The sequence below is a fragment of the Oncorhynchus kisutch genome, linkage group LG2 (genome assembly GCF_002021735.2).
Source record: "Oncorhynchus kisutch isolate 150728-3 linkage group LG2, Okis_V2, whole genome shotgun sequence".
In the NCBI taxonomy this organism is placed as follows: domain Eukaryota; kingdom Metazoa; phylum Chordata; class Actinopteri; order Salmoniformes; family Salmonidae; genus Oncorhynchus; species Oncorhynchus kisutch.
Genome location: NC_034175.2, coordinates 17,044,170 through 17,170,769, shown reverse-complemented (window position 1 = coordinate 17,170,769; position 126,600 = coordinate 17,044,170). Strand labels below are relative to the sequence as shown.

General features: G+C 44.2%; 7 protein-coding genes across 12 annotated transcripts in view; 4 read left to right on the top strand and 3 right to left on the bottom strand.

Moving 5' to 3' along the window:
- bbs9 (Bardet-Biedl syndrome 9) overlaps positions 1–18,769 on the top strand; it is a 214,801-nt gene extending 196,032 nt beyond the window's left edge. For all 3 annotated transcript variants that reach the window (XM_031789181.1, XM_031789165.1, XM_031789175.1), the window contains one exon: positions 16,286–18,769. In XM_031789181.1, the coding sequence (XP_031645041.1) occupies positions 16,286–16,665 (380 nt within the window). In that variant the 3' untranslated portion in view covers positions 16,666–18,769. The remainder of the gene's footprint in view (positions 1–16,285) is intronic.
- Positions 18,770–20,821: 2,052 nt separating this feature from the next.
- On the top strand, positions 20,822–43,635 carry LOC109903623 (BMP-binding endothelial regulator protein). 2 transcript variants are annotated; one of them, XM_031789126.1, is made up of 15 exons: positions 20,822–22,046; positions 23,280–23,365; positions 32,605–32,701; positions 34,546–34,628; positions 36,211–36,301; positions 36,493–36,575; positions 37,239–37,338; positions 37,507–37,616; positions 37,734–37,868; positions 38,084–38,188; positions 40,901–40,946; positions 41,179–41,541; positions 41,659–41,995; positions 42,268–42,398; positions 42,553–43,635. In XM_031789126.1, exons 1-15 carry the CDS (start codon positions 21,932–21,934, stop codon positions 42,732–42,734), a joined length of 2,064 nt encoding a protein of 687 aa, XP_031644986.1. In that variant the 5' UTR covers positions 20,822–21,931; the 3' UTR covers positions 42,735–43,635. The 2 variants fall into 2 exon arrangements, with proteins under 2 accessions (XP_031644986.1, XP_031644975.1); XM_031789115.1 differs by having other exon boundaries at positions 32,602–32,701.
- A 6-nt stretch (positions 43,636–43,641) lies between these two features.
- On the bottom strand, positions 43,642–49,769 carry LOC109908275 (ELL-associated factor 1). Of its 2 annotated transcripts, none has more exons than XM_020506881.2 (6): positions 49,501–49,769; positions 48,127–48,221; positions 47,838–47,974; positions 47,559–47,737; positions 47,218–47,451; positions 43,642–47,104 (listed from the first exon to the last, which is right to left on the bottom strand). In XM_020506881.2, the coding sequence occupies exons 1-6, from the start codon at positions 49,601–49,603 to the stop codon at positions 47,055–47,057; spliced, it is 798 nt and encodes a 265-aa protein (XP_020362470.1). In that variant the 5' UTR covers positions 49,604–49,769; the 3' UTR covers positions 43,642–47,054. The 2 variants fall into 2 exon arrangements, with proteins under 2 accessions (XP_020362470.1, XP_031645007.1); XM_031789147.1 differs by having other exon boundaries at positions 48,121–48,221; positions 49,501–49,751.
- Positions 49,757–53,187, top strand: LOC109908268 (tRNA N(3)-methylcytidine methyltransferase METTL6). Its single transcript, XM_020506870.2, has 5 exons — positions 49,757–50,534; positions 50,621–50,755; positions 50,846–51,016; positions 51,110–51,251; positions 52,102–53,187. The coding sequence occupies exons 1-5, from the start codon at positions 50,232–50,234 to the stop codon at positions 52,254–52,256; spliced, it is 906 nt and encodes a 301-aa protein (XP_020362459.1). The 5' UTR covers positions 49,757–50,231; the 3' UTR covers positions 52,257–53,187.
- A 7,096-nt stretch (positions 53,188–60,283) lies between these two features.
- Positions 60,284–89,344, top strand: LOC109903616 (SH3 domain-binding protein 5). Of its 2 annotated transcripts, XR_004202914.1 has the most exons (10): positions 60,284–60,630; positions 61,218–61,280; positions 64,352–64,480; positions 82,922–83,086; positions 83,305–83,435; positions 84,389–84,431; positions 84,746–84,965; positions 86,299–86,625; positions 86,759–86,956; positions 87,143–89,344. XR_004202914.1 is itself a non-coding variant. In XM_031789107.1 (9 exons), the coding sequence occupies exons 1-9, from the start codon at positions 60,553–60,555 to the stop codon at positions 87,358–87,360; spliced, it is 1,374 nt and encodes a 457-aa protein (XP_031644967.1). In that variant the 5' UTR covers positions 60,285–60,552; the 3' UTR covers positions 87,361–89,344. The 2 variants fall into 2 exon arrangements, 1 of the variants encoding a protein (XP_031644967.1); XM_031789107.1 differs by lacking the exon at positions 86,759–86,956 and having other exon boundaries at positions 60,285–60,630.
- An 871-nt stretch (positions 89,345–90,215) lies between these two features.
- Positions 90,216–108,939, bottom strand: LOC109908260 (calpain-7). The gene is made up of 19 exons (XM_020506858.2): positions 108,530–108,939; positions 108,110–108,218; positions 105,591–105,748; positions 104,651–104,718; positions 102,022–102,249; positions 101,663–101,749; positions 101,336–101,462; positions 100,837–101,016; positions 100,514–100,660; positions 100,100–100,206; positions 99,616–99,736; positions 98,726–98,970; positions 97,220–97,355; positions 97,038–97,113; positions 96,823–96,968; positions 95,746–95,808; positions 95,510–95,640; positions 93,604–93,696; positions 90,216–91,485 (listed from the first exon to the last, which is right to left on the bottom strand). Exons 1-19 carry the CDS (start codon positions 108,629–108,631, stop codon positions 91,341–91,343), a joined length of 2,469 nt encoding a protein of 822 aa, XP_020362447.1. The 5' UTR covers positions 108,632–108,939; the 3' UTR covers positions 90,216–91,340.
- A 10,444-nt stretch (positions 108,940–119,383) lies between these two features.
- LOC116353435 (ribosome biogenesis protein BMS1 homolog) lies at positions 119,384–124,871 on the bottom strand. Its single transcript, XM_031789084.1, has 4 exons — positions 124,711–124,871; positions 122,369–122,544; positions 120,865–121,026; positions 119,384–120,139 (listed from the first exon to the last, which is right to left on the bottom strand). The coding sequence occupies exons 1-4, from the start codon at positions 124,853–124,855 to the stop codon at positions 119,912–119,914; spliced, it is 711 nt and encodes a 236-aa protein (XP_031644944.1). The 5' UTR covers positions 124,856–124,871; the 3' UTR covers positions 119,384–119,911.
- Positions 124,872–126,600: the final 1,729 nt, after the last annotated feature.

The window sequence follows — 126,600 nt, the reverse complement described above, 5'->3', positions numbered from 1 at the left end:
TCTGACCCAGAGACCCCGACCCTGTGTATCCACATCAACCCCCTCCCACACACACACAGTGAGGGACAGCCCCTCCCTGTCTGAGAGGAGTTATTAAAGCCTCTCCACACTCCTCTGTCTCTGCGTTGACTCTACCTCTCCGTCCACCACCCCCAGATGGACTGATAGACTGCTTTATTAACTAGACCTGCTGCTGAGAGACAGGACAGGCCAGGGGAGGGAACACATAGATACACACACAGTCGGTTATACACACACACTTTCTCTCTCCCTCACACACACACCCACACACACACATACATAAGCACTCTTACAAAGACACATCATTTATCACACATGAACTTTTCCCTTGGACAGACAGAGACATACACACACACACACACACACAGTCAGTAGCCATTTCATTAGCAGCTGTCTCAACACTGGTGTCTCCCACTAAGAACCTTTTCTCTGTGGTTCCAGTGGCCTCGGCGCTGCCTGTGAGTTGGATGGGACTGGAATCCCCCCTCCTATTGGGAGTGTAATTTGCTTGATCATGCAGTGGTTTTACCAGAGGGGTTACTGACTTAGACACCACGACTTCTGGGATTACAGCCCAGTGTTTACACAGCCGCGTGAACATAACCCCAACCTCCACCCACCCCTCATACAGCTTGTGTGTGTGGCATGTGCGTGCGTGTGTGCGTGCGTGCTTAACTTCTTGCGTCGAGCAATCCCGTATCCGGGAGCGGAATCATGGCCTCAAGCTCATTACCATAACGCAACATTAACTATTCATGAAAATCGCAAATGAAATGAAAGAAATATATTCACTCTCAAGCTTAGCCTTTTGTTAACAACACTGTCATCTCAGATTTTCAAAATATGCTTTTCAACCATAGCTACACAAGCATTTGTGTAAGAGTATTGATAGCTAGCATAGCATTAAGCCTGCAACATTTTCACAAAAACAAGAAAAGCATTCAAATAAAATCATTTACCTTTGAAGAACTTCGGATGTTTTCAATGAGGACACTCTCAGTTAGATAGCAAATGTTCCGTTTTTCCAAAAATATTATTTGTGTAGGAGAAATCGCTCCGTTTTGTTCATCATGTTTGGCTAAGAAAAAAAACACGAAAATTCAGTCATTACAATGCCAAACTTTTTTCCAAATTAACTCCATAATATCAACAGAAACATGGCAAACGTTGTTTAGAATCAATCCTCAAGGTGTTTTTCACATATCTATTCGATGATAAATAATTTGTGGCAGTTGGGTTTCTCCTCTGAAGCAAATGGAAAAATGCACGCAGCTGGAGATTTCGCAAATAATTTCGACCGAGGACACCAAGCGGGCACCTGGTAAATGTAGTCTCTTATGGTCAATCTTCCAATGATATGCCTACAAAAACATCACAATGCTGCAAACACCTTGGGGAAACGACAGAAAGTGTAGGCTCATTCCTGGCGCATTCACAGCCATATAAGGAGACATTGGAACACAGCGCCTTCAAAATCTGGGCCATTTCCTGTTTGAAATTCCATCTTGGTTTCGCCTGTAGCATCAGTTCTGTGGCACTCACTCTCTCTCTCCTGCTCTCCTCTCTCTGTCCCCTCCTCTCCTCTCTCTGTCCCCTCCTCTTCTCTCCTCTCTCTGTCCTCTCCTCTCCTGCCCTCTCCTCTCTCTGTCCCCTCCTCTCTCTGTCCCCTCCTCTCCTCTCTTTGTCCCCTGCTCTTCTCTCTTATCTCTCTCCTCTCCTGACCTCTCCTCTCTCTGTCCCCTCCTCTTCTCTCCTCTCTCTGTCCCCCTGCTCTCCTCTCCTGTCCTCTCTCTGTCCTCTCCTCTCTCTGTCCCCTGCTCTCTCTGTCCCCTGCTCTCCTGTCCCCTGACTCTACCTCTCTTTGTCCCCTGCTCTTCTCTCTTCTCTCTCTCCTCTCCTGACCTCTCCTCAGGAGGATAGACTGCTTTATTAACTAGACCTGCTGCTGAGAGACAGACAGGCCAGGGGAGGGAACACATACAGTGCCTTGCGAAAGTATTCGGTCCCCTTGAACTTTGCAACCTTTTGCCACATTTCAGGCTTCAAACATAAAGATATAAAACTGTATTTTTTTATGAAGAATCAACAACAAGTGGGACACAATCATGAAGTGGAACGACATTTATTGGATATTTCAAACTTTTTTAACAAATCAAAAACAGAAAAATTGGGCGTGCAAAATTATTCAGCCCCTTTACTTTCAGTGCAGCAAACTCTCTCCAGAAGTTCAGTGAGGATCTCAGAATGATCCAATGTTGACCTAATGACTAATGATGATAAATACAATCCACCTGTGTGTAATCAAGTCTCCGTATAAATGCACCTGCACTGTGATAGTCTCAGAGGTCCATTAAAAGCGCAGAGAGCATCATGAAGAACAAGGAACACACCAGGCAGATCCGAGATACTGTTGTGAAGAAGTTTTAAAGCCGGATTTGGATACAAAAAGATTTCCCAAGCTTTAAACATCACAAGGAGCACTGTGCAAGCGATAATATTGAAATGGAAGGAGTATCAGACCACTGCAAATCTACCAAGACCCTGGCCGTCCCTCTAAACTTTCAGCTCATACAAGGAGAAGACTGATCAGAGATGCAGCCAAGAGGCCCATGATCACTCTGGATGAACTGCAGAGATCTACAGCTGAGGTGGGAGACTCTGTCCATAGGACAACAATCAGTCGTATATTGCACAAATCTGGCCTTTATGGAAGAGTGGCAAGAAGAAAGCCATTTCTTAAAGATATCCATAAAAAGTGTTGTTTAAAGTTTGCCACAAGCCACCTGGGAGACACACCAAACATGTGGAAGAAGGTGCTCTGGTCAGATGAAACCAAAATTGAACTTGAAAACGTTATGTTTGGCGTAAAAGCAACATAGCTCATCACCCTGACCACACCATCCCCACTGTCAAACATGGTGGTGGCAGCATCATGGTTTGGGCCTGCTTTTCTTCAGCAGGGACAGGGAAGATGGTTAAAATTGATGGGAAGATGGATGGAGCCAAATACAGGACCATTCTGGAAGAAAACCTGATGGAGTCTGCAAAATACCTGAGACTGGGACGGAGATTTGTCTTCCAACAAGACAATGATCCAAATCTACAATGGAATGGTTCAAAAATAAACATATCCAGGTGTGAAGCCTGAAATGTGGCAAAAGGTCGCAAAGTTCAAGGGGGCCGAATACTTTCGCAAGGCACTGTAGATACACACACAGTCGGTTATACACACACACTTTCTCTCTCTCCCTCACACACACCCACACACACACACACACCCACACACACACACACACACACACACACACACATACAAAGCACTCTAACAAAGACATATCATTTATCACACATTAACTTTTCCCTTGAACAGACAGAGACATACACACACACACACACACAGTCAGTAGCCATTTCATTAGCAGCTGTCCCAACACTGGTGTCTCCCACCAAGAACCTTTTCTCTGTGGTTCCAGTGGCCTCAGCGCTGCCTGTGAGTTGGATGGGACTGGAATCCCCCCTCCTATTGGGAGTGTAATTTGCTTGATCATGCAGTGGTTTACCAGAGGGGTTACTGACTTAGACACCACCGACTTCTGGGATTACAGCCCAGTGTTTTACACAGCCGCGTGAACATAACCCCAACCCTCCACCCACCCCTCCATACAGCTTGTGTGTGTGGCGTGTGCATAAAGAGAGCATAGAGGAAGGTAAGGAGCCTAGAAAGGTAACTGGTCTCTGACACCTGAATATGTGTATTGTCTGTATATGTGGTGGCAACCCAAGTCTCCTGTTCCACCGACAATTACCTAGCTTGTATACTGTCCCCTCCTCTTCTCTCTCTGTCCCCTCCTCTCCTCTCTCTGTCCCCTCCTCTCCTCTCTCTGTCTCCTGCTCTCCTCTCTCTGTCCCCTCCTCTTCTCTCTCTGTCTCCTGCTCTCTCCTCTCTCTGTCCCCTCCTCTTCTCTCTGTCCTCTCTTCTCCTGCCCTCTCCTCTCTCTCCCCTCCTCTCTCTGTCCTCTCCTCTCCTGCACTCTCCTCTCTCTCCCCTCCTCTCTCTGTCTCTCCTCTCCTGCCCTCTCCTCTCTCTCCCCTCCTCTCTCTGTCCTCCCCTCTCCTCTCTCTGTCCCCTCCTCTCTCTGTCCTCTCCTCTCCTGCCCTCTCCTCTCTCTCCCCTCCTCTCTCTGTCCTCTCCTCTCCTGCCCTCTCCTCTCTCTCCCCTCCTCTCTCTGTCCTCTCCTCTCCTGCCCTCTCCTCTCTCTCCCCTCCTCTCTCTGTCCTCCCCTCTCCTCTCTCTGTCCCCTCCTCTCTCTGTCCCCTCCTCTCTCTGTCCTCTCCTCTCTCTGTCCCCTCCCCTCCTCTTCTCTCCTATCTCTGTCCTCTACTCTCTCTGTCCCCTCCACTTCTCTCCTCTCTGTCCCCTCCCCTCCTCTTCTCTCCTATCTCTGTCCTCTCCTCTCTCTGTCCCCTCCTCTTCTCTCCTCTCTGTCCTCTCCTCTCTCTGTCCCCTCCTCTTCTCTCCTCTCTCTGTCCTCTCCTCTCTCTGTCCCCTCCTCTTCTCTCCTCTCTGTCCCCTCCTCTCCTCTCTCTGTCCTCTCCTCTCTGTCCTCTCCTCTCTCTGTCCCCTCCCCTCCTCTTCTCTCCTATCTCTGTCCTCTCCTCTCTCTGTCCCCTCCTCTTCTCTCCTCTCTGTCCTCTCCTCTCTCTGTCCCCTCCTCTTCTCTCCTCTCTCTGTCCTCTCCTCTCTCTGTCCCCTCCTCTTCTCTCCTCTCTGTCCCCTCCTCTCCTCTCTCTGTCCTCTCCTCTCTGTCCCCTCCTCTCTCTGTCCCCTCCTCTCCTCTCTCTGTCCTCTCCTCTCTCTGTCCCCTCCCCTCCTCTTCTCTCCTATCTCTGTCCTCTCTCCTCTCTCTGTCCCCTCCTCTTCTCTCCTCTCTGTCCTCTCCTCTCTCTGTCCCCTCCTCTTCTCTCCTCTCTCTGTCCTCTCCTCTCTCTGTCCCCTCCTCTTCTCTCCTCTCTGTCCCCTCCTCTCCTCTCTCTGTCCTCTCCTCTCTGTCCCCTCCTCTCTCTGTCCCCTCCTCTTCTCTCCTCTCTGTCCTCTCCTCTCTCTGTCCCCTCCTCTTCTCTCCTCTCTCTGTCCCCTCCTCTTCTCTCCTCTCTGTCCCCTCCTCTCTCTGTCCCCTCCTCTCCTCTCTCTGTCCTCTCCTCTCTGTCCCCTCCTCTCTCTGTCCCCTCCTCTCCTCTCTCTGTCCTCTCCTCTCTCTGTCCCCTCCTCTCCTCTCTTTGTCCCCTGCTCTTCTCTCTTATCTCTCTCCTCTCCTGACCTCTCCTCTCTCTGTCCCCTCCTCTTCTCTCCTCTCTCTGTCCCCTGCTCTCCTCTTCTCTCCTCTCTGTCCTCTCCTCTCTCTGTCCCCTCCTCTTCTCTCCTCTCTCTGTCCTCTCCTCTCTCTGTCCCCTCCTCTTCTCTCCTCTCTGTCCCCTCCTCTCCTCTCTCTGTCCTCTCCTCTCTGTCCCCTCCCTCTCTCTGTCCCCCTCCTCTTCTCTCCTCTCTGTCCTCTCCTCTCTCTGTCCCCTCCTCTTCTCTCCTCTCTCTGTCCTCTCCTCTCTCTGTCCCCCTCCTCTTCTCTCCTCTCTGTCCCCTCCCCTCCTCTTCTCTCCTCTCTCTGTCCCCTCCTCTCCTCTCTGTCCCCTCCTCTCCTCTCTGTCCCCTCCTCTCCTCTCTGTCCCCTCCTCTCCTCTCTGTCCCCTCCTCTCCTCTCTGTCCCCTCCTCTCCTCTCTGTCCCCTCCTCTCCTCTCTGTCCCCTCCTCTCCTCTCTCTGTCCCCTCCTCTCCTCTCTGTCCCCTTCTCTCCTCTCTGTCCCCTCCTCTCCTCTCTCTGTCCCCTCCTCTTCTCTCCTCTCTCTGTCCTCTCCTCTCTCTGTCCCCTCCTCTTCTCTCCTCTCTGTCCCCTCCCCTCCTCTTCTCTCCTCTCTCTGTCCCCTCCTCTTCTCTCCTCTCTCTGTCCTCTCCTCTCTCTGTCCCCTCCTCTTCTCTCCTCTCTGTCCCCTCCTCTCCTCTCTCTGTCCTCTCCTCTCTGTCCCCTCCTCTCTCTGTCCCCTCCTCTCCTCTCTCTGTCCTCTCCTCTCTCTGTCCCCTCCCCTCCTCTTCTCTCCTATCTCTGTCCTCTCCTCTCTCTGTCCCCTCCTCTTCTCTCCTCTCTGTCCTCTCCTCTCTCTGTCCCCTCCTCTTCTCTCCTCTCTCTGTCCTCTCCTCTCTCTGTCCCCTCCTCTTCTCTCCTCTCTGTCCCCTCCTCTCCTCTCTCTGTCCTCTCCTCTCTGTCCCCTCCTCTCTCTGTCCCCTCCTCTTCTCTCCTCTCTGTCCTCTCCTCTCTCTGTCCCCTCCTCTTCTCTCCTCTCTCTGTCCTCTCCTCTCTCTGTCCCCTCCTCTTCTCTCCTCTCTGTCCCCTCCTCTCCTCTCTCAACCCACTCCCACGTTTCCAGCCTCTACGTTTTGTTTTTAGATTAACATACAATGCTGTTGTGGCCGTTTAGTATGGACCATGCTCACACACACATCACACACGCACGTCACATCACAGAGCAGGGGACACAGGGGAATGCAGGCGCTCTGTGAGGCCTGTGTGTATTTTGACTATGGCCCCCTGAAGCTCTAAAGAGCACCCGCTCTTTTCTCTTAGAGGGGAAGCGGAGCGGAAAATCTTTGTTTTGAAGAGAAGGCGATAGGACCATTCTCCTCTGGGGAAATGTTATCTACTTGTTGACATTTGTTTGGCTGTTTTTTGTGTTGTTGACGGGAGTGTACAGTGTTGCAGTCAAACTTCTTTGAACCCACACCATACATATCAATACACACTATCATGAGCCCACACCATACATATCAATACACACTATCATGAGCCCACACCATACATATCAATACACACTATCATGAGCCCACACCATACATATCAATACACACTATCATGAGCCCACACCATACATATCAATACACACTATCATGAGCCCACACCATACATATCAATACACACTATCATGAGCCCACACCATACATATCAATACACACTATCATGAGCCCACACCATACATATCAATACACACTATCATGAGCCCACACCATACATATCAATACACACTATCATGAGCCCACACCATACATATCAATACACACTATCATGAGCCCACACCATACATATCAATACACACTATCATGAGCCCACACCATACATATCAATACACACTATCATGAGCCCACACCATACATATCAATACACACTATCATGAACCCACACCATACATATCAATACACACTATCATGAGCCCACACCATACATATCAATACACACTATCATGAGCCCACACCATACATATCAATACACACTATCATGAGCCCACACCATACATATCAATACACACTATCATGAGCCCACACCATACATATCAATACACACTATCATGAGCCCACACCATACATATCAATACACACTATCATGAGCCCACACCATACATATCAATACACACTATCATGAGCCCACAACATACATATCAATACACACTATCATGAGCCCACACCATACATATCAATACACACTATCATGAGCCCACACCATACATATCAATACACACTATCATGAGCCCACACCATACATATCAATACACACTATCATGAGCCCACAACATACATATCAATACACACTATCATGAGCCCACACCATACATATCAATACACACTATCATGAGCCCACACCATACATATCAATACACACTATCATGAGCCCACACCATACATATCAATACACACTATCATGAACCCACACCATACATATCAATACACACTATCATGAACACACACATACAGTGGGGCAAAAAAAGTAGTTAAAAGTAGTTCTCCCACTTAAAAAGATGAGAGAGGCCTTTAATCTTCATCATAGGTACACTTCAACTATGACAGACAAAATTAGAAAAATAATATGTTTTGTCATGCCCTCTTCACGACTGTCTTGGTGTGCTTGGACCATGTTAGTTTGTTGGTGATGTGGACACCAAGGAACTTGAAGCTCTCAACCTGCTCCATTACAGCCCTATTGATGAGAATGGAGGTGCACTCAGTCCTCTTTTTCCTGTAGTCCACAATCATCTCCTTTGTCTTGATCACGCTGAGGGAGAGGTTGTTGTCCTGGCATCACACAGCCAGGTCTCTGATCTCCTCCCTATAGGCTGTCTTGCCATTTTCGGTGATCGGGCCTTCCACTGTTGTCATCGGCAAACTTTATGATGGTGTTGAGGTCGTGCCTGCCCGTGCAGTCATGAGTGAAAAAGGAGTACAGGAGGGGACTGAGCACGCACCCCTGAGGGGCCCCTGTGTTGAGGATCAGCGTGGTGGATGTGTTGTTACCTACCCTTACCACCTGTGGGTGGGCCGTCGGGAAGTCCAGGATCCAGTTGCAGAAGGAGGTGTTTAGTCCCAGGATCCTTCGCTTATTGATGTTGAACACTGAGATGTAGTCAATGAATAGCATTGTCACGTAAAGTTGAAGTCGGAAGTTTACAGACACTTAGGTTGGAGTCATTTAAAACGGTTTTTTCAGCCACTCCACAAATTTATTGTTAACAAACTATAGTTTTGGCAAGTCGGTTAGGGCATCTACTTTGTGGATGACACAAGTCATTTTTCCAACAATTGTTTACAGACAGATTATTTCACTTATAATTCACTGTATCACAATTCCAGTAGGTCAGAAGTTTACATACACTAAGTTGACTGTGCCTTTAAACAGCTTGGAGAATTCCACAAAATGATGTCATAGCTTTTGAAGCTTCTGATAGGCTAATTGACATAATTTGAGTCAATTGGAGGTGACCTGTGGATGTATTTCAAGGCCGACCTTCAAACTCAGTGCCTCTTTGCTTGAGATCATGGGAAAATCAAAAGTAATCAGCCAAGACCTGAGAAAAAAATGGTAGACCTCGACAAGTCTGGTTCATCCTTGGGAGCAATTTCCAAATGCCTGAAGGTACCACGTTCATCTGTAGAAACAATAGTACGCAAGTATGAACACCATGGGACCACGCAGCCATCATACCGCTCAGGAAGGAGACACGTTCTGTCTCCTAGAGATGAACGTACTTTAGTGCGAAAAGTGCAAATCAATCAGAACAACAGCAAAGGACCTTGTGAAGATGCTGGAGGAAACAGGTACAAAAGTATCTATATCCACAGTAGAATTAGTCCTATATCGACATAACCTGAAAGGCTGCTCAGCAAGGAAAAAGCCACTGCTCCAAAACCTCCATAAAAAAGCCAGACTACGGTTTGCAATTGCACATGGGGACAAAGATCGTACTTTTTGGAGAAATGTCCTCTGGTCTGATGAAACAAAAATAGAACTGTTTGGCCATAATGACCATCGTTATGTTTGTAGGAAAAAGGGGGAGGCTTGCAAGCCGAAGAACACCATCCCAACCTTGAAGCACGAGGGTGGCAGCATCATGTTGTGGGGGTGCTTTGCTGCAGGGAGGACTGGTACACTTCACAGAATAGATGGCATCATGAGGGAGGACAATTGTGTGGATATATAAATAAATAAATAAATTCTCTCTACTATTATTCTGACATTTCACATTCTTAAAATAAAGTGGTGATCCTAACTGACCTATGACACATAATTTTTACTTGGATTAAATGTCAGGAATTGTGAAAAACTGAGTTTAAATGTATTTGGTTAAGGTGTATGTAAACATCCAACTTCAACTGTAGGTGTTCCTTTTGTCCAGGTGGGAAAGGGCAGTGTGGAGTGCAATAGAGATTGGATCATCTATGGATCTGTTAGGGCGGTATGCAAATTGGAGTGGGTCTAGGGTTTCTGGGATAATGGTGTTGATGTGAGCCATGGCCAGCCTTTCAAAGAACTTCATGGCTACAGACGTGAGTGCTATGGGTCGGCAAGTTACCTTAGTGTTCTTGAGCACAGGGACTATGGTGGTCTGCTTAAAACATGGTATGGTTGGTATTACAGACTCATACAGGGAGAGGTTGAAAATGTCAGTGAAGACACTTGTCAGTTGGTCAACGCATGCTCTCAGTACACGGTAATCCGTCTGGCCCTGTGGCCTTGTGAATGTTGACCGTTTTAAAGGTCTTACTCACATTGGCTGCGGAGAATGTGATCACACAGTCTTCCGGAACAGCTGGTGCTCTCATACATATTTCAGTGTTATTTGCCTCGAAGCAAGCATAGAAGTAGTTTAGCTCGTCTGGTAAGGTCGTGTCACTGGGCAGCTCTCGGCTGTGCTTCCCTTTGTAGTCTGAGCCGGTATAGTGCGATTCGATTTTAGTCCTGTATTAATGCTTTTCCTGTTTGATGGTCCGTCGGAGGGCATAGCAGGATTTCTTATAAGCTTCCGGGTTAGAGTTCCACTCCTTGAAAGCGGCAGCTCTAGCCTTTAGCTCAGTGCGGAGATTGCCTGTAATCCATGACTTCTGGTTGGAGTATGTACGTACGGTCACTGTGGGGACGACATCATTGATGCACTTATTGATGAAGCCAATGACTGATGTTGTGTACTCCTCAATGCCATCGGAGGAATCCCGGAACATATTCCAGTCTGTGCTAGCAAAACAGTCCTGTAGCTTAGCATCTGCTTCATCTGACAACTTTTTTATTGATCTAGTCAATTTGCCCTTCACTTGGCAAATCTAACCATAATTCTATCCTCCTGATTCCTGCTTTCAAGCAAAAATGAAAGCAGGAATCAGGAGGATAGAATTATGGTTAGATTTGCCAAGTGAAGGGCGAGGGAGAGCTTTGTATGTGTCTCTGTGTGTGGAGTAAAGGTGGTCCAGAGTTTTTTTTTCCTCTGGTTGCATATTTAACATGCTGATAGAAATTTGGTAAGACTGATTTAAGTTTCCTTGCATTAACGTCCCCGGCCACTAGGAACGCTGCCTCTGGGTGAGCGTTTTCCTGTTTGCTTACGGCGGAATACAGCTCATTGAGTGCGGTCTTAGTGCCGGCCTCAGTCTGTGGTGGTATGTAGACAGCTACGAAAAATACAGATAAACTCCCTAGGTAGATAGTGTGGTCTACAGCTTATCATGAAATACTCTACCTCAGGCCTCATAAAATGAACATCTGCAAACGTATTTGACGTAGGTTAGTATGACAATGTTAGTGATGATGACGGTGATGCTGTTGTGGTATTGGGTTAGCGTTACAGCTGGGGACTGTTTGCTGATGTTTCCTCTACAGAGAGGCCCACGGTAAAACTGATGCTCTATTTAGTCTAGAAGGTTCCACTTAGTTACTTTGTTGATCAAATAAAAATAGGAGAGGACCTGACTCTCTTATGCTTTAACCCCATCTTTTACGATGGAAATGTTTATCAAGTCCTGATAAAATGGCCCTGTTAACCCAAAAGGGTTCTGGTTGATGAAAAATGTCTGACAGCTCTTTTACTGCTATGTGATCGCCCATGTATTTCTGTCTGGGGAGTAGCAGCAGCAACTGAAGTGTTGATGTGGTTTGGACTTGGGTCTGTCACAATGGGACTGATTGTAGAAGGAAACCTGACTGTCAATCAATGCTTGATTCTGACAAAGGGGGTGGTGTTTGTCAGGAAGATTTTTGTGACTGTATGCATTTTACTTTGGCTAGTTCTCTCTCTCCTTTCTTTCTCTCTTTCTCTCTCACCCACACACAATTCTCTCCCTATCTAACACACTCCCATACTATCCCATTCTTTCAAGCATGAGCACACACACGCGCACTTTCTAACTCCTATCAATACACACACACACACACACAGATCTGATGTGTCAGTTCCCCTGGTGTCTCTACTTGTTCGTGTCTTTTCAGCTGCTGAGGAGTGAAGTGTGGACAGAGAGGCTTCTCTCTCTCTCTTATTTATATATATATATATATATATATATATATACCTGAGTCTCCCAATCAGAGTAGTGACAGACAGACAGTGTCCAGCCTGGATTAGCCCTGTCGCTACCGCACAGCACCATTGCTACACACACACTCCATCTATAGAGACATAGACAAACTTTCATGTATGTACTCAAACACCCACACACACAGAATATTTGCATAATCAATACATACATATCAACCTAAACTCTATATTCTGCTGTGTCTGCGTGCATTTGTGTTTATATATGAATGAGAGAGTTCAGCTTTTCCTCGGGGCAGGTCACTACAGCCATCCTCTTTTATGTCTGATTGGAAAAGATCTGAGGGAGTACGCGTGTGTGCCCGGTTCTCCTCCGTGTTACCCAAATGGAAACCCAGCTCTCAGTCAGGACAATAAGACACTGCTCCCTGTTTAACTGGCCCACGTCACACAGGCTTTTCTGTTGAGTCTTAACCAGTTCTGTCTTTTTTTGGTGGTTGATTTTGGTTTATTTGGTTATTTTTACACTGGCTTGCCTGTGGGGATCATTTAGGAAGGCTAGACAAAAGAGCCGGAGGCTGGAGGCGGAAAAACAGGCCAGTTTATATGGCCCCTCAACTAACACACACAGCCTTGATACACACTCAGCCTTGATACACTGTGCTCTAGCAACAATGACACTCTACACACTGGATCGTGTTGGTCACACACTGCACCTGACCGTGCACATCAGATACAGCACCCTGGCCTACACACTGGAACTCACCTCCCACACGATACACACTGAACCTTTCAGACGGAGCCATGCACACAAAAAGACAGTACACACACACTTCAGCCAGGACTTTGTAAGCCCTAGACGATTACCCAGCTGATTGGAGTCCCTCTCCGGAGTCTCTAAACACAGTACTCACCACAGCCCCCCTACACACACAGCACTCTCCTTTCTCATGGAGATAAGGATGTCTCATTGTTGGGAGACAATGATCTTATCAAAGAGCCAATCCAATGTGGAGGGGGGGGGGGGGGGGGTTGTGATGCGACAGGTGCCGTTGTAATACAATTTGTCTATGGGAGGGTTTGGAAGCCGTCTGAACTTAATTGTACCGAGGGTCACAGTCCTCTCTGCTGCACTGTACATAATAGCATTGTGTAACAGCATGCTAACCACAGCATCGGCACAATGCAAATCTAGGATCACCTTGACACCTTACATTGCTAACTTGAGCAGACTGACAACTCAAATCAAATCAGATTGTATTTGTCACATACACATGGTTAGCAGATGTTAATGCGAGTGTAGCGAAATGCTTGTGCTTCTAGTTCCGACCATGCAGTAATATCACAACAACTACCTTATACACACGTGTAAAGGAATGAATAAGAATATCTACATATAAATATATGGATGAGCGATGGCCGAACGGCATAGGCAGGATGCCGTAGATGGTATAGAGTACAGTATATACATATGAGATTAGTAATGTAGGTTGTGTAAACAGTATATAGAGTGGCATTGTTTAAAGTGGCTAGTGATACATTTATTACATCCAATTTTTTATTTTTAAAGCTAGATATTTGAGTCAGTATGTTGGCAGCAGCCACTCAATGTTAGTGATGGCTGTTTAACAGTCTGATGGCCTTGAGATAGAAGCTGTTTTTCAGTCTCTCGGCCCCAGCTTTGATGCACCTGTACTGACCTCGCCTTCTGGATGATAACGGGGTGAACAGGCAGTGGCTCGGGTGGTTGTTGTCCTTGATGATATTTTTGGCCTTCCTGTGACATCAGGTGGTGTAGGTGTCCTGGAGGGCAGGTAGTTTGCCCCCCCCCGGTGATGCGTTGTGCAGACCTCACTACCCTCTGGAGAGCCTTACGGTTATGGGTGGAGCAGTTGTCGTACCAGGCGGTGATACAGCCCGACAGGATGCTCTCAATTGTGCACCTGTAAAAGTTTGTGGGTGTTTTCGGTGACAGGCCACATTTCTTCAGCCTCCTGAGGTTGAAGAGGCGCTGCTGCTCCTTCTACACCACGCTGTCTATGTGGGTGGACCATTTCAGTTTGTCCGTGATGTGTACGCCGAGGAACTTAAAACTTCCACCTTCTCCACTACTGTTCTGTTGATGTGGATAGGGGGGTGCTCCCTCTGCTGTTTCCTGAAGTCCTCGATCATCTCCTTTGTTTTGTTGACGTTGAGTGTGAGGATGTTTTCCTGACACCACACTCCGAGGGCCCTTACCTTCTCCCTGTAGGCCGTCTCATCGTTATTGGTAATCAAGTCTACCACTGTAGTGTCGTCTGCAAACTTTATTATTGAGTTGGAGGCGTGCATGGCCCCACAGTCATGGGTTAACAGGGAGTGCAGGAGAGGTGGAGTGGAGATGTTGTTTCCTACCCTCACCACCTGGGGGGCGGCCCGTCAGAAAGTCCAGGACCCAGTTGCAAAGGGCGGGGTCGAGACCCAGGGTCTCAAGCTTAATGACGAGTTTGGAGGGCACTATGTTGTTAAATGCTGAGCTGTAGTCAATGAACAGCATTCTTACATAGGTATTCCTCTTGTCCAGATGGGTTAGGGCAGTGTGCAGTGTGATTGCGTCGTCTGTGGACCTATTGGGGCGGTAAGCAAATTGGAGTGGGTCTAGGGCGTCAGGTAAGGTGGAGGTGATATGATCCTTGACTAGTCTCTCAAAGCACTTCATGATAATGACGAAAGTGAGTGCTACGGGGTGATAGTCGTTTAGCTCAGTAGCCTTATCTTTCTTGGGAACAGGAACAATGGTGGCCCTCTTGAAGCATGTGGGAACAGCAGACTGGGATAGAGATTGATTGAATATGTCTGTAAACACACCAGTCAACTGGTCTGCGCATGCTCTGAGGACGCGGCTAGGGATGCCGTCTGGGCCGGCAGCCTTGAGAGGGTTAACACGTTTAAATGTTTTACTCGTGTTGGCTGCGGTGAAGGAGAGTCCGCAGGTTTTGGTATCGGGCCGTGTTGGTGGCAATGTATTGTCCTCAAAGCGAGCAAAGAAGTTGTTTAATTTGTCTGGGAGCAAGGCATCGGGGTCCGCGACGAGGCTGGTTTTCTTTTTGTAGTCCGTGATTGACTGTAGACCCTGCCACATTCCTCTCGTGTCTGAGTCGTTGAATTGCGACTCTACTTTGTCTCTATACTGACGCTTAGCTTGTTTGATTGCCTTGCGGAGGGAATAGCTACACTGTTTGTATTCGGTCATATTTCCAGTCAACTTGCCCTGATTAAAAGTAGTGGTTTGCGCTTTCAGTTTTGAGTGAATGCTGCCATCAATCCACGGTTTCTGGTTGGGGAAGGTTTTAATAGTTGTTGTTGGTACAACATCACCGATGCACTTGCTATTTAACTCGCTCACCGAATCAGCGTATACATCAATGTTGTTGTTCGACTCTATCTGGAACATATCCCAGTCCACGTGATCGAAGCAATCTTGAAGCGTGGAATCAGATTGGTCGGACCAGCGTTGAACAGACCTGGGCGTTTCCTGTTTTAGTTTCTGTCTATAGGCTGGAAGCAACTTCATGGAGTCGTGGTCAGATTTGCCGAAAGGAGGGTGGGGGAGGGCTTTGTATGCGTCGCGGAAGTTAGAGTAACAATGATCCAGGGTTTTACCTGGGTCGCGCATTCGATATGCTGATAAAATGTAGGGAGCCTTGTTTTCAGATTAGCCTTGTTAAAATCCCCAGCTACAATAAATGCAGCCTCAGGATATGTGGTTTCCAGTTTACATAGAGTCCAATTTATTTTTTTCTGGGCCATTGAGGTATCTGTTTGGGGTGGATGTTCACGACTGTGATTATAATCGAAGAGAATTCTCTTGGTAGATAATGCGGTCGGCATTTGATTGTAAGGAATTCTAGGTCAGGTGAACAAAATGACTTGAGTTCCTGTATGTTGTTATGATCACACCACGACTCGTTAATCATAAGGCATACACCCCCGCCCTTCTTCTTACCAGAGAGATCATTGTTTCTGTTAGCTTGAGCACAATGCTAATCAAATCAAATTGTATTGGTCACATACACATATTTAGCAGATGTTATTGCAGGTGTAGCGAAATACTTGTGTACCTAGCTTCAACAGTGCAGTAGTGTCTAACAATTCAATCTTAACCTATATTATGAACAGTATCCATAGCTAACACCACAGGAGAGCATTTGGCTCAGATTCCCCTCGGCCTATTGGTCACCACTAAATAACAGAACATCTCTAAACCAGGCATCAGAGATGGAGAGAAGGGACTGTCTATCCGCCATCACAGATGAATCCCAAGTTAATGACGTGTGGGAGTTCTGTTCATAATAACGTGTTAATCACTCCTATCTCTCTGTCTGGCCCTTTTCAGATAAAGAATCCAAGGACAAGAAAGTGTCTGCTGAGGGAGCAGTCAAGGAGACAGTGGAAGAGACTGCAGAAGAGCCTGTGAAAGAAGTGAAGAAAGAAAAGAAGGAGTCCTCTAAGGAAAAGAAGGAGTCGACCAAGGAGCCTAAAGAGCCCAAGGACCCTGGGAAAGAGTCAAAAAAGGACTCTTTGAAAGAGTCCAAGGAAAAGAAGGAGTCCTCCAAGGAAAAGAAGGAGTCCTCCAAGGAATCTGGAAAGGAGTCTTCTAAGGACACCAGCAAAGAGTCTTTGAAGGAGCCTGGGAAAGAGAAAGTGTCAAGAAAGTCATCTGTGAAGGTCAAGGAGAAAAAGAAAGAGCCAGATGCTGCTGCTGGAGAGGGCTGATAATTTCATGCAATAAATACATTCAGTTACACAGATACACACACACCCACACACAGTCTCACATATACACTCATATTCATTGACAAACACACTTCTATCAGGGCGGATGCTGGTCCATAGTCAGGACTTCTGGTGTCTGTGTTGGATGAAGGTGTGGTGCAGAAGATGAGGCCCAGTCAGAAACTCCAGTAGAACAGTCTAGGAGTTGGACGTGCGACATCAAAGCCCTTCCCCTCCCTTCCTTCCAGTGGCAGCGTCTCGCTGTGGAACCCACAGCCCTGTGCGTCGGTAAGCCCTAACCACCCCGCCTACACGCGGGCACTCTGACATCTACCCCGCCCTCTCGCCCCCTCGTGTGGCACCATGCCTTGCCAAAGCCACCCCCGCCTCAGGCTAAGAATAACCCCCGCGTTCCGTCCATCCCTCCGTATGTCCCCTCGGGTAAAACGAGGTCACTTTCACCCCCCCATCAGCAGCTTTCAGCACACAGAAGCAGGAAAACCATCAAACTGAGACAATAGCAGAGAAATGAAAAGCGGGGGGGGGGTGAGCAGCCCTCATGATCGTTTGTGAGGACTTACAGGAACATACTAAATCACACACACCTGAATCCACAAACACATGCACACAAACACAAGAATACAAACATGCACAACCATACATGTATAAACACTAGCTAGCACCTGCTCGTATTCTGCAACACACAGCCCTGCAAGCGGTACAGGGTTTCCAGCCAGCCAGACCACCTTCTGTTAGAGGATCGCTGTGCCAGCCTGACCAATGACAATCCAAACAGCTCTTTATGTTGTCTGTACCTGTACGTCCTGTATGTGTGTGTTGTCTGTACCTGTACGTCCTGTATGTGTGTGTTGTCTGTACCTGTACGTCCTGTATGTGTGTGTTGTCTGTACCTGTACGTCCTGTATGTGTGTGTTGTCTGTACCTGTACGTCCTGTATGTGTGTGTTGTCTGTACCTGTACGTCCTGTATGTGTGTGTTGTCTGTACGTGTACGTCCTGTATGTGTGTGTTGTCTGTACGTTGTCTGTACCTGTACGTCCTGTATGTGTGTGTTGTCTGTACGTGTCTTGATGAATATAGATGTGTATCGTTTCCTAACTCAGCTTAATGAATGTATTATAGCAAAGGTTTTGTACCGTAATCAGCTAGTCTGATGCACCAGGCACCTGTTCTATGCCTGTTTTTATAGCAAAGCAGGGTGATTCAAGTTAGTGCTATGAAACTATTGTTTAATGTTTGTATCTTCTTAATCTCCCTCCGTATGTATGTCTTTCTCTCTCCCTTTAGGTCTGTCTCTTTTCACTCCTTGCTTACTGAGTATGAGGGACAGTGTGTATGTTAGAGTATATAGGAATGGTCACTGTTAAAATGACTTGGCCAGTGGCTTTAGGTTTGTTTTTTTCCTTACTGTTGTGTAAAAGGTCTGTGCAAATTTTCTTGAGCTCGGCACACGGCCAATTTAAGATTGAGTAACTGTGAGACTCACTGTTTCATTTGGCCCGGGTGGTTTGTAGATGTTGCGTTAAAGTCACGTTGTGGAAGAAGGTGGGGATGGACTCCGGCGGACTCTCCTCTCAGGTCTGTGTTATGTTATGTTATGTCTGTTTGACGTCAGTGGGTTCACTTTTTTTTTTTATTCTCCTCAATAACTTGTGTCTTTGACTAAACGCTTTGTGGCGCTCTGTGTTTCACAACATGAATGTTGTACAGGACAAGTTCACGTGCAAAAAATGATTGAACTAGGACCAAACATTGTTACATGCCCCACTGTGAAAAACAAACAGTGCCGCACAGTTTTGAGAGAATGTAATAAAAAGCTCTTTGGATTAGACTTTTAGAAACAAATGGGTTGGTGTCATTTTTATTAAAGAAGCTGTCTTGTGAGAGGCTTAGGAGAGAATGTATATCGGATGTATGTGCATCAGAACAGTATGTAACGCTAATATGTATCAGAGAGGAGATGAACTGTTATCCCTACTGAGTGTAGTAGGTCCCAGCCCAGACTAAATCTACAACTCCCACGATGCTCTTTGATAAATGCCTATGTTTTTCCTCTCCCCTGTCTTAAAGAGACACTTACTTTCTCTATGGGTGTTTTTGTGCATGATTGTGTTTTCTATGTCTGCGGTTCTATTCGAGTGTTCTGGTGTGTTTCTAGATGTGTGTGTGTGTGTGTGTTTCGTCTCTGATCGGTGCCCAAATGAAGTCGCCTGTGAGACGCCCGCTCCGCACAGCTGTAGCCCGCGGGTACCCGACCTCTCACCCTGAAGAGGTCAGAGTTCAGGCTTGTTTTAAGTTTGGATGAAGCGAGGGTATCCCTGGATCCACCGTGGTGCTGCTGTCTGATCCAGGCTGGCGTGGGTCTGAGCTGGACGGAGGTCGCGCTCCAGTCTTGACACGACAGCTGAGTCTAACCCCTTCCCCTCTGGACCCAGACCCACCGTCTGCCCGCAGTCTTAACCCTGGGCAGCTGACTCCCAGGGCTCTCTTAACGTCTGTGCAATGTCTCCACAACGTCTGCCCCATGTCAATAAGATGTAGTAGGAGACACAATATTAAAAAATTCCCTTCACACTGATTACATACATATTGACTCAAGCAGGGACAGTGACACAAAAGCACAACACTATAATATCTGATATAATAATATATACCATTTAGTAGATGCTTTTATCCAAATCGACTTATTCATAATCACACAACAGCACAACACTATAACAGGGATGGACAACTCTTCCCCTCTTTTGTAGGTCCGTGGACCAGTTTCACCCCAAAATAAACAAAATAGAAATATTATCATTTTTTAAGGAACTTTTTTTAAATAATAGAATACACAAGGTGCAACTTGGAAATTTGGTAGTGCATCAGCAGCCACTCAATTAGCCCATGTCAACAACAACAAAAAATTGATGGTAAATTAGTCTAGTGGCCAGCTATCTAAACATGTAGTGAGCATGGTTGAATTGGTTGATCATCAGTTCTAATATTAAAAACGGCAAAGATTTGCCTCTAGCTATTGTAAAATGGGTAGAATTGCAGGAAATGTACTTTTAAACAAAAAAAAGTAACCGAAAGGTTGCAAGTTCAAATCCCTGAGCTGACAAGGTACAAATCTGTCGTTCTGCCCCTGAACAGGCAGTTAACCCACTGTTCCTAGGCCGTCATTGAAAATAAGAATTCTTAACTGACTTGCCTAGTAAAATAAAATAAAGTTCAAACCCAACCCTAGCATTACAAGCACCATGCGCTACCAACTGAGCTGCAAAGGACCATACTAAGGAATACGACAGCGCAATAGGCCTATGTCGTTTTGGAGTGGAAGAGGGTCATTTATGGCACAGTTAAATAAATAACTGTTTCAACTCAGCATCTGTAGTAATCTTGCGGAGAATTTGGGAATAGACACCTCTACTTCAAACGGGTGCTCTTTGGCGCCATCTTGCGTTCAATATTAACAACGTTAATCTGTACTGCTGAATGCACACACACTGTCGACACAAAGACAGTGACACACACTCTCTTTCTCTCTAACACACAGACACACACATTCGCTAAATTTACTCGTCACTCGTGACATGTTTACAATGCGAAGTAACAAGAGCGATACAATTAGATCAAAGAAAACATTGTTCCTTGACAGTTAAATGCTGTAAATACAGGGTTGGGTCATAATTGGATCTTTGAAGAAATGCTTTTCCTTCCCATTTGAGGTTCTTCAGAAGCACAATTTTAAGGGTGACAAACTGTTTTAAAAGGTGTAGATTTCTAAATCTGTCTCAAACAACAGTAACAGACACTTCATGTCATGCAAGCTGGTTAAATGTCGCCTTAACTAGATATGTGCCCTTATTATAGGCTATTGAAATGTTATAGATCATATATACGGAATTGACATCAGACCTTTGAAGTGGGGTCAAACAAAGAAAATGCCTAATTTATCAAATAAGTGTTGCATTGAGGATATGACTGGAAATGTCAAATATATGATACTGAACAGACAGACATTGTGGTGCGCCCCATCAATGCGGGTGGGGGGAGATCAACAATTGTGGGATGACGCTTGGTCCACGGGCAGCTCGAGGGGCGCAGAAACCCCACCTTGATACAAAGTGGCCTGAATTAGTGAATTTTCGTTGTTCCATTCTGCGTTTCACACTGTTTTGCAGCGTGACCGTGTTGAGAGAGCGCAGCAGAGATTAACAGTAAAGACAGGTGAATCGCATGTTGTGTATCCAGGTTTGTTTGTAGTGAAACTAGATCCAGCCTCGAGATCTGATTGAAGTAGGTGGTTCTCTCACAGCGCGGTACTGTACGGAGTGTTTCATTACCAGAGCTGCAGCCAGCCGGGAGCAGCGGGCAAGATTGTACTTCAAATCACTCGGATTATTAAACCCCCGGCAACAATTGAAACATTGAAGGGCCGTTCTCGTTTTGTTTGGAGGAGGTTCCAGCACCCTGCGGGGATGTTTAACTGGAGTAGTAGGGTTTCTATTACGCTGGCAACGCCGTGCGCCTCAGTAGGAGCAGTTTACTATAACTTTGGGCTGGAGGTGGTTCGCTTCTCGCGAGTGAGAGAGACCAGTGCCAGCTCGTGTAGCCTAACCTAAAGCCCGCTACTAAATCTGAGACAGTTGGACAGCATCTCGGCGCAAAAGGGACCTACAATTCCAAACTCAACCGGTTTCTTTTAGCACTTGACAACATCTGTATATTTTTGATATTTCCAAACATGAGGATTTTTGAAGACATTTAATTACGAGTATTTCTTTAGGCTATTTGGGGGATTTATTTCCAAATACTTTTATTTGTCTTTTTTATTATACGCATCTGTTTTATTTTAATATTTTATGAAATTTGTTTTTCACTTTATTTGGAAACATTTTCTAACCCCTGCACTTGTTTTGGGAACACGAGCGCTCCTTGACGCGACATGAGGACTGTCGCCTGGCTGTCCGCACGGCATTGTCATTGTAATTTTCACGTGTCATGTCGATAGTCGGATGCCGGAGGACACGGGATGTCGTTTAGCATTTTGACAAACTGAAGGTTATGGTCTGGAACAAAACCAACTGAAAAACGCTATAGTAGCCTGAATGGGGGCAATTATGCTGGAGTCCCATATATTCTAGGGTTTTCATTCGCACACCAACCCATGGGGATTTAAATATTTATATATATGTATATTCTAGCATACCATTTCCTTTTTTTACGTTTTCCTTCTTTTTTTTTACTGGACCAATTTTAGGATGATGTTGTATTGCTGCTCGAGCGCCTTGGAACTTTCTATTAAGTTCACCTGCAGCTTTTTATTCGTGTTTTTACTGTTCCAAATGCCACAGTCCTCCTCGCCTTTAATTACAGGTAAGATACATTGACTTGGCCTATTTGGTTTCAAAACATGTCAAGCAATTGACAAAAACAATAAAAAAGCCCAAAAGCTAGCCAATAGGCCTAGAGGTAGTCTATTCACTGTTCCCGTTACTTCCCACTCCGCACAGACGTCAGCTCAATGTCTAACGCTAGTTTTGATTTACATTTGGTTGAATTGTCAACTAACGTGAAATCAACAACAAATGTCACAATGCCATTGGATTGACGTTAAAAGTTGAGTGAAAAAAAATATGCTCTGTCGGGTAACTGGTGCCCCGGGGTCGTTTGAAACCTCATGACAGGAGCATTGGCTCACCAGTATAATTTGCCCATCTACTGTTGTTTAGGAAACTCGAGTTGGGTCGCGCTGTCGAGGTCAGTATCCAAGTCACCTGGCGCCTTATTGTGCAAACATAATCATTTATTTCAGGGGAAAGAAAAACCTGCGTATCGGTATCAACTGAGTAGGCTACCATTAAATTCCCATGCCGTGTCGCTACCTGGTATTCGAAATATGCGGTATGTCATCTGTCTATTGTTTTCCCTGCAGGGCCTGGGTTGAACGCACCGTTTTCGTGGAAGAGGAAAGTTGTCTGGTTGTAAAAAAGACAAATGCGCCCTGTCACTGTGCTCGGCTGCAAGAGGTGGATGAAGAGTAAACAACATTTATAGGGCTATTCATTCATCTCTGCTTTATAAAAGAAGAAAAGTCTCATTGGATTGAGGCTAAAGTGTTGGGTTTCCCCACAATCACTTAAAGCTGTGCTGGTTTAATTACACGCGAAGGTTGTAGGGTACGCTACTGTCGGGGTAATTGCCCTGCTCTTGTAATTCTCACAGAAACCACTTTGTCACCAAATTTCCCCCCCAACACTTTCCCTGGCTGCCACTACCCTGCTCAACTAAAAATGTTATATCTCAACTAAATTTAAATCACTCTGACAAAAATATTCTGAGGTAAACTGATCGAATATTTCGTAATTTAGAAAAAGTTATAGGCTATAGCCTATATAATCCAAAATAAATTAGAAATATGAATTTGTCGATAAAACTCAGACTATTAGGCCTACTTATTTTAACGTCTACAAAATATACGTTATCGCATAGCGGGTACAATTCGTGGTAGGCCTGAAGAAAAAGCACATTTGGAATATGGCGAGTCTGTCCATGACGTAACTTCTCTTAGGCGCGAATTTATTGCCTCTCTCCTCGCGCCCTTCACAGGTACAGAAGCCAGCTGCGAGAACGAAGGAGAGGTGCTCCACATACCCAACATAACGGACAACCCGTGCATCACCTGCGTCTGTATGGTGAGAACAAATCCCAATTCTTGCTAAATAACTTTCAAATGGTGTTAGGGCAGGTAATTGTTAGTTGACATTGAGCTTCCCTATTGGTTTTTGGCACGTAGGTTCCACTGAGAAGGAAAAAAACGCAATTGTTGTGCGTAATTCTTCCCTCTGCGCTTGACTGAATAACTTTAATATTCATATTGTGACCTAATTATGTATAGTCTATAGTCGAGTTGTAGGCCTAAGTGGGCAAATAGGCTAGCTATGTAATTATTTCCCTTCTAAGCCCACACTGGCTTTTAAACCAAATGGAATTGTTTGTTTAAAGACGTCCTTGTCTTTATGCTGACTTTGCCCCGACTTCCTGTTAAATCGAGGCTAACGTTACACATGTGAAAGGAGGCGTCTTTCCTGGAACATTTGCTCTTTGACCTCTGTCTCTCCTTGCTTTGAAGGTCATTGTTTTACGGTTGAGAATGCAAGTAAGAGGCTTTTCTGTCACCAGCAGCCAGATTCAATAATGCTCTCCTTAGTCCCTCTTTAAAAGTGTCATGTGGTGAGGAAGTTTCTACAAATGTTGTGTTTGACTTGCAGGGTATTTGCCCTATGTGAAACAGAGAAACAGTGTGTAAGGTTATATATTTATGTGTGCACTGTGCACGCTACTGTGGCCGTGCTGCCTCGGCTGTCTGTAGCTGCTCTGATAGTCTCTTTGATATGTCTCCCTCTGCTAACCACCTCCTTATCAGGCTTCCATCACTAGGAGCCCTGCTGAATGCTATCAGTCATCAGAGGGCCACGGCTAGCCTTTCATCTTGGCCCGTCCTTCATGTCACTCGCCCCAGAGTGCCTCACAGGGGAGGGAGGCCAGCCTGAAAGACACTTGTGTCGCCATGCTGTCTTTTAGGGGGGGTTGGCGGATTTTAAAGGGTGGGGGGTGAGCTGTCAGGGCTCTAGTGTCAATCACAGGCTCCCAGTTGCGGCGGAGTATTTGTTAATGGCCCTTCACTGGCGGAAACTGAGGCACACAGAGAAGCCATTCTTTTCGCCAGCCATCTCACAAGACGCAGGAATCTGCCTCCCGCTCGCTAAACATAATATACAAGCAGCCAGGAGGCAGCTCTCGTTAACCTGCTATCTACTACTCTCCCTCGCTTTTTACCCCCTCTCCTCTTGCTCAGTAGCAGTGATTGATGAGCTCAGTGGGCTGACCAGTGATCTGCAAACATTTGGGAAGCCAAAGGTCCTTTCCTGTTCCAACCGCTCCACAAACATGGAGATCAATACTCACCGTGTACCTTTACAGTCTTTACCTCTGCCACTAGCGTTGTCAGTGTTGATATCTCTACAATCTTAGAAAAAAGGTGTTATCTAGAACCTTAATGGGTTCCTCAGCTGTCCCCATAGGCGAACCTTTGTAGAACCCTGGTTGCAGGTAGAACCATTTGTGGTTGCAGGTAGAACCCTTTTGGTTCCAGGTAGAACCCTTTTGTGTTCCATGCAGAACCCTTTCTACAGAGGATTCTACATGGAACCCAAAAGGGTTTTATCTGGAACCAAAAAGGGTTATCCTATGGGGACAGCTGAAGAACCATTTTGGAACCCTTTTTTTCTAAGAGTGTAGTCTAGAAGACTCAAAGAAGACACAATCCTCCTTTATTTTCCGCTCTCTTTCTCCATCCCCCTCAGTTTTCCCAGTGGTCTATAGAGCAAAGGTGGTGTTAGAGAATCGCCAGAGCAGCTTTGCTATTGGACCTTCCAGGATACTTCTAATAGAGGGGTAGAGACAACAAAAAATATGTATATATATCCAGGCTGTATCACAACCGTCCGTGATCGGGAGTCCCGTAACGCGGCGCACAATTGGCCCAGCGTCGCCCGGGTTAGGAGAGGGTTTGGCCAGGGTAGGCTGTCATTGTAAAATAAGAATTTGTTCTTAATTGACTTGCCTTATTAAATAAAGGTTAAATAACAGGTTAATTAATTGACTGGTACTGACTGGTACAGTACCAGTCAAAAGTTTGGACACACCTGTTAATTGAAATGCATTCCAGGTGACTACCTCATGAAGCTGGTTGAGAGAATGCCAACAGTGTGCAAAGGTGTCATCAAAGCAAAGGGTATCTACTTTGAAGAATCTAAAATTGTTTAACACTTTTTTTTGTTTACTACATGATTCCATATGTGGTATTTCATAGTTTTGATGTCTCCACTATTATTCTACAATGTAGAAAATAGTAAAAATAATGAAAAACCCTGGAATGAGTAGGTGTGTCCAAAATTTTGACTGGTACTGTATATATGTTTTATAGTCACACACAAGATAGGTGCAGTAAAATCTGTTGTTTTACAGGGACAGCCATAGTAGTATGGCACAGGAGGTTGGTGGTACCTTAATTGGGGAGGATGGGCTTGTGTTAATGGCTGGAGCTGAATCAGTGGAATGGTATACAAATTCATCAAACACATGGTTTCTGTCCTCCCCTCAGCAGTCTCCACTATAGTACGACACCCCTGGATTAAATAGGGTTAAGTGCCTTGCTTAAGGGCGCATCGACAGATTTTCACCTTATCGGATCAGATATTTTAACTGCTAGGCTACCTGCCAGGACATAAAGAAGGATAGGACAACAACCATCTGAATTCAAAGAAAAGTCATGGAGCTAGCCTACCTATTGGAGCCAAAAGTTACATTCAGTTCATTCAGCACCATTCACTTTCTACCACTGGTGCAGGAATAGGCCTACTTCTTGGATAGGCTTGTGACTTCTCAGTGAAATGTATATATTGTTGCCCTTATCTTTTTTTCATCCAGTTTTAAGCCAAAACTGCTGCTCCTGTGGGGTCGCGACCTGTTTGTTTTGGAGGGAGGTGAAGGGTCACGAGGGCAAGGAGTCCAGGTTTAAATAGGCCTTTGATTTGAGTGCTTCTCTGAAAAGCCTTTTAGTGATCTCTCCATCCTTCCATGAAAGACCGACGGCACGGTGGCTGGCGAGCCTGTCAGCTTGTTTTGACATGCCCTCTGAGGTCAGACTGAGAGAGAGAGTGATAGTGGAAAAGACTGGGAGAGAGATTAGGAGGGAGGGAGAGAGAAATTATCCATAGACCATGGTTTGACTGAACACATTTTGATTATCTGAAGTTGGCAAATGGAGATAGTGAAACTGACTGTGCTGTCGCCATCTAGTGATCATCTTTCCACACTACATGACCATCACGTCAGGGATCAATGCATCTTACATACTCTACATATATCTTTTTAGATGGTCACATTAGCCTATCAACATGCTATTACCCCTCAGGTCAAATATTTCTCTAGTTATTACAAGAGACTAGCAGTAGTCCAATAACAAACCCCAGACCACACGTTGGCCTATTAGAAGCCACGACATACCACCAGTAGACCAGTAAGAAGCCTCAGAAAGTGCATGGTATGTTGAGTGTTTGTGAGGCATGGTGACCTGATTTGACCCCTAATCTTTGTTGAGAGAGGTCAAACCTTTTCACACCACTTAGTGTTAATGGCTGCCGAGTGGAATGGCTCCAAAGCCCAACTGGGAAAGCACAGGTGTGGAGAGACATAAAGATTCAAGGACAAATACGTGACCTCTATGACACTACTAGATATTCCAAGATGGCGTAGCAGTGCAGACATGTTTTGTTCGTCCTTTTGTGTACATTTGTATTTTTTCATCTTTTTTGTATATATTTCAATTTTATTTTCAATCTCTTCTCCATTTTAGTTCAATTATATCTTCCGGTAACCTGCCTCACCCAATGTGATACGGAACCGCTATTATTTTTAATTTTTAGACCTTATAGCAAGAACCACCTAGCCATCAGAAACTAACCAGCTAATTAGCTACAAGCTATTTAGTCATTGTTAGCCACTGCTAGCGGCCTTTACCTTCTGCACATGTACCAGCCCTTTTTTTTTAGCTTGGATAATACTCGCCAGCCTACCAGTAACGGACTGTCTCTCCACTACAACGCCGGATTCCTGCCGTAATCCCTGGACCATTCTCCTGATCTTCACAGCTAGCTAGCACCCACTGAGTTACCCAGTACCGAAACTATCCCTGAGGCCCACCTCCCGGCCTACTCAGTTGTTCACCCGGACTCCACCCAAACATGGCTAGAACCCACTACTCCACCGGATCCTTGTCGTAAGCTCTGGACCTTGGCACCGGATCACCGCTGCTACCGAGTGGCTAATGCCCCTGCCCCGAAGCTAGCACCAGTTAGCCGGCGCATCTCCCAGATAGAAAACTAAATTACTACAACTACAATACCTCTTTCGCCATCTGGCTTGGATCCTTAGTCGACACGGCGCCCCGCTGCCCCACCACGACAGGTCTGCCGACGAATACTCCATCCACTGTGCCTTCAACCGGCCTCCGTCGGACGTCGGAGCAGACACTCCTATTAGCCCCGGGCTACTAACTTTAAACGTTGGTTCCCCCGCTAGCTTGTGTGGTAGCGACTACTCCGCGGCTTCCCTGTTCCATCGATTGCTGCCCCCTGGACCCTATGATCACTTGGCTACATAGCTGATGCCCGCTGGACTGTCCATTAATCACGGTACTCTTTTTATTTTATTATTATTTATTTTTTAATCTGTCGGCCCTAGCCGCGAACTCAGGCTTTGTGTGTAGTTAACCGACCCTCTCTGCCCATTCATCGCCATTTTACCTGTTGTTGTTTTAGCTGATTAGCTGTTGTTGTCTCACCCATTGTTGTCTTAGTTAGCTCTCCAAATCAACACCTGTGATTACTTTATGCCTCGCTGTATGTCTCTCTCATATGTCAAAATGCCTTGTATACTGTTGTTTAGGGTAGTTATAATTGTTTTAGTTTACAATGGAGCCCCTAGTTCCACTCATTATACCTCTGATACCTCCTTTGTCCCACCTCCCACACATGCGGTGATCTCACCCATTATAACCAGCTTATCCAGAGATACAACCTCTCTTATCATCACTCAGTGCCTGGGCTTACCTCCGCTGTACCCGCACCCCACCATACCCCTGTCTGCACATTATGCCCTGAATCTATTCTACCACGCCCAGAAATCTGCTCCTTTTATTCTTTGTCCCCAACGCTCTAGTTTTGATAGCCTTTTAGCCGTACCCTCATCCTACTCCTCCTCTGTTCCTCGGGTGATGTGGAGGTAAACCCAGGCCCTGCGTGTCCCATGCACCCTCATTTGTTGACTCCTGTGATCGAAAAAACCTTGATTTCATGCATGTCAACATCAGAAGCCTCCTCCCCAAGTTTGTTTTACTCACTGCTTTAGCACACTCCGCCCACCCTGATGTCCTTGCAGTGTCTGAATCCTGGCTTAGGAAGGCCACCAACAATTCTGAGATTTCCATACCCAGCTACAACATTTTCCGTCAAGATAGAACTGCCAAAGGGGGAGGAGTTGCAATCTACTGCAGAGATAGCCTGCAAAGTTCTGTCATACTTTCCAGGTCTATACCCAAACAGTTTGAACTTCTAATTTAAAAAATCAACCTCTCCAGAAATAAGTATCTCACTGTTGCCGCCTGCTATCGACCCCCCTCCTCTCCCAGCTGTGCCCTGGACACCATTTGTGAATCTAGCTAGCATCTAGCTTCAGAGTTCGTTCTGTTAGGTGACCTAAACTGGGATATGCTTAACACCCCGGCAGTCCTACAATCTAAGCTAGATGCCCTCAATCTTGCACAAAACATCAAGGAACCCACCAGGTACAACCCTAAATCCGTAAACATGGGCACCCTCATAGACATTATCCTGACCAACTTGCCCTCCAAATACACCTCCGCTGTTTTCAATCAGGATCTCAGCGATCATTGCCTGTATCCGCTATGGGTCCGCGGTCAAACGACCACCCCTCATCACTGCCAAACGCTCCCTAAAACACTTCTGTGAGCAGGCCTTTCTAATCGACATGGGCCGGGTATCCTGGAAGGATATTGACCTCATCCCGTCGGTCGAGGATGCCTGATCATGCTTTAAAAGTAATTTCCTCACCATCTTAGATAAGCATGCCCCATTCAAAAAATGCAGAACTTAAAACAGATATAGCCCTTGGTTCACTCCAGACCTGACTGCCCTTGACCAGCGCAAAAACATCCTGTGGCGGACTGCAATAGCATCGAATAGTCCCCACGATATGCAACTGTTCAGGGAAGTCAGGAACCAATACACTCAGTCAGTCAGGAAAGCAAAGGCTAGCTTTTTCAAGCAGAAATTCGCATCATGTAGCTCTAACTCCAAAATGTTTTGGGGCACTGTAAAGTCCATGGAGAACAAGAGCACCTCCTCCCAGCTTCCCACTGCACTGAGGCTAGGTAACACGGTCATAAATCCATGATAATCGCATTTCTCAACGGCTGGCCATGCCTTCCTCCTGGCTACTCTAACCCCAGCCAACAGCTCCACCTCCCCCGCAGCTACTCGCCCAAGCCTCCCCAGCTTCTCCTTCACCCAAATTCAGACAGCAGATGTTCTGAAAGAGCTGCAAAACCTGGACCCGTACATATCAGCTGGGCTAGACTATCTGGACCCTCTATTTTTAAAACTATCCACCGCCATTGTTGCAACCCCTATTACCAGCCTGTTCATTCTCTCTTTCGTATCGTCCGAGATCCCTAAAGATCGGAAAGCTGCCGCGGTCATCCCCCTCTTCAAAGGGGGTGACACCCTAGAGCCAAACTGTTACAGACCTATATCCATCCTGCCCTGCCTATCAAAAGTCTTAATGTTAAGTTAATAAACAGATCACTGACCATTTCGAATCCCACCATACCTTCTCCACTGTGCAATTCGGCTTCCGAGCCGGTCACGGGCGCACCTCAGCCACGCTCAAGGTACTAAACGATATCATAACCGCCATCGATAAAATACAGTCCTGTGCAGGCGTCTTCATCGACCTGGCCAGGGCTTTCAACTCTGTGTCAATCACCGTATTCTTATTCGGCAGACTCAATAGCCCTGGTTTTTCTAATGACTGCCTCGCCTGGTTCACCAACTACTTTGCAGATAGAGTTCAGTGTGTCAAGTCGGAGGGAATGTTGTCCCGACCTCTGGCAGTCTCTATGGGGGTACCACAGGGTTCAATTCTCGCACCGACTCGTTTCTCTTTATATATCAATGATGTCACTCTTGCTGCGGGCAATTCTCTGATCCACCTCTACGCAGATGACACCATTCTGTATACTTCTGGCCCTTCCTTGGACACTGTGCTATCTAACCTCCAAATGAGCTTCAATGCCATACAACACTCCTTCCGTGGCCTCCAACTGCTCTTAAACGCTAGTAAAACCAAATGCATGCTTTTCAACCATTCGCTGCCGGCACCCGCCCACCCGACTAGCATCACCACCCTGGACGGTTCCGACCTAGAATATGTGGACAACTATAAATACCTAGGTGTCTGGCTAGACTGTAAACTCTCCTTCCAGACTCATATTAAACATCTCCAATCCAAAATCATATCTAGAATTGGCTTTCTATTTCGCAACAAAGCCTCCTTCACTCACGCCGCCAAACTTACCCTAGTAAAACTGACTATCCAACCGATCCTCGACCTTGGCGATGTCATCTACAAAACAGCTTCCAACACTCTACTCAGCAAACTGGATGCAGTCTATCACAGTGCCATCTGTTTTGTTACCAAATCACCTTATACCACCCACCACTGCGACCTGTATGCTCTAGTCGGCTGGCCCTCGCTACATATTCGTCGCCAGACCCACTGGCTCCAGTTCATCTATAAGCTAGGTAAAGCTCCGCCTTATTTCAGTTCACTGGTCACGATAACAACACCCACCCGTAGCACACGTTCCAGCAGGTATATCTCACTGATCATCCCCAAAGCCAACACCTCATTTGGCCGCCTTTCCTCCCAGTTCTCTGCTGCCTGTGACTGGAACTAATTGCAAAAATTGCTGAAGTTAGAGACTTTTATTTCCCTCACCAACTTTAAACATCGACTATCTGAGCAGCTAACCGATCACTGCAGCTGTACATAGTGCATCTGTAAATAGCCCACCCAATCTACCTACCTCATCCCCATATTGTTTTTTAAATTTTATTTACTTTTGTGCTCTGTTGCACACCAGTATCTCTACTTGCACATCATCAATCTGCTCATTTATCACTCCAGTGTTAAACTGCTAAATTGTAATTATTCACTCCTATGGCCTATTTATTGCCTACCTCCTCATGCCTTTTGCACACACTGTATATATACTTTATTTTTTTCTACTGTGTCATTGACTTGTTTATTGTGTTATTGGCTTGTTTATTTTTTCTCCATGTGTAACTCTGTGTTGTTGTCTGTGTCACACTGCTTTGCTTTATCTTGGCCAGGTCACAGTTGCAAATGAGAACTTGTTCTCAACTAGCCTACCTGGTTAAATAAAGGTGAAATAAATAACATAAAAAACTACTGTGGTCGTCAGAAGACGCATAACTCTCCACTCTTTCTATTTCTCTCTATTTCTCTCTCTCTCTCTAAAAATCCATCTCTCTCTCTCTCTTTCTCTCTCAAAATCCATCCCTCTATCTATCTATCTGGCATCATATATCTCACTCTCAGACATATTTGTCTCAAACTGGCTGTTGAAAGTGCTCTGAAAATCTCTATGATTTAGACCAGTGGTTTGGGGAGCGCTTTACAGAGACTATGTATGGATCCCATGTGCCTTCGCCTCTCACCGCCCTTCTCTCGCCTTCACTGATGGCATCACCCAAACCAGCCTGGTTAGAGAACCAGTGAAGGCTCTCTGTAAATAAAACCGCCCAGTTTTATTTTAGGTATATGGGCCACGGTCCAGCTTTGAAGTTGACTCATTATACAGTCCAGTTAGGTTGCACTGAGTAAATGGGGACTATATAAAGGGAGTGTATAAAGCTAGTGGCAAAGTGATAATGTTTAGCGAGTATATAAAGTGGGGTTGTATATAAATTGAGAAGAGAGAAAGAGAACATCTGCATAAAGTACGTGTAACCAGAGTTCATTTTAGCCTGTAAAAGGGGAGTGTGTCGACAAAGAATGTGTGGAGACTTTATAATGTGAATACACTGATGGCAATCAAAAAGCATCTTCTTTCTCTCCCTCTATCCCTCCGTCTCTCTCTTCCTCTCTCTCTCCCCCCTTTTTCTCACCTCCCCCTCTTTCTTTCTCTCTCCTCCCCCCTCTTTCTTTCGATCTCTATCTCTCTACCCTCCCTCCCCCCTCCCACCCTCCCCCTCTCCATCAGAAGGAGAAGGCAGACTGTAAACAGGAGAAGTGTCCCCTGGTGTCTGAGGACTGTGCTCTGGTGGTCAAACAGACGGGAGCCTGCTGTGAGAGATGCAAAGGTGAGCAGCGCACACACTCTACTACTCTCATCACCATGAAGACATGAGGTCGAAGGTTAGGGGATGCATGTACTGTTCTGTAGTCTCAGCGAGACCAATAGACTTGGAACTTTGTCTAGTGGAGTGAGTTAGGTCTATCTCTGAATCTCTTTAGTGTTGATGTATAGACCTTGCTGCAGCATTGCAGTGATGTTGTTTGACGGTCATTGATGCTACCTGTAGGAGTGAGGGTGACGTGACAGCTTGAGTCCCACAGTAGAAGACAGGCAGTCCAGCTGCACTGGTCATCCTACTTATTTAACCACTACTGCCTCCTTGTGGAGGAATGAGGAATATTTTTTCTTCCCACAGCACAATAGTTACTATGCGTGTGTATGTATGTGTACTGTATCAGACCAATTGAAGATTCTGCTTGAGGGTAAATTGCTACATACACAAACACATATAGCTATTATTTTCCAGGCTTCTGCTCACATACACCCACAAACATGTGACAGGCGTACAGCAAATCGTATTTAAGTCTTCAGACCTATTCTTTCTCACACTGTTTGCCAGCATCTCTCTCTCTCTCTCTCTCATACACACACACACACACACATACACACACACACACACACACACACACACACACACACACACACACACACACACACACACACACACACACACACACACACACACACAGCTGCAGTGGTGGACTTCTCCTCTCTGGGACGGGTTGGGACCCGTTGGGGTTCAGCGTTGGGTTTACGGGGCACAGAAATAAACCTAGTTTACGAGCCGCTGCGCCTCTCAGCCTCCCAGACTAGGACCGCACTCATTCACCTCCCAATCAGAACACACAGGGGTCGCGTAGTGTTGGGGTCACCTTGGACACAGTCCACAGCATTGACCACGTCATGGTCTGGGGCGCGGCCCTTTGTTTGCGGTCAAGATTATACGAGACTAGAGTTAATTCAAATGAAAAGAGGTGGAGCTCGCTTAAGTCGACCATGGAAAGCCCCATGTTGTCATGGTGAACGGTATTAGTGCCTATTGTTCCTCCATTGTGGTTGACTTTGGGTTTTATTCATGACCATGTCTACATTTAGAACAGGAACTTGCTCGTGTCAGCACAAAAACCTCCCACTGTTCAAGTACTTAATGCAGTGGTTTTATCATAGGAATGGTTTTGCTGTGTTTCCATAACCAGACAACCCTATATCTGTTGAAATTGAAGATCGTATTAATTTAGTCCCTTATTGACTGTGGGTGGTGTATCTGGAGCGTTGTGATTGCTCATAGTGGATCTCAGGTCCATTTCACATGGTGTTTTTATAATGCCATTGGAATGGACCTGGACACTTCACAACCACATGTTCTGGTATCTTGATACATCTATGTAATGGATTGGGGTTGTCAAAGTGTGTGCATGCCTGTCTGTCTGTCTGTCTCAAGTGTCTGAATTGCACATAACTGACAGTGCCGAGACTACTAAACCTCACCATCACTATGCCAAATCATGACAATCAAAGAAAGGTCTTCCCAAGCCATAAGGGGCACTATAGCCAGCTGGCTCTGACAGTGGTGGCAGACAGACTCCCTCCAGGCATCGCATACAGTGGATTCATAACCCTGTGTTAAATCTGTCTCAACACTTATGGTCTGGAGAGGCAAACAGCTCTATGTTCACACATGTGGTCCATTTAGTGCTCCCTGTAGACTTTTAGTTTCCACGAACTAGTAAACATTCACATCCAGGTTTGGAGTGCTAACTTTCTCTCGCTCTCCCTCTCTCTGTATCTTTCTCTCTATCCCCCCTCTCTCTCACTCTCTCTCTCTATCCTTCCCCTCTCACTCTCTAGGTTGTCAGCTGGATGGAGAGTCCTATAATAGTTCTGTCTCCTGGACCAGCTCCATCAAGCCCTGCATTTCTCGCCGCTGTCAGGTGAGTGTCACAAAGAGAAATGAAAGAGAGAAAGGGAGGGTAAAAGACATAGAGAGAGAGATGATGATGAGAAAAGTAAGTAGAGGGAATGTAAAGTAAATGACGGAGAGAAGGAAAGAGGGAGTACTGAGCCAGAGGCAGACAGGGAGAGGGAAAGAGAGAGGGAATGAAAGAAGGGAGTGAGTGGAAAAGAGGCACACGGACAGAGGAGGAGTGAGTGAAAGAGAGACGGGTGGAAAGGGAGAGAGAGATTAATGAAGAAAGGGAGAAAGATAAGTGAGGATCTAGGGAAAGATAGACATACATTTAGAGTGGGAGGCTGAATGACGCAGACAGAGACACAGAGTTGGGGAGGGAACAAGAGGTGAGGGAGAGAAAAAATGAGACAGTGGACAGATAGCCAAGGGGTTGGAGGAAGAAGAGACATAAAGAGAAAGAAAGGCAGATGAAGTTGGGGGGGCTGAGAGAGAGCGAGTGAAGGAGAGGGATAGAAAGATAAAGGAGGATGATATATGTCTCAATATCTTTGGGAGAGGAGCCAGGTGAACTTGGCAGTACAGTCCACCCATCTGGTTCCAAGCCTCCCCAACCCAGTGTCGACCTCACAAGACTAACCCCACACGTCTCCTCAAAACACACTCAAACCACATGTACACCCAACCTCACTTAACGTATACACACCACGCACTCACAGGGTCCCACAATACCACTTAAAACACAAAACACACGCACAAATCTGAACACTGTAAGTCAATGGCCGTCATTGTAAATATATATTAAGAATTTGTTCTTAACTGACTTGCCTAGTTAAATAAAGGTTCAATGTAAAAAATAAAACAATATAAAATGGCAGTGGACACAGCTGTGTGAGGGAGTGTCAGCTCCAGCATTGGGGAGGTCCAGTCAAACTAGGCTATGTGTTAGTCTGCGTGTTGAAGGGTGGTTTGCGAAAAAGACTGAGCTCCACACACCACTCATTTACTCCATCCCCAAGATACCCACGCGGAGGGAAAGGGAGGGGGGTCTAACCAGTATCCAGACATCACACACAAACAATGTGTTGAGGTCCCTAGTTCTAACACTCCTACTTCTAACAATCCTAGGGTATGTATAATACATGTCACTTCTATTGAACTAAACACATGGCAGACTACTGAGATCTGCCCAACAAGGGAGGTGTGTGTGTGTGTGTTTCTGAGCTTCAGTTTGTGGTTCTCATGGAATATGTTGTTGATTCAGGATATTTTTTCAGGTACATTTCCAGTGAGTGATCAGGGGTGTCCCAGTGTGTAGAATAGTTCCATGTGTGAGATGCAGAATGGAATGTTCCTATCTAATGGTATGTCCCTATCTAATATCCTGCTTACGTAGTACATGCCTTACATAACTGAAACAGGATTCAAACAGCTAAGCAACCGAGAGACAAGTTTGTCTAATACAGGAATGAGAGGTATGCAGCAGAATATTCACTGATATACGTAGCCTAGGACTGGACAGGAATGCTGCTGGGAATATGTCGTAGGAAATTTGCTTGAACAATAATAAATAAATCGCTGTTTTAATTGCTTCCTGGTTTTGACAGGAAGGTGTCGTAACTGAAGCGGAAGCACAATGTGTCGTCCACTGCAGGAACCCCAAGATTCACCCCAAGAAGTGCTGTCCAACGTGCCCGAGTGAGTGTGTGTGTGTGTGTGTGAGTGAGTGTGTGTGTGTGTGTGTGTGTGTGTGTGTGTGTGTGTGTGTGTGTGTGTGTGTGTGTGTGTGTGTGTGTGTGTGTGTGTGTGTGTGTGTGTGTGTGTGTGTGTGTGTGTAAAAAAGGAATACATCAATAATAAAGCTAACCTGTGTGTCTCTTCTGTTCCAGGCTGTATCTTGGAGGGCCATCTGTACAAAGAGAGGGAAGAGTTTCACCCTGAGGGAAAACCCTGTATTAAATGCACCTGCACTGTGAGTATACACTGTATAGACATGCATGTCTCCAGTCCCCACAGTACAGTAACTGGCTCTCTGTGGTCCAAATGAGTTTGTCTTGGCTCTCAGGGGACTCACAGTGGTCACGCTCCCCATCCCCTTAGTAAACAAACAGGGGAGGTGAGTGAGTAAACACATTGTGTGAGCTGAGTCTATAAACACATTAATGCCTCAGTGGGACTAGTGTACACTGTGTCCTGTACCAGCCGTTAATGAGGGCACACTGCTACAAGGCCAGGGGGAACTGTGAATACCGTCTGGCATCTAGAGTAGTTGTGTTTATGAGCTGTTAATGGTAGCAATCCGGGTTTCACAGGTGCAGACAAAGGTAAAAATGATATTGTGTAAGGGAAATGGTCATTAAGTGGAGATAAGTTGAGTAATGCATAAGAGAAGATTAATGCAGCGTTGTTCTAACGTCTATGTATATAGCTTACTTATTCTTCTTTCATTGGGGTATTTTTTTAAACTTTAGTTATTTAGTAAATATTTTCTGAACTCTATTTTCTTAAAACTGCATTGTTGGTTAAGGGCTTGTAAGTAAGAATTTAAGGTCTACATGTAAGGTCTACACCAGTTGTATTTGGCGCATGTGAGAAATAACGATTTGATTTGATATGATATGCTGTGTTCTTTCAGGGAGGGCGGACCCTATGCGTCAGGGATGTGTGTCCTGTCCTCTCATGCCCCGCCCACCTGAGCCACACTCAGCCTGGACAGTGCTGTCCCAAGTGCCTCGGTAACACCCCTCTCTCATCAAATACCTCATAGGACTCTCCGATAGAAGTCTGGAGAACATATTCATATTTCATGAATTATTATTATTAAAACATCACACATTATTAAAACATCTTAAGTCAGAATAATTATCATCAAGCATATCTTTTTTTCTTTCTCTCTCCATCAGGTCAGAGGAAAGTGTTTGACCTGTCGATGGGGAGTTGTCTGTTCCACAGTGAGGTCTATGAGGACGGCACCTCTTTCAAGCATGACAACTGCACCACCTGTACCTGCAAGGTAAGAACTGACCAGAGAACCAGGCCCCAGAACTCTATTCAATGTATGTGCCATATCACCAAGTTACCATCAATAACTGACCCCTTCTCCTTCCCTCGTATCCCTCCACCTTCTCAGAATTCCACTGTGGTGTGTAGGAAGCGCTGCTCTCGGCCGGGCAGTTGCCATGGTGACCAGTGCTGTGAGGCGTGTCTGTCCTTTGTGAAGGTAGCGGAAGTGAAGTACTGCCGGGCCAGGAACAAGATCTACCGGGTGAGACAGTCTGGGACAACAAGTCCTAATGCTGCATCCTCGATATCAACTGGGAAAAAAAGAACCTTACCATTGCCTCAACATTCAACACTGATACTTATCCACCGCAGTTGTCCTCATTCTGACATTTATATGCATATTTATACAGCCATTAATACTTGTTTGATTGATGTTGTGGTTGATTGGTTCCCTCTCTGCTTCTTCCTCTGCTCTAGGAAGGAGACATGTGGTCGTCTGTGAACTGCACCCTGTGTGCCTGTGTCAAGGGGGCCATCGAGTGCCAGCCAAAGCAGTGTGTGCCAATCACCAGCTGCCCCTCGGTGAATGACAGGCTCAAGGCCCAATCACAAACTGTCTTTCTTTGTATTGCGCCTTTTCATTCCAGGAATTTTTCAATGAATTGATGTGAATGACAACATTGATTAGAATAGGCTTAAAAAAAATAATCATGCTCACTCACTTTACCTATCATCTTAAAGCTGGAATCTGTACTTGGTGAAACTGCTACACTCGTTTGCGATATTACATCAACAAAGAAGTTACTTCAAACAACAACCCCTGTTTTTTTCTTCATTGGACCCATGATAGAACAGCAGAGCATGTACCGCAAATAATTTTTACCGCGATGCTGAATGCTCCTCTCCTCCGTTTCATCAACAAAATAAAAACGAGAACAAATGCTCTGGGGCGGACAGTGGCGCTGTTTCAACATATGCAGATTTCAGCTTTAACCTCTTGATACTAGCCATCCGGGATCGTGACTACAGGCTCAAGCTCATTACCATAACGCAAAATGCAAAGAATATTCTTAGAAATATTTAACCTCCACACATTAACAAGTCCAATAGCTCAAATGAAAGATAAACACCTTGTTCATCTACCCAGCAAGTCAGATTTCTAAAATGTTTTACGGCGAAAACACACCACATATTTATATTAGACCACCACCGAAACAAAGACAAGAGGCAGCCATTTTGTCCCAGAAAATATAAAATTATAAAAGCAGGATTAAAAAATAAATCATTCACTAACCTTTTGAAAATCTTCATCAGATGACAGTAATAGGACATGTTACACAGTACATTTATGTTTTTTTCAATAATATGCCATTTATATCCATAAATCTCTGTTTACAATGACGCCATTTTCAAAAAATGCTACTCAAATGTCCGGAGAAATTATGATAGCTCCGACAGATAACGTCAGATAACAAGCAATACACATGACTAATTTCCCATCTGCAACTTAAATGCACTTATGTTATGAACGCTGCCTATATCTATAGGACATAGCCCTGGGGTCCCTCTATTCTCCCTGAATCATCAACATGAGACAGTCCCTTTCACACTTCACCACGTCCCCATCCATCTGGTCCCCCTCCCGCTGAGACAGACAGAGGCTGTCTACTGTCCAGAGTTACTGTCTGTGACTAACCGCCACATGTTCAATCCACTTGCGTGACGTGTTGGTTTCACAGTAAAGGAGGAGGTGTCAAAACCGATTCACCTGGGCCAGAACAGTGTGGTGGGTCAAGGCACGACCCTGGTAACTTACCATAGTAACCATAGCTGTCAGGTTTTTTGGGGCTGAGTAACAGTCCCAGTTCACACGGTGGTCACCTGTCTTGGGGTGATGTAGTAGATTCTTTGCATTCCAGCGACCAAATGATCAGTTACTTATTCATGCTGCCAGTGACCAGCGTTCACACGGTTACAATGGTTACCTAGCGTCACCTGTTATGGTCACATAGCGGTTGCTTGTTGCGCGGTAATGTAGTGGTCATCTGTTCTTTCATACGTTCATATAGTCGACATTAAAGGCTCGTTGTCATTCTTTTTTAAGCTAGCATCCCACCACCATCACATATACACCATCCCCGTATGGTTATGGAGCAGATCATGGTCACATAGTAGTATAATGAACTGTCATACGGTCATTAGTCAGACAGTACAATTACAGTCACATATGGCTGCCTTAGTCATGGATTCCTAGTGGTCACACAGCGTTCACCTGTTATGGAGTCATGTAGTCAAATCAAATTTATTTATATAGCCCTTCGTACATCAGCTGATATCTCAAAGTGCTGTACAGAAACCCAGCCTAAAACCCCAAACAGCAAGCAATGCAGGTGTAGAAGCACGGTGGCTAGGAAAAACTCCCTAGAAAGGCCAATACCTAGGAAGAAACCTAGAGAGGAACCAGGCTATGTGGGGTGGCCAGTCCTCTTAGTAGTAGTAGTATATCCCCTAACGGCCATCTGTGTTTGTGTCTTGGTCACTGAGTCATGGTCATCTGTCGTAATAGTCACATAACAGCCAACTGAGACACGGTCGCCTAGCGGTCAATTGCAATATAGATCTGGTCACATAGCGGTCACCTGTCATACAGTATCACAACATCCACTCATCATACCTTCCTGGTGGTCATGTAGCATTCACTTGTCACACGGTCACAGTGTGGTCACCCATGTGTCTGCCCCTCCGTCCCATAGGAGACACACAGTTTCCAGTCCGGTCTTTGTCTGGGTGAAGTTTGAGTGACAGTAAAGAAGAGCTTCCCTATATTTAGATCCTGAAAGCCAATCTCTCCTTCTCTCAAAGAGCTTCAAAGAGGGAGAGCCCTTTGTGCACTGTGATGTGGGTCAGGTGGGACCTGGGTGTGTGTGGGGGGGGGGGGGGGGGAGTGAGAGAGAGAGTGTAAGTGATGAGGACAGCCCTGGGGCAAAGGTAAGTGTAGGTTGAAGGGGATAGAGTTCTCAAATGTGCACCTCTGATGGAGGTTGAAACATAGCCCCCACCATCTCTCTAGCAAACACACACATACACCAGGCAGAGAGTATCAATTGTCTGTATCAATGTCTCACTGTCTGGCTGTCCACGTTTGACTGGTTTTATCTGTCTGTGTCTATGTGTGTGGGTATTAATGTGTAATGTGTCCAACTGTCCAGTTGACTGTCTTTCTCTTGCACTCTGACTGGCTGCCTGCTGATCTCTCTCTGTCTGTGTATCTAACAGTCTGTCTGTCTCTTCTAGAATAAGATCCTGAACAGGACAGGCTGCTGCCCGGTTTGCACTGAAAGTGAGTAAGTTACTCCCCTCTTCCTCTGCTGAGTCCTTACACACCTTTGTGGGTTCCATTTGACAGTTTTGTGGCGGTTGTTTCTTTCTTGATCTTCTCTCAAATAGACATTTAGTTATGTTGTATTAAACACAGATTTCTCACGCAAAATACAGGAATACAAGTTGGATCAAATTGATGGCCATAATTAAACACACTCGCCTCTCTCTCTCCCTCCTATCACTTCTTCCAGAGCCAGGCGTGTGCACTGTATTCGGCGACCCCCACTACAACACCTTCGACGGGCGCACATTTAACTTCCAAGGAACCTGCCAGTATGTTCTAACTCGAGACTGTGGTGGCGCCCCCTCTGGCGGAGGTGGAAACAGCGCCGGCTCTGACTCTGGCTTCACGGTTGTGGTGAGGAACGATGCGAGGCGAACCCGCTCCTACTCCTGGACCCAGTCAGTGGAGCTGAGGATAGGAGGGCTGAGTCTCAGCCTGCACCAGCACCTAACGGTGAGGAGGAACGGCACGCGCATCGCCCTGCCCTACCATGGCCCTGGGGTCCACATCGACCTGGATGGATACCTGCTCAAACTCACCACCATTGCAGGTTAGACAGGATTCATGTTAACTTCATTGGAACCTAAAGGACACTGCTAAAGTGCATTTTAGCTCCTTTTTGAAGCATAACTCTGTCTCTTTCTTTCTCCCCCTCCCCTTCCCTCAGGTCTGGAGATCACGTGGGACGGGGACAGCTTTGTGGAGGTGGTGGCTGCTCCTCACCTGCGCGGTCGTCTCTGTGGCCTCTGTGGGAACTACAATGGACACAAGCGGGATGACACCATGGGCAGCGACGGCCTCTTCAAATTCGTGGTGGATGAGTTTGCAGAGTCGTGGCGCGTGGAGGGGAACGAGGTTTGTGCCCAGCCCATCAGGAGGCCCACCTCGTACCTCTGTCCCGGCAGTGTAAAGGTCAGGTTCCGCGCTCACAGGGAGTGTCAGAAGCTCAAGTCCTGGGAGTTCCAGAAGTGTCACCAGGTGGTGGACTTTGCCTCCTTCTTTAGGTCAGTGGTTCTTGCGGTGTCTCAGGAATGTTGGGGAGCTTTATTTGTAATGAGATTTGTCCTAGAATCTGCAACATTTCCAAATTCTCTTGTGACATTTTGTTCATATAGCAAATGTGATATTTGATTGTCTCCAATGTGCATAAAATGTCCAATGTTGTGTTGAATATGGAACCCTCTTAGTATAGAAATACATTTAATCCAGTCCATTCAATTTAATTGAACATGTATTTGTCTTATCTCTCTCTCTTTCTCCCTCTGTCTCTCTCTAGGTCCTGTGTAACAGACATGTGTGAGTGTCCGGTGCATAAGAACTGTTACTGTGAGTCCTTCATCGCCTACAGTCGGGCCTGTGAGAGGGAGGGAGCCCCCTTCTACTGGAAGCCAGAGGCTGCCTGCATGGGTGAGTGACAGCACACACAGCCTATCACTAAACTTCATGGAACAGGGGACTCCCCCCACATTCAATTTGCTCAACAGAATTGATCGACGCATCTCTGAAATCCATTCATGTTAGGCGATTTGCAGTTATTTCTAACCAACTCCCATCTTCTCAGCCACCCAGTGTAAACACGGAGCGGTGTACGACACCTGTGGCCCGGGCTGCACCAAGACCTGTGACAACTGGAATGAGATCGGGCCCTGCCACAAGCCCTGTGTTGCCGGCTGCCACTGCCCAGCCAACCTGGTGCTGTTCCAGGGCCGCTGCATCAAGCCCACAGCCTGCCCTGGCCGGTGACCCTAGTGCCCCAGGGGAAGGGGGCTGAGAGAGGGCCAAACAGCCAACACTGCCTAGCACTCCGGGTCCATACCTGAGGAAGGGAGGAGTGGGGGGGACATTGGGGTGAGTGTGGGGTGATTAATGGATTTGCAGACAGGCAACGATGGACTGAAGGGATTCTCAGAAGACAGGTGGGTCAGGTAGAGGCCTCATCCACTCTGAGGGAGATAGATACCGGCCATCACAAACTGGGGTTTGGAACTCCGATGTCGGCTGCTCTTACTGCTCTTTAGTTACTGGACACTCAAGGGACATTCATCCAGACTGTCATGGACCTTCAGGAAAAGGGTGGGGCTGGCTCTGTGTTGAGCCAATATGGCCTCAGTGTTTCACTCTGTTGCAGCACACAGACATTCAAAATCAGGAAACCAACCAATGCATCTTAAACAAGCATGTTCACCCTGCCAGCATAAGAGATAAGCTCTATGATGAACATATTGAACAACCCCCAGGTATCACGTGCATAAGATTATTTTATACTGTAAACTAACAAGACTTGCATAAAAACAGATAGCTTTTTGTATTATTATTATTGTTGTTGATATTGTTAATTTATATAGCGATCAATAAATATGTTGTAGCAAGAGCCAGAATCATAAATTTAATTTTGTTATAAATGATTTAAAGGGAAAAAAGCTATTTATGTGTTTGTGTAATTGTGTCTTGTGTGAAGAGAAATGCCCATATGTGACTCGGTTGTTGCATCATCGCAGGGAAGAAACGTACTGTATTTTTAAATGCTCAGTGTACAGGTTGTTGTGTGTTGATTCTCAAACTGAAGGTGTTCCTCAAGACGTACATTTAACTTGACCTTGTAAGTTATTATTTAAGACCAGCAATATATAATTTCCATGAAACTCATCGCTGACTGTTTTCTTCCTTTATTTTGGTTGACTGATAAAAGGTTAATTACAATTTAAATACATGTGCACACTTTAATAAACCTCAAAGCACATAAAACTAGAGATAGAAGTCAACCACTTTGATAAATGTGGCAAGAGAGGTTGTACTGGGACAGTAACTGTATGGGTCAGAAATAACACTGGATGCCAGAGAGACACAAATTGGAAATAGCGTTAGCCATCCAAGTTCATGGATCCAAACTGCTGTGAAAACAAAACATATTACATTTGTATACCCATCGCTGTATACCCATGTCCCAGACACACAACAGCACCAGTTAAATACCATTTAAGCACCTTATGAACACACATCCGAACTGGGCACAAACTGGTTGAATCAATGTTGTTTCAACGTAAATTTGTCAATGTATTGTAACATGGAATCTATGTGGAAAATATATTGGATTTGAAAAAACTATTGTTTTGAGGGTGAAATGTCAACCACAGGATTATGTCATCGTTGTAACCCCTTTTCAACAAAGACAACCCTTGTGTAAAATATGTTGAATTTGTACCTTTGAAACAACGTCAGATCTTCAACGACATATCCACTATCAGAAAAAAAAACAATAGGCTCAGCAGCACCTTCTGTCGGAGAGATGATCTATATACAGTTATTCATTTGGTCTCCCATCCAGGGTTTTAACCAAGCCCATTCCTGCTTAGCTTTGATATTTGTCACCAAATATCAACAATTGAAGGAGATGTATCTTCTGATTGGATAGTTGCATCTGTGCCACTGACTTAGTCTGGCTTTTAATTCCAGTTCGTCTACAAATGAATAATTGATATGTTGAATTCATGTCTCCATCTCAACCAAAAATCTAAGTTAAAGAATAGGACTTAATCACATCTAACTTTAAATGCACTTCAACTTTGATTTAGTCATATTCTTTCATTTTGATTCTTGGTTGATATAAATTCATGTAGACAAACTGGAATGAAAGCCATATTAAGTCAGTGGCAAAAAAGATACATCTCCTTCAAATGTTGATATTTAGTTGTGTTGACAACCAAATACAATTCAATATCATTTTTGCAATACAGTAAATAGCCTATTAATTTGACGACAAATTATATGTTGGATTCACGTCTCCAACTAAACCAAAAATAAAAGTTAAAGAATAGGATTAAGCCAGTGGCTCAGATGAAACCATCCAAGCATTAGATACTTTAAAATGTTGAAATTTGATTTACTTTTGGAATACAGTAAATAGCATACAGTTAAGGCTATTTTACAAACTAATGTAAAGGTATTTATTCAACCTTAAAATGAGTAACACACATCCATGGCCAAATTTTGAGGTTAGCCTACAGTAACCATAAATATCTTCTGTAACAATAGAAATTGTGCATGTTCCAAGATAGCATGCAAACACCGCAGGTTTGTGGTGATCTTCACAATTGCTATAATAATCTGCGCAGATTCTAGCACGCTATTGATCACTGTCACAACAGTTGCTAAATTAAAAGATGTGATCCAATGTGACTGCTATCACTCCAAATCTGTTGAATCTATGGAACTAATGAAAAAACAAGTGGTCAATGTATAGCAGCTTTTACATGTTATGAGTAACTCAGTCTAATGAAAATAGATTTATATCTAAGTAAAAATAGGTGTTCAGCGTCTGTATTCTAAAAACTACTTGTTTTGCTTCTTTGGTACTTCTAAAAATGTCTACACAGGTCTGAAACTAGCCCAGTGATATATGGTTGGGAACTTTGGACAGTGATATATGATTGGGCCAGTAACCAGGTTTCCATTCAACCTTTTTATGCGAGTAAAGTCAGATTTAAAAAATGCCACGACAGGCCTGATGGACAGCACATTTTGTCGGTAAACTTTCCAAATTTCGACAAAACTAAATACGCTAGACAAGGTGGGATCTTTTTCTGTCTGTAAAATGAATTATGTGAGAAATATCGGTGGAAACGCATTTATGTGCAAATATTGATGTAATAACTGTCATATAGAAGTACATTTGGAGTCATGTGATATTGTGTGGTCCTCCCACTACGACTCAGGAAAGCTTGCAGTTTATTAGGCTATATGAAATAAATGATAAACTTCACAGGGTGGTGAAAGTGCACGGTGATGAGCCTTTCCAATAAATATTGGTGGCATGATGATATTCTGGTGACATGATGATCGATGCTTGGCTGCCGTTTGACAAATACAAATAATCACGCTCTTATCCGTAATAATCGCATCATGTAGACTAGCCTACCTGCAAACTGTTGGTAGCGCATGTGCAAAGACCAGAGATTCGCAATATAACGCAACATTTTTTCTTTAAAAAACAGCAAATGCGACGGAAACCCATTTAACTTGTATTTAATGGTAATTAAATCGCAAAAGTTGTTTTTATGTGCACTACGTCATCACGCACAGACTGTTATCCGCAACAAGTCAATGTGATGGAAACATCTCTGGTGGGAATGTGCACATATTGTTTTAATGCGGATTTTAGAATATTCGCATGAAAATCTGTCACCAATAGGATGGATACCTAGCTATTGAGTGAGACAGAATCAGAAAGTCAAATGATTGATGTGGAAATAGTAGAATATTAGCTATAAAGGGTGAACTCGAAGTACTGGGTGTTAGTTGCATTTAAAGATCAGAAAGGTGCTGTTAAAAGCAATGCAAAATATTTTAGGTGGAAACTGCTGAAAGTGTTGATATTACAATTAAACTAAAGTACTTTGACATGTAAAGGATTGACCCCGGCTCATTTACATGTTACTGATATTTACCTGTTCACCAGAACAGGTCAATATTCCAACTAAAACCTTTAAGTGGTCAATTGAAACTTTAGAAACTGATTTTACATAAAAAATATGAGTATGTCCTTTTGTATCATCTGTAGCTTAGATGGATGTGAGCTGTACCCTGGCCTCTTCAAAGACTGATTTTTGAAAGTGTCATGATACTGATAAAAACATGGAATGGGTGAAATGCTTTCAGTGCCTTCTTTTGATGTCCAGATAAATAGGGAAGATGGGGGTGATATTCATCCCCTGTGATGAAACAAGAAAACAACAAAGACTTGTGCTACAAGTTGATACAACTAGGAGCTCTAACTACAGAAAATATGTACATGCATTCTAATATATATTCTTTAGCATGTTTTCATATGTAAACGTATTTAAAAATACAAAACAAAATATACAGCCAATCAAAAATACACTATTAAATCTCCAGGTTCGCCGGCTTCACAGAGACATTAAAAAATACAATAAAACCAGACTTTACAGTTGGGTCGGTTACCACAGCAACGAAACAACGGAACCAGGCAAAGAGAAGAAAGAGGAAAGCAAGATGGTGTAATAATGAGAGGTAGAAAGAGAGGGCAGGAGAGAGACTGGGGGCAGTTCAGTCGTCACCACTGTCGCTGCCTGACTCGCTCAACTGGAGGTCATTCCCTGTGGACACACCAACACACACATTACTACATTGCAACCACAACCTAAAGACTTCTATCAAGAGATAAATGATTAGTAGTAATCCCAACGTAGAGCGCTGCCCTGGTACTCACTGAGCGTGTTCATCAGCTGGTTGCTGCCCTGTTGCCTGTCTGCTCCTCCGTTGACCACGGGGGTGGGGGAGGGCTGGATGAGAGGGAGTGGGACAGGTTGGGGATGAGGGGCGTCATGCTCCCCATCACTGCTGGAGCTGTCGTCCCCACTACCAGAGCCACTGGCAGAGTCAGATGAGCTGCTGCCGCTACTGCTGCTCATTTGTTCAATAACATCCACCTCCGCTCGCAGCTCTGTGCCAGGCCAGGAGGGGGCAACAGAGTCAGTACACAGACAAAGTCAATAGAGAAACAAGAATGATCACTGAGTAAAAGTGGTGGCAACACATAAAGAGGCTCACCTCTCTTGATGTCATCTAGCTGGGGCTCAGGGGAGGGGTTGTCCTTGGAAGGGGAGGGGGAGGTCTTGGACCCTGCACCAGGCTTAGTGGGGGCACGGAACTGCGCTGGAGGCTGGGTGGCAGTGGCACGCACCGACTGTTGCTCAATCCTGGCCTGGATCTTACTGCTGCCCTCCGCTCTGAAAAACAAAAGTCAACAGCTGCACATGTACTGTCACAAATTATCTGCAAAACACACTTTGTTACTATGCATTTTTGAGACAGTGTTTTGGTTAACACCTGGTTTTCTTGACCTGGATACTGCTGCTCAACTTCTCCAGCATGTACTCCCCAGTGTCATGATTGATGATAAGAACACAGTCTTTCTGATATGGCCGCTTATTCCCTTTGAATACTGTCATGGGTGGTGTAGAGCCCTACGAACAACACAATAACAAGTATCATGATCAAGTACACAGTTTGCTTTCATCTTTCTGCAGTGGAGTTATCAGAAATACCTTTTGTCATTGTACAGCACAGGCAAAAGACCACAGTTGAGTAACAATGACTAAAAAACACCCACTCTTACTGGAATGTGAGGTAATGTGATGGTGACTTCCTCTCCTTTACCGACTTGCAACTCTCCCTCGCAGCTTGTGTCAATTGAAGCTGGTTTGAAATCATCTACAAGTGTGAAAGAGTGAGAAAGGTAATTATGTCAGAAATACTACTTACCTGTCCAAAATTGTAATCAGTAACCTAACTTTTGGATTATGCAAACTCAGTAACGTAATCTGATTACTTTCCCCTTAAGGGGCATTAGAAGAAGTAAAAAAGGACCCATCAAATGCATTTGGTGTGTCATCATAGTGGTCTCTGACTTGTGGTCAGACTAGCTCAGGTGGAACAACCTGAAAATTAAAAAACTTCTTCAGGATTGGTGGGTCCCCTTGCGGGACGGTTGAGCTAACGTAGGCTAAAGCGATTAGCATGAGGATGTAAGTAACAAGAACATTTTCCAGGACATAGACATATCTGATATTGGCAGAAAGCTTAAATTCTTGTTAATCTAACTGCACTGTCCAATTTACAGTAGCTATTACAGTGAAACAATACCATACTATTGTTTGAGGAGAGTGCACAATTTTGAACATGAAAAGTTATTAATAAACAAATTAGGCACATTTGGGCAGTCTTGATACAACAGTTTGAACACAAATACAATGGTTCATTGGATCAGTCTAAAACTTTGCACATAGACTGCTGCCATCTCGTGGCCAAAATATAAATTGCACCTGGGCTGGAATAATACATTATGGCATTTCTCTTGCATTTCAAAGATGATGGTACAAAAAACTTTATTTTATTTTATTTGTATTATCTTTTACCAGATCTAATCTGTTATTTTCTTCTACATTCCTTCACATTCACATTTCCACAAACTTCAAAGTGTTTCCTTTCAAATGGTACCAAGAATATGCATATCCTTGCTTCAGGGCCTGAGCTACTGCCTGTAGATTTGATTTGGGTATGTCATTTTAGGCGGAAAAAGGGCCCGGTCCTTAAGAAGTTTTTAAACTTGCACCTTTTTTCAATACTGAATTGAATGTCATTGAGAAAACAGAAAGGTATTCATGTATTTTTTTTGCAAACATCCTTTCTGAATTTAAAAGTAATGACCTAGCTAATGTACGCTACCTACGTTTTCAAAAGTATTTGTAATCTGATTACAATAGTTTTGCTAGCAACGTTCTATCGTACCGGATTACCGTTAGTTTTTTGTGCTAGCTAACTAACAATAACTAGCTACATTGTTAGGTAACGTTAGCTAGCTGACGAAGATAGTTAGCTAACGTTATCTAATTTACAAACTTGTCAAAAGGCGTGACTAAAGTTGGGTATAGTAAAATTAACGTAACATATTTACTTATTTATATTTAATCAATAAAAATTGTCTACTAACATCTGATGGTGTGAAATGATGATTTTGGCCTCTTCTCAAAGCTCTCTCCGAGCTTCAAAACATGTTCTTCTTTGTCCAAGAGCGGATTTGTACTCCCATTCATAACTCTGCTAGAAGTTTAATATTCACATTTATTTAAATTATGCTGCGTTATAAAAGTGAATGATAATAACGTAGTATATAAGATACTTCAGCTAGCAAAGCTATTTTGAAAAACAATCCCTACGTCACATGACCACTCCTTTTCCTGTTTGTTCCAGTGCTGAAATGTCACCGATAGGATCTGAGCACCCTAATCGGGGTGACCCCAAAATAAACACCGACAAAATCAACATATTCAGCATATTTACTACATTAGAATTAGTAACGATGTATTATTAGCTATTAGTATAATAATACGATTTTCACTCACACGAATAAGTACAACGTTTTTACTGACTGAGATGAACAGGCCGGAATCATCGTAATCAAACACTGTTCCCACACGGATGAAGAAGACTGCATGCCACACGAGAAGTCTTAGAACATTTATGGAACATTTGCGTTCATAAAAAATGTATGTGAAAATATTTCCTGCATTTTCAATAACAGTCTATCTATCACTATAATGTGTTAGTGCCATCCATTAACATTAGCAAGATAATTTCATGTGGTTTGATGAAATAATAGATTTGAGGATGTCAAGGAAGTTCTGCTATTAGCTTCTGCCGTTAATTACACTAGTGCAAGTTATGGCACTATCAAAGCAAGACGACACAGCCAATGTTGTACTCCCTGGAGAGGAACACAAAGACGGATTGCCATGTCTTACCCCACCTGTCCAAAGCAAAACATCTACTGGCAGGACTTTGAATGAGAAAGAGATGGAGAAACTGACAGGTGACCAGACTTTGGTGTCTGACTTCAAGCAGATGAAGTTGGAAAAGGAGGCACAGAAAAACTGGGACTTGTTTTACAAAAGGAACACAACAAACTTTTTCAAGGATCGACATTGGACCAGCAGAGAGTTTGAAGAACTGAAAGTGTGCCTTGAGGTAAGACGATGGCATAGGAAGTTGTTAGGTTTCCAACTAGGGGTGCATCTCAATAAATTTCTCAATATGGTACGTTTCTCTCTCAGTTTGAAGCCCAGAAGCTGGTCCTGCTTGAAGCTGGCTGTGGGGTTGGGAACTGCATCTTCCCACTACTGGAGGAAGACCTCAACATCTTTGTCTATGCCTGTGACTTCTCACCACGAGCTGTGGAGTTTGTGAAGGTAAGAAGATGTACCACTGATGACCCAGAGCCAGTGGGACTTTTAACAAAACAACCCTGATATCCAGTGTAATTTTCTCTTTGTCCTCAGCAACACTCCCTGTACTGCGCTGAGCGCTGCAGTGCGTTCCAGTGTGACCTGACTAAGGATGACCTGAGGGGTAACGTCCCAGTGGGATGTGTGGATGTGGCCACGCTCATATTCGTCCTCTCAGCCATCCACCCAGACAAGATGCAGCAGGCTCTGGACAACATTTACAGGGTGAGACAGGGCTGAGGAAAAGGATGAAACTGCAGTAAACACTTTAAACATCCTCAAAATAACTTGTGACTGAATTGACATTCTCTGTGTCAGGTTCTGAAGCCAGGGGGTATCATTCTGTTCAGGGACTATGGCCTGTATGACCACGCCATGATGAGATTTAAGGCTGGAAACAAACTGGGAGAGAACTTCTACGTCAGACAGGATGGTACCAGATCTTATTTCTTCTCCAAAGGTCAGTCCATTCCTCTTTCCTCTCCTACATTTTCCCTCATAGTTATTTTAGTTTTTTTGTCTTTCTTTATTGTCTTTTTTTTTGTCTTTTCGAATTACCCACAAGCAGTAAGCAGTCGGTCTGGTCTCTTCTATGGGACTCTTTCTCTGTTTATACATTTTGAATCATGGTTATTGTCTAATCTTGATTGTTTGCCAGTAGTGTGGTCCAGTGCTGCAAGGAAAGACCTAGTTAAGCTGCAGCTGGCCCAGAACAGAGCGGCACGTCTTGCTCTTAGTTGTAAACAGAGGGATGATATAAATACTATGCATGCCAGTCTCTCTTGGCTGAGAGTTGAGGAGAGACTGACTGCATTACCTCTTCTTTTTAGAAGAAATATTAATGTGTTGAAAATTCCAAATTGTTTGCATAGTCAACTTACACACAGCTCTGACACACACACTTATCCCACCAGACATTACACCAGGGGTCTTTTCATAGTCCCCAAATCCAGAACAAATTCAAGAAAACATACAGTATTATATAGAGCCCTTATTGCATGGAACTTCCTTCCATCTCATATTGCTCAAATAAACAGCAAACCTGGTTTCAAAAAACAGATAAAGCAACACCTCACGGCACAATGCCTCTCCCCTTTTTGACATAGATAGTTTGTGTGTATGCATTGATATGTAGGCTACGTGTGCCTTTTTTAGAAATGTATGTAGTTCTGTCCTTGAGCTGTTCTTGTCTAATGATGTTCTGTATTATGTTTCATGTTTTGTGTGGACCCCAGGAAGAGTAGCTGCTGCTTTTGCAACAGCCAATGGGGATCCTAATAAAATACCAAATCTGAACGTCTGTGTTTCAGAGCTCCTAGCAGACCTGTTCAGAGGGGCGGGGTTCGAGAGTGTAACCAATGAGTACGTGCTACGAGAAACAGTCAATAAGAAGGAGGGGCTTTGTGTGCCCAGGGTGTTCCTTCAAAGCAAGTTCCGAAGGCCAGACCAATTACAGGGCTCCTGAAGTCCCTTTCCTCAACAAATGTTTGAAACCTTCAAAGGCACAAATGGACTGAAACCTACATATATAAAAGGATATCATTGGACAAAAGCCTACACTGCCGTATTGCTGATCAAGTGCTGCTTGTTTGATTATGCCTTTTTATTATTAGAACTGGTGGAAAAAGTACCCAATTGTCATACATGAGTAAAAGTAAAGAAACCTTAATAGAAAATGACTCAAGTAAAAGTCACCCACTAAAATACTACTTGAGTAAAACATTTTTTTTAAATAGTATAATCAAAAGTAAATGTAATTGCTAAAATATACTTAAGTATCAAAAGTAAAAGTAAATGCTATACATCATTTTTAATTCCTTATATTAAGCAAACCAGAAAGCACAATTAGTTTTATTTACTGATAGTCGGGCACACTCCAACACAGACAGACAAACAAACAAAGTTTTTGTGTTTAGTGAAGTCTGCCAGATCAGAGGCAGTAGTGATGACTGAGTACGTACATTTTACAATTTTCCTATCATGCTAAGCATTCAAAATGTAACGAGTACTTTTGATTGTCAGGGAAAATGGGAGTCAAATTTTTTTTTACAAATCTTTAGGAATGTAGTGAAGTAAAAGTTGTAAAAAAATATAAATGATAAAGTACAAATACCCCCAAAAAACTGCTTAAGTAGTACTTCTATGTATTTTTACTTAATTACTTTACACCAATGATAAAACTGTATATGATGGAGAATTTCTTAGAGAGAATGGTTTGGTTGTGTAGTTTCAGAGTTGTTAAAGTTCCAATACTATTTTTTGCTGCCAACTTTTCCAATCATGTAATACATTTTCTTTACCACAAGGGGGCAACAAACTCTGTTTAAAAAAAATATGTAACATCAAGTGCTTTTTGGTTAGTCAAAATAAATATTCATATTTTTTATCCTGCTCAATTTGTTGAATGTTTCCAGTTGATCATGTTTACCTAGCATTCATACACAATGTGCATAGTTGGCAAACCCATGTTGACTTCAAAAAATGTAAAAGTGATGATTTAATGTAGATGTCTTGCACCTACTAATCTCTCGTGGACAGATGCATGTAACATATCTGACACAATTATGCTAGATTTGAGTTCTTGGTGTCTGAGATTATGCACCTTAATGATTTTAAGTGGGCAGGAATTGTTTTAGTGCAACAGTAACAAATCCTGATATTTTAAAATTGAGAATACCTCTGATTTGATGTCTAGGCACTGAACAACAAGCATCTGTGACACCACAAAGTGACCCCTGACCCTGTAGTAGGATGAGTCAACAGGATGAGTCAACAGCAAGAAGCTGAAATTGTTAATCACATGTAACCTTTTCAAAGACCTTACAGGTGTGTGTGTGTGTGTGTGTGTGTGTGTGTGTGTAGGTTTTGTGTGTGTATTTTTTCATGTGGAACTGACCCCACCATGCATTTGCCCTTTCCAGCAGTGGACTGGGTCTGTGTGGGTTTGTGCCATGTCACCTTTGGGAGATGAGACATGTGTCACTCCTCACATCATCAGGAACGGGAGGGCAGCTGTATCCACAGCACACGAGGAGTCTGACATTCAGGGAAATGCCACAACCCCACCAGACACTTGGGGCTCAAAGGCCAGCTCCCTTCTGGCTTTTTATAGCCTATTCTGGGTTTACTGATACAAAGCACTGCTGTTTAAAATGGGTCTGACCATCATTTCAACATCCCAGAACCAAAGTCTTGCTTTGTTTATTTAACCTGGCAAGTCAGTTAAGAATAAATTATAATTTACAATGACAGCCTACCCCGGCCATTTACAATGACAGCCTACCCCAGCCATTTACAATGACAGCCTACCCCGGCTATTTACAATGACAGCCTACCCCGGCCATTTACAATGACAACCTACCCCGGCTATTTACAATGACAGCCTACCCCGGCCATTTACAATGACAGCCTACCCCGGCTATTTACAATGACAGCCTACCCCGGCCATTTACAATGACAGCCTACCCCGGCTATTTACAATGACAGCCTACCCCGGCCATTTACAATGACAACCTACCCCGGCTATTTACAATGACAGCCTACCCCGGCCATTTACAATGACAGCCTACCCCGGCTATTTACAATGACAGCCTACCCCGGCCATTTACAATGACAGCCTACCCCGGCCATTTACAATGACAGCCTACCCCGGCCAAACCCAATTGTGCGCTGCCCTTATGGGACTCCCAATCACAGCCGGATGTGATTCAGCCTGGATTTGAACCAGGGACTGTAGTGACACCTCGTGCACTGAGATGCAGTGCCTTAGACCGCTGCACCACTCAGGAGCCCATTTTAACATCTGTCCACAAGAGATTAGTCTGAGAAAGGCTTTGCACAGTTTCACTGACATTCATCTCTGAAAGAGATCTATAATTTCTTTAGAAATTGGGTTGATTTATAGATCAGATAATCAGTGCAGCTCCCAGGTCAGACCGACCCTACCCACTGAGTACAGAACTCAATTCAATGTCTATTCCACCTTGGTTCCGCGTAATTTCATTGAAACGATATGGAAATAACATGTATTCAACCAGTGTGTGCCCAGTGGATAGTGAATAAGCACAGTACCCGCCATTTCCATATCCTGTCAATAGGAAGTCTATAGCAACACAATGAGTCGTTGAGGGAGTACACAGGGGCTCCCAGTCCAATTCAAGGTCCCCATCATCACTCATCACCTGTCACCATTATAACGTTCGTGACACAGGTACACACCCTGATCCGTCCTGTACACACACACACACACACATAAACAAGTGGCGCCCGTCTTTCTATATCGCGTGACGAGGGGTCTTACTGATGGTCCAGGGGAATCATTATTGTGAGCCTCTACCCCCAATAATGTTCTCTTAATGTAACCCAGTCCACATTCACTCACTGCTATTACACTTGGCACTTTTCCCCTAAACATTTACAGCACTGTGGTCCTTATCAGCCTCTTGGGATCCTTTGTATATGAAGATGCTATAGATGCACCTGGAATGTTTTGTGAGGTGGAGCCCCCACGAGTGTGATATTGCATAAGAGGAATGTGATAGGAGGGATTGCAGGGTATGATTTCATATTTCTCGCCCCCTCTCTTTTTCACTCTGTTATTCAATTGGGCAGAATGTTCCTTGTGTCTCAGAGATCAAATATAGTACATATCTCTATCCTCAATGTTCTGAAGGTTCCACCCTACTCAACGGGACCAACATCCGCCTCTCTTATATTGCTGTCTTTTCCTTTATAGAGAGGGCACTTCCTGTAGAAACACAGGCTCAGGCTGAGGTCAGCTCTGCTCCACAAAGTGGAAGAGAGCATTGAAGAGGTCATAGCCTTCTAGTACTCTATATCTGGAGGGGTTTGACATATCCTGTTATTCAGATGAATTCCTTTGGGTGGACAGAACATGCTGACTGCTGTAGATGACCTTGTGCTTTTGATAGTAGTTACGGTGATGTAAAGTGGGAAGCTGTATGCTTGTGAGATAAGGCTAGTACACTGTTCCCTGTATAATTACGTGGAAGGGATCCCTTCCTTAATGATATTGATTTAAGTTTAAAATATATATATATATATATACACTGCTCAAAAAAATAAAGGGAACACTAAATTAACACATCCTAGATCTGAATGAATGAAATATTCTTATTAAATACTGTTTCCTTTACATAGTTGAATGTGCTGACAACAAAATCACATATAAATTATCAATTGAAATCAAATTTATCAACCCATGGAGGTCTGGATTTGGAGTCACACTCAAAATTAAAGTGGAAAACCACACTACAGGCTGATCCAACTTTGATGTAATGTCCTTAAAACAATTCAAAATGAGGCTCAGTAGTGTGTGTGGCCTCCACGTGCCTGTATGACCTCCCTACAATGCCTGGGCATGCTCCTGATGAGGTGGTGGATGGTCTCCTGAGGGATCTCCTCCCAGACCTGGACTCTCGGTACCTAATGGCAGTCAGGCTACCTCTGGCGAGCACATGGATGGCTGTGCGGCCCCCCAAAGAAATGCCACCCCACACCATGACTGACCCACCGCCAAACCGGTCATGCTGGAGGATGTTGCAGGCAGCAGAACGTTCTCCACGGCGTCTCCAGACTCTGTCACGTCTGTCACATGTGCTCAGTGTCAACCTGCTTTCCTCTGTGAAGAGCACAGGACGCCAGTGGCGAATTTGCCAATCTTGGTGATCTCTGGCAAATGTCAAACGTCCTGCACGGTGTTGGGCTGTAAGCACAACCCCCACCTGTAGACGTCGGGCCCTCATACCACCCTCATGGAGTCTGTTTCTGACCGTTTGAGCAGACACATGCACATTTGTGGCCTGCTGGAGGTAATTTTGCAGGGCTCTGGCAGTGCTCCTCGTTGCACAAAGGCGGAGGTAGCGGTCCTGCTGCTGGGTTGTTGCCCTCCTACGGCCTCCTCCACGTCTCCTGATGTACTGGCCTGTCTCCTGGTAGCGCCTCCATGCTCTGGACACTATGCTGACAGACACAGCAAACCTTCTTGCCACAGCTCGCATTGATGTGCCATCCTGGATGAGCTGCACTACCTGAGCCACTTGTGTGGGTTGTAGACCCCGTCTCATGCTACCACTAGAGTGAAAGCACTGCCAGCATTCAAAAGTGACCAAAACATCAGCCAGGAAGCATAGGAACTGAGAAGTGGTCTGTGGTCACCACCTGCAGAACCACTCCTTTATTGGGGGTGTCTTGCTACTTGCCTATAATTTCCACCTTTTGTCTATTCCATTTGCACAACAGCATGTGAAATGTATTGTCAATCAGTGTTGCTTCCTAAGTGACAGTTTGATTTCACAGAAGTGTGATTGACTTGGAGTTACATTGTGTTGTTTAAGTGTTCCCTTTATTTTTTTGAGCAGTGTATGTTCACAGTCCTACATGTGGCATTTTGGGGCTTATGGTTTAAATAAGTATTGGAGAAACACTGTAGGCTATGCAGTTATGAATGCCTATTGAAATACTAATCCTGATTTCACATTGGTTCTTGATATACTGCATACTCCCTCTCCCCACCTGATCCCTGCCATCCTACTGGGCTGTATACAATATATGTGATCCTCCTAAATGAGGCATGTTATTCTCTGTCGGTGAATGGGTAGCGGATGTATTCCAAGAAGGTTTTCCAAACGGGACACGACCCAATCAGATTGGAGCGCTGTGGAAAAAGTCATGGAGCTTTTCCTGACTGGTTGATCTGCTTCCTCCCGTCGTCGTGTCTCGTTATTAACACTGTCAGTGAACTGGAGTTCTAACAGGCCCGTTCTAGCTGCTCTGTCCGATGGCTTTAAGGTGAGCAGCCAGACAGTCTGACTTACATAACTGTCAAAACAATCACCCCCCTCAATCTGCCCGTCTGCCTGCCAGCCATCCTCTGCTTCTCTCTTTTCCCCTCTGATGCTCATGGGGAATGAAAACAAGGGTGTCTGGATGTGGGTATGACAGAGGGAGAGAAAAAGAGAGAGCGAAAGAAGGAGCAAGTAAGCACCTGTGTTTGTGTTGACTGTACCTGTGTGAATACATGTCCAAGAGGTGTGTGTTTGTGTTGACTGTATCTGTGTGAATACAGGTCCAAGAGGTGTGTGTTTGTGTTGACTGTATCTGTGTGAATACAGGTCCAAGAGGTGTGTGTTTGTGTTGACTGTACCTGTGTGAATACAGGTCCAAGAGGTGTGTGTTTGTGTTGACTGTACCTGTGTGAATACAGGTCCAAGAGGTGTGTGTTTGTGTTGACTGTACCTGTGTGAATACAGGTCCAAGAGGTGTGTGTTTGTGTTGACTGTACCTGTGTGAATACAGGTCCAAGAGGTGTGTGTTTGTGTTGACTGTACCTGTGTGAATACAGGTCCAAGAGGTGTGTGTTTGTGTTGACTGTATCTGTGTGAATACAGGTACAAGAGGTGTGTGTTTGTGTTGACTGTACCTGTGTGAATACAGGTCCAAGAGGTGTGTGTTTGTGTTGACTGTACCTGTGTGAATACAGGTCCAAGAGGTGTGTGTTTGTGTTGACTGTACCTGTGTGAATACAGGTCCAAGAGGTGTGTGTTTGTGTTGACTGTACCTGTGTGAATACAGGTCCAAGAGGTGTGTGTTTGTGTAGACTGTATCTGTGTGAATACAGGTACAAGAGGTGTGTGTTTGTGTTGACTGTACCTGTGTGAATACAGGTCCAAGAGGTGTGTGTTTGTGTTGACTGTACCTGTGTGAATACAGGTCCAAGAGGTGTGTGTTTGTGTTGACTGTACCTGTGTGAATACAGGTCCAAGAGGTGTGTGTTTGTGTTGACTGTACCTGTGTGAATACAGATCCAAGAGGTGTGTGTTTGTGTTGACTGTATCTGTGTGAATACAGGTCCAAGAGGTGTGTGTTTGTGTTGACTGTATCTGTGTGAATACAGGTCCAATAGGTGTGTGTTTGTGTTGCCTGTACCTGTGTGAATACAGGTACAAGAGGTGTGTGTTTGTGTTGACTGTGCCTGTGTGAATACAGGTCCAAGAGGTGTGTGTTTGTGTTGACTGTATCTGTGTGAATACAGGTCCAAGAGGTGTGTGTTTGTGTTGACTGTGCCTGTGTGAATACAGGTCCAAGAGGTGTGTGTTTGTGTTGACTGTACCTGTGTGAATACAGGTCCAAGAGGTTTGTGTTGACTGTACCTGTGTGAATACAGGTCCAAGAGGTGTGTGTTTGTGTTGACTGTGCCTGTGTGAATACAGGTCCAAGAGGTTTGTGTTGACTGTACCTGTGCGAATACAGGTCCAAGAGGTGTGTGTTTGTGTTGACTGTACCTGTGTGAATACAGGTACAAGAGGTGTGTGTTTGTGTTGACTGTACCTGTGTGAATACAGGTCCAAGAGGTGTGTGTTTGTGTTGACTGTACCTGTGTTAATACAGGTACAAGAGGTGTGTGTTTGTGTGTGTGGGAGAAAAAGAGGGTTTAATACCTGGATGTAGTCCCACACTGCAGAGATGCTATACTCCTGTCCTAGCTATGGGAACAGCCCTAAAGGCAGCACCGTGTCTGAGTACCCTGAACTTACGTACTGTAGCTCACCTTACTATCCACGGCTGTCTAATCACGCACAGCAGCACCGATAAGGACCTCTTATATGCTGAGGTTAATGAACAAAATGGGCTGTTGAACAGAACTGTTTCAGGATAAGGGTCCTTCACTGATGATGTGAATGGGTGCTATTTGCCTATCTAATCATATTTACTATATCTGGGTCACATGGTGTCTGAATCAGGATGGGACAAACACAGCTAACAAGAAGTGAACCTGATTAGATTGTATGGGCTCAATAGCTTTGATACGTCTGTCCTGTCATCATAGTGCACTGCAGTAAAATAACTGGAAATCCAGCATTCTAATGGTAGTTGAATGATAACTGAGCCTTATGTTCTAATGTCAAGCAATTGCACTGATAGGTGTCATTCAAAGCCTCTATCACTTCACAAACTCTTTATAACATTACCACCTACACATTACATTGACATACTGGGCATTCCATTACCTTAGATAGAGAAAGTGAGAATTAAAAAGATTTAGGTCAAACATGTCCATGAAGAAAGGGGACAGTTCCACTCAGATGTACAACATCCCAGATGAGTCTTGTCTAACATGATTGGTGAGTATAATATATCTGGTATTTTGGAGTTGGCTAATACAAAGAGGGTATCTGGTTGGGTATTGCTAACTGGTCTATGTGGAATGTAGGGGCAATGAATATCTAAGGGTATTCATTAAATACCCATTTCATTCATTATTATCTGAAATCTGTAACATTCTATTTTGGGAAGAAATATATATTAAATAGATGTATAAAAAGGTATTGAGTTTCCCAAATTGTATATTCAGCTTGTTATAACTGTTTTACCACACAGTAAGTCGTCTCTGATGGTACATACATCTATAAATGCATCGGTTTGGACAGCAGAAGGGGCGTAACGTTACGCTGTAGATAAAAGTCATTTCATCATCACTTCCTCAGTGGCTCGGTATTGGACGCAGGTAGAGTGCTGCTATGTCAATTAACATACAAGACGATTATCACTCTTTTGTCTTTCAATGACCTGTATAGCGCTTTGATATAGATATAAATATTTCAAACGTCGTTTTTATCATCGCTAACGTTGCAGTGTGATTGAGCGTGTTCGTGAAACTCCTGTCACGCGGTTAGAGCGTCTCTTGGAAATTGGCTTTGTTCGCTCCGACAGCACACAGTCAGTCTGCGTTATCATCCAGAATGGACCATTTGGAGAAGGAAAATAGGTCTGACGAAGATTCGGAATACGAAGAAGAGGAGGTGGACCCTAGAATTCAGGTACGTTATAATAACAATTGCTCTTTGTTTCAATTGAGACTAACTAATTAATTCATTTAACTTCATTTGATACAGTGCACATCTTAAGAGTATGTATTATCCCTGGCAGAAAGTCTTATCTGATTTGGGCTCTTGTCTGATTTGAGTTTTTCATGTATTGATTTATCAAGAGTGTCTGTCTACCTTGAACAAAAGGTCAGTATTGTACCTGACTTAGTTGCGATGTAGGCCTACTGGTTATGTTTATGATTGTCTATGTTTTAGCCAAACTTGTTTTTGATTTAATGGAATGCATGGGAGGTAAGGCCTGACACTCAAATAGCATGTTCATCTGAATATACCCTCTGCTGTGTATTAGGCTATTCATTGGTTGAAAAATAACATAAAAGCTATGTGCATTTAATATATCCATAAATCAAGATAGTAGCTGATCCTTGTGTTCGTTCAAACCATCACGCTAACTTCTATTGTCCAGTCTAGTATTTCAGCCTAGTGTAACACATTCCAGATGTTGCAGACTTCCCAGATACTGTACATTCCTTTCTCTTGGTGTTGCTCAATATTGTCCTATGCTCTCTTTCTTACAGGGAGAACTGGAGAAACTCAACCAGTCCACAGATGACATCAACAGATGTGAGACACAACTGGAGGTAAGACCGTACACACACACACACACACACACACACACACTTTCAAGTTTAACATACATGTTCCCTCCAAAGTGCACCACATGGCTGACACTGATTGACAATTACAAGGTGACCCACTATCAAAGAATTCCTTTCAACCATTAGACATTGACCTCTGGATATGAAAGATGATTCGTTCTGGTCATTGAGGTGGTTTATGTTGCAGAATGATGATCTTTGGATGCTGTTAAATGTCAGTAAAATAGTGGCACACAGCTCTGTCAGTCATATACCGTTTTGGAACTGTATTACAGTAGAACGTCTCTTTAGGACATCCGTTTGGGTCAAAGGCATTCAGTCTATAAAATACCTGTCATTTCTAATGTTACTGGATCCTCACCGACTTGATCAGCATAAAGCTTAAAGAACTTGTACAATGTTTCCATTGATCTTGAGGTTCAATGAGTTCTTGTCGAATACTTAGTTGTTTTTCGAGTTCAGATATACCCCCTCTGTGTTGTTGTTGTTGAGTCAGCGGATCATGGTCAAATCTGTTTATGTGTAGACCCAGTTTGATGTGGTCTCAATGCAAAGCTGTCTGCCGTTGGAGTAAATGGTGCACCATTCGGTGAAGCGTGTCTATTTGACATGGACTTGAGTCCTTACCAATGGCTCCTCCGATCTGTAAACAAAATGAATGTCTCAAAATAACAGATTAAAAAAAAAACACACGAAAACACAAACAAAATAATATCCAGTATGTTTCTTTTCTGAGAGAGCAAGGAATAATGTCCAACTTTTTTTAATGCATTTGACTTCAAAGGGGATAAACAAACAGATGTACTGATTCACCATTTCTCAAGTACTTACCCGAGGGAAGTAGGGGTGCTGAGGGTGCCGCAGCCCCCCCTAAAAAAATCACAAAATTTAAAAGGAAGAAATCTTAACTACTGCTCAGTACAGATTTGGCAGAGCTTCTGGTGTTGATGGAGTGATGAGGATCGCCAGCAGCAGAGCCCAGTGGATGTAGGCCTGTCATCATGCCCTGGTATTGGACTATTGGCTGTAGGGTTTGTATTGATCATGTCAAGGAGCACGTGTGACAGCTTTTGTGACAAGGGGAAAAGCAGAACAATGACTGTAGTTCCATAACATCTGAAGTTTTTGTTGAATTCGGAGGCCTTTCATTAATATCAATATCACCATCCAAGTGGAAAAATATGTATCTGGGTAAAGGGCAATACAGTTACACACATGGATTGGATTGAATTCAAATATTTGTAGGTTTACGACTGCGTGTTTGACATGGTGTTCAGTGTATGAGGAGGCTGTGACAGAGGAGATGAAATGCGTCACAAAAGCAAAGCTCTGCTCGACCCTGAGGTGTGAGAGACAGAGAGACTGTACTGTAACCTCTGAGGTGTGAGAGACAGAGAGACTGTACTGTAACCTCTGAGGTGTGAGGGACGGAGAGACTGCACTGTAACGTCTGAGGTGTGAGGGACAGAGAGACTGCACTGTACTGTAACCTCTGAGGTGTGAGGGACAGAGAGACTGTACTGTAACCTCTGAGGTGTGATGGACAGAGAGACTGTACTGTAACCTCTCAGGTGTGATGGACAGAGAGACTGTACTGTAACCTCTCAGGTGTAAGGGACAGAGAGACTGCACTGTAACCTCTGAGGTGTGAGGGACAGAGAGACTGTACTGTACTGTAACCTCTGCTGTATCAGCTAGAGGAGAAAAAGAGGGAGATGGTGGAAATGAGAACAGAAAAAATGGATGGATTAGAGTGGGAGAGTGGGGGAGGAAATGCATTATGAGGAGAGATGGAGAAAGGGGGGACCCATCCTCTGAATTTTCTCTATTGAGCAAATGGCAAACAGCGGTGGTGGAGCCATCTCTGTATTTGGTTCCTTGATCTTCATACACACTGAATGGGAAGGAGGCTAGGGTTTAGGGGCTAGGGTTTAGGGGCTAGGCTTTAGGGTTTAGGGGCTAGGCTTTAGGGTTTAGGGGCTAGGGTTTAGGGTTTTAGGGGCTAGGGTTTAGGGGCTAGGGTTTAGGGGCTAGGCTTTAGGGTTTAGGGGCTAGGGTTCAGGGGCTATGGTGTTTGTCCTCAGATGCCAGCTTGTTGCAGGATGACTGATGATGTCACAGGAAGTGTGTGTCCCTGCCCTGTTCTCACAATTGGCCTTCCATCCCTCAGATTTGAACCGGTAACAGGAAGGATATCTTAGTCCAGAACACTGGTGCAGATTTATTTATAGTCTCTTTACATCAAATCCCATGGTCAGATTGAACCTTTCAAAGAATTGAAAACAATCCAATAAACTTATTGCATAAGTGCAATATATTTTTTCCACACTGACATCTCCAGGAATCTGTTTTCATGCTTGTTTTTGTTTTCTGTCCACCATCATGTCTCCTTCTGGACGTCACACTTGAACCCACTTGCTTGTTCTCAGAAAAATCTCTTCTGCCTTATCTAAAACGGTTTCAAGGCAAATGAATGTTTCGGATTAGATGAGGTTTGATATGATTGAATGGAGGCCTGTTATTGGCTTTATCAGCATGCTTTGCTGGGGCTTTTACATCTGACCACCATGACGGAGGAATAAACATTAACAGGAGCTGATGGTGTGTCGCATAAAAGGCTATTTCTGATGATCATTTCCATATGGCCATTTCTTTGTTAATGACCTGTTTGCTTCTGTCTGAAGGTTACATTGACATCGCTGCCCCTGTTAACTTGATAACAGACTAATGCAATTTTAGGACACTGGCCTTTTCAATTCTTATAATCGAAGGAGGGAGAGCCCCAACTCGTACGTCAAAATTAATTGAATTACCTTAAGAGTCTGAAATGAATACTCTGGTTTTGTGAAATCCTGCTGCGCCTAACTTAATATTTGCTGTCAAGTGTTAACTCGGTTGGTTAAACGGTTAAGAACAATGACGTAATGATGTCATCGCCTAAACATTGAGATGACTGTTGAGTCTTCTATGACCTTTGTGAACATTCATAGCAAGCAAAGGATTGGAAGTTCGCTACAGTCCTAGTTAACCTGTTCTCCCTGTTTCCTCTCCAGGATGCCAGGCAGAAGTTCCGCACGGTGCTGGTTGAGGCCACGGTGAAGCTGGATGAGCTGGTCAAGAAGATTGGGAAGGCGGTGGAGGATTCCAAACCCTACTGGGAGGCCCGGAGAGTGGCCAGACAGGTGGGACACCACTGGGTGAACAGGGGGACTACGGGCTGGGGGTCTCTGCTCATATTGACCGTAGAAACAGTCCAAAATCTTTTATTTATCGGAAATGCATTATTTGCCTAGTTTGCACTCCATTTGCCTAGTTTGCATTCCATTTGCCTAGTTTGCATTCCATTTGCCTAGTTTGCATTCCATTTGCCTAGTTTGCATTCCATTTGCCTAGTTTGCATTCCATTTGCCTAGTTTGCATTCCATTTGCCTAGTTTGCATTCCATTTGCCTAGTTTGCATTCCATTTGCCTAGTTTGCATTCTATTTGCCTAGTTTCTTTGGGATTCATTAAAACCAGCACATACTATTTGATACCAGGTTGACTACACATCATTTCTAAATACTAAGCAAATATCACATTGAACACCAAATGGGCTGGACTATTAAATTAAGTGTTACCTATTTACCTAGCTTTACTTGCTTGGACAAGTGAATGGCCTGCAGGGTTTTGCCCTCATTTGTCTAATTGCCCCTCAATACACGGTAACGATGAGTGATGGCTCTAACAACAACGACATCACTAAGTGTTAAAGCCCCGGCTGCTTAATGGGGGGGGGGGGGGGGGGGGGGGGGCTCTGTGTGAAGCTGTGATCTTGGTTCCCTAATCTGCAAAGCCGTAGTTATTGTTAGAGGGGACCTGCTCATCTGGATAATAGAGCCCTGCAGCTGGAAACATTCAGAGAGGAATCGCCAGGACCAAACCAGACGTGAAAAGGTTTTGTCCCCTCTGGTGTTCTTAGCTCTGCTTTGGGCATTGTGTTCCTCTCATTCAGGCAACCTCTATATGGCTTCATAATGAGAATGCACCTTTGTGTGGTTGTGATTTAGTTAATGCCCCTGACAACACAAATTAAGTTTCCTTATAGAAAAAGGAAGTTATTCTAAGTTTGAGGATATTGGATTGTATGAGTTCCTCTGCCTACCTTTCGCACATCTACTCAGGTGCACAACCCCCCCCCACATTGAAATATCATTTTTGCCCCCCAGCAGTTTTATCATATCATTTTATCAATAAAATGCAAATTAATTACTTAAAAATCCTACAATGTGATTTTCTGGATTTTTGTTTTAGATTCCGTCTCTCACAGTTGAAGTGTACCTATGATACAAATTACAGACCTCTACATGCTTTGTAAGTAGGAAACACTGCCGATTTTGTAGGTTATCAAATACTTGTTCTCCCCACTGTAGCTGGCAAGTTAACAGCTGTTTGAGTTAAGACTTTTTTTTATTTGCAGTGCTGAGCTAGTAGTGTAACTGACATGTAACGTTAGCTAATGTTTCATCCCCTCTCGTCTGAAGAGAATGAACTAGCTAGCTAGTAGCTACCACAGCCAGTTCAGCTTTAGCCTCCAGCTATCTGTCAGGGAGCAGCATCTAACTGCTTTAGTGTGTATGGAAATGTTTTGTAGCCTTATTGTCCCGTTTCAACAGAAGTAAACTAACTTGGCTAGTTTTCGCCAGTTGGTGGACCATTAGAGCTAGCCAAAAGTTGGCTAAGGTTAGCTAGCTAGATCACTAACTTTAGCTATTATTTTTGCCTCAATCACACTAGACCTGAGTCAATAAACCCAGGGGCCAAACGATTGAAGACCGATATTCATCTGAGCAGGATCAGATGGTGACAGGGGTCTCAGCAGGGTCAGTCAAATAGGGAAGACCAGTCTGTGACGGCGCTGAGGTGAACTTTTGCAAACACCAACACTGGACAAGCCAGAAGCTTCAAAGATTTATACAATTTTAAGGCAGTCCCTCTAAAGTTGATTTCCAATCTGTATCAAGGGTTTATAGAGGCTTTTCCTGATGACACAAAACATGGCCAAAACAAATGTGACGAAGACCTGGGAGACACTACTGATGATGGATACCGATATGTTTGTTCATATAATCTCAGACATAAATGACTGCAGTTTAAGACCATCCATAGAACGTCATCTATGTCAGTAAAACTGAATATCTTGCACTCAGAAATGTAGTTCCTCTGCTGGTGGTGTAAAATCCGAAAGGGGACGTGTTTGCATATGTTATGATCTTGGGGCTGAGTTCAGGAAAAGAGTATGTTCTTTTATCTCAGCATGTCTACAGATTCTCCCTACCCGCTGTTTTTGTTTGCTTGGAAATGTTGATACTGGAGACAGTTACCAGAAGAAACTATGGAACCTGGCATTTATAGAGGCTAAGAAATGCATTGCTATTAATTGGATGGTTGGTTATCCTCCCAGAATGTCACAATGGGTGGCAGAAATGTCAAGTTATGCATCACTAGATGTGATTTATTACAAGATGAAGGGTATACTGTGCATCTTTCAGAAGGTCTGGGTGCCTTATATGGAATACTTCATGACAAAAAGGGTCTGTATTGAAAACACAAGATTTGTTTTAGTGGAGCAGTTATTTTTTCTTTGGCACACTGGTCTGATTTGCACTGGTCTCAGTGGAGTAATCCAGGGGCCACGGGGATGGTCCGAGGATATGGGGATTGTGGCTCAGATGCACAAGGCACGGCTCTCCAGAATGCGTGCTCTCCCGCCATTTCGTGTGTATTCATTGCTACATAACTTCATCGTGTGCCTTGTTTGCTGTGTCTATCAATTCCCCATTACATTTATCACCAGTAGTGGCCTATATTTTACCATTAATTCCAATTATTTCTAATCTGAAGTGTTTGTTTGGTTACGGTCATTTTTGTTAATGCATTGAATATATTATTATTACAGTCATCTATTGTTCTTATTTTCGGAGTGGATGTGTGACCTCACAACCTTTGCTACACTTGTGAGAAACACGTTTTTATTTCATTCCATTTACGAGTTTTGCCAATTTATTAATCGTCTTTTGTTTGAAACGCTCCTGTCAACGTTGAATAAGGATGCACACCTGTTTACGCATATAGAAGTAGGACTAGTCTACCTGGCTTGCACACAAATTTAGGCCCATAAATGTTCCCATAATGAGCTGTGGAGCTTCTCCAACTAATTTTTCTTCACCTCAAACAGCAAGTTAACAAAGTCTGTTTTTATAATCAATTGAGAATGACAATAGTTTCTCAAAGGATTTGAACGATATTTCCAGCTCTCTCCCTTTCGATAAACATTTGACATGAAAGTGAAAAATGTAAAGCTCTGATCCAGTGGAAACGTCATAAAATACCTGACTACTTCATATCGCTTTCACAAATGGCCAACAGCTGTGTCTGTCCAGAGCTCACTGCTGCGGGAAACTGAGGGCCCAGAATATTTCATACAATGTTTCAAGTTTGCTAGCACAAGTTTCTGGATGACACAGTTCATAGTTGATACAATGTTTCAAGTTCATTGCAGACAGGCCATGCGTAGCCAATGTGATTCATAGGATATTTATTTTTATCAGGATATTTTCTACCTGCAGGCTGCAATGTTTTTGTGTTGGCTTTATGTACGCTATTTTTACATTGTTGGCAATGCAATAAAAGTTACTTTTAGATTTTCATTTAGATAGAATGTAAATTAACCACAGACAATGATTTTGAGATACAAAGACTTATAAATGAAATTAAACTGTACCATGAAAATGTGCATATAAAAATCAGAACTAGCATGCAGACTGGTAGAAATGGTAAGATAAATTGGCCATCCAAATAGTGTAGCCGGTGCTGGTGTAGCCTATTGCCGGCAACTTCAGAAGCGTAATTCTGCGAAGCAGGAGCAGCGGGATTTTTTTATCTTTTTTCTTCTGGCTATCTTGATCTCTGGCTCTCTCTTGAATCATTTGTGTGTCTTAGTTATTTAATCAAACAGCCTGCCTAAAGCATCAGACAAGTTCAGTACATATAGTTGATTTTATTAAAACACTTAGGGTGTGTCTATATATATATAGAAAAATACACGTTCGAAAATTTCAACCAATAAAAGAAAAGACTACTCTTGGTTGACCAAGATTCAATTTTTGTCGGTGACAGCCCTAGTAGAAATGCATAAAATGAGCTTCAGATGCCCGGGTTATGTCCCCCTCATTCCTAAAACCAAAGTTGCACCCCTGCATCTACTGGCCCAGTTATTTCACCGAAAGCAATGGTATGAAGCCATGATGTGTTGTTCAGGAATTCAATTAGAGTTTGGCACATACTCGAGGGATTGAGACTGAAACTTTAAAAAACAACTCTGTGGCTCTTATTTCCACACTAGGTTGGCAGGCATCTTAATTATGAACAAGTGCAGGACTCGCTTGTCTGTCATACAATGCTGAGCTCTGCAACAAGAAGTCAGTGGGACCTGACTGCAAAGGGCGATTCTAGGGCACTGGTCTCTCTCACACACACACACACACACACACACACACACACAGGTCTCATAGGTCGATGGTGTGGTTGGGATCATTACAAAGCGGTTCAGGTTGAAATAGATCAAAGGTGCGGTAAATGGCTGCCTCTCTGACATGGTTGAGTTAATCAACCTCACAGTGGTGACTGTGGCAGAGCCCATCCTAACACAGCAGTCCTGAATCAATCAACAAACACTCTTCCTCTCTTTCCCTATCTTCCTATTCCTCTATACTCTATTCTCCTCTCCTATTGCAACGTATCTCCACCTCCATCTTTCCATTCTCCGTCAGTGGGTGAGCATGTACACAACTTTGAACTTGAATCATTGTTTGCCCAGAGGGGTGGAAATTCTCTATCTCTCTGGTTTGTTGAAGTAGCCTACGTGAGCAATACATTATCATTTGCGTTAGAAGGCTAATGATAAGGTACACGGGGAGTGGCAGCGCTGTGGAAAAATGCCCTTGACTTTGGTCTAGATACACACACACACACACACACACACACCATAACTCAGGCTTTTGCGTAACAAAACAATAGATGGTTACTTACCTTAGATGTTGAGAAGACTTGTATATCCTGAGGTAGTACGTGTCACAAGTTAATGGCTGACTGCCCTTGTAAGTGGATCAGAGACTGCTTGACTCAGTCGGTCGTTTGGGCACCCTGCACTGTATGTTTCCCGAGGGGTCGTTTGGGCACCCTGCACTGTATGTTTCCCGAGGGGTCGTTTGGGCACCCTGCACTGTATGTTTCCCGAGGGGTCGTTTGGGCACCCTGCACTGTATGTTTCCCGAGGGGTCGTTTGGGCACCCTGCACTGTATGTTTCCCGAGGGGTCGTTTGGGCACCCTGCACTGTATGTTTCCCGAGGGGTCGTTTGGGCACCCTGCACTGTATGTTTCCCGAGGGGTCGTTTGGGCACCCTGCACTTTCTTTAACAACTCCCATTTTTAAAGTGCTGAATCAGCCTCGATTGCTGCAGTCACCAGTAGTGTAAAATGATGAAAAGTGCTTTTCTTATACCTCATGAAATATGTTTAGTTTCCTTCTCGTTCACCTCAAGTTTGAAGAGTGTGACTTGACAAAAGTAGACCAGTCATAATTGAAACAGAATTGACCCCATCCCTGGTTAGCATTACACATTGAAGTCCTATTGCCCTTCCCCCTCAGCTGCCCCATCTTGTCTGGAGAGTAGGTACAGCTAGTGGTGGGAAAGTTGGAACAATAGAGAGGAGGAGAATGGTGATGGTGATGTGTTGTGGCTGGTGCAAGGTTTGGGCACAGTTTACCTCCCCCCTCCCTCTCGCTCTCTCCTGCATGGCCTGTTACCGACAGTGATTACCACGTAGCTGAACTGAAGTGCACAGTCGAGATCATCTCACCCCCTGCCTGCCTCAGTCATCTAACCGCAGTGCGTCTGGAGGTGGGAAGAACGAAGGAGAGACTGATAATGAGAGAGAGGAGGGGAGATGCCTGAGGTCCAGAACAGAGGAGACCGACTGTGGATATGTCTGTGAGATTAGTTATGAACTGACCTCCATGATGGCCATAGATTGAACAGATGTGGGGCTTAGTGGTGTCTGGCTGGGGGAGGAAAGCAATGAAAATCCTTCAGGCCTGGAGGAGATCATCCAGTAGATTGGTTGGATTTGGTACAGCTGGAATAGATTCAGACTGGGGGAGAGAGCTGTCTCTAGCTGATGTATGGGATTGTTCTCTGGCTCTGAGTCAAGTGCAGATGGATCACAGAGACTCTATAGGTCCCTGCACATCTTTGTCAGAGGCTGGGGGCTCTAATACGTCAACCTGTCACCATAGTGTCCGGGATAAAGCAAAAGGACCTGGAGAGAGTTTGTAGGAATGTATATGGTCATACTGTAAATATTGCATTTTATTACAATTACTACATGCATTCTTGCAGTGCAAGAAGAATGTTGTCATGTCTTTCCCTGGAAAGATACTGGTTGTGGTAGAAAGTCTCCTTTACCACCACAGTAACTCAGTTCCATGTATTACAGAACAGCCAGTATATCCCTGAGGGTATGGAGATTGGGTTAAGACGGTTAGTGTCATTTTGTAATCCTGAAAAGTCAAGAGACCATCTGTGACCTGTCTCTTTCTCTCCTGTGGAGAGAGGTTTTGGTAGGCTTATAGCACTGAGCGGGTGAGGGTCATGTGGCTAGGATGGGAAGGATGGAGAAGGGGAGCAGAGACAAGGTCGTGGCCGTGTGCTGGAGCCATGCTCTGGCCTCCTGGGAGGTGGGAGGCCAGCCTGTCCTGTGGTGCATGTTGATGCTGGTCAGCCCTGGTTACATCACTGCTTCAGCAAGCAGGACTGGAGCTGTTTTAATAATGGCAGCTCAGCTTGACAATGACTCAATACAGCTGTGTGTGAGCTGTGCATGTGGCTATTGTTCTGGTTGGCTAATGTTTGTGTGTGTGGGTGTCGACAGGGGCAGACTGGGACCTGAAATTAGCCCTATCATTTCTAACTCGCCGGCCCATTTATTTTATCGAGGCCCCCACACCAGCCCATTTCTTTCCCCATTGTTAGCCAAATAATTATCATTTTGCTCTAAAATCCCAAGTTCGACAGGCCCTCTGGGCTAAAAATGGCATTTCGTGCCGTCCGCCCCAGGGTGTCAACGCTTGCTGTCCAAGCCTGCAGCCATGGAACATTGTATGAGTGTGCTGAGGAATCCAAGAGGCAGCTGTTCATTACAAGTGGTGCTTCAGCACATTAGACGTTGACTGGAACACTGAAGTTAAACAATGGCTAAGCAACCACCTGGAACAAGTGGCTTGCATCCCCATGTCCATGCCGGAACACGGTTGTCCTTCACTTTGCCTCAGAGAACATTCAGACTGACCTGATCAGTTGTCAGCTTCTAGGTTGTTGTAGCATCAGACCATGAAGCATGATGAAGACGAGCTCTCCCTGAGTCATGTGTGGTATAACTACTTCTCCAGTATTAACTCTGTGGGTCTCTGACATATCTAGGCCAGTCACAATTTGTTTGTGTCTCACAGCAAAAGGAACAGTCTCAATCGGGACACAATTAAGGCCAAGGCTAGCGAAGCGTGACTGCAGAGATGCATGTTTACTATCTGACTGTAAATCTTTGACCTCCAATTGAAAAGGCCCTTTTCATCCCATCTCACTCCCTTTTCACCAAGATTAATTGCCCTGCTTAACTGGGGAGATTAAATCAGTTAATTATCTTGGAAAATAGCTGTGTGTCTGTGTTCTCTTCTGAAAGCTGATACTATTCCAGTGTTGATAGCCTATGCTGAGGAATGTTTAGCTGAAACGCTCTGGTCTTTGAAGTGTTGGCACGTCTTGTCAAATGTACGCCGTGAAGATTATAGGAAGGCTTTATATTTCAAAGCTTCTCTTACATGCGTGCAGCCATGGAGGCAAGCGTGAATATGTAGCAACGAGATGTTTATCTGAACATGTGCCGGTTAACCAAATTAATACTCTGTTAGGGCTCCGAAGAGCGCAAGCTCTGACTAATTTAAAGGCTGTGTAGAGCGGGATACGATTTTCTTATGCCCAAAGAGAAAGCATAGTCTTTTTTTATAAAGTTCCACTTTACTTACACTTGCATGTGCACGCGTTGGTGCTTGTTTGACTCACATTTACATTACATTGAACCCAGAGCCCTACTGATTTAAAATATGAGTAGGGCTGTAATTATTTGATCAATTATTTTCCTGTATTTGAGTTACTATAGATATGAGTTGATATGTAATAAACATGAGATAAATGGAAAAAGTTAACCATGAGTGTTTAAGTACCATATTTAATGAAGCAGTTTGGTGCCTGTTTATCAGACAGTTAGAAAAGCCAAGGCTAGCTTTTTCAAGCAGAAATTTGCTTCCTGCAACACTAACTCAAAAAAGTTCTGGGACACTGTAAAATCCATGGAGAATAAGAACACCTCCTCCCAGCTGCCCACTGCACTGAAGATAGGAAACACTGTCACCACTGATAAATCCACCATAATTGAGAATTTCAATAAGCATTTTTCTACGGCTGGCCATGCTTTCCACCTGGCTACTCCTACCCCGGTCAACAGCACTGCACCCCCAACAGCAACTCGCCCAAGCCTTCCCCATTTCTCCTTCTCCCAAATCCATTCAGCTGATGTTCTGAAAGAGCTGCAAAATCTGGACCCCTACAAATCAGGCGGGCTAGACAATCTGGACCCTTTCTTTCTGCCGAAATTGTTGCCACCCCTATTACTAGCCTGTTCAACCTCTCTTTCGTGTCGTCTGAGATTCCCAAAGATTGGAAAGCAGCTGCGGTCATCCCCCTCTTCAAAGGGGGGGACACTCTTGACCCAAACTGCTACAGACTTATATCTATCCTACCATGCCTTTCTAAGGTCTTCGAAAGCCAAGTCAACAAACAGATTACCGACCATTTCGAATCTCACCATACCTTCTCTGCTATGCAATCTGGTTTCAGAGCTGGTCATTGGTGCACCTCAGCCACGCTCAAGGTCCTAAACGATATCTTAACCGCCATCGATAAGAAACATTACTGTGCAGCCGTATTCATTGATCTGGCCAAGGCTTTCGACTCTGTCAATCACCACATCCTCATCGGCAGACTCGACAGCCTTGGTTTCTCAAATGATTGCCTTGTCTGGTTCACCAACTACTTCTCTGATAGAGTTCAGTGTGTCAAATCGGAGGGTCTGCTGTCCGGACCTCTGGCAGTTTCTATGGGGGTGCCACAGGCTTCAATTCTTGGACCGACTCTCTTCTCTGTATACATCAATGAGGTCGCTCTTGCTGCTGGTGAGTCTCTGATCTACCTCTACGCAGACGACACCATTCTGTATACTTCCGGCCCTTCTTTGGACACTGTGTTAACAACCCTCCAGGCAAGCTTCAATGCCATACAACTCTCCTTCCGTGGCCTCCAATTGCTCTTAAATACAAGTAAAACTAAATGCATGCTCTTCAACCGATCGCTACCTGCACCTACCCGCCTGTCCAACATCACTACTCTGGACGTCTCTGACTTAGAATACGTGGACAACTACAAATACTTAGGTGTCTGGTTAGACTGTAAACTCTCCTTCCAGACCCATATCAAACATCTCCAATCCAAAGTTAAATCTAGAATTGGCTTCCTACTTCGCAACAAAGCATCCTTCACTCATGCTGCCAAACATACCCTTGTAAAACTGACCATCCTACCAATCCTCGACTTTGGCGATGTCATTTACAAAATAGCCTCCAATACCCTACTCAACAAATTGGATGCAGTCTATCACAGTGCAATCCGTTTTGTCACCAAAGCCCCATATACTACCCACCATTGCGACCTGTACGCTCTCGTTGGCTGGCCCTCGCTTCATACTCGTTGCCAAACCCACTGGCTCCATGTCATCTACAAGACCCTGCTAGGTAAAGTCCCCCCTTATCTCAGCTCGCTGGTCACCATAGCATCTCCCAACTGTAGCACACGCTCCAGCAGGTATATCTCTCTAGTCACCCCCAAAACCAATTCTTTCTTTGGCCGCCTCTCCTTCCAGTTCTCTGCTGCCAATGACTGGAACGAACTACAAAAATCTCTGAAACTGGAAACACTTATCTCCCTCACTAGCTTTAAGCACCAACTGTCAGAGCAGCTCACAGATTACTGCACCTGTACATAGCCCACCTATAATTTAGCCCAAACAACTACCTCTTTCCCAACTGTATTTAATTAATTAATTAATTTTGCTCTTTTGCACCCCATTATTTCTATTTCTACTTTGCACATTCTTCCATTGCAGATCTACCATTCCAGTGTTTTACTTGCTATATTGTATTTACTTTGCCACCATGGCCTTTTTTGCCTTTACCTCCCTTCTCACCTCATTTGCTCACATTGTATATAGACTTGTTTATACTGTATTATTGACTGTATGTTTGTTTTACTCCATGTGTAACTCTGTGTCGTTGTATCTGTCGAACTGCTTTGCTTTATCTTGGCCAGGTCGCAATTGTAAATGAGAACTTGTTCTCAACTTGCCTACCTGGTTAAATAAAGGTGAAATAAATAAATAAATGATCTGATGTAACTATGTACTGATGATCTTACCTTTGACCTGTGTCAAATGTCTGCCAAGTGTTGAATGTTGTGTAAAATTTGACTCCCGACTGGATTCGAGGACACACTGATAGTGTTTCTGTGACACTGTGATTCTGTAGAATCTGATGTTGTGACTTCCTACAAGCCTCCTGGTGTTTACAGAACATTCGGTGCTGTGTGATTAATGTAGTTTGACATTTTCTCTGCTCCTATTCTGGAGGCGTCTCCCTGTAATTGATTTGATCAATGTCTGCTGTCCTTTTTTGTTCACCTGGAAATCACTGTTACCTATGATGTCTGTGTGATGGAGAGAAGTGGTAGACCTTATGATCTATTTACACAGACAGAAACTGCAGCAGAAATGCAGAACTGATCTTTCTAGAGGTCAAATATACACCGGTGGAAAGTTTGTAACCGCAGTCCTTAGAGAGGACAGTGAATAACAACACAATACTTCATTGGAATGTGCTGAATAAATAGACTAATACCTCCACTTCCATCCTTCTCCCCGCCTCTGTAATAATCCATCTCTCTCTCCCTCTTCCCTCCTGTCGTGAGTTCCTGAGAGGCCCAGCTTTGAAAGGTGGCTGTAAAATTATGCTCAAGTCTTTTTTTAAATTTTAACACCATCACTGTGCTGCTGAAAATGAAGGGTAAAGATGGGATGAGTAAACTGAAAAGGATAGAATGATGGATCACGGTGGCAGCAGGACTGAACTGGTGATGGGGCAGTAGAGTAGGCAGAGGAGAGATGGATTAAGGAGAAGGGCTGGGTTGCCAATCATTTATAGAGGAGCAGGTGTACAGCAGTAGGCCTGCTGTGAGAAGTCTCTCTGTTGGCATTCAGTTTATCTGCAGTATACAGTAGGAACAGAACACTACTAAATACTAATAAATGTACTTATATATTTATGAAGTGCATTCGATAATGTATTCATACCCCTTTTCCACATTTTGTTACGTTACAGCCTTATTCTAAAATTGATTCAATTGTTTTCTCCCCCCTCAGTCTACACACAATACCCCATAATGACAAAGCAAAAACAGCAGTATTTTTGTTTTGTTTGTGCAAATGTATAAAAATACCACATTTACCTAACTATTCAGACCCTTTATTCAGCAACTTTGTTGCATTACCTTTGGCAGTGATTACAGCCTTGAGTATTCTTGGGTATGACGCTACAAGCTTGGCACACCTCTATTTGGGGAGTTTTTTTCTCTACAGATCCTCTCAAGCTCTGTCAGGTTGGATGGGGAGCTTCGCTTCACAGCTATTTTCAGGTCTTTCCAAAGATGTTTGATTGGGTTCATGTCCGGGCTCTGGCTGGGCCACTCAAGTACATTCAGAAACTTGTTCCGAAACCACTCCTGCGTTGTCTTGGCTGTGTGCTTAGGGTCGTTGTCCTGTTGGAAGGTGAACCTTCGCCCCCAGTCTGAGGTCCTGAACGCTCTGGAGCAGGTTTTCATCAAGGATCTCTCTGTACTTTGATCCGTTCAAACTTTCCTCGATCCTGACTAGTCTCCCAGTCCCTGCTGCTGAAGTGGTGGCATAATGCTGCCACCATCATGCTTCACCGTAGGGATGGTGCCAGGTGTCCTCCATATGTGACGCTTGGCATTCAGTCCAAAGAGTTGGTTTCATCAGACCAGAGAGTCAGAATATATCTGTCAGAATATAATGATGTAATTACTTGGGGAAGGTCTCCGTGGGTTCTCCACGTGGACCGTTCAGGCTGCTCAATGACGCACTTCTCCGGCGCAACTCTCTGGTTGTCCTCACGATGTCAGTGTCCTTTTGGCTTAGGAGTCTGTTCCCTCGCCCTTGTTCTGGAAGGGCTCTTCTGAGGACAGACATCTCTGGAGCTCACAGCGTAGGAATGAAACGGTGTAGATACCACGATCCGATGGGGAGTGGAGGCTAGGTGGTTCGACTGGAATTCAGCCGCTTAGACACAGCTACTCATCCGTAGCTTGGGTAGAAAAAGATTTCTTTGTCTTCAAACTTGTGTTGCGTTTTGGGTTTGTTGACTTTTTTAGACCTCGGCTGCAGCTTGGGTCACGTAGTCTTCTCTGTAAATTCTTCACGCACAGGTTTTATACCCTCGGTTCAGAAGTGGGCGTAACCGCCTTTAGGGCAGTTCTCTGGGCGTACCTAGTTAAGAGGCAATGTCTAGACTTTACTCAAATCCAATTTTAGACAACTAACTTCACATGTCATCTTTACCAAAACATTCTCTTTGATTTGGACATTTTCCATACAATGTATAAACATCAAACATATACTAGGTAAACTGTTGACGTTACAATGTTTTCATAATAACGCCATCTATTAACCTTTTAATAACAAAACAAAAATGACATACATTTTCTTATTCCATCTATCGTCAAGACCACCATTGTGGCTGACGGAAACCATTGTTCCAAAGTCCCTTTATTTCATGTTTAATTTTCTGGGGCTGGTTCTCCATAGTAACAGGACAAAGGAATTTGTCTGTGGCCTGAGATTTACCAGGGGTGCGAGGGGTCATAAAACCCCCACATCTACAGACCCCTAGATCTCTTCTCCTCTGTTGAGGTTGAGAGATAATCCGTAGGGTTGTGGTCTCCTGTAACCTGACCTGATCAGGACAGTCATGACAAATGGAAACAGGATGCACCTGAGCTTATGTAAATAATGTAGACAGACAGACAGGGTATATGTTTTTAATTTTTAATAAATTTGCAAAACGTTCTAAAACCTTTTCGCTTTAACATTATGGGGCATTGTGTGTAGATTGATGAGGAAAAACATGTACAGTGGGGCAAAAAAAGTATTTAGTCAGCCACCAATTGTGCAAGTTCTCCCACTTAAAAAGATGAGCGAGGCCTGTAATTTTCATCATAGGTACACTTCAACTATGACATACAAAAGGAGGGGGAAAAATCCTGAAAATCACATTGTAGGATTTTTTATGAATTTATTTGCAAATTATGGTGGGAAATAAGTATTTGGTCACCTACAAACAAGCAAGATTTCTGGCTCTCACAGATTCAGTCTTTCCAGCCTGGTGCAGGTCTTAAAGAAGAAGTTACAGGTCTGTGAGAGCCAGAAATCTTGCTTGTTTGAAGGTGACCAAATACTTATTTTCCACCATAATCTGCAAATAAATTCATAAAAAATCCTACAATGTGATTTTCAGGAGAGAAAAAAATCTCATTTTGTCTGTCATAGTTGAAGTGTACCTATGATGAAAATTACAGGTCTCTCTCATCTTTTTAAGTGGGAGAACTTGCACAATTGGTGGCTGACTAAATACTTTTTTGCCCCACTGTATTTAATCCATTTTAGAATAAGGCTGTAACGTTAAAAAAAAAGAAAAATGTGGAAATGTCTGAATACTTTCCGAATGAACTGTAAGTAGCCTGCTATCTAGGAGTGGTTCCTGCTGAAGTCAAATAAAGACAGAGATAGATGCACAAAGAACATCGTGCTGTACAGTATTATGCTTCAATGCAGTATTATTTCTATGAACGGAGTCAGCCATTAGACTTTGTCCAGAGATCATTCCTTGTACATTATATTAAGTGGACAACACTGGGAGTTCCTGGGAGTGGGGCATGTTTTCTCAGCATGGAGTCTGCTTGTTGGGATTAGTGGGAAAACAACTATGCAGAATGATTTTATAGTAGATCACTGAATGTGCTTACGGAGCGAAGGAGAAAGAGGGAGAGACTTATCTAAATAAGAGCATGTGTATGTTGCAATTCTCATGAACAACATGGCAAACCATTTTGTGAACGAGAGGCCCCGGTTGAATTCCTAGGCATTCAAGCTCATGACTCATTTATAGTGAAGTGATAGACACTGGTTAGCATGTGGTTGGACCCAACTCTCTATGTGCACGTCAAGCCCATCCATGTCATGAGAAGGTCTGTGAATGCCTTGTGGTGATCACACAACCCAGAGGTTGTTTAGTTTGTGCTGAGTTTGCATTTGGAAGGCTAATCAAATTACCATAGTAGGGAATGGGATGTTGTCTAAATCAATGGAATATCTTGGCTTGCAGATCCTTGTCTAGTAGAGTCTTGGCATATACCACATACTGCTCCATAGGTCATGATGAGAGCAGGAAATAATGATCACTTCATTTCACTTGTTTTCTTTACGGTGACTCAATGTGTTCCTCACTTAAATTAGTTCAGCAGAATCTCTAGTCACATGAGATCCTGTTGGAATTCTCCTCTGCTGTGACTTATTCATAAGTTGCTTGCAGCGAAGGAGACATGTCAGTGTAGATCTACCTTCACTTCCTCCCAAACTAGTCAGGCTACTGTAACTGAACAATAGTTCAGTTGGGATTTAGTTTTTGGCAGATCAGAAATGTTTTATCCTCCTTACTGTAAAACGTTGGAATGATATTTAACCTCTACAGGAAATGTACCCACGGACACACATTCATGCCCACACAGATACAGTAAATCACCCTCCCTTGACACGCTATTGGTGGGTTTGGGGCAAAGTGTTGAGTCAACGCTTTACTAGTACCCACAGATCAGAGAGGGGTTTAGAGTATTAGTTCTAGCTACAGGGGGGTTCTGTCGCTTTACTAGTACCCACAGATCAGAGAGGGGTTTAGGGTATTAGTTCTAGCTACAGGGGGTTTCTGTCGCTTTACTAGTACCCACAGAGCAGAGAGGGGTTTAGGGTATTAGTTCTAGCTACAGGGGGGTTCTGTCAGTTGCTATGACTGACAGAGCAGAAAGGGGTTTTGGGTATTAGTTCTAGCTACAGGGGGGTTCTGTCAGTTGCTGTGACTGACAGAGCAGAGAGGGGTTTAGGGTATTAGTTCTAGCTACAGGGGGTTTCTGTCAGTTGCTATGACTGACAGATTAGAGAGGAAAATTGGATAAATGAGAAAAGGATTAGCTTTGCAGCAATGCAACACACACACAGGAAGTCTAAGCCTAAGCTTCCACTTTGTACTGTACCTCAGCGTAACTGAGGCTGGAGGAGGGAACTGTTTTGGAGTTTATCCATTACTATGTGACCCGGTTGGGCTAAAATGAGGACAGAGAGTAAAGGGGTAATACTTGTATGTTCTCTCTGGCAGCAGTCTACGATGTTTTGGTGGACCACAGAACAGAACATTCAGAATGGGTAGGGAGGGATGGGTTGACATAAAGCTGGATGTTACTGATAGAACCAATAGATACCAATAGGAAAACAAGATGTGGAGCCTTGTTTTATACACACATGCAGACAGACAGACAGACAGACACGCAGACAGACACGCAGATGTGCACGCTTACACGCACAGACATCTGTGCACACAGACACGCGCACAGACACGCGCACAGACACGCGCACAGATACAGACACACGCACAGGCACACATGCGCACAGACACATGCGCACAGACACACAGCTGCGCGCACAGGCACAGGCACATCCGTGTGCGCAGGCACAGGCACATCCGTGTGCGCAGGCACAGACACATCCGTGTGCACAGGCACAGACACATCCGTGTGCACAGGCACAGACACATCCGTGTGCACAGGCACAGACACATCCGTGTGCACAGGCACAGACACATCCGTGTGCACAGGCACAGACTCGCACACAGACACACAGGTGAAGTGTTTGACAATAACTCTATCAGCTGGGAGGTCTTTGAGCCCTAAATCTCTTTCCCTGCTGTATACAGTAAGTGTCAAATGAGACGATGCAGGTATACTTTGCTTATACAACCATGTGTCATGCCGTCATGACCTTTGTGTTTTCTCAGAAATTAGTCCTTTTGATGTTTGGAACATCTTATGTACAAGACAGTTTGGCATGTTTCCATAGTCAGTCACAAGGACCTTTGGTGGCTTGTTTGTTATTTCGCCTAGTTGCTATTTTTCATGCTGACTCAACAGCTGATTTGGTTTATTCCTGTCAATGTTTGAGCTAAAAGTTTTGTGTCTCTTGTTTTTAAAAACAGCATTTTATAAGAAGTGCTTATATTGTAGTTACAGTGGGGCAAAAAAGTATTTAGTCAGCCACCAATTGTGCAAGTTCTCCCACTTAAAAAGATGAGAGAGGCCTGTAATTTCCATCATAGGTACACTTCAACTATGACAGACAAAATGAGAAAAAAAATCCAGAAAATCACATTGTAGGATTTTTTATGAATTTATTTGCAAATTATGGTGGAAAATAAGTATTTGGTCAATAACAAATGTTTATCTCAATACTTTGTTATATACCCTTTGTTGGCAATGACAGAGGTCAAATGTTTGCTGTAAGTCTTCACAGGATTTTCACACACTGTTGCTGGTATTTTGGCCCATTCCTCCATGCATATCTCCTCTAGAGCAGTGATGTTTTGGGGCTGTTGCTGGGCAACACTGACTTTCAACTCCCCCCAAAGATTTTCTATGGGGTTGAGATCTGGAGACTGGCTAGGCCACTCCAGGACCTTGAAATGCTTCTTACGAAGCCACTCCTTTGTTGCCCGGGCGGTGTGTTTGGGATCATTGTCATGCTGAAAGACCCAGGCACGTTTCATCTTCAATGCCCTTGCTGATGGAAGGAGGTTTTCACTCAAAATCTCACGATAACTGGCCCCTTTCATTCTTTCCTTTACACGGATCAGTCGTCCTGGTCCCTTTGCAGAAAAACAGCCCCAAAGCATGATCTCCCCCCCCCCCCCCCCCCCCCCCCCCCTATGCTTCACAGTAGGTATGGTGTTCTTTGGATGCAACTCAGCATTCTTTGTCCTCCAAACACGACAAGTTGAGTTTTTACCAAAAAGTTATATTTTGGTTTCATCTGACCATATGACATTCTCCCAATCTTCTTCTGGATCATCCAAATGCTCTCTAGCAAACTTCAGATGGGCCTGGACATGTACTGGCTTAAGCAGGGGGACACGTCTGGCACTGCAGGATTTGAGTCCCTGGCGGCGTAGTTTGTTACTGATGGTAGGCTTTGTTACTTTGGTCCCAGCTCTCTGCAGGTCATTCACTAGGTCCCCCCGTGTGGTTCTGGGATTTTTGCTCAGCTTTCTTGTGATCCTTTTGACCCCACGGGGTGAGATCTTGCGTGGAGCCCCAGATCGAGGGAGATTATCAGTGGTCTTGTATGTCTTCCATTTCCTAATAATTGCTCCCACAGTTGATTTCTTCAAACCAAGCTGCTTACCTATTGCAGATTCAGTCTTCCCAGCCTGGTGCAGGTCTACAATTTTGTTTCTGGTGTCCTTTGACAGCTCTTTGGTCTTGGCCATAGAGGAGTTTGGAGTGTGACTGTTTGAGGTTGTGGACAGGTGTCTTTTATACTGATAACAAGTTCAAACAGGTGCCATTAATACAGGTAACGAGTGGAGGACAGAGGAGCCTCTTAAAGAAGAAGTTATAGGTCTGTGAGAGCCAGAAATCTTGCTTGTTTGTAAGTGACCAAATACTTATTTTCCACCATAATTTGCAAATAAATTCATAAAAAATCCTACAATATGTTTTTCTGGATTTTTTTTCTAATGTTGTCTGTCATAGTTGAAGTGTACCTATGATGAAAATTACAGGCCTCATCTTTTTAAGTGGGAGAACTTGCAGAATTGATGGCTGACTAAATACTTTTTTGCCCCACTGTATATAGAGACACTGTATTAGTAATTTCTTGACTGAAGAGCCCATTGTTAATTTCCTGTGAGAGGAAAGTGTTCTCTTGAGGTGTACAGATCAAGGATTTGGCCTAGTATGGGCATTGGCCAGCTGCCAGTAGGGGCAGGGGTTCAACCCCTATGGCCAGACATGGCCCGCATAATATTTCGTGGCAACAGAATGTCATGGCCTCTTCAGGTGCCCGTCTGGCAGGCTGTCACTCTACCCGTTGCCCAGGCCCAGCTAGAGACCCAGTCATGAAGTATGTCTGGTAGGGTCTCATCCCATCTGTTGTGCAGATGATTCTGCAGGAGACCCAGTGAAGGTCTGGTTCTGTGGCTGATCTCGGTGCATATCTGACATGTTGTCTCTCTACCCATTGCCCAGGCTCAGCTGGAGGCCCAGAGAGCCACCCAGGACTTCCAGAGGGCCACGGAGGTGCTGCGTGCGGCCAAGGAGACCATCGCCCTGGCAGAGCAGAGGCTCCTGGAGGAGGACACCAGGCAGTTTGACTCAGCCTGGCAGGAGATGCTCAACCACGCCACCCAGAGGGTGAGTACCGTACTGCATGGAGGGGGAGGAGGGAATGGGGTGCTGCGAATTGCATTAGTGCAACATGACTGTCTGTCAAACCTACATTTGACACCTGAATGTTACTATTCAAAGGTTAAAGGCATAATGTGGATGGAAATTGATGCTTCGCAAGTTAGGAAGTCACATTGTCACATTTCCATGTAGTTGCGAGACTGAGTTCTGATTGGCTGTTGCAGGTGATGGAGGCGGAGCATACAAAGACGCGGAGTGAGCTGGTGCACAAGGAGACAGCAGCCAAGTACACGGCAGCCATGGGCCGCATGAAACAGCTGGAGAAGAAACTCAAACGCACCATCAACAAGTCCAAGTGAGTCCCATATGACTGTGTTGCGCCCACAACCCAACTACACTGTAGTTAAAAGACTGAGAAGTCAAAGTGAACCTGATACAACCACTGCATCAATTACCAAATGGTCTGCGACTCACACATTCACACATCCATGTTTATTTGTCGACAGTGACCTTTTCCAAGACATTGATCTTTCATGGCGGAGATTTTTCAGTAGCTTGAAAAAGGTCAACTTGAACAAAATAAATGAATATAAATGTGCAAAAAGTAAATGTGTGTGCAACAGTGGAGGCTGCTGAGGGGAGGACGGCTCGTAATAATGTCTGGAAAGAAATGAACGGAATGGCACCAAACACATGGAACCCATGTATGTAATGTATTTGATACCATTACACTTATTCCTCGAGACTGTCCTCCCCAATTAAGGTGCCACCAAACTCCTGTGGCGTGCAAGTGTCATTTTCGACCTTTGATGATGAAGTAGTGGCTGTTTTTGTTCCTAGCAGCACAAAGAGAGACAATGTGGTGGTGTTCTGGTTAGTATATACGGTCAGGTTTTTACTAAACTCCATAGACTGGAGGTCTGTGTTGGGGAGGGAGTGTACAGTGTAAAGTAGTTTCCCTGCTGTGACTGAGGCTGTTGCCAATTACATATAGTCTTAAAAGGCTTCATGTACTTGATATGTGTAATTAGTATTGGTTGAAACCTATTTAGTGTCATGAAGATGAGATGAGAAAAGAGACCGTTTTAGAGTGTTGGGACTGAGCCTGTCTTGCTCTGTGTTGCCTCAGCTCTCTGTCTAATCCTTTCTCCATGGTTAGCTCATCTAATGTGATAACCCTATATCTCACCCTGTTGCCTTGGTGATATGTACACAGCTGTTCTGAGTTGTCATCGCCTCTAATCTTTCTCCTTCCCTATTTTTTTCCCCCTCTTCCCGCTCTCTTTTTGATTGACATCTCTCCCGCAGACCATACTTTGAGTTGAAGGCAAAGTACTACCTACAGCTTGAGGTATGTGTGCACTACACTACACTACACTACACTACACTACACTGGAATTTGCCTGCCTTTATAGACCTTTTTGAAGGTCTTTTAGATTTTAGGAGTCTTAGTGTCTTGTTATTGTGGACTCTGCACTGTGGTTAGATCTTTACTGATGTGACCTAGGTCAATAAACTTTGACCTTGAACATATTGCCATGTCATCTCAGGTCTAAACCATTTATGGCAATGATGGTTTCTCCTTCTGCCTTTGTGTGAGTGTGTGTACTTAACTGTGTTTAGCAAGCTAATGCTAACAATGACTCCCTTTCTGTCCGTCTGTAGCACCTAAAGAAGAACGTGGATGAGTTGCAGGCCAAGCTGAGCCAGGCCAAAGAAGGGTACAAGACAGCTCTGAGAAACCTGGAGATGATCTCAGACGAGATCCACGAACGCCGACGCAACTCTGCCATGGGCCCCCGGGGGCGGGGCGTGGGCGCCGATGGCGACAGTGTCGCAGTGGATGACATTGCCAGCTTCAAGATGGAGTCAGATGGCATCTCCAGTGAGTACACTTACAATGCATGATGTTCTGGTCATTTCATTTCTGTGCTTGAAAACTGCAGAAACTGTTCTTGGATCAGCTGTCCTACATAGTGAGGCTAAACAGCCAGCCTTGCCTACTTTTCACTAGTAGTTGGGTATGGCACAAACACATACACACCCTGTTGACTCTCCTTCTGACTTGTTCTTTGAAACCTTCGTAGGAATTCCTAGAAAACGTCATTATTGACATTGTGCAGGGAGGTCTTAATAATGGCTATTCTTTGAAAACATCAAGATGGTGTCTGGCTCCTGAGAGGGTTGCCTGTTTTCTTGGAATGTTTTCCTAGAATTGGAACATTAAAGGCGCACAGGATGTTTGAGGTTGACTTTAATGAAAGTGAAGCACTGCCCTGCGTTGGTGTCTAAATAATGTACAATACATGCTAAATGTGCTCTTTTGAAGTCTGTTAATTACATTTTCTTTCAAAGGAAATTCCTGTTTAATTTAAAATGCCTGTATTGACTTTGCAGAAGATCCCATGATATGTCAACTAGCCTAGAGACAGCGTTACTGTTTAAGCTCCTATGGTTAAGGTTAGGACTTGACTTATGACAGCTGATCCTGAATCAGTTAAGTGCTGAAGATACACACTGTGATGAGATTGAGGCTGAACTGTAGTCAGACGAAGACTGGATGTTCACAGCAGTGTGTGTCACTCACTGATCCACCTCCCATTGTCCTGCATTATGGGTTGCGGGATGATGTTTCCATGGCAACCTCAGAGCCCTACTGCTGGCTGACCCACTTAGCCGCCATTGGCTAAGGTTATTGCTGTTGCGCGTTAACCCACATAAACAGTAATATGCTGTGTCTGTTTCAAACTCTCCAATGGCAGTAAACAAAAGAATCAGCGATTGCCCATAGTTCAAGGTCATAAAAACATTCCTTCATTCATACAGTCACCATCCATGTTGGAATTTGTGACTTTTGACCCCTACACGGGAAATGGATCTCATATTAGTCTTGAAGTGCTGTATGTCTCATACTCCCACTTTCAGTGTAAAGTATGTGTCTGCAGTATTTCAAGGAGTCTCTCTCCCCCTTCTACCCACCAACTGTCTCCCTCATTTGCTTTTTCTTCCTACACACTTTCTCTACGTTCCTTACCCTTGCCCTCTCTCTCCCTCCCTTTTTCACCTAAACCCCTTCACACTCAATCTCCAGCTTCCTGTTTGCTCTTTGGAGAATGTGGATTTTGTGGATGCCACATTGATGCTCTGCATGTACACTCAGTTGTACAGTAAAGGCTTGTTACATCTCAACCACTCTTCCCCTCTCTCTGTCTCTGCAGTGACGTCCGAGTCATTTGAGGATGAGACCTGCAGCAGCAGTGCCATGTCAGAGGAGGACTCAGAGACCCGCTCCACCTGCAGCCTGGTCTCCTCCTCCCACTCCCCCAACAGCCTCCAGGACCTCCCCTCGCCCTGTCCCTTTTCCAGCTCTTCCTCACCCTCGCCCTGCCCCTCCTCCTCCTCTTCCCCTGCTCCCTCCTCACGCCCCTGCAGTCTGGACCTTCCCAGCCCAGTCTCGCTGTCTGACTTTGGCCTCATCTCTCCTGTCCTGGGACCACGCAGCGAGTGTAGCGGGGCGTCATCACCGGAGTGTGACCTGGAGAGAGGTGTGTGTGTGTGCGCGCCAAAAAAGGAAAGCTGGGTTTAGAGAGTGTATTTGCATACTGTATGAGGTAGTGTGTACATATGCAGACAAGTGAAAAAAGAGAGAGATTGATGTTGTGTGTGTTTTATTTTCAGTAAGACATATCGTCTTCTGCTTCCTGTCTGACTTGCACCTGAGCCAGAGGAGAGACCTATTAGTCATAGTGACAGCTAGCCTAGTGCTTAGGCCAGAGCAGGTGAAGAGGCACAGGCAAGCAGTACTGCTGGGGGATACATCCTAATCTCCACGGCGTCCCTAAGAGCCTGCGGAATGTTTTGGACCAGTGAGAAAGGGTAACACAGTGGGAACTTTTAGAAAAATACTTTGGTATGACAGTCTACGGGTGTGTGTGCAGGGCTTCCTAAACACAAAGGATATTCATTACTGTTTACGTGAGTTTTTTTGGGGGGGGGGCTCCCAATATACTTTATCTATCTCGATCACCAGGCTCACACAACATACCTCTCTGTGTGTTTCAGGTGACAGAGCAGAGGGAGCGGAGGGTGAGCTGGACAATACTGTAAACAACAACAGCACCACCGTCCCAAACACCAAGAAGACCACGGGCCTGGAGGGCCGCCTCAGCTTCCTGTCTCTTCGACGCTTGCGCAACGACAGCACCAAGAACACCAAGCGCGAACGTCAAAGCCGTTCCCAGACCCCCACCCAAACTGTGGTTCTGATCAACGGGGTGTGATGAGGAAAGCTAATCCACAAGCTAACCCCATCACCTGCTTTGTGTGCCAACGTGCTGTATTGCCAGTAACCACACACACATTCCATTCTACCCCATGAACTAATACTGGCTAAGTAAACAGAAAGTGGCTCAGTATGAGATACTATGAACTAAATGGTCAGTGTATATACAGTTCATATGGATTATGATGAGAAGAGACTTAAGACCCAACCCAGGGTGAGTGAGGTCATGAAACCACCACTTCCTATAGAAAGGACCTTTCACCCTTTGACCTCCCTCCCATAGCGTTGAGACCTCAGTCAGATTGACTTCCCATAATTCCCTACTGTACTCCACACACATTAAGGACAGTGTTGGCTAACATCCTATCGGTGGGGGCCCATGGTATATGAGGGGAAATGGGACAGTGTTGGCTAACATCTTATCGGTGGGGGCCCATGGTATATGAGGGGAAATGGGACAGTGTTTTTTTTACTGTGATATTCTCCCTGAGAGGGAGCTGCACTTCTAGACAAGATGTGATTCTATTGTTGGTAAATGAAAGAATGCACTCCTAGCTTCGACTATTAGAAATGGGGATTATTTATAAAACTTGATGTCTCAGTGAATGTGCCACCTGTTTTACCAATACAGAAATTTGTCAAATACAAAACATTGATAGCAATATGTGTTATGCTTTTGTAAAAGAAGAGCACGCATGAGGCCAAGATTTAAAGTCAAGATTTTTAAAAAGAAACAAATACATTTATGGAGTTGAAGTTTTGTGAATAACCCTCATAACCGTCATAACCCTCATAACCCTCATAATATTACTCTGCTATATCCTCTCTCAGATACTTGACATGTGAATACTCTCACCATTATGTAATCCTGTGTACGGCATATAGAGCCTATGGCAACTGCTTTATGTTACCATGGAGACCCCCTGGCTGGTATCTCTTCGGACAGCCTGTGCATTTGTCCAATAGGGGTCTTCAGAATTGGACTTAAAAGAACTGTATTCTATTGCACAACTAATTTCCCAGTGAGCTAACTGTGAATCTATCTCGCCTGCAGTACACACAAAGCTGGACTTGGAATCTGATTGAACGAGAGTATAATAATTGTGTGGGGTGAGGCTACAGTAGATATACCCTCCCCTCTTCGCTCCCTCCATCCTGTGGTTCTTCAGTGCCAGGGAAATGGGCCTCCAGACACTGTCACCCCCTCTAGCCCTCCTTCCATCCATCTCCCTGTCATAGCATCCCCAATGGCCCGGTACTGAGGGACAACATCCACCCACGGACGGTAACACTAAGAACTGAGCAATAGAGCAAGGACAGAACTTTTGATAACCATATCTGCCCATGGACACGTTCATATAGAGTTCTCTGTAACGGAATGCAAATGGCCGGCCTGGTAATTCTCCGAATCTGAGGATGGTTTTGTCTTGGACCAATCTTGAGGATAAAGTGAAACTAGATGACTGAATGAAACTGATGGTGAAGAATGATGAGGCCTGTTGTGGAAACTGACAGAATAATTGATAAGTGTTGTGATTTCTGATGGACAGTATCAGCTACAGTAAATTGTAGATCCATATTGGCTAAAGTGGCACACAGTAGACTGTCAGATGTTTGTGAGGCCGAGTCGTCTGTCTCAAATGGTGTTAAATTGTCTTCCTCTCCTGGTCTCCTTATGCTCCATGGCCACATGGGAAAGGTATTTGGTCACTGAGTTATGAGAAAAGCAAGCTATTGCACAAGCGTATGCAGTCTTTGTTATTGTGAACACTCCAGTCTATGTATGTAGTGTACGTGTACAAATGTAATGATGATGTCGATGTTTATCTCTGTCACCCTCCGCTGTGGAATATAAGGATATAACCATGGACAGTCCCTGTCATAGCCGTTTTCTTCCATTATTTTAAGAGTAACTTTCCATTGTGTCTCCAGTTTATGTGCCTGTTTTCTGAAAATAATCCAATAAACTGATGTTCACTGCAGTAAGCCTTTGTTCATTTCTGAAGTTCTATACAAATGTAGATCAACTAATCTTTTGTCTTTTTTTCCTCACTAGCCTGAAATTCTTCGGTAAACTGGTTAAATGACCCATTGACCCAACTTCCAGGTAGGTTTAAAAGTTATTCTATAAAAACATGTCTGTCAGAACCCTATACAGTAATTGACTAGCCTGTAGCCATTCTGACTCCAACTGAGCTATACTGATATTTTCTTGGTCTTGATGACATTGTCAACAGTTATTGGATCGCTGCAAATAGCCTATTGCAACAACAAAAAACAGATAATTGCTTTCTTGCAGGTTGTTTACATCACCCTTGCTCCTCATTGGCAAACCTTAACATGATTAACCACAGCAGAAAAGTAGCAGACTCACACTGGGATTCCCCACATATAAGCCATGTGCTGCTGACTGTAGGGTTACAGGGTTCAGAATGTTAGCAGGTTTGACATTAGCCACGGCTAAGCCAAGTGAAGATCTTTGGTGGCAAGGCAGCACAGAACTAGATTATAGGATCCTGTTCACACTAACAAAAGTTAAACTGGTTTTCAGATTTCTTAACAGTATTTGTCAGTTGCCAAATCTGGCTCTGGGGTTAAATTCCTGCCTTTTACCTAGACAATTGTTTTGTTCGTTCTCTCTTTACTGCACTTCCCTGTCTCTCCCCTGTCTCTCCTCTACCTCTCCAGATTCCTCCCTCAGGCCTGGTAGTTGGTCTCTCTGCCCTGTGATTCTCATTAGAGGTTGTGACCAGCTGCTGCCCACGCAACACGCTGTTTTCAAATGCTCTCAGACAGGAGAGAGGCCAGATCTTCAACACACACAGACAACACTTTTTCTGATTTCCTTCTATGCCATGTTTGAATACATCATTCCACATTTAGTGCAAGTTAAGCAAAATCATACAAGACTATTGCATTTGACATAAGTGGCAACAGCAGCAATTAGTTGCCCTTTAACAGTCACTGGAGGGGGAAGAAAACAAATGTAATTCTATGTAAAGAAGAATGAAACGACAAAGAGCAGCCATTTTGCTAATAGCAAAGGAAAGTCCATGCTTTCCTTTGTAAAAAATAAAGTATGTTTGAGGAGTGGGTCTTGTCCACAAGACTGTATAGCATTGACACTTCACAGTAATTGTCCAGAAAATGACAAAGCCACTAGCAGTCTTGCCTGTTTGACAAAATGTTAACAGAGAAGGAGAAACCGCTGTGAAGTGTTCAAGTCCTTGCTGAAGCGTAAACAAGAGACTGAAGATTGGCGATACGTTTCAAATGTCGTTTTCCATGCAAGTATACACACACACACAAGCAAAATTCCAGGAACTTATAAATTCCTCGGTTTTCCCTAAATCCCAGTTGGAGGATTCTAGGAATCTGGAAAACCAGGGAATTTATTGAAAGTTCCTAGAATTTTGCAACCACACACACACACGTCCTGCATGCCTGTGTCACACATCCTTAGAAATACCAAAGATTAGTCTTCATGCCTGTGTCACATTCCTGTGCAACAGAGAAATCCCTGTCGTGGTGCAGTCTCCTGAGAAAAAGACAGTAGCGGTTGCAGTTGAGAACATCACCCTTCGTTCTTGGTAAATACCAGCACTGCCTCGAGTACCTAGACTGGTGGTCAACAAGCACCAAGTAATTGAACATTGAAAATCATAAGGGCCATAGTTGTTGTGACATCATTTACTGTATCTGTCATTATGGCAAAGGAGGATGGAAGCACCTCCAACATTAGCTCTGATAGTTGACATTTTTTGGTACATGTTCTTACACACCCCTCAGCACATAGAGGGCTAGGTTCCATACCAAACACTTGTCCCTTTCCAAATACCCTTGATAATAAAATAAATCAGTCTCTTTTGGGTCCTCCTGCAGTCGTAACAATTTCCACCCAGAGTTCAGGAAACAGTGAGTGTCCATGTTGTGAGCAAGTTATTCCTGGTGTCACACCAGAATCCTTCCCCCCTCTCCTTACTGGAGCTGGGAGACCTTTAGGGGTGTGGTGCTGCTGAAGTCCAGGAAGAAGGGTCCTTCCTGTTTGGGCAGGAAGGTGGTGGGGATGACGTTGTAGATGCCAGCGGGGACATGGTCCGCCTCCATGTAGCAGAAACCACACCTACAGAGAGAGGGAGCGCGCTGTTGTTACAATGCAGTCCACCGCCATTCCTGGACATTTTCTGTTTCATATTTCATTACCCACGAATAAATGCATACAATGTGTTCAAGAGCTGATTATATGAATGATTTATAGAGATCATCTGTTATTGAATACGAATTTAACCTGCTTTAACCTCATCCACAGGATAATATTGCATAATCAACAATCATGGTCTAAATGTGAGGAAAATTTTATATCTTTACTTAAATTATTTCAAAATCATTTCTGACACACACAGTCTTTGCCAAAAGATCTAACTCTAAAGGCATTCCTTTGTGCAAATGTGCAGCGAGACTAATTTCAGTACACCCTCAACCTTTGAACCAGGCTAACTCAATTAGCATAGACATCCCAGAGGTCAGACACGAGGTCCTCAGATGTGACCTTTTGACCTGTGGGGAATGTATAGAATGTTCCCTCGGTGTTGTGACTGTAGCCACCACATTTAGGCAGCATGTCATCAGGCCATCAGAGTCTCAGCTTTGGAGAATCATGTGTCCCCAATATATGTTCCAACACTGAACTTTAACCTGTGCATAGCATTTTATGATGGATGCATTAAAGCGGTCACCATGCCTCTGTTTTAGTAAAAAGCTGAGGGACGGGCCTGGAGAAATGTAACCACTTTCAAATTCATAGACGGAAAGGGGATACCTAGTCAGTTGAGCCGCGACTGCAAGGACTGACCATAGATGATATCAAAATGATAATTTCAACCATGTTGAGGCTATATAGTGTTTGTTTACATTTATGTTTACCAACATTGGAGTTAAACAAGCTCAGAGTTTCACAGTAGGAAAATGACACTCATACCCGGGTTAAAAATGGCCGATTTGGAACACAGTAGCTGTACAGTAACATACTATACATGAGGTCAGAGTCTCCGCGTCACAGCTCTGTATGGGTTTTGACTGAGCCGTCTGGAAGTTGAGCACCGTGCGCGACAAGAAGTTGCCCCCATTCGGTCCGCTAACTGGGCAAAACATTTTGTCTGGATGAGGGAAATGCTGTAAATGAAGAGGACTTGATGTATTTTGAAAGATGAAATGCTGAGGATTATAATAAATACCACTGATGTCATACAAGCCAAACACGCGTGAGCCCAAATGTGCACTTCACATTACCATATGAAACTCGTGTCAGATACAGTGTCAACGTTTATGATCACCATGTTCGATGTACAGTTACAAGATGACATGGCGTTATAACCTGGGATGTCCTTAACACAATGAGCCTGTGTTTGTTTTTGGGCCTGCGGACTACACATTTGAATGCACTCATGCTCCATTCTATGCGCACCAAAATGACCATCTGCTTCTCTGAATTGGCTTGTGAAAGCCTACTGTAAAATCATATTTTTCAATTTAATGACGCCAACCTGACCCAGATTGGAATTTTATAATGGACCGTTTTTGGATTGCGTAAACAAGTCATTTAAACAAAAAAATGTAACAACAGTAATTGTATGATGGCGGGGATGCAGGGCTGTGTTCCAAACAACAACTACCAGTGCACTTGCTCGGCACAGCTAGGAGAGCTCAAAAAAAGCACCTTGTAGTTGAAGACTCGTATTTTAGTCATAAAAGTGTGTTGAAGTTACTTAGGAACTGTGCATACTTAGGAGAGGTGTGTGGCCACTTAAACACCAGCTTGACCTCTCACTCAAACTCTTGTCAATTTTCTGTCTTATGTTGGACCTACCCCAAACCATGAATATTCTTCTTTTCAGATCTCGTTATCATTAATACAATACACATCAAATCAACAGCAGAATGTTTGGATTCAGTCGTGTCTGGTGAACTGTTGTATCCTCAACTTTGGAGATTATGGTCAAATAATTAGACTAAACTGTTCCCTTTAAATTGCTACCATTGCTATGCATATGCTTTCCATATCTCTTCTGTAATAAATATTTCCATTTAGCCCCATCTATATAGGCCAATTCCCACGAGTGTAAAGGGTTAACATTAGGATTGATACTGAACTCATCTGGAACTCAACACTATGTACTGTCCCTGAACACCTCTATATGCTGATAGACAAACACACTATCTCCTGTGAATCCTGGGTGAGTACCTGTAGTCTCCACTGTTCTTCTTCGGGAGGCCTGCAGGTCCTGGCTCTACTACAGTGGACACAGTCACCATCTCAAAGCCCACACTGTACTGCCTAGAGAGGGAGAGACCGAGACAAGATATCAACACCACAAGCAACCAGAACCTGAACTCTACTGCCTACAGACAGAGAGACAGATTTGAATTAGGAGCACCAGATTATCTATTAAAGATGACCCCCTACAGGATGACGTAAGGGAGTCGAGTAACACTGGAAACTGACTGTTAGTCTGTCTGGTCACATTTACACCTGGCAATCGTATTCTGTGACAGCTCAAACTTTCCAGATGTGCCTTGACAAAGTCTCATTGGAGTCAGACTGTCAGACACAATGCAGACCATGCATATTATTTTGCATTGTAGTCATTTAGATTAGATTCAACAAGTACAGTATAACTAAATACAGTTAGCATCTGACCAGAAGTGCAAATAAAAGAGTGTAAAAAATGTACAAGTAAAACAATTCAGTTCAATGTATGATATTAAGTGGGATGTATGAAAGTGCAAGGAGGCATGCAACTGAAATACAGGGAGAGCAGCAATGAGGTTACCGAGGTAGGCATGTACAACTGAATAATGTCCTTTATACAGACTTTGCAAAGCAATGTCAGAGTCCAGTAGTACTGTGAAGAGTGCAAAGAGGTCCCCGAGAGGCAGTACTAAGATGTGGCCGGGTGCATATGGCTGTTACAGTGTTCAGCAGGGTTACAGTAGCTGGAAAGAAACTGTTCTTCAGCCTGCTAGTGCGGGAACATAGAGACCTGTACCACCTGCCTGATGGTAGAAGGGCACACAGTTTGTGGCATGGATGTGAAGGGTCCCTGAGGATGCCGCACGCCCTATGCAGACGCCGCTTGCGCTTGAGATCTACGATGGCAGGGAGCCGGACACCAGTGATTTGCTGGGCGGTTTTCACCACCCGTTGCAGGGCCCACGGAGCATCCGCCAAACCACACTGTGGTGCAGTTAGTCAGAATGCTCTCGACCATGCAGAGGGAAAAGTTCACCGGGATCTTGGGAGACAGGGGGGCCTTCTTTAGCCTCCTCAAAAAGTATAGGCGCTGCTGCGCTTTTTTGACCAGGGTTGAGGTGTTGAGGGTCCAGTAGAGGTCCTCGAAGATGTAGACACCCAAGTATTTGAAGTTGGGCACACGCTCCACCTCAGTGCCATCAATGAGAACTGGGGCGTGGCTACTGCTTTTAGACTTCCTGTAATCCACAATGAGCTCCTTGGTTTTCTTTGCATTGAGGGCCAGGTTGTTGTCAGCGCACCATGCAGCCAGGTGCTTGACCACCTCCCTGTAAGCTGACTCGTCATTGTCACTGATCAGGCCTACCACCGTGGTGTCGTCTGCGAACTTGATGGTGTTGACACCGTGTACAGGAACACAGGTGAGGAGGGAGTACAGGAGGGGGCTCAGCACGCAGCCCTGTGGCACACCAGTGTTCAGGGTTGAGGAGGTGAAGTTGTCTAACCTGACAGACTGGGCACTGTTGGTCAGGAAGTCCAAAGTCCAGTTACAGAGAGAGGGGCTGATCCCTAGGTCATGGAGTTTGATGACCAGCCTAGAGGGAATGACCGTATTGAATGCTGAGCTAAAGTCTACTAACAGCATTCTCACATATGTGTTGGTTTTATCCAGGTGGGTCAGGGCAGAGTGTAAAGCTGTGGAGAGTAGTCCTTCTGCAGTCACCTCGGATTAGAGAAGGTTTGACGGACAGGATGAATACTTGAGTATTAAAAGTGCTGCGTTACAAGAGGACATTCATTTTATATCCATCAATTGTGATTGAGCCATAAAGTGTCCCCACTGGGTGTAGTGCCCCCAGTGGTGTGGAGGGCCCCTGCAGGCCGCAGTGAGTCTTACCTGGAGCCTCGTAGCTCTATGAGCATGGGTCCTGGGCGCTCCAGGTTAAACTGGTAGATGGGGTTGTGCTTGTACGAGTCCTTGTAGTTCCCACAGCCCCCCGCACTCGGCCCCTTCCACTGGCCATTGATCTGCACAGGGAGAGAGAGGGGGCTTCAGCAATGTGAGATGGTGATTTTGTTATCATGCCAATAGAGAATGTGAACAACAAAGAGACAAGTGGAAGTAAATTTTACCCGTTTGGTATGAGTGAAGGGCGTTGGGATCTTGGAGAAGGAGAACTTGCATCCAGAGTAGACCTGTTGGAGGGAAACGTCTATTACTCCGTTGGAACTGAATGAGCAGGGATGTGATCAGCACAACATAGAAACATCAGGAAGAAACTCCAGGAAGAATACTGGCCAGCTCTTATACAGATGGAAGAAATCATGTTCGTTCCGTACCTCACGAGAACTCTTCACTCATTCTCCAGATTATTTTTAAGGAAGTGAGAGTGAAGGAATTGATTTCACAGCCAGTTTGCTGCTTGTCAGTCAAGGCTAGAGATATTCCTCTGGTGATTGGCTTTTCTCTTTCATACTCAGAAAGACACACATGCAACTACTTTCAGGGTTTCTTCTCTTCTACAGAGGCCAAACATGTTGTTTTTGTGAGACTTCAGATAACAGCTCCTCAAAGACTTCAGATCAGTTGTCAAGGGGAGTTTATGAAATATAAATGAGCAAAAAGAGGTTTGGGTCACATACTCACACACAAAACATAAAACCTTTTACTCATATCCAACAGAAAGTCTCTCTCCATCGCTCTGTCACACACAGCAATTCATTGCAGACAAACTCACAAGCTCTCTTTCAACTGATTTCAGAGTTCTGCAAGTGGGTTCTGACACAGAAATGTTTCTAATGAAATAATTAGCACACTGTTAATTTATGACTAAATCTGCATGGATATGAACACACACTCACAGACTATAGGACAAAGGAGGCTGCTTCATGTTTCAGAATGTAGAATTATACAACTCAGATCTAGTTGTCTATTCCTTGTGTGTACGGTTTGTGTACGTACACTTCACACTCACCAAGTGGAACAAGACACTTTCCTCTTTTCTCGCTCTTCATCTCCCCCCACTCCCTCTACTTCTTCACCCCCACCATCCCACTCTCTTTTCTCACGTTCTATTGTGAGGTGCTTGAGGCATGCTACATGCACACTTCTGCACCGCAGTACAACAGGATCGCAGTGTTAACCTGCAGATCAGACAGATCTGACACTCAGGAGATGTATCTGACACAATGTGTGTGTGTGTGTCTCACCCTCAGGGTGTAGTTGATGGTGTTCTGCTTCTCGTACTGTGACACCACCAGTGTGAATGTGTGTGTTCCAGCGCTGGTTAGTCTCATCTTGGTCAGGTAGTGGGGGCTGTTGATCCTGATCCCATCTATGTAGGGGGGAGGGTCCGCTGAGGAGGAACACGCGAGACAGTCAGAGGAAACACACACACACACACACACTTCCATGAGAAACTCACCAGGGTAGTAAACTTTCTTTCCCTCTGTCTTGTAAACCACCAAGGTGATGAACTCCTTGTTTTGTGCAAAGTCGTCCTGAACATCAAAAGGACAACAACAGAGTGATTATTGTTTCTATGGGAGAAAATGAGACATTGTCTGATACCGTGTGGTGGTGAACAGCCAGACAGACGGTGTGCACCTTGTCAGTGATGTGTCTGGTCAGCAGCACCCAGACAGCGGTGCCCCCTGCAGGACAGGTCACCTCCAGCCGGTACTGAGGGTTGTTGGCCAGACTGTAGGCATCCTTCACAGGGCCCTGCTTCCCATCCCAGCTACTGCAGGGACACACACAACCAGAAATATACTTCACATATCATACACGTGTATTTTTTATACACATACAGTGCATTCGGAAAGTATTCAGACCGCTTGACTTACTCTAAAATTGATTAAATAAAAATGAATCCTCATCAATCTATACACAATACCACATACTGACAAAGCGAAAACTGGTTTTTTGAATGTTTTGCAAATAAACTGAAATACCTTATTTACATAAGTATTTAGAACATTTGCTATGAGACTCGAAATTGAGCTCAGGCGCATCCCATTTCCATTGATCATCCTTAAGATGTTTTTACAACTTGGAGTCCACCTGTGGTAAACGTAATTGATTGAAAATGAAAAAGGCACACACCTGTCTATAAGGTCCCACAGTTGACGGGGTATGTCAGAGCAAAAAACAAGCAATGAGGTCAAAGGAATTGTCCGTGGAGCTCTGAGACAGGATTTTGTTGAGGCACAGATCTGGGGAAGAGTACCAAAACATGTCTGCAGCATTGAACACAGTAGCCTCCATCATTCTTAAATGGAAGAAGTTTGGAACCACCAAGTCTCTTCCTAGAGCTGGACGCCTGGCCAACTGAGCATTCGGGGGAGAATGGCCTTGGTCAGGGAGGTGACCAAGAAGCTCCATAGTTCTTTCTGTGGAGATGGGAGAACCAGAGTGGCCAGATGGAAGACCCTTCTCAGTAAAAGGCACATGACAGTCCGCTTGGAGTTTGCCAAAAGGCACCTAAAGGATTCAGACCATGAGAAACAAAAATTATCTGGTCTGATGAAACCAAAATTGAACTCTTTGGCCTGAATGTCAAGCGTCATGCCTAGAGGACACCTGGCACCATCCTTACGGTGAAGCATGGTGGCTTCGGGACTGGTCTCTGAACGTCCTTGAGTGGCCCAGCCAGAGCCAGACCCTGATCGAACATTTTTGGATAGACCTGAAAATAACTGTGCAGCAACGCTCCCCATCCAACCTGACAGAGCTTGAGAGGATCTGCAGAGAAGAATGGGAGAAACTCCCCAAATACAGGTGTGCCAAGCTTGTAGCGTCATACCCAAGAAGACTCGATGCTGTAATCGCTGCCAAAGGTGCTTCAACAAAGTACTGAGTAAAGTGTCTGAATACTTATAGAAATGTCATAATTCCGGTTTTTATTTGTAATACATTTGCTAAAATTTCTAAAAACCTGTTTTTGCTTTGTCATTATGGGGTATCGTGTGTAAATAGATGCGGGGAAAAAACGACTTAATCAATGTGGAAAAAGTCACGGGGTCTGAATACTTTCCGAATGCACTGTATAGTAGGTATTTATAGGTATAGTAGACCCTTCTGGGAGATATAAGATGGCTGTTGTTGACTGACCTGTGGATACAGGAAGACTCTCTGAACAGGGCAGGGCTCCAGCTCAGGTAGATGACATCATAGTACTGGCACAGGTCCTCAAACGTGATCCAGAACACACCGTTATCAAACTTCTGTGCGGTCTTGGGGTCAAAGTTGAGGTATTTGAGAAGTTCTGGGGTCCAGTTTTTCTCGTCCCGTTCACTGAAGCGACCTTTCCACCTCAGGTGGCTCCACGGGTTCTTCAGCTGCAGGAACCGCTTCCCCTGAGAGCCAGATCAAATGGCAAAGAAGCTTAGCATGCAGGCAGAACACTATTAGTGTAACTAAAGTTACAAAGTTCTGCAGGCTCCAGTTTTGTCTTATCTCGATTATTGTCTAGTAGTGTGGTCCAGTGCTGCAAAGAAAGACCTAGTTAAGCTGCAGCTGGCCCAGAACAGAGCGACACGCTTCGCTCTTCATTGTAATCAGAGGGATGATATAAATACTATGCATGCCAGTCTCTCTTGGCTGAGAGTTGAACTTACACAAAGCGCCGACACACACACACTTACCCCATCAGACATGCTACCAGGGGTCTTTTCACAATCCCCAAATCCAGAACAAATTAAAGAAAGTGTACAATATTATATAGAGTGATTATTGCATGGAACTCCATTCCATCTCATATTGCTCAAATAAACAGCAAATCTGGTTTCAAACAACAGCTTAAGCCACACCTCACAACGCCTCTCCCCTATTTGACCTAGATGTGTGTATGTATTGATATGTAGGCTACGTGTGCCTTTAAAAAAATGTTTTATGTAGTTCTGCCCTTGAGCTGTTCTTGTCTATTAATGTTCTGTATTGTCATGCTAACAAGCTACTGTAACAACCATGAGTGGTTATGCTAAGTTAACACTAACACTTACTTTGTGCTCCCGGATATCCAGGACAGCGTAGGCATGCGTTGGCACGAGGCCCCACCTCTCGCCTTCCTCCTCTGTCATCACCCCCGTTGCTGTGGTGATTAAGACGTCGCCCCGGTGAAACCTGTCATGAGAGGAGAGGGGGATGTAAGAGTAGTAGGTCAGCTATCTTGGCTAGGAGACAAAACTCTGTGGTATTGATAACCATGTCTATTACCATCTGGCAGCAAAGGTAATCATGAAAAATTACTACCTGACTGGAGGATGGATTAGTGGCATTACTCGGTGTGTGTGTGTATCTTTTTACAAATGTAATATGATTTGTGGATTCAAATAAAGTATTTCAAATGTGTAAGAATCTGTGAGTCATATCTCTTGGTGTGTAATGTATATGTGTGTGAATTCTACAGAGCAGATGGACTATGTAGGCCCTTAAGTGTGTGCATGGGTGAATTAATGAGTGTGTGTTTGTGTCTGCGTGTCTCACCTCTGGTAGAGCATGCGGAAGGTGTCGTCCTTGATGAATGACTGATTGTCTGAATGCATGGCGATACGCTCTGGGATCCAGCCAGTGAGTGCGTGCAGATCGATGTTCTACAATACAATAAGACAGAACGGACAGAGATCACACTTTAGAGAACATAAATAACAAGGTGGAGAACAGAGCCAACTGTCCAATCACGCACAATTGAAGAAATGTGGAATTTAGCCCACGCCGTGAATTTGAGGGAACTCTTGTTAGCTCTGAAACATTCTCCAAAGTGAAACATTCGCTTCTCTCATATCAGTTCAGTAGGAGACAAGAAGATGTAGCCAAAGCAGATAATTGAGTTGCGCGTTTGGCTATTGGACAGAGCCCAGTGCAAAAGGGGTAGTACTTTCACAGGGGGAACTCCCTCACCGAGTTGGAGCCGGGGAAGTCGTAGCCTCCCATGACCTTCATGTAGGCTTTCTCTATGAGGGAGACCCACAGCTCGTTCCTGTTGCTGGAGTAGGAACACAGCAGCTCTCCATTCTGACCACATGGCAGGAAGTCGTCTATAATGACCTGCAGGGAACAGGAAGGGGAACACTTACAACGATACAACCCATTGGTCGACACTGTCAGCGACATGGCAGCGTTACAGTGACAGTCTAGTCATTTAGAGAGTGAGGTTTGCTAGCTTATCTCACAATGACATTGAGCACCAGCGGACCCAGTTCCCAGGTTTTGCAGTGTGTTACCTTCCTGGGCACACCGTTGATGTGAAGCTTCACCATGTACTTCCCACAGGGGTTATACTCTGGCTCCCCGCGCCGGTTCTGGGGGTAGATGATGCTGGTGATGAGCTTCTTGTTGTAGCGTCGCTCATAGGCAGCGCTGATGGCTAACGACGCCACGAACGAGCAGTCAGACACCACCGTCTAACAGGAGAGGGTAGGTGATCAACAATAAGAGTATGAGACTGACATCGGACCACCAGGATGGGAGGTGTATCTGCCAGTTTTATCCGTCACATTGACAGGTATTCAGTATAGAGCAGATTGTCTATAAAGTAGGTAGGTTTTAACAGACAAAACATACGTACAAGTGGCGCCATCTGATGTTGAGTCAATTCCAATACAACTCATATAGCTACTGCACTCTTAGTGGTCTACACCTTAAATAATGATGTATTTTACAGGGTACGTTTTGGTCTTGATTATTGATATTGAAAATTGGCGGCTGTGTGTGTGGCCGGACCTGTTTGATGCTGAAGCTGGATACAGATAAGATCATGGTGGGGTTATTGCAGATCTCGTCAGGGCGAACCCAGCGGGAGAAGATGGTTCTCTGCTTGGGAGACAGGGCCAGCTTGCCTAGTTTGTCCCTGGGAAACATCCACAGAGAATAAAAAGTCTGATGTTAATCACTAATTAACAATTGATGCAATCAAGCGGCACTCCATCTAGTATCCGCTTTCAGATGGAAATTGCTTGTCAGTAGAAATGTATTATGTGTGTATTCTACAATCTGTACACCCACTTACTAAGGAACTTGTTTTACTCAGCCAAGAATATCCTGACTTACGAGAATGGAACAGGAAAGGCAAATCTCTCCTTCAGGTCCACGCTCATGAAGGGGACGAAGGGTATGCCGTTGATCTTGGACGTGCTCCTATTTGAAAAGGAGGAGAATCCGGAGAAATGTAACATGTGTATCTTACCCAGCAGGTGGAAATGTAGATGAGAGTCAAACCTGAACCTTCACCAAACAAAGGTGTGTTACTAGCTAACCTTTAGAAAAACCAGTCACACACTGGCATTATGCTCCTAGGGAAATGGGGATGATTACGGAACCACAGATCATTGCTTCTTGGGTGCCTAAACTCAATGTGTTGACCATGTTCTTTGATTCTCCAGAGTCCAGATAGATCCCAGCCTGCTCACCTGAGCACCTCGATCTCTTCTGAGGTGTAGCGCTGACCCTGAGGCTCGCTGGACTGGACGGGCCTGACTGGCTGGGGACGGTTCTGGAGGGAGAAGTCAGGTCCAAGGGGGAAGAACTGTCTGACGGGGCAAGGCCCCCCACTAGGTTTGGCCCCTGAGGGTCCCGGCCTGTCCTGTGGCGACTGGGCTAAGGGACTGGCGGCCTGGGACTCCTTCAGCCCCTCCGCCCTGGAGAGAAACAAAGTGCTTGGTTGGTTGGTCGGTCGGGTTAGTGTTCCTTGATCATTTACGGCGCATTCGGAAAGTATTCAGACCCCTTGACTTTTTCCACATTTTGTTAAGTTAGAGCCTTATTCTAAAATGGATTTGAAAAATACTGTTACATTCCCCAGTTTCTGTGTTGTGGTTTTGTTTGTATATTTGTGTTTCAGCTCTGACGAAGGTCGATACGTAAAGCTTATTAAAGATCAGTGATACTACCAAGAGCAGTGTGCGGTTTCCTTTTTCCTTCATCTTGTTCAACTATTGCCATGCACCTGCAAAGAGATGGCTCAGATGTGCGAGTGCCTTTTGAATTATGTTTGTGTTTCAGGAAATGGCTTCCCCCAAGCAGCTGATTGGAGCTGACCCCGCCCTCTCGTCAGAGGATACAGCTATATATCATTACAGACTCCTTCTGAAGCTAGAAAACCCTGTGTTCCTTTGTTAGGAGAGAGCTGATGGTTATGTCCTGTGTTGGTTGTTGCTGAGAAACAGGTTTTTGTTAAGTATTTTGTTGCCGCTGATCTGAGGTATGTGTGTGTCAATAGGACGCAGTGTTTTTGATTCTTGAAGTTGTTTACTTACGTTTGTATTATTCTGTTTAATTTGTTCCCAGGGGGGGAAGGGGAAGACACCTAGGGTGTGCTTAAGCAAGAGGCCTGCGGTCATACATATACCCGTAGTATTTACTGTCTATGCACACTAGGTAAGACCTAGGCAGACCACCCCCTGTATTTTGGTTAGCACACCAGGTGGTGCTAGTTAGGTAAGTAGTGGGTAGGCAGGTAAGGTAGGAGAGGGGGGGCTCGTTAACTTGTACTTTTTTTGCTTTCGTCCAGCCTCTTTTTCCCCAAATTACCGTGTGACGGAACAAATTCCCTGTAAACGGTAAGCTCTCTGCCTTTGTCATCCTTACTCGCACCTACAATCCAATCCATCTTTCACGCCACGGGAAGTTGAGTTGTAGCAGGGTGTTGCGTTCCCTCTTCCTAGAGGCGTACGTAACAAATACGTATCAATCTACTCACAAAACCCCATAAAGACAAAGCAAAAACAGTTTTTTTAGACAACGTAAATATCACATTAACATAAGTATTCAGACCCTCTACTGAGTACTTTGTTAAAGCACCTGTGGCAGCAATCACAGCCTTGAGTCTTCTTGGGTATGATGCTACAAGCATAGCACATCTGTATTTGGGGAGTTTCAACCCATTCTCTGCAGATCTTCTCAAGCTCTGTCAGGTTGGATGGGGAGCATCGCTGCACATCTATTTTCAGGTCTCTCCAGAGATGGCTCTGACTGGGCCACTCAAGGGCATTCAGAGACTTGTCCCGGCTGTGTGCTTAGGGTCATTGTCCTGTTTGAAGGTGAATCTTCGGCCCAGTCTGGGGCCTGAGCTCTCTGGAGCAGGTTTTCATCAAGGATCTCTCTGTACTTTGATCTGTTCATCTTTCCCTCAATCCTGACTAGTCTCCCAGTCCCTGCCACTGAAAAACCTCCCCACACTATGATGCTGCCACCCCCATGCTTTACTGTAGGTGCCTTTTGGCAAACTCCAAGCAGTCCATTATGTGCCTTTTACTGGGGAGTGGCTTCCGTCTGGCCAGTCTACCATAAAGGCCTGATTGGTGGAGAGCTACAGAGATGGATGTCCTTCTGGAAGGTTCTCCCATCTCCACAGCGGAACTCTGTCAGTGTGACCATCGGGTTCTCGGTCACCTCCCTGACCAAGGCCCTCCTCCCCCGATTGTTCAGTTTGGCTAGGCGGCCAGCTCTAGGAAGAGTCGTGGTGGTTCCAAACTTCTTCCATTTAAGAATGATGGAGGCAACTGTGTTCTTGGGGGCTTTCAATTCTGCAGACATTGAAAGCTTTGACACAATCCTGTCTCGGAGCTCTACGGACAATTACTTCGACCTTATGGCTTGGTTTTTTCTCTGACATGCACTGTCAACTGTGGGACTTTATATAGACAGCTGTGAGCCTTTCCAAATCATGTCCAATCAATTGAATGTAACACAGGTGGACTCCAAGTTGTAGAAACATCTCAAGGATGATCCATGGCAACAGGATGCACCTGAGCTCAATTTCGAGTCTCACAGCAAAGGGTCTGAATACTTATGTAAATAAGTTCAGTTTTTTTTTTTTTTGTAATACATTTGCAAAAATGTCTAAACCTGTTTTGCTTTGTCATCATGGGGTATTGTGTGTAGATTGATGAAAATATGTATGCATTTAATCCATTTAAAAATAAGGCTGTACAGTAAGAAAATGTGGAAAAAGTCAAGGGTCCGAATACTTTCCGAATGCACTGTATACAACACTAGAAATATTACACTATAGTGAGGAGGGGAGAGTGAGCTCCTTACCTATCGAGGGCCTGACGAGCCAGCTGCTTCAGTTTGCCCTGCAGCCCCTGGTCTGTCGTATCATGAGACTGTGAGAAAAGAAAGAGAAAGTGGGAGAAAAGGAGTGAGGGGGGGTTACACTTGACACACATTATGTACCCTAGAGACTAGGTCAAGAGGGATGTCAATACATACAATGAAGGATAGTGGGGCGTCAGTCTGTTCATGGCCTAATCCAAATAAACAGTTCTTATACCTGTTCCTGACTACACCTCCATTGGACCTGGTAATGACCCAGGAATTACCATCCTGTATAAATGTCTGATACAGTGGTCTGAATAGCAGAGAGTATAGCTAATTTTGTTGTTTTGCTCAATACAAGAGCATTGGTGGTGAAAGTTGCCTCCCCAGGACTACCTGACATGATGACTCCTTGCTGTCCCCAGTCCACCTGGCCATGCTGCTGTTCCAGTTTCAACTGACCTGAGCCCTAGGACCATGCCCCAGGACTACCTGACATGATGACTCCTTGCTGTCCCCAGTCTACCTGGCCATGCTGCTGCTCCAGTTTCAACTTCCACCTGACTGTGCTGCTGCTCTAGTTTCAACTGTTCTGCCTTATTATTATTCGACCATGCTGGTCATTTATGAACATTGAACATCTTGACCATGTTCTGTTATAATCTCCACCCGGCACAGCCAGAAGAGGACTGGCCACCCCACATAGCCTGGTTCCTCTCTAGGTTTCTTCCTAGGTATTGGCCTTTCTAGGGAGTTTTTCCTAGCCACTGTGCTTCTCCACCTGCATTGCTTGCTGTTTGGGGTTTTAGGCTGGGTTTCTGTACAGCACTTTGAGATATCAGCTGATGTACGAAGGGCTATATAAATAAATTTGATTTGATTTGATTTAGTCTCACAGTGGGCCTAAAAGAAGCCTGGGTCTTTCCTAAGCAGCCCCTACCGTCTGGATGCAGAGTTCCACAGCCTGTGTGTAGAGCTCGATGGCCTCGTCCCCATTGCCCTTCTCATCCTCCTCAAAGGCCTGGGTGACCAGGAAGTGGGCCCGCTCCAGATCTACCTGCTGCTTGCTCTTCAGAGGATCGCTACTTTGAGCTTGAACTGCATGGGGTCAAAGGCAAGTAGGACACAACGGAACATTAAAAATATAGATATTTTTACACACACTGGATAGGTGCAGACAAATGTTGTTTTACAGCCATAGTAGTACGGCGCCCCTGGAGCAAATTAGGGTTAAGTGCATTGCTCAAGGGCACCGACCGATTTTTCACCTTGCCAGCTCAGGTATTCAAACCAGCACCCTTTAGGTTACTGGCCCAACGCTACAACCGCTAGGACATCCTCAATGAGAGGCTGACTATGAAAATAACAACTGGATGAGGGAAAAACGAGGTGTTATGCAGTGGGGCAAAAAAGTATTTAGTCAACCACCAATTGTGCAAGTTCTCCCACTTAAAAAGTGATGTGGATATGTTAGGATAGCTACTGCCAACTACAGCAGTGAGAAACACTGGAAACAATGAAAGAGGTTTCCTCTACCCAAATAAGGCTAGTGCCTCATATCAACTTGAATACAGTAACATGACCTTCTTGAGCGACAGGGATATTAAAAGAGGCTTCTATGCCCGGGAAACCGTATAGTATGAACCTGTCACACCCACTCTCCAACTTAACGGGACATACCCACACACCCTTTGTTGCTTTTATGTATTTTGCTTTTTGAGGTATTGCTCTGTCTGCTATGTGTTGCTTGTCCTACGTTGCTCTGCATGTGCTCACTGTTTGTCTGTATTGTTATTGTAATTGTTTTTAATAGCCTACACAGGGACTGCGGTTGAAAATGTGCACTGTCTCTATAAAAATAAACTCAATCTGTGGAACAGTTTCATAAACACAAGCAAAGGCCCTCACATCTCACACTCAAAGTGAAGTGTAAGCTGTTCCGTAGGTCATGGAAAGAATGACTCAGAAGGAAACTCACTAAGTTTACTGTGACCCAACATTAGATAGGCTAAGGACTAGATACGGTGCATTCAGAAAGTATTCAGACCCTTTACTCAGTACTTTGTCGAAGCACATATGGCAGCGATTACAGTCTCAAGTCTTCTTGGGACAACTGTATTTTGGGAGTTTCTCCCATTCTTCTCTGCAGATCCTCTCAAGCTCTGTCAGGTTGGATGGGGAGCGTCGCTGCACAGCTATTTTCAGGTCTCTCCAGAAATGGCTCTGGCTGGGCCACTCAAGGACATTCAGAGACTTGTCCCGAAGCCACTCCTGCATTGTCTTAGCTGTGTGCTTAGGGTCATTGTCCTGTTTGAAGGTGAACCTTCACCCCAGTCTGAGATCCTGAGCTCTCTGGAGCAGGTTTTCATCAAGGAGTTATCATCTTTCCCTCAATCCTGACTAGTCTCCCAGTCCCTGCTGCTGAAAAACATCCCCACAGCATGATGCTGCCACCACACTTCACAGTAGGGATGGTATTGGCCAGGTGATGAGTGGTGCCTAGTTTCCTCCAGACGTGACACTTGGCATTCAGGTCAAAGAGTTCAATCTTGGTTTCATCAGGCCAGAGAATCTTGTTTCTCATGGTCTGAGAGTACTTTAGGTGCCTTTGGCAAACTCCAAGCGGGCTGTCTTGTGCCTTTTACTGAGAAGTGGCTTCTGCCTGGCAACTCTACCATAAAGGCCTGATTGGTGGAGTGCTGCAGAGATGGTTGTCCTTCTGGATGGTTCTCCCATCTCCACAGAAAGAACTCTGGAGCTTCTTGGTCACCTCCCGAACCAAGGCCCTTCTCCCCTGATTGCTCAGTTTGGCTGGGTGGCCAGCTCTAGGAAGTCTTGGTGGTTTCCAAATGTCTTCAATTTAAGAATGATGGAAACCACTGTGTTCTTCGGGACCTTCAATGCTGCAGAAATGTGTCCCCAGATCTGTGCTTTGACACAATCCTGTCTCAGTTTTTGCTCTGACATGCACTGTCAACTGTTGGACCTTATATAGACAGGTGTGTGCCTTTCCAAATCATGTCCAGTCAATTAAATTTACCACAGGTGGACTCCAAGTCGTAGAAACATCTCATGGATGATCAAGGGAAACAGGTTGCACCTGAGCTCAATTTCAAGTCTCATTGCAAAGGGTCTGAATACTTATGTAAATAAGCTATTTCTGTTGTTTTTTTAATACATTTCTAAAAACCTGTTTTTGCTTTGTCATTATGGGATATTGTGTGTAGATTGATGAGGAAAATATGTATTTAATTAATTTTAGAATAAGGCTGTACCGTAACAAAATGTGGAAAAAATCAAGGGGTCTGAATACTTTCCAAATCCACTGTAGGCTACTCACTGATATGCTTTGTGAATACGGGCCCAAGCATTCTGGATGGAGTATGAGAGTGAATGAAGTTGGATCCGAAGTGGTTATGGAGGATCACCACTTTCCCTACACTGTTGAGGTGGACTCACCAGCATTGTGCAGGGCCTGAACCCGGTCCAGGTACTCATTGACTTTATCCTGGATGCCCTCCAGTTTAGACCCTGCCATGCCGGCGTAGATCAGGGCTTGTGCCGCCTCCTAATATCACATACAACACCGACATTATTGCTCTCAAAATGACAAATACATTTTCATGTAGCAAAATACAAGAGTGTCTTAACCATGGGTCAAGTACCACTACAATAGTAACTTACCCTATATTATTTGAGCTTTTGATACACCTACATACCGTTTGTTACACTGGGATGCCACTTCTAAAGGCTAAAAGTGCATCAGTGATCAAGTCGTCTATTCCACAAAGGTGACCATAAGATGCAGGTGAAAGTAAAAGCCAATGTGGAGTGCGGCAAATTATTCCACAACCTCCATTTCAGAGTCCTTAACGTTACCTTATAATAGAAGACAGCCTCGTTGTATTTTCCATTCTGGTCGCAGATGACAGCAGTTTTAGCAAATTTAACTGCATCGTGCTCCAGTGCCGTGCAATCCATTTTGTTCTAACGTTTTTTCATACAGCCTGGAAAATATGACTGTCCCTGTCATTCGAAACTAACGTTAACTAGCTAGCGGCGTTAGCTAGCAAGCCGAACTTGACAGAACGTTAGACAGCTAAATCAAAGCAATGAGTTACAGTTCCAAAATATGGGTTTTTAAAATAAGATCATAAAATGAATGGAATACAAACAAACACCTTGACAATATCCGTAAAACATTATGATATACAGCTAGCAAGTAGACGAGCTACTTTCTGCTCGATAACAACAACAACAAGTGATTTCCAAGATTTAGCTTCCGGGTAGCTCCAACGATGACGAGAGCTTTTACCCTCCAATCCAGTTGGTGGCAGTATTGCGCCATTGATTGATGTAAATCTCCAGTCCACATTGAAGAGTATTCATGATCGAAACATAACACAGTACATACAACTCGACGTGCATCACATGTTCAGTTTTACGCACATTGGCGTTGTTAACTCATGTTTTGACTGTGTCCCTCGTGAGATGGCGGTGTGTGGAATTGAAAGATTGCGCTTAATTATATAGTTTGTCAAAGTTCAATTTCCTCCATGTGTGTGAAACGCATAGACTTGCATTTCCTATTCAATTAAACTGTGTGCATGCATGCTTACTTTGTTATTCCACCATTCAACACTTTTCTGTCTAAATGTATCAGTCTTTTGTGAAAAGCTAGTTTTTTCTTTTACATAACCTAACATGTTATTTTTCAGTGTGGTGAAAGTCTTCAAGAATGAAACAAGAATATCAGGACATTATTCTACAGGAGTGTGGTGCAAAGGCACTACGTGTTGGTGACAAAATCCAGACACTGTGAAGCGGGTATGCCCAGATTGTGAAGGTCCATTTAGATGGCTGTTACCGCCCTTCGGTCGTTGTCAAACATGTCATGTTCCCAAAGGAGGCCGAGCACCCTGGAGGCTGGAACACAGACCTGTCTCACATGCGCAAGGTGAGGTCCTACCAAGTGGAGACACTGGTACCAGAACTACTCCACCAATGATGGATGTCTAATGCCTCTCTGGCTGCATGTTCATACGGGGACGAGCAGCTGATAGTTCTGGAGGACCTGGATGTGATGGGCTTCGACCAGAGAAGAACCAGCGTTAGGGATGCAGAGATGAGGGCCTGCATCAGCTGGCTGGCCCACTTCCATGGCATCTTCCTGGGGGTGGTGCCAGAGGGGCTGTGGCCCGTAGGTACCTATTGGTACCTGGAATCATGCCCTGACGAGCTGTACGACTCCCAGCTCAAAGCAGCTGCCGGGGAGAGTGACAGGATCCTCAATGAATGTCGCTTCAAGACCATCATTCACGGAGATGCCAAACTAGCCAACTTCTGCTTCTCTGAGAGTGGGCAGGGTGTGGCGGCAGTGGACTTTCAGTACGTGGGTGAAGAATGTTGTCGACCTCCTGGAGGAAATAGAGGAGAAACAGCTTGAAAAGATGGTTCCCAGCCTGCTGGACTACTACTTCACAGAACTGAGGGCATCAGTAACCAAGCAGATGGACTTTGCTGCCCTGGAGAAAGAGTGGAGGGAGATGTTTGCCTGGACAGACTTCCATCGCTTTCTCCTGGGATGGATGCCAGGACACCAGAAGATCAACAGATATACTAAGCAGCTGACTAAAGAGGTGCTGAGGAAAGTGAAACGGTGACTTAAGCCTCTGCCATTTAGGCTCATCAATCACCTGCTTATTGAACTGGGTTGTATATTGAGGGATGTAGATCAGAAAAACTGATTTGCTGTGTGTTGTGTAAAATCAGACATTGAGCCCAATTTTTGGTATACAGTCAAACAATGCATTTAAAGTTTTCCTTACAAGCTAGAATTTTTTTAATTACATTTGAACTTATTTTAGCGTTTGGTTCTTCAGCTGCTCGAAATTTGAGAAAATATCAACTGTAAAGTTTTGTTTACCCAACTATTTAGAGCACAGGCACTGAAGATGAATGTCTATCACCTGGTACATGCACAAAACCAAAACCACGTAAACACCCGTGAATTAGTATGCATCGCGTGCATGTTCTTAAGTCGGTTTAATAATACTTTCCTGTGGATACGTAAAATAAGAATGACCAGTTGACGGACCAACACCACGGACAATCGACCGAGGTAAAGACAGTTTCTGGGTTGGCGCCCCCCCTTGGGTTGTGCCGTGGCGGAGATCTTTGTGGGCTACACTCGGCCTTGTCTCAGGATGGTAAGTTGGTGGTTGAAGATATTCCTCTAGTGGTGTGGGGGCTGTGCTTTGGTAAAGTGGGTGGGGTTATATCCTTCCTGTTTGGCCCTGTCCCGGGGGTGTCCTCGGATGGGGCCACAGTGTCTCCTGACCCCTCCTGTCTCAACCTCCAGTATTTATGCTGCAGTACTTCTCCTGTCCTATCCGTTGTCCTGTGTGAATTTAAGTATGCCCTCTCTGATTCTTTCTTTCTCTCTCTCGGAGGACCTGAGCCCTAGGACCATGCCTCAGGACTACCTGACATGATGACTCCTTGCTGTCCCCAGTCCACCTGGCCGTGCTGCTGCTCCAGTTTCAACTGTTCTGCCTGTGATTATTATTATTTGACCATGCTGGTCAGTTATGAACATTTGAACATCTTGGCCATGTTCTGTTATAATCTCCACCCGGCACAGCCAGAAGAGGACTGGCCACCCCACATAGCCTGGTTCCTCTCTAGGATTCTTCCTAGGTTTTGGCCTTTCTAGGGAGTTTTTCCTAGCCACCGTGCTTCTACACCTGCATTGCTTGCTGTTTGGGGTTTTAGGCTGTGTTTCTGTACAGCATTTTGAGATATCAGCTGATGTACGAAAGGCTATATAAATAAATTTGATTTGATTTTGATTTGATACTTTCATATCATGCTATTAGACTTAAATCTGTAAGCTTTGTAGGCCTTCAATTCACATGGGTGTTTCATATGCTCTTTTTAATCACAGTAATAGGCAGGAATTTGTCAGTCAGAGTGAGCTTGATAACATGAAAGAATCATTTTCATAGCATCACTTTCATATACTGTACATTAAGACAAATCCTTCTACGTTGAGTATAAGAACACAGTTTACAGAACCTGATAATGACTTGATATTTCACAACAAGCCACCTGCAGACACCTTACAAAATGCAATAGTGCATCTGAGGGTTTGTTTTTCTGATGAAAATAGTTATTTGATGCATGGCCCACTATTTCTAACTGGGAAAATAAATTCATACGTCTTTTGAGAGTAAAATCCTTTTTCCAAAATGTATTTAGGTACATTTTTGTGAAGAGGTATGAAGGTTGTGATATGGGTCATTTAATAGTAAAATCATTCAAGGGATCAATACATTTCTATATTGCTTCCCCAGTATCTGCATGAACCATCAGGCCAAGTGTTTTTGGTTGACCCTGCTGGACAGAAAGAGGAGGAGGAATTGGAACACGCTGCATTCAAATTCAGGTCTTAGTTATTCCATTGTACTGGATCTAATACATATTAGCATTTTACCTACATTCATAAGTGTAATAGTTTGTTATGACATACTGTGAAAAACTCTTGGCTGCTGGCTCTGTCACTTTCAGACATGCACAGAGCAGACTGAAAGGGGAAGGGTAGCTCTTGACTTGAACCACAGGGGTTCTCTGTAAAAAGAGAGTAATTCAAAAGGCACAGACACACCCCTTGACTTTCAATTGGCACCGTTGACCTGTATGTATTCTCTCCTGATTGGCTCTGTGGTGCAGAGTCTGGCAGTCTGACTAAAGTGCCAGAGGTATGAGGAGAGACATCCTCCTTTGGATTTATGGGAACAAATATTTCCTAACACTTTGGATCCTATTCTTGGACAGTTAGACACAATGCAAAACAATTAAAATGACTAATTACTGTCCATAACCTCAACCTTGTGGGTCTGTTGGTGTTTGGGCCAATAAAGTGCCAACTCAATTCTACCAGTGACGAGTCTCTCATGCCCCTATGAACGGGGACACAGTTTTTAATCTAAACCAGACCTTTTTTTACTGGAGTACACTAACCCCTAATTGGGGCTCTTTTCTTGACACACAGTAGCAGTTTATCAGATAAGAAGTCAAGAAGATCAAAAAGTTGATTGTTGTAAGGGTGTATTACGTCCTGTGCTGCCACATTGTCATATCCATTCTGGATTCTGAGTGGTAAAATCATAGCTGAAAAATGCCTTTATGTATGTGTATACATTTTCCCCCAAGACAGAACTGCCAAAGAGGATGGAGTTGCAATCTACTGCAGAGTTCTGTCATGCTATCCAGGTCTGTGCCCAAACAGTTCAGGCTTCTACTTTTAAAATCCACCTTTCCAGAAATAAGTCTCTCACTGTTGCCGCTTGTTACAGACCCCCCTCAGCCCCCAGCTGCGCCCTGGACAACATATGTGAATTAATTGCCCCCCATTTATCTTCATAGTTAGGTGACCTAAACTGGGATATGCTTAACACCCCGGCTATCCTACAATCTAAAATAGATGCCCTCAATCTCACACAAATTATCATGGAACCTACCAGGTACAACCCCAAATACAGTACGTAGACTCAGGCACCCTCACAGATATCATCCTGACCAACCTGTCCTCTAAATATTGTTTTTATTTACTTTCTGCTTTTTTGCACACCAATATCACTACTTACACACCATCATCTGCTCATCATCATCTGCTCATCTATCACTCCAGTGTTAATCTGCTAAATTGTAATTACTTTGCTACTATGGCCTTCCTCACATCATTTGCACACACTGTATATAGACTTTCTTTTTTTCAATTGTGTTAGACTATACGCTTGTTTATTCCATGTAACTCTGTGTTGTTGTTTCTGTCGCACTGCTTTGCTTTATCTTGGCCAGGTCGCAGTTGAAAATGAGAACTTGTTCTCAACTAGTTTACCTGGTTAAATAAAGGTTAAATAAAAAAAAAACCTCTGCTGTCTTCAACCAGGATCTCAGCAATCACTGCATCATTGCCTGCGTCCGTAATGGGTCCGCGGTCAAACGGCCACCCATCATCACAGTCAAACGCTCCCTAAAACACTTCTGTGAGCAGGCCTTTCTAATTGACCTGGCCCGGGTATCCTGGAAGGATATTGACCTCATTCCGTCAGTAGAGGATGCCTGGTTATTCTTTAAAAATGCTTAAATAAGCATGCCCCATTCAAAAACTGTAGAACTGGGAACAGATATAGCCCTTGGTTCACTCCAGACCTGACTGCCCTTAACCAACACAAAAACATCCTATGGCGTTCTGCATTAGCATCGAATAGCCCCCGCGATATGCAACTTTTCAGGAAAGTTAGGAACTTATCGGCAGACTCAACAGCCTTGGTTTCTCAAATGACTGCCTCGCCTGGTTCACCAACTACTTCTCAGATAGAGTTCAGTATGTCAAATCGGAGGGCCTGTTGTCCGGACCTCTGGCAGTCTATGGGGGTGCCACAAGGTTCAATTCTCCGGTCGACTCTTTTCTCTGTATACATCAATGATGTCGCTCTTGCGGCTGGTGATTCTCTGATCCACTTCTATACAGACGACACCATTCGGTATACTTCTGGCCCTTCTTTGGACACTGTGTTAACTAATCATGCAACTCTCCTTCTGTGGCCTCCAATTGCTCTTAAATGCAAGTAAAACTAAATGCATGCTCTTCAACCGATCGCTGCCCGCACCTGCCCGTCCTCCTAGCATCACTACTCTGGACGGTTCTGACTTAGAATATGTGGACAACTACAAATACCTAGGTGTCTGGCGAGACTGTAAACTCTCCTTCCAGACTCATATTAAGCATCTCCAATCCAAAATTAAATCATATTTGGCAACAAAGCATCCTTCACTCATGCTACCAAACACCCTCATAAAACTGACTATCCTACCGACCCTTGACTTCGGCAATGTCATTTACAAAATAGCCTCCAACACTCTACTCAGCAAATTGGATGCAGTCTATCACAGTGCCATCCGTTTCATCACCAAAGCCCCATATACTACCCACCACTGCGACCTGTATGCTCTCGTTGGCTGGCCCTGGCTTCATATTCGTCACCAAACCCACTGGCTCCAGGTCATCTATAAGTCCCTGCTAGGTAAAGCCCCGCCTTATCTCAGCTCACTGGTCACCATAGCAGCACCCACCTTTAGCACGCGCTCCCATCAGGTATATTTCACTGGTCACCCCCAAAGCCAATTCCTCCTTTGGTCGCCTTTCATTCCAGTTCTCTGCTGCCAATGACTGGAACGAATTACAAAAATCACTGAAGCTGGAGACTCATATCTCCCTATCTTTAAGCACCAGCAGTCAGAGCAGCTCACAGATCACTGCACCTGTACATAGCCCATCTGTAAACAGCCCATCCAACTACCTCATTCCCCATATTTTTATGCACCCCAGTACCCCAGTATCTCTACTTGCACATTCATCTTCTGCACATCTATCACTCCAGTGTTTATTTACGAAATATATAATTATTTCGCCACTACGGCCTATTTATTGCCTTACCTCCCTAATCTTACCTCATTTGCACACACTGTATATAGACTTTTCTATTGTGTTATTGACTGTACGTTTGTTTATTCCATGTGTAACTCTGTGTTGTTGTTTGTGTCACACTGCTTTGCTTTATCTTGGCCAGGTCGCAGTTGTAAATGAGAACTTGTTCTCAACTGGCCTACCTGGTTGAATAAAGGTGAAATAAAAAATACATTAAATTATGTGGGAATGTCTTATGTCCGTTCTACATGTAGTGTTGGTACATGGAATATTCCTCAACTGCATATATCATAAATTGCTATTTCAAATAGAAGTATGATGTTCAACAACTGACATTTTAAGATATTATTTTGACAAACACACTCTGGTGCTTACAATTAATTCTCTATTGTCATAGAGTCGGTAGGCACTGTCATCTGTGATCTTTGTGATATGACTTTCTTTAAGCACATACTGATGAAATTGTCACTTAATATTTTTTTCTTGAAGTCTACAAACGCTCAACATTTATTCTGTGAGGGTTGGATCCTATATGCTACTTTTATTATTGTCCTGTAAATGGTTCAGTGCCTATAATTTAGGCTGTGTGTGGAATGGGGCATAAAGGAAATGACCTCTACTACTAAATTACTACTAGATTATAGTGAAAACAGCATTCAAATGTGGCTTGTGTATTCATTTGCCTGTAACTAAATCAGAATTCCATTATGTTTACATAAAAAAGAGAATACTTCAAAATGAGAAGATCCTGCTATGGAAAAGACGACTGGGTGGAAAGGAGTGGAAAGTGGAAAGGAGGGTAAATAACTCCCACCATGCAGCAGGACACCTTCAGCTGTGAGGTCTTTGTAATGCAGGTTTGATAGTTATATTTTCAATAATGAATTGTTATGTGACTATTAGGTCAAAAACTATTTTATTTGTTGATGTAGCTGGTCAAGAAAGTTGCACAGAACTTCCCCAACATCCCCTCCCAAATTGATATGGAACCTTCAAAAACACATCGAGCAACTACGAAAAGAAATGGCTGAGGATATACTAAAAATGTCTGGTATGTAAATGACATTTAATTCAAAGTCAATGTAAATTCTTTATTTTTATGTAGTTGTGTTGGACAGCCATATGTTCAGTTCCTGCCTATGATTTCAGAGTTCAACAAAGCCAACAACTGCTTCATGTGTGCCACTGATAAAGAACCTGGATGTGGCCCAAAGACTGACTGGGTTAGTAACTTTATCTAACATGTTTATAATCTTTTGACAACAGTGACGGCATGTAAGACAATTTATGATATAATACAATGGATGGCTAATTCGTCATTCTGCATTGATATTTATAATGTGTTACTCTTTATTTTGTTTTAGATTGAATGTTTTGCATGCCAACGGTGGTTCCATGTGATGTAACTAGGAATGAAGACAAAATAGTTCAGAGTAAAGAACACAAACTGGAAGTGCAGTCTTTGTTGTTGAAAATGTATGCTTATACCCCACCCACACTGAAGAGGCTCTGACATGTACATCAACCAGGAATAAAGAGAAAGTTAAGTATGAAACATTTCAGTGTTACGTGTCTGTTGGCATGTTGGAAAAGATTAAAGGTCTACAATTTCTGTTTAATTTGTCAATATTACATTTGTATTCATTGATTTACTGGCCACCATTACTGTGGTTACATGTTCAGTATATGTATTGACCAGCTAACCCACTGCAGCCTACCTCACTAGCTCACTCTCCATCCCTGCTTTGGACAATTAATAACATGACACTCGTACTTATCCCTTTATGGTTGATATTAACAACGAAAGGAGATATTATCTGTCTCTCTCCTATTGTGTACCGTTGTTAAATACTGTGGAAAAATAAGTACTTAGAACCACCAAATATTATAGATAAATATTAAAGGGTAAACACAACACTGAACCCCCTAATTGTCAAACTAATATTAATGTACAACAATATAGAAGAGACATGACTAGAGGTTATGCAATATGGGTGTATATCTACTGCACGCTTCTTGGGTGTGTAATTGACATGACCAAGGAGCTATTGAAATGTAAAACTATGAAAAATGTACGTTACACCGCGTGATTTTACAGTACACAAACAAGAGTGTGCAATATAGAAGGGTACATTCTGCACCATGTTTGAAGTCAGAAGGTCACATGATCAAGAAGCTATTGAAATTTTACATTTAGAAAAATGTATGTAAAAACGTGTGAGATGAAAATGGACAAACTAAAGGGTGTGCAAAGTGTAGGCCCACTGAGTGGACATTCTGAACCTTGTTTGAGTTCAGTAGGTCATATGACCAAGGAGCTATTGAAATTCAAAAATGTAAATAAATAAGTTAATAGTGCGAGATGTAAATAGACAAAAAATAAATGTGTGCAATGTGTGTCTATGCCATGGGGTAGCTAGAACCACTTTTGAGAGTTTTAGGAGTAATGGTTAAATAGCTATTGAAATGTGAAAAAATTGATTTGTCACTATGTTGACGGTCCCTAACTGCTGTTGGTGGACGTAAGGAAGACTACAGGCGAATATCCAACCTGAAACTGTCTACCTCGGTGGACAATCGGCAGAGTTCAAATATGTTGTTAAACATTTGTGACAGACAAGGGACGTTTATTTATTTTTTAGATGTGTGTATGGCGTTGCCTACACAATTTAAAGAATTGCCACATTTCGTGACTAAGCAGCAATTTATCATCTGCAGATAGACTAATAAAGCACTATAATTCACCTTTTGCCCACCTTGCAGTGTTTTGGTTGATGTTCTGCATAGCTTGTAAGATCATTTGAGAACTTTTAACCATCATTGTATCCATATTATTTAGCACAAAGAAGGACACATTCACTATGCTTTCTCTATGGGGACAAGTTAACGAAAACAGACAACCAAAATGTACTACCACAGTGCATCAAGTGTGAAGTGGAATTTTCTTCTTTCCTTAACCTGCAAGGATTTAAAATAGGTGCTGGATTGTTGAAGACATCTCCCTGGTAACGACCCACAATAGTACTTTCACCTATTTGGAGGCAGGGTAGCCTAGTGGTTAGAGCGTTGGACTAGTAACTGGAAGGTTGCAAGTTCAAACCCACGAGCTGTCAAGGTACAAGTCTGTCGTTCTGCCCCTGAACAGGCAGTTAACCCACTGTTCCTAGGCCGTCATTGAAAATAAGAATTTGTTCTTAACTGACTTGCCTAGTAAAATAAAGATTAAATGAAATATCAGTGCAGATTGCAGATGAGACAAAGGAGTCCGATCCAGCCAAAATAACTGTAGATAGTGACATAGTAATCAGCTGATTCCCTAAAAACACACCGCTACGACCAAAAGTGACTTTTCGTAGCAGGTTAGGAAACCCTAACCTTAACCTACTTCTAACCTAGTAAGTTTAGGCAAAGGGTTCGTGAAAATGCTTTCCTAACATGCTACACTTTATTTTACCTTATTTTTTAAACTGAAAAAGTCTATGCCATTTTTTAGCTGTGAGTTAGGTTCACATTAAACACTTTATTTTACACAGACTGATCATGTTGATCATATTCTTCGTTGTTTAATTAATTTAAACCTGCATTTCCCCCCTAGCAAGATTTTTTTTGTTCACTGCAAAGGAAAAAAAAGTGTCACCTTTTTGGTCCCTCACTAGTTTGCATCCCTGCATAAAACCTAGTGGTCAAACACGGAAATGGTTCCAATAGCTTTTCCACCATTCATTTTTCTCCATGGGGGTTTTAGAAAATCATATGGGCCGTGTTTCGTGTCGGCTTACCCTGGCGTGACATTTTGATAACCATGTAAAATCTCTCTAGTCTAGGACAAGGTGGCCTTTATCAATATATTTGCCTGTATTTAACCCCCCAAAATTAAATGCTAATGTAGCCATCATAAAGAACTACAAATGCCACGATCTGAACGAGACTGCTGAATAGAGGCAAAGGTAAGAATCTCTGGATTAACGATCGGTTACATTTTTCTTCATTGGCTGATTGCTCCCAACTCAGGCATCCCACTCAGTTGACTCCTTTAAAATGGTGGAAGTCCACAATGGCAATGTCCATGATGAGTTCTCTCTGACAATAGGCACAACTTCAAAGTTGCTGAAATACCATGTGCTTCCACTTATCAGTGCATGTGTAACAACCTAGCCATTACGAAACTTCTACTCGATCAAAATTATTATAGAATTACACTTACTTTAATGTTCTTTTAGAGTTAAGGCACTCGCATACTATTTTTGTAATTTATTTTTTATTAAAACACCATGCAAGATTGAAGCTAGACAAGTGATCAAGATATGACTAATATACAGTTCTTTCTGGTTCCTCTATGGAACCACTCTTAATGAGGCGCCAATAACTGGGGTTGAAAAACCACATTACACAACCAGGCTACAGAAACTGAAGGATGTTCATCCATTCCTTGCATTTACACTGTCTCCTACCCCAGTACTGCAGAACACCCCCCCCCCCCAATCTTTCCTTCATACTGGATGCAGAGACATACAAATCGTATCCATTAATGAGTTTCTGACTATAGGGAAGTAGACAAAGGGCTTCATTGCCAAAATCCCAAACTATCCCTTTAACCATTAACAGCGAAATGCTAAACTGACCCAAGATCAGCATCTAGGGGCAATTTCAGCCTACTCCACTGCAGCCCAACAGATTATGCTTAAACAGAGGATTATTCCATTCCATTAGCAGGCCGAAACACTGGTTATTACACTGGTCTTTAAGAAGTCATATTGAATTACAAATCAGTCATCAAGCGGCGCCCCTTTTAGACTGGACCTCTGACTCTTCTTCTCCTTCTGGCCCATCATACGGTAAAGCTTCTTCTTTGCCTCCTTCTGCCTCTTGAGCTTGTCCTCCTCCGCCTTGCTCCGCTGCCGCAGGAAGTCCTTGTGCTTAGCGTGCTGCGCCGTGTGCGCTTTCTTGCTCTTGTAGTTGTGCACTGCGCTCAGTGCATTGAGCAGCGCCGCCACCTGGTGGACAAGAGAGGGCACATGCTCAGATTTAAAATGCAGTGTCATTCGTGTTTGTGTGTGTGTGTGTCAGGGGCAGTCATTGAAGCCACAAATGTTCAAGGCCGATCGCGGTACTGCAGGGTACAGTGAATGAAAAAAAATGACAGTCTTCGTGGTCCATCTTACTGTATAAAAGATAAGACAATCATGTTACCAATAATTACTTTAATACACCGGTTGTATGTCCTTGAAACAATTATTTTAAAATCTCACACAGAAGTTATGGATAATTAGTTGAAGGGGCAGCACTGAGCCTGCAACGTCACTTAACCAACTTAATTTGGCTTCAATGTGCTATGGAGTCTTCACATAGGAATGAATGTCATCCCGTGATCAATGGCTTTGTGCATTCATATATACAGTTATTGATGTGCGTGCCCACCATATATTATGGGGGGGGGGGGGGGGGACAGTGTAGTTTTTTTTGTTACAGCCCAGCTTTTACACTGATTTAGATAATCAACTTCGTCTTAAATCTAGACCACCATTTGTTGAATCAAATGTGTTACTGCTGGGCTAGGACACAAGTCTGCACCTTGGCCAGCCTGATTTCTTATAAAATAAGGTGGTGATATATGCTTTCACAGCATATTAGTACATCAGAGATAAAGAAAATGAGCAATTCTGACAATCACAGAATCCAATGGGATTTTTCCTTATCGTTTCAGTAAGGAGACCTTTACCTTCCTCTCGTGGGGCTCCCGTATGACAGCGGGCCTCTGGAGGTCCTTGGGCATCTTGCCCTTGGGCTGGTCCTGTTTGGGCTTGCTCTTGAAGGGCAATGCCTTCTGCAGCTCCCTGGGGATGTGCAGCTTGTTGAAGTGGCGCTGCGCTCGCACCACCGGCTGGCAAGAGGGGAGAAAGGGTCAAGGGTTAGGTCAGAGGTTCAGAATCCAACCAGGCCAATAGTCTGGCTTCAGCAGATACCTTTTCATACTACAGACGCTGTGAGATATTGGAGCTGAGAACAGATGTCAAATGGTGCCAGAGAAGATGGAGCGTTAACGTGGTGAAATTAGATTTAGACAAACTTTACTGTCCACACAATGTGGAAAGTTGCCTTTGGTTTCGGACAACAGACATTAAATGCTGGGCGCTAGTTAGAGATATGTTTATTCTGATGGGCGAGCAAGAAAAACGTGTAATAGTGGTCGCCATGGATGTCACGGTGACATGCGTTGGGAAGCATGACGACAAGCCTGTGCGAATGACCAGTGCACCGGTGTTGTATCGAGGTGCCTGCCAACCAGAGGTGCTTCCCACTGGGCAGCTGTATCACGGTGTTGCTGGTGTTCGCTAACGTTGCCAAATATTTTACGGCAACTTTTTTTATTCCAAGTAGGATAGCAGCCTTTATGAGAAATAACTTCTATTGGTAACCACCTGGATGTCACCGCGTGATACAGTCTACTTAGTGGGGAGAGCACGCACGGCAAGCAGGTGTTTCACAACACCAGGACAGTGTCCTTCACCCCCGCCTGCCGAGCACAGCATTCCCACAGACCCTTTAACCTTACAGCGAGGGAAGTAGTCAGGCCAATATATCAAGGTGACAGCTAAAGCACAAGCAAAAGTGGTTGCTTAGTTGTAGTGATTTTTCACCGAAAATAGGTAGGATATGTATCCAAAAAGTATTACAAAAGTAAATTAATCCTGAACACTTTCCCAACGCCGGCCACTACGATATGTAGCGGCTCAAATGATGTGTGTAGCGCACCAACACCCTGGACAGGAGCTAGTGATAGAGTATAGCTCTGGTCCAGGGTGTTAATGAACTGCACACATGCCATCTGAGATGCAAAAACACTATCTGAGACACACACGCATGACTTTTGAGATTCGCCTTCAGTACGCAGCTGGGTGGTTCTCGGATTGGCAGGAAGTAGGAAATGCACCCATAAATGAATCTGTGTGGTGTTATGTTTAGCTATGCACCATTTTTATTTATCAAATGCTTAAGGTTACGTTATTCACCCAAAATGACTAATAAACACACCTCTTTTGTGAACAATAAACAGCTGATAGTCTAACTGCCTCCATATTTAATAAATTGAGCTTTATCAAAAGATCAGGTCACACTTTATTTGGATAGTCCCCTATAGATAATCTACAGATGGTCAAACTGTTGATATGCAACTGCTTGCTAGGTTAGGTTTAGCAGCAGAACAGTGAGTGGACATTCCTTACCTTGTACAGTGAGTCTGTGTTGGGCTTGTTGCGGACCCCCAGGTCGTGTTTGAGCTGGCCCACTGTCCTCATGCCCGACCAACTGTCCTTCTGGCCCGCTGGCATCAGCAGGGAGGTCACGGGGTTGTAGAGCTGAGGGACTGACACCGGGTACCAGGAGCGCAGGAACACAATGTCTACACACACACACATACACACAAGTAATTAATAACATTATGGCTGACCCCAATTATTTGACTGGTTGATAGTTTGGCCGATAGGCAGTTGGTCGACAAATATTTTTTTCCGTCGAACAGTAGCAAATATATATTTCTCAGTGAACTAATCCAATGATTAAACACTATTTGCAGAGCGCACAACCTATACTACACTTGTGAGAAACAGGTTTGGATTTATTACATTTATGAGTTTTGTCAATTTAGTTACTGTCTTTTGCTTGGAGCACTCCTGTCAATGTTGAGTAAGGTTTACGCATAGAATTAGGCATATTGGCTACCTGGCCTGATCGCAAATGTTGACATATAAAACGTGCCCATTTCGAGATCTGATAGAATTTCTGATTGGCTTAACGCACCACCACTAATGAGCTGTGGAGCTTTTCAAAGTAATGTTTTCTTCACCTCAAACAAAGTCTGCTTTTACATCCATTGAAAATGACAATTCCTGTGCCGAGCTCAATGGCACAGGAAACTCTGCTTGTGTCTACATTTGACACATACATGTGACTTCTGCTATCAGAATACAAAGACTGCAATGAAAAGACTGGTCTAGATGCACAAAAGTGTGGTCTGATTGTGTTCAGATCTGGCTGCCCACTTCAGAAGGTAGTCAGGCTGCATTGTGTGCAGTAGGAGAAGTCATCAACACTCCTCCAACAAGTCTCAAGAAAACTTCTGTTCTGGGACCGAGGCACCTTTTTATTATAACGTTGGAGTAAATATGTCCCTAGTGTGTGAGTAACGTGTTTGCTGGCCTCATAAATGCTAGCCAGCTAGCTAATATTTGGAATATCATTTTTTTGGACTAGAGTTACGCTAACCCGTTTGCAATCCCTTTGGTGTTGCTTGCTAGCTACAGAGGTTAGCTGGCTAGCTACAGAAGTTAGCTAGCCACAGTAGTTATCTACTGCCATCAGTTGTTGTGTTATCATATTTAGCCTATTTCACCGTTTGTAGAATGCATACTGGCATTTGAATATAGCGTGGAATAGGGAATCCGGACATGGTAGACACGTTTAAATGTAGGCGTAGATGCATGATGCGTACGGAATTCCGTGAGCAGAACTCTATGATCAGAATACTAAAGCTGCGTGAACTGTCAAGTCTAGACACGGCCTCTGGGCCCAGAATATTTGATACAATATTGCAAGGCGCTTCAGGCCGGACCTACGTTAATACAATGTTTCAAGTTCGTTGCAGAAAGGCCACGCGTAGCCAATATTTATTTTATCAGGATATTTTCTCCCTGCAGGCTGCAAGGTTTTATTTGTTGGTTTTATAGGATATTTTTACATAGTCGGCAATGGTAGAAGTTACTTTTTAGGTTAATCATTTTAATTTGGATAGACATTATTATAAATAAAATGAAACTGTTGCACGAAAATGTACATATGAAAACTATAACTGGCACGCGATCAGTAGAAATGGTAAGATAATTTGCATTCCACACATTTGCTAATAGCCCATTACCAGCAACTTCAGATGCGTAACGGCAGAATCTGCAAAAGCCAGTAGGAGCTGGGGGGGGGTCAGGCCAGGTTAAGGCTTTTTTCTTCAGGTTATCTTGATCTCTGGCTCCCTCGAGTCATGAGTCTTATTTAATCAAGCAGTGAGCTTGAAGCATCAGACAAGCTCAATGCACATATTGTTGATTTGATTAAAAACACATGGGGTCTTATTATATGGAAAAACACACATTTCAAAAAATTTCACCAATTGATTGGTCGAAAGAACAGACGCCTTTCGGTCAACCAGTATTTTCTTTAGTAGGGGACAGCCCTAAATAACATACCAGGAGCACAGCTAACTAATATCTACAAAACACACAATTCAATATCTACAACACCAAGAGTAATGAAACAACATGTAACAGGAGCACAGGGACGCAATATGTAAACACACCCAGAAGTACTAGATAAGAATATAAAGGAAGTATTCCATGTAAATTACTGTAACGTCCATAGAAGCTTCCATGAAATGTGCAACCAAACAGTAGGAGCATCCTGCTGCAGGCAATACATTAATTTGTCAAATTGTATAATTCCTATTACTAGAGGGTAGGGTGAGGGGGCTACGGGTTGTTTTTGGGACTATGAAATGCTCTAGACTACACCAGTTGCTCACCACTCATCAGCAGCCTGTCTTCGAACGTGGCTCTGTAGGCTCCCGCCGGCGTTGACAAGGCCTTCTTAATTTGACCTCTGACCCCACTGACTGTTCGGATGGAGCCCCCTTCAAATTTCGCCACCTCCAGCACGGTGTTGAACATCCCCTGGGAACAAAACAGAGGTGTAAAGCTCACGTTTTTCTTAATTTTTTGGGTGGACCTGAGTCTCATTCATGCACAGAGTAGTAGGGCTGATCTGACTTATATATTCACACAACTTCTAAGGACATATACATAAGGTTGACATACCAAATTTCATGTCCCCATGTTCATCGGTTTCAGTTCTTATCACACCAGGGCTATGAGGGCCATCTAGTGGTGTAGCGTGGACCGACTTTGAATGCAGCAACTAATCATTCTCAAATTCATTAGAGGCTAATTCATTGAGTCTATAGATGGGTTAGCTGACAACGTCACGAAAACTATGTGCACGCGTCAATGGGGCAGAAGTCTGAGTTGTGATTCTGGATGGCCAGATAGCTACCAACAATGACAAGAAACTGCCATGTGGGGAATCGTAGTGACTCGTTTCAGCTAGTTTCATCTTGTTCTTGATACCATGTCTTGTTTTGAGGTGTTTAGACTGATTTAAAGTCAATACTAATATGGCTAAATGTACTAGCTAGCTAACCAACAACTGTAACGATGTTTTTGAGATACTAAACATTGGAGAAGAAATATAGGTTCACATGTTGTCGACAATCTAATCCAACCCAGTCTGTTTAGTCCCATAGCAGCGCATGTGTCGGTTTTGTTGCTAAACAACCAACCCGTCTATATACCAAATCTGGAGTCAAATCTGATTTATGATTTGTAAAGGATTTTAGCATTAGCATATGTGCTAACGTGCATCTATTGGTACAGTGCAGCCACATGAATGCAATAACAAAACAATTCTAACCCATTGAAGACTGATGTAATGAGTCGAAATACAAAATCTGGAGTTAATCTGATGCATGGTTCATGAGGAGAAGATGATTGAGTATTCGCGTTACATATTCAAATAATGAGTTAACAGTTTCCTTGTTTTTTGAGATATCAATACCAAATACAGTGCGGATCATCTTAGGGAAGTCCATGTTAGCAATTACAAGTTTCAAGTTGGTAGGCCACTGTGGGGTGGATTTACAGTGCTTAAAATGGACACGCAAAAATGTTAAGTATTCTTTTTTTGCATATTAGTCCTAATATGCATCTACTGGTATCAAATGGATGCAGTCTATCACAGTGCAATCCGTTTTGTCACCAAAGCCCCATATGCTACCCACCATTGCGACCTGTATGCTCTCGTTGGCTGGCCCTCGCTTCATACTCGTCGCCAAACCCACTGGCTCCATGTCATCTACAAGACCCTGCTAGGTAAAGTCCCCCCTTATCTCAGCTCTGGTCACCATAGCATCTCCCACCTGTAGCACACGCTCCAGCAGGTACATAAACTTAGGTTGGAGTCATTTAAACACGTTTTTCAACCACTCCACAAATTTACATAAGTTTACATACACTAAGTTGACTGTGCCTTTAAACAGCTTGGAAAATTCCAGAAAATGATGTCATGGATTTAGAAGCTTCTGATAGGCAAATTGCCATCATTTGTGGCAATTGGAGGTGTACCTGTGGATGTATTTCCAGGACTACCTTCAAACTCAGTGCCTCTTTGCTTGACATCATGGGAAAATCAAAAGAAATCAGCCCAAAAAATTGTAGACCTCCACAAGTCTGGTTCATCCTTGGGAGCAATTTCCAAATGGCTGAAGGTACCACGTTCATCTGTACAAACAATAGTACGCAAGTATGAACACCATCAGACCACGCAGACATCATACCGCTCAGGAATGAGACGTGTTCTG

What these genes read in the sequence shown, in the direction of transcription:
- LOC109903623 (XM_031789115.1), top strand. Translation starts at nt 21,932, where the DNA reads ATGATGTTGTATTGCTGCTCGAGCGCCTTGGAACTTTCTATTAAGTTC. An exon ending in CCAGGAACAAGATCTACCGG is followed by an intron (nt 37,869 to 38,083) that starts GTGAGACAGTCT and finishes CCTCTGCTCTAG; the next exon opens with GAAGGAGACATGTGGTCGTC. An exon ending in CAAACTCACCACCATTGCAG is followed by an intron (nt 41,542 to 41,658) that starts GTTAGACAGGAT and finishes CCCTTCCCTCAG; the next exon opens with GTCTGGAGATCACGTGGGAC.
- LOC109908275 (XM_031789147.1), bottom strand. Translation starts at nt 49,603, where the DNA reads ATGAATGGGAGTACAAATCCGCTCTTGGACAAAGAAGAACATGTTTTG. An exon ending in ATCCAGGTCAAGAAAACCAG is followed by an intron (nt 47,738 to 47,837) that starts GTGTTAACCAAA and finishes TTTGTTTTTCAG; the next exon opens with AGCGGAGGGCAGCAGTAAGA. An exon ending in GCTAGATGACATCAAGAGAG is followed by an intron (nt 47,452 to 47,558) that starts GTGAGCCTCTTT and finishes GGCCTGGCACAG; the next exon opens with AGCTGCGAGCGGAGGTGGAT.
- LOC109908268 (XM_020506870.2), top strand. Translation starts at nt 50,232, where the DNA reads ATGGCACTATCAAAGCAAGACGACACAGCCAATGTTGTACTCCCTGGA. An exon ending in AACTGAAAGTGTGCCTTGAG is followed by an intron (nt 50,535 to 50,620) that starts GTAAGACGATGG and finishes TTTCTCTCTCAG; the next exon opens with TTTGAAGCCCAGAAGCTGGT. An exon ending in ATCTTATTTCTTCTCCAAAG is followed by an intron (nt 51,252 to 52,101) that starts GTCAGTCCATTC and finishes TCTGTGTTTCAG; the next exon opens with AGCTCCTAGCAGACCTGTTC.
- LOC109903616 (XM_031789107.1), top strand. Translation starts at nt 60,553, where the DNA reads ATGGACCATTTGGAGAAGGAAAATAGGTCTGACGAAGATTCGGAATAC. An exon ending in AGGTGGACCCTAGAATTCAG is followed by an intron (nt 60,631 to 61,217) that starts GTACGTTATAAT and finishes TCTTTCTTACAG; the next exon opens with GGAGAACTGGAGAAACTCAA. An exon ending in CCCGGAGAGTGGCCAGACAG is followed by an intron (nt 64,481 to 82,921) that starts GTGGGACACCAC and finishes CCCATTGCCCAG; the next exon opens with GCTCAGCTGGAGGCCCAGAG.
- LOC109908260 (XM_020506858.2), bottom strand. Translation starts at nt 108,631, where the DNA reads ATGGATTGCACGGCACTGGAGCACGATGCAGTTAAATTTGCTAAAACT. An exon ending in GAGTCTTCCTGTATCCACAG is followed by an intron (nt 97,356 to 98,725) that starts GTCAGTCAACAA and finishes GTGTCCCTGCAG; the next exon opens with TAGCTGGGATGGGAAGCAGG. An exon ending in CCATCAACTACACCCTGAGG is followed by an intron (nt 95,809 to 96,822) that starts GTGAGACACACA and finishes TCCCTCCAACAG; the next exon opens with GTCTACTCTGGATGCAAGTT.
- LOC116353435 (XM_031789084.1), bottom strand. Translation starts at nt 124,855, where the DNA reads ATGTTCAACACCGTGCTGGAGGTGGCGAAATTTGAAGGGGGCTCCATC. An exon ending in AGACAGGCTGCTGATGAGTG is followed by an intron (nt 122,545 to 124,710) that starts GTGAGCAACTGG and finishes GTGTGTGTGTAG; the next exon opens with ACATTGTGTTCCTGCGCTCC. An exon ending in GGGAGCCCCACGAGAGGAAG is followed by an intron (nt 120,140 to 120,864) that starts GTAAAGGTCTCC and finishes CTTGTCCACCAG; the next exon opens with GTGGCGGCGCTGCTCAATGC.